Below are 113732 nucleotides of genomic sequence, written 5' to 3'. Positions count from 1 at the left end.
AACACAAGAAAGGAAGAGATGACATGGAGATGGCAACAAAGCATCCCACAAATACCCCATAAAAACTATACAATTGTAACACATGACATTCCCTGGTCTCACTTGTTGGAAGCGAATCCCCTACCACTGACTATCACTACACCTTGCTTCAAAAGCATACAAGCATGTTGCATTTGAATCCCAATATCCCTTATAAGGGTACGCTCATTTTATGAACTTGTGTAAAGGAGGGATAGGAGAGGTACTTTCTTGTGTTATTGCATGGTGCTAATGATATTCTAAGCAACATCCTTGCCTCAAAGAGTATAGTCCTTTTGCATAAATACTTTCTATAGCTCTCACTATGTATGCAATGGGATGTAACAACCTCATGACTTCTTTGAGTGAAATAATTGATGTTTTTAAGTCCTTCGTGCTTTTCTACAAATCTTATTTGGCTTTTGTTGCTTCAAAAAGTCACACTGCATCAATTCTTCCTAAAGCTTCCATCGCATTATACATCTCAATGCACATAACTTCAAGTTTGTTTTTAAATAATAAAAAATTACTATATAAGTCAATAAAAATGTATTATGAAAGAATTGCATTATAGAAGAGTGGTAATACGATGGAAAGCCATGCTGTTATACTTGCATACAAAAAACAAGGGCAATTCTCTCAAATGGTACACCATATAGGGCTATGGAAGACTTCGTGTATGCTATCTTAGCAAGCAAATAATGTCTATCTGTAGGTCTCGAGTCATTTGTGTTACCATGTTTTATGGTTATTTGGATTGTAAGAATGTGGCCATTTGATATTTTACCACAAGTAGAAGGGTTACCAGATTTATAGCCACGTGACTCTCTATTGTTGAAATATGCACCTTCTAATAGGCTCACATGAATCCTCCTCTATTTGGTGGAAAAGGGGAAATGTATTGGACCCACAAGAGAAGATATTATTGCACCCATGTGAGGAACTAGTTGGATTCCTATGTGAGAATGATGTAATGTACACAAGAGCAACTTGTCTATGCATATCAAAGAGGCTCTATACAAAATTGTACTATCTCTAAGTCAGATTTATCAACAAGATTATGATTCCACTTTGCTTCTAGTTTGTTTCTTGCTCTTTTCTCTCTCCCCCCACAACCACACATTCTCTCTTACACAAAATCATGAGCACTCTAAGGTATCATCCTCCATAACTATGTTGTTAGCACAATGCACATGTTAATGGTTCATGTTGGGTTACCATGGCTACATGTGCTAGTCCCTATAGGTGCAATTAAACATATCGCCATCATTGACAATTTGGCAAAGACAAGAGCATAGAATTTCCATGACTAAGTAATCTGAATCAATTAAACTAAGCAATGAACTTTGAAAGATTGAACACCAACTCTTTCAATCTCAATTCTATTATTTGACATATTTTTTTTTGTAATGTTTGATACAGCAAATATATACTAGGTATTTGCAAGAAAGAAGCTTTGTTTGTTACACAAAATAGCCCAACTTTGATCATACCTCCATTAAATAAGTTATGCTATGAAGTAATATTGCGAGACAGCACAAAAGCCACATGTTGGAAGGCTTATTTTGAGTTCTTTGAAAAAAGGCACTTTTTTAGACAATAAGATGAATAGATAAGACTTAACAAGCCCTAACTGATCTTTAAAAATTGCTTAAACAATCCATCATGAGGGAATGTGAGAATGAAACAAGGTAAGCCAAAAACGAAAATGGAAGAATGGTTTAATGACACAAGCTTGAGTTCTTGGTAAGGCATTGATATGCCAAGTGAATATTATCACAATAACCATGTTGCTTTACCTAACCTGAAAAGGCCTCTACAATAGTGCCAAGGGTCCTTGCCATGTAAAGTAAGGGGAAGGGCCAACATATGGGGATTTTCTTTGAGCTTGGTCTTGTCCTTATTCTTATGAGGGTATGTCCCCTCTTCATATTGATGGTTGAACTCTCGATCTCTATTAAAGGTGGATTCAAATGAACTCTCATCATCAAGTTGCTTGCTAGAGTGGTTGGCACCTTGGGTTAATAATTAATACATACGAACATAATAAATTTACCTAAAAACAAATAGTCCATGAAAAAGAACAAAGCTAATTGAATACTTGTGTTTTGCATAGCCCTCAATTATTTGCTCCTCAATGGCCTTAATGTACTCATTCTTTTGTCCCATATAATTGGCCATACTCATTTGTAACATTATGAGAGGTGCATTTAGGCGCCAAAATTGAAGCAAAAAATAGAGCATTTGCATGTAAAATGAAGAGGCACCAAAGTTCTAAGTGAAAGAAGGTTGTTCAAAATGTGTTGGAAGCATCCATTTCCCAATTATAGTTCGTTATTTGGCCCATTTAAAGAGGCACAACTTGAGCATTAGTGCAACTAGGTAGGCACAAAAAATGAAGCAAGAAATGAAGCATTTGCAAGTAAAATGAAGAGGCACCAGAGTTTTATAAGCGAAAGAAGGTGGTTTGGAGCACATTGGAAGTGTCCGTTCACCAATCATAGTTCATTAGGCGCAACTTTCGCATTATAAAGCTATTATTTGATCGAGAAGCCAAAAATAGCATCCAAGAGGCCAAGTCAATAGAAAACGATGCTAGGAATGCAAACATGCTCTTAGATCTTGAATCCAAGTTCATTTGGACCTCCGATTTTAGTTGAACCACTTACTGACAGTGTGAATGTAAAAGGGCTGAACAAGTTATTTAACTCATTAAGACTAATAACTCAAAATCTCACGATTAGATGGAGGGACATATTTTTCGATGCATCCCCTCATTTATTCTAAATACCATTCTAGAACTAACAAAGATGCAAGGAGTAGCCTTGACCATAAGATGCTAAATTTTTTCGCTCCAAATTGCCACAGAAATTGTGTAAAATGATGCATTCTATTGAATGCTCAATTTTTAGTCTTTCTCTCTTCTCTTTCTAGCTTTCCATAATTGTCGTTCATGTGGGCTAAGAGGATGAGAGGAAATGGGTGCCGAATTGTGACAAGATGTAAGAAATTGAGTGAGGGAGCACAAATGTGATTAGTAGTGATAATGTGGAGTGACAATGGTGGGCGGCATAGGCATCTCCAAAATCATGAAAAATTAAGCAAATTTCTTGTCATAAGTCGCGATTTTAAAGGAGATTCGATTCTATTATTGTTTTCATCATGAAATGAAGATACATATGGGTAGAAATTTGATAAGGAAGTGATATGTGATGTGTTTAATGGCTATAAGTTTAAAGTTTCAAAATATGTGACTGTCACAATGTAGAAATTAATTATCTAGTACATTTAAAATACGTCAAATTGAGAAATATGATAACAATTAATAAATACCAAGTCAACTTGCATGGAGGACCTTGGTAGTCAAAATCTCTAGGCATGCAATGTGAAATCTATGTACAATGATAGTATGCCTCGTGATGGATTCCAAACCAAGCAAGGCCCAATAGGGCTTACAACACTTCCATGAGAGGTGGCTATTAAGGCAAAATCGATAGAACCATTGGGACTACAAGTGTGGGTGAGCATCCTATGAATGGTTCTCATTTTGCTTATGGAAAGGCTCTTGAGAGACCTTTTCCATCTATAAAAGAATCATGCTATTAGGTGGATGTTGTTCCTCTTAGTAAGAGCATGATACCTATGAGTAATAAGTCATAGTATGGACAAACGCAAGTAAATGCATCTTGTGTGAAGAAGATGCAGATTGCCAAAGGTCCACTTGTGCTGGATGGAAGTCATAAGCGTGTGAGGCTATTTGTTCATAGCAATAAGTCTACATTGAGTCCATTAGACCAATGTGGTAGTGCGAGAATATAAAGAGGAATGTAAGATGGGTTTGGATACACAAAATCTCTAAAATTATAGTTGGTGCGTTAGATGAATGGCCAAGAATTTTAGGTGGACGTACTATGGTCAACTCCCAAGTGGATGAGACCAAAGGCCATAATGATACATCTAATAGTATGCACCACTATGGGATGCATCTATGTGATGGGCCTAGGATTGAAACTCTACCTACTTTAGGTTTTAACACTGACATATGCAATATTCCAAATAGGAAAGGTTTAAATGAGCATAAATCTATAATTTTCTCTATGGAAGGCGTCTTTGGGAAGCTCAGAGGACCAATCTATTTAATGACAATCAAGCTGGGACACATGAGCCCAATGAGGTCATTCATTTAGCTAATAGCACCCAAGAATGAATAGCTCATATTGATGTTATATCAATGGGAAGGCTTGGACTTGTGGATATACAAAAGCCCAAGATTAAACTTCAAATATTAGATTATAGTAAGCTAACTTGCATATGTAGCATGAGGCTAGCCCTCGCATATTATGTCATTTTTGGTTTATCTTGGTTAGTTTGATAAGATGCAATATGTATGCCAAGAACACAGTGTATTTGATAGATCAAAATGACCTATTCTCTTTAGGTGAAAGGGGCCACTTCTTTTGCAATGAAATGATTTACTTGATTAGGCCAAGAGGGCCGGTCACATGTTTGGTTGGTGCAGGGGCCTTTAATGGTTCTTTGTTTTTGTGCTGTACTAGACAAGTTTGAAGAAGCACCTGGAGGGAGCCAATTGCTACACGAAAGCTTCTTATGGCCGGGGTCCAAGTGGTGTCTTTCCTTTCTGACTTCTTTCTCTTTAGGAAGATTGTATATGTGTATTTGGGGATGCTTCTTTCTTTGTTGGGAATTGGTAGTCAAGGCATGAAGTCCAAGGGTTAGGTTATACATGTATAGGGAGGTTTGAGCAGTTGTCCGCCTCTTGCAAAGACATTGTCAGGCATATAAAGATTTGTCTTAGCGGTAGCCCTAATGTGTCCTGCTAGCCTACTAGGTAGCTATTTCCAAGAATCCCTGTTAGTTGTGAGGCAGTTAGGGAAGCCTAATGAATAAAAGAGACAAATGATACATATATTTGAAATATATATAATATGAAGATGTATAAAAAGGGATTCTAACCCTTGAAATAAGAAAATAAAGAGAAAAAAATCAAAAGAGTGGATGTTCATCACCTTGCAAGGCGTGGTAGGTTCCTCAAGGACAAGTCTGCAAACCCAAGACCAATGCCTTGCCCTTCCTGGGGGTAACCTCTAGCCAAAAGAAAATAAGGATGGTTTGAGAAAAAATAAAAGTGAGTAAGGAAAAACGATTCAGTGTTGCCTTACGAGAGCTTGGTAGGTTCTTGGATACCGAGATTGGACCTGAGGTCGATGCCCTGTTCTCCCTGAGTCATAATAAGCTCAACTCCCTCCTTTTTACACATTTGAGTAGTAAGAACTAAAGAATAAAGAATATGAAAACATGAAAAATATATGAATTCAAGTGAACCAAGCCTACTATAGGAGTCCTCGCCTAGTAGAAGTTTCAAGTCTAGTTGTCTAGGTTAGGTAGATGGGTAAGACTACCACGTTAGATGACTTATTTGATAGTTCTTTTAGCCCATCTATATTGGACCAATTGATTCGCAACTAGCTCTTGATCTCTTTGTCAGATTATGCTTATCCTATCCTCGTGGAATTCATGACTTGATTTTGTCAAGAGGTAGGGTGAGGGTTGTGTTTTGTGTTATGTTGTGTATTTTATTTAAGATAGCTTGATGCTCTCTATTTTTCTTTGTGTACAAATTCCTTCATGGGTTTGAAGGGAAATAAGCTAAAAATAGAGTATTTGCAAGTAATATGAAGAGGCACCATAGTTTTCTAAGTGAAAGAACATGGTCCAAAACATGTTGGAAGCATTCGTTTGCCAATCGGAGTTCGTTAGATAAACCATTTAAAGAGGCGTAACTTTCATATTGCAAAGAAACTATTTGATCCAAAAGTTAGAAATAGCATTTAGGAGGCCAAAGTATATTTATCTTGTATTTTGTAAAATCTTGTGGTGTTGTGTTTTTAATTTTAACCTAGAAGTCTTATACATTTATTTAGGTTTTGTGAATTTTGACTATTTGTAGATCCACTTTTGTTTGATAACTTTTTCTCTTTGTAGAACTATTCAATGGCAAAGAAATATAGTACATCCAAAAAGGAGACCCAAACCATTGATGGAGTTAGTGGTGATTTTGTGTATCCATGGTATGTGGATGTTTATGATAGTCAAGGAAAAAAGGCTCACAATGTTCTCTTATTTACTTTAAAGATTGATATTGCATTATTTCAACAAGATCGTGTCATATAGAAGCTAATAGATGGAGCAGCTGACTGGGAAAGAGAGAATACCATGTAATCTTGTTAAGATCAAGGGAAAATTTATAATATGCAAACTTGACCCTTTGTCATTTCACTTTACACGTATTAAAGAGGATGAAGAATGCTCTTTGAAAAAAATGGATTAGACCTTATTTGAGGAGATAAATGGCACAGAAGACATTATATCACCATTCCAAGATGTCCAAAACAGTAAGCTACTTTCCCTATCAAGAAAAGGTGATTGGCGCAACAAAAGAATGAAGCTATAAGATAAACAAATAGATTCGAGATCTTCACCTACTTCTCAGGAAGAAAATAAGATACCAAATCCCACATGCTCAAAGTAAAAATCGCCTCAACAAAGTTCCTTGTCACAAGCTCTAGTTGTTAGTATGGTTGTTAACACTTGTGAGAATGATGCTACTTTACCATCCTTGTTGGAAGTTACACTTTCAAAGCTAATAATTTCTCTTGAGGTCAAGGGAGTAGAAACAACATTTGATTTTCCTAAGATAGTTAAGAAGAAGGGAAAGAAGGAAGCATCTGGATTGCACATGTTTGAAAAATTCTTCCCATTTGGTCCAACAACACAATTTCCTATTCTCGTTGATAGGTGCTATGAGGCACCTCCTTTGTATGCTTATAGGTCACTATACTAGGATTATGTGGAAAAGCTAACCAAATCTTCATAAAGAATCCCATGAATCTAGCAATAATAACATATCTTATGCCTTTTGTACAAGACAACAATGAGAAGAGACCCATATATCATGATGAGGTGGATGCTAACTAGTTGGACACTTATAGCTATTGGATTATATCAGGGCTTCAATCAATTCATGCAGCAAAGATATATATTCAAAGTACTACTACACATTATCTAGCAACCGGGCATTTATACACAAGAAATGCTAGAATATTAGTTGATTGTCTTGCCAAAATGTGCATTGAGCTTTCACGAATGACACATATGAAATTACATAATGTTATGAAGAATGCCATTTATGTTAAGAAACTTCAACAATTAAGAGATCAGTGGCTAGCATTTGATTCTCCACCAAAACCCTAACAAGGGCTTCCCAAGACAAGCGCTCAAAGAGTACCATGACATGCAATCACATATAAGCTCACCTTCTCTTTTTTTGAAGATTAGTGTGATGCTCTTTCTTTTCTTCTATGCTCATTATTTTGATCTTTATTTTACAAAGACTTGTGGCATACATTGGATAAAATTGTGCATCTAGAGATTGTCATATGATTGTTAGCTGCCAACAAATATTTGATAGTTGGATCAAAATCATTAAGAGATACTCTAGAGCTGAGCTTATATCCTAGGAGAAGAGTTCGAGAAAGACAACCTTCTCTTGTTGCATTTCATTGCCTTATGGGTCTAAAGGATGGAGACATCCTTACACTATAAGAGGAGATCAATGAAGGTCATATCCTTTTTCTTAGAAACAAGTGGGATAAGGAAGATATGATTGGCATGGAAACAAAGGCTAAGAAAATCAAAGCAAGATAGGGTCATAATAAACAAGGATTTAGTCACTCTTTTCAATGCCTCAATTCCATAAAATAGTCTTGTGATGAAGACTTGGGAAGATCTCATTGATGACTATGATATCAATGATGAAGTCTACACAAAGATTTTAGGCATTTGCAATGATTGTGTATCAAAGAAGCTCACATGTGGAGCTGATGCAGGGTTTCTACCAAATGGAGCAAAAGATATCGTGAACTTCTTAATTGGAAAAAAGAAAAATCATCTTCAATCCTCCACTAGTTCACCTTGGCGTATATATGTTATCGGATGCAATCTAGAAACCTTCGATCTTATATATCATGTTTATAGTGATCCCATTACCATTGGGGTTGTTGTTCTAGATGCACTACATGAGTTGAGGGAATGAAATGGGCCTCTACAAAGTTTGGAAAGGTTGTATCCACTCTACTATAAATGACATGTGACCCTAAAAAATTCATGTTGTTATCATTTCTTCATCAGAAGCAAATGACAACTTTGGAAAATGCTCTTGAAAGCATTTCTTGCTTGCAAGTATCACATGCTAGTTGTAGTGTTAACTTCGTACTAATGAATAGAACCTTTGCTTTTGGATCTATAGATTCCTTTGTGGTTTTGACATTAGTGACTGTGGAAAAAAGTTTCATCAATTTTGAGTGATATATAAACAATGTCAACAAGCCTTCCATTTTGGACTTTGAAGCCTTAGACAAGAAGTGCAATAATGAAGACCTTGAAGGAGACCAGAGGATTGCAACGGTCATTTTGAGAAAGAAAAGGAAAGTTATGGGGACTACAATCAAAGCATTCAATGATGCTCATGAGGTTGTATTTGATGTATATACAAGTGGACTTGCATCTAAGGTGGCATTGGTAAATCACATGAAGACTATTGCAATGGTTTGCAACACTCAAGAGCAAAGAGAGATTGAAGCACAAATGTGGAGAGTCCATGAGAGTGCCAAAAAATTTTCAAATGCCCAAGAGATTCCTCCTACACTAAAGTTCAAGTTCAAGTTCTTGAAGTACCACCTAAGGGCATAGAAGAATCAAGCCAAGATATATCAAGTCTAATATCAAAGATAAGTTAAAGGCTACTTTAGGTGTTTAAACTTCGTTCCTTCTCCTTTCATCAAGGAAGACACATTGATGTAATTTTGGTTTTTTTATTGAAAAGTTACCTCCATTAGCATTTGCAATATTTTTTTTCTTTGGTGATATTGCTTAAAGAAATTGTCTTTAGGTTTTTTAATTTTTTGCAAAAGGTACCAAGCATATTTGGCTTAAAAAGTCTATGTAAGTAAATCATTCGCTAAAATAGTATTAAAGTGCTTATTAAAATTTATCATCCTTTGTAAGGACAACTATTTAAAGGAGATATTGTAATCTAATGTGTTAAGGGAATATGTTAGAAGTCCTCACATCCAAAGACTCACCAATGTGGCATATGAGGTTTGCTAGACCAAATCTCCTCAACAACCCTATCACCAAGAGCAAAGCATGGGGATCTATTCGTAAAGTGAACCCCAATAGTCACCACCTCAATCCAAAATATATAAGGTAAGTCTACATGACCAAGCATATTGTGGACTCTTTTCTAAATGGTCATGTTCATGCTCTCTACAACACCATTATGAGGTGGATGTAAAAGGCGGTCAACTGATGCTCACCCCAATCATCACAAAACTGCTCAAAAGCATGTGAGACATACTCATCTCCATTTTTAGATCTTAGGCATTTTAGCCCATACCTAGATTAGTTCTCAACCAAGGCAACAAAGTGCTCTAAAATGGCTAAAACATCTAGCTTTTGCTTTACAGGATAGGCCCATACTTTATGTGAAGAGTCATCAATAAATGTGAAAAAGTACTTAACACCACCTAAGGATTGATAGGGCGGCACGGCCCCACAAACATATGAATGAACAAGAGCCAGGGGCTCACCCATGTATGTAAAACTAGACTTCTTATGTGTTACATGTCTACCTGTCTTATAAACAATTATAACAAGAATCAAAACATAAATAAAGTATGTGATACTGCAAATGGTCAAAACGTTCATTCCTTTGAGTGGCATATACCCAAGGCAGTGATGGCAAAGAGGTACATGAGGGAGGCCAGTAACAACCAATACATGATTAGTGGAGCCAAAGACAAGTAGAGAATAAAGACTACTAATCATGGCACCTCTACCAAAAATGAGGTTGCCACAAGTGATTTTCCATGCAGAATCATCAAAATAAACATGATACCCAACATTATCCAATTATCTTGCAAAGATAAGGCTTTTAGTCAAAGTCGGTACATGACATATATCATGGATAACAAAGGAAGTACCAGTGAAAAACTGCAAACGTACCTCACCAATGCTAATAATATCATAGACATGATCATCTCCCAAGCATATGGAACTAGAAATAGTGCGGTAACTATAGAACTAACTATGATGTGGGGTCACATGAAATGAAGCGCCCAAATCAAATAACCAACACTGAGAGAAAGAAGAATGACACACGTGAAGAAGCAATCAAAATATTGTTGGGGGTAAAGGTGCCTCTGCCTAGCCGCCCGTGTATTACTACACTGACAGTTATCGCCACTGCACACTGCAGGTGGCGGGCGCCCATCACCGTCACTTTATTCTTTATTCTTTTAGTGACAGTTTGAATAAAGGAAGGCCTAGTCACACATTGTGACTGTTGGAGTTCCCATTTCTAGTCTCTCCCTTTCTTGCTCTTGCTCTCCTGCCATAGCTCTCGAGTCCAACCTTTGATCCGTTGCTCCCTTTCAACTGGTATCAGAGCTTTGCTTTCCAACTCTTGAGCTTGGTTCGTGGCATTCTCAGCATCCCATCGACTCCCTACTTGCATTGGGTCTCCTTCCCGGCAGCCATATGTGACTCCTTCGAGCTCCCATCACTCCTTGGCTTCCCGAGCACCTTCCCGGCATTATTGGGCACCTTCATGGCATTACATCAAAGGTATTTGATCATTTTCTTAAGGGTTTACTTCAATTCTCAGGTCTCACAGGCTGTAAACAAGATTGGGTCAACCACCATTGAAGCTCCCTTGCTTCATATCTCACTTGCCTTTGAACAAGACTTGCTGGAGTTTGTTTGAGGCCTTCCTTGGCTTTAACCGGACCCCTCCGAAGCTTGGCCACCATTTTTTGCAGCCCCAGGACTAGCATTTACAGTTGGTGGAATCACGCTGCCCTCCCATTTGTGTCTTCAGCATTGACAGTCACAACAACAGCTCTCCCCCTCCATTGGCACTTGGAAAGGCTCCATTTCGGACATATGAACATGCTTTGATGCTTGGTTTTGATGGTTGATGTATTGCCATAGCATTTGGACTGATTTAACACTATTTTGGGACTGTCATAACAGTCCACAGGCAGTTTATGACAGTGTGACACTGACATTTGATGCTACAGCTTGTTTGGCATTGTCATTTGATGCCCGGTTGGTCCCGTTTAATGCCCGGATGTTAGGGGAATGTAAGCCTATTGTTTGGCAACCATTTGGAGCTGATTTTGGTGCTGAAATTCTCAGTTTTGAACAATAAATCACTGCTGTACACAGTTGGGATGAAGTCATTTTACTCATGTATACTTATGCCTATGCTGGGGCATATATGGCAATGTATTGACACTTGGGGCTCGACATAGAGCTTGGTTTTGATTCGGGATCGTTGGTTGAGCTTGACGTCGCTTTGCAAAGCATTTGGATGCTCCATCTTGGATGTACTTATGGCATGTATGTTGCTTATGTCTGACCGGTCTTGAAATGCTTAGCCTATGCCATTACTACATCCTAGTTACATTGTTTGGAGCCTATTGCTACTGGAGCTCAATCTTGGCTTGACCTTGGATTCCCGAAGCTTACTTGAGCTATTTATTGGCTTGCCAGAGTTGCACCTTGGGATGTACTTGATGTCTTACATGCTTATGGATGCTACATATGGATGCTCTACCGCCTACATGTTCGGGATATACTATTGATGTAATGTCTTGGACTTACGTCATTGGCACTGTGTCTTGCCTTGGCTTGAGCTCTTGAGCTCATACATATGACTTTTGTGCTAGTGGGAGCATTCTTGAATGCTTATGAGACATTGAGCAGGTGGTACTTTTATGCATTGAGCCGTTACATGCTATTGAGCAGTTAATACAGACACTTGAGACTTTGGGACTTCTTACCTTTAGGGATGATACATCATATGTCTTGGTTCACTGTATGCTTATGAGCTACGTCTCAGTTTTGGATCCGTATCTTTGTGAACTGACACCTACTTGTGTCAAGTTTTGGTAGTGGTAGGAACACTTTGCCCTGTTGCCCTGGGGGTGTGCCTACTCACTGGCAGATGTTTGTATGACATACTTGGGTGTTGGATTCATGCTTATCGACCATCATATGCTTATGCTATGCCTGCATGATGCCGGCTTTGATCTTGGAAGTATCTGATTGCCTTGGGATCCGATTTTGGCACTGTTAGCTCTCTTTTACTGAAATCTGAAATTTATTACAGCAAGCATATATGTATGGACTGACATGGATTTTTCATGCTGAAACACTCTAAAATGATGTACTTTCACTAGTACTTGGTGGGCAGCAGCTTTGGTTCCACTTTCTTTGCCATTTTTTCTTGTTTTTTTAAAATGATTTTTTGGTCATTTTCTACAGTAAACAGCAAGCAGTTTTAAACTGTCTACAGTCTTCCAGCCTGCATTATGGCGAGTTCGTCCACTGATCATGCTATTTTCAACATCACTAAGCTTGATGATATAATTTACTCTTATTGGAAGAGCTAGATTTGGCAGGTGTTGGTGCAGAAATCGCAGATCAAACCTTTGAGGTTAAGCGGACATCCGCCTGCAACTATGCCAGATGAGGAATGGCTTGAGCTTGATGAGTTATGCAAGTCCACTATTGTATTGTCTCTCACAGAACAAGTTCACTATAATGTCTTTGAGGAAGAACAGAGTGCATGGCAGTTGTGGGAAAATATAAAAAATCTCTATGACAAGAAAAGTCCAGCGAGTCAGATGTATTGGCTGAAGCAGCTTATGGATCTGCGCATGAAGGAGAATGTGACTATGTCTGCTCCCTTGAGCCAGTTCCATGCTATACTCAAGAACTTGACTTCGCAAGACATCACTTTTGTAGAGGATGTCACTCCTCTTTTCTTGCTTGGTACTCTTAATGAGTCATGGGATGTATTCCGCACTGCATTATGTGCCTCTACTGCTACCTTGAAATTATCTGATGTTGAGAGCGCTCTTCTGCAGGAAGAGGTTAACCGTAAGAATTTGGATGCCTCTCATGTGTCTCATGCTATGACAGTTAGAGGCAGGAATGATGGATATGGAAAGCACGGCAGTGGTAGTGGCCGTGGACGAGATTCTCAGAAATCTCGGTCCGTCTCGTGGGAAGTCACGTAGCAAATCCCGTGGTAGGAATGCAGATGTTACTTGTCACCATTGTGGGAAAAAGGGCCATATTAGGCCACAATGCCATGAATTGCGCAATGAAAAGCGCAAAGATAAGGGGAAAGACAAAGTAAAAGATAAGTCTTCTGATCGCAGCATAGTACCTGCAAAGTCCAGTGTTAAAATTGAAGAGATTAATGTTATGCAGCCTGAGAATGTTGATGATGATGATTATATCCTAGCAGCTTCTTCTAGTGCTTCGCAGATGACAGAGATACACTCTATATATGCACAGTGTTGGCTCTTACACTCAGGTGCGTCATTTCATGTGACACCTTGTCAAGAGTGGTTTTATTCATACTGTACTGTTTCGGGTTCTGTGTGCTTGGGTGATGACAGCTCTTTTGATATTGTGGACATTAGTGATGTTAGGCTGCAGTTTCCTTCTAGCAACAGTTTTGTTATGCAGGATGTACGTCATGTATCTGCTTTGACACGCAGTCTCATGTCAACTGGACAGCTTGATGACGCAGGATATCATGTATGTTTTGGAGACTCTGCATGGAAGATCACTCGTAGCAGACTTGTGATTGCGAGAGGTGCCAAGGCTGGCAGTCTCTACCCCTTGATTATATCAGCTTCTTCCCTTGATCATGTTTTATCTGTGGGTTCTATCCTACATGTATCTCTTTGGTATGCCTGTTTGGGTCATATGTCTTTGAAGTTAATGAAAATGCTTTCTGGTTTGCAGTACTTATCGCCCCTTGATTATGCATGTTTTGATTCATGTGAGCATTGTCTTTATGGTAGGCAGACTAGGTCTACGCATAAGAAGTCTGGAAGGCCACGCATGAGTGAGCCCTTGGCATTGGTACATTCGGATGTTTATGGGCCCACGCCTTGTCAGTCTATGGGTGGTGCAAAGTACTTTGTTACGTTCATAGATGATTTTTCATGGAAATTTTGGGCTTATCCCATTAAGCTGAAATCCGATGTCTTGGATGTGTTTCAGAGATGGCTTGCATTAATTGAGAACCAGTCTAGGTATAGGCTAAAATGCCTAAGGACAGATAATGGGGGTGAGTATGTCTCACGTATCCAGGAGCGTGTACGCAGTATGCTTAGCGATGCAGGCCTACCATAGAGCTTTTGGGTTGAGGCAGTTAGTACAGCTATACATGTCATAAACAAATCACCCTCTAGTGGTTTGGATTTCCAGATTGCAGAGGAGGTATGGACTGGAAAACCTCCCTCTTATGCGCATCTCCGTATCTTTGGATGTGAGGCATTTTGCCATGTGCCCAGGGACAAGAGAAGTAAGCTGGATCCCAAGAGTGTCAAATGCATTTTCCTTGGTTATGGGGATGTAGGTGAGATGGGTTATCATCTCTGGGATCTGCAGGTGCAGAAAGTCATCCGCAGTCATGATGTAGTCTTCCATGAAGACAAAATGCATAGGCAGCCTGAGAGAGTTGTTGAGATCCGCAGGGTTATATTTCAAGAGGAGCCGAGAGCTCCCGCATAAACAGTTGGACAGACAGTTGGGCAGGCAGCAGAGCCTGCCGTGAGACGGTCTACTAGAGACAGACGTCCACCTGATAGATTTCAGCCCTCGATGCATTATGTCTTGGTTACAGATGCAGGAGAGCCTTTCACCTGTGATGAGGCTATGCACACGGGTGACAGTCACTCTTGGGAGAGGGCTATGCAGTCTGAGATAGACTCCTTGCATAAGAATGAGACTAAGGATTTGGTTTCCTTGCCTACAGGCAAGAAAGATTTGCCATGCAAGTGGGTGTACAAGCTAAAAAGTACCCCTGGACACCCCAAGCCAGCATACAAGGCTAGATTGGTAGCAAAGGGTTTTAAGTAGGAGTATGGTGTGGACTTTGATGAGGTCTTTTCTCCTGTGGTTAAGATGGCCACCCTGCGCTTAGTCTTGTCTTTGGTTGCTCAGCTTGACTTGGATTTATACCAGATGGATGTCAAGACGGCTTTCTTACATGGGGACTTGCATGATGAGATTTATATGGAGCAACCTAAGGGCTTTGCAGAACCTGGCAGGCAGCACCTAGTGTGCAAATTGAAGAAAAGTCTTTATGGCTTGAAACATGCACCTAAGAAGTGGTATCATAAGTTTGATGCCTTTATGCAATCACAGGCTACAGCTGAAGTGCTATGGATTTGTGTCTTTACATGAAGAAAGCCCGTGATGGTTCTTTCTTGATTTTGGTACTCTATGTGGATGATATGCTGATATCAGGAAAAACTCATGATGAGCTAGATGCTCTTAAGGCTCAACTCAAGAAGAGCTTTGAGATGAAAGATCTGGGATAGGCCGCTCACATACTTGGTATGCGCATTAGACGCGACATGCATCAGGGACTCCTCTACTTGTCACAGAGGGAGTACATTCATAAAGTCCTTAAGCGCTTCCGCATGCAGGACGTAAAGCCTATTGGCTGTCCATTGCCTTCTTATGTGAAGGTATCATAGGCTGATTGTCCACGGACAGATGAGCAGAGGGCCGAGATGGCCAAGATTCCCTATGCATCCACAGTGGGCAGTCTTATGTATGCCATGATAGCCACTCGTCCAGATATTGCCTTTGCAGTTAGTGTTGTGGCACGCTATATGGCTACACCTAGTAAGAAGCATTGGGATGCCGTAAAGGGTATCATGAGGTACCTGAAGGGCACTGCAGATATGTGCATATGCTATGGCAGCCAGGATACAGGAGTCATGGGGTACATTGACTCTGATTATGCAGGACATGCAGATAGTAGGAAGTCCACTTTTGGCTATGTATTCACCTATGCTAGAGGTGCTATTTCTTGGATGTCCAGGGTGCAGAAATGCACGGCCCTTTCTACTACAGAGGCCGAGTATGTTGCAACCACTGAGGTTTGCAAGGAGGCCATTTGGTTGGGTCGTTTAGTTGTTGACCTTGGTATTGATGCTATCCCTACACTGCATTTGAATTCTATGAGTGCTATTTAGTTAGCGAAGAATCTGGTCTTCCATGCGAAGACGAAACACATTGAGGTGAGGTATCACTTCATACGTGGGGTTGTTGAGGACAAGTCTGTTGATATTGTCAGGATCTTGACTAACCAAAATCCTGCAGATCTGCTCACGAAAAGCCTCTCCACAGAGCGCTTTGCCTTCCTCAGGAGGTTGATGGGCGTGGGATAAGATGGCATCTCTCCTCATCCTGTTGTATATATATACATGTTGTACTGTCTTTTTTCTTTTTCTTTTCACTCCTCACTGGGGCAGATTCGCCTTTAAGTGGGAGGTTGTTGGGGGTAAAGGCGCCTCTGCCTAGCTGTCCGTGTATTACTACACTGACAGTCACCGCCACTACACACTGCAGGTGACGGGTGCCGTCACTGTCACTTTATTCTTTATTCTTTTAGTGACAGTTTGAATAAAGGAAGGCCTGGTCACACATTGTGATTGTTGGAGTTCCCATTTCTAGTCTCTCCCTTTCGTTCTCTTGCTCTCCTGCCATAGCTCTCGAGTCCAACCTTCAATCCGTCGCTCCCTTTCAAATATAATCATTTGAGCCAATGCATTTATCTCCTAAATATTGAGTGGACTTCATAATATGTTGATCATCAAATGTATTAGCATTATCCCACTCTTTCTCTTTACCTTTCTCATGCCTATCATGGCACATCTTATGGTAGTATGGCCACAATAATGATAAGTAGAGATACTTAGGATCATAGGATTTACTACAGCCATGCCCACAAGCTTAGACCTATTCTATTCTAGGTCTCTACCATGATGGTCATAACTACCTATAGTATCAATTTTTTCCTCAAACAAGAATGGCATGAGAACCGCGGGCTACATCAACAATATTTTTATTCATTTTCAAGTAAGCAAGGCTCCCTCTATGTGTGAGCATTTAAAACCGCCCTCAAGAGCATTAGTGCTAATAACAATATGAAAGGTATCCCAAGACTTTGGAAGAGTGACAAGCAAAAGCATAGACTCTATGTTATCTCATCAAAGATGATCTTCTGCAAAGTAATATGTCTAACATAAGTATGCCTTCCTTCATACAAAGGTCCATAGGTTTCTTTAGCTAGTACAACTATGAAGTAGAGCTTTCTTTATCATAAAGATTGCATATTTTCTCCCATAACTGCCATGCACTACCCTTAGTCTCAATGGCATCTTAGTATATTTGCTTAGACAAAGACAAAATTATAGAAGACTTACATGGCTCATCAAGGTCATCCCAAGTGTCAACGTCCATTTTATTAGGCTTTATACCTTTGCATCTCAATGGTTTAACCTCCTTTTTTTGCACTAAACTTACCATTTCTAGGTCTTCTAATAGTTGAATTTATTGCCATCCAACTTATCAATGTTAAAGATAGCAGTATCTCGAGAGGCCCTAGAAGGACTTGCCATTATTACAACAAAGTAAACAAAGAATGGGATGTAATAATAACAGGAAATCACCCCCAAAACTGAGCCAAAACTAAATGAAACAAGAAAAGAACAACCCAATGTATTGCTATCTACAAAATAAAGTATTACAATGCCTAGTACAAGTATTGCTCTCAAGAAAGTAGCTTAAAACTCAATTTTACAAATATTACCCACAAAACTACAGTAAATAATGAGACAATTGTAGGAAAAAGTCTAAAATAGAGTGCACCCACTATTAAGGAAGTCTTGATAGCAACTAGATGGACAATACAACTAGTAGTGTCCAAGAAAGAGCATGCAACTCCAGGTTCTAAATACTATCAAAGAATCCAAAAGTATCAAATACAGACGCATCCCAAGCACAAGGTAACCATGTAATAATCTAATTGTGCATAAGAGATCTTGAAATACCTATGAGATCTACCACATTGCAACCAACTCACTGCTCATTGAATAGTGGAGCTCAATAATGAAGCATGTATCCATGACTGACAAGCTATTTCAAGTATCAAATCGAGATAATCCATGATGATCAATGACTACAAGGACATGCTCTGCATAAACCAATGAGCATAAGGACAGATCCCAAGGGCTCCAAAGGTCAAGCTCTGCAATACAAAACTAAAAACACTCCCATTGAAAGCAAACCGGAGTATCAAAGAGCAAGGAAAGCTCAATGCATATAAATTATAACATTCAGAAGCCTAATAATGCCAAGCAATACATCCAAGAGTATACAAATGACATAAATATCCAAGCCCATAAGTGGCAAAGCACTAACCAATGGAACCTCTACCAAGTATGAATGTAAAGGAGCTCAAACTCAAACCTCCAAAATCAAGCGAGTATATTAAATATAACCACTAGTGGTAAGCACGCATTTGATCCAAGAGCATTCCCAAGTAACATAAAAACATATATTTCATTGATATTCAACACATGAACTTATTTTCCATTCTTTATGACAACAATAAATATTCCAATGGTTGAGCAAAACAAGCTCTAACCGATCCGTAGATCCTTCAAGAGTTTGCTTCCTCGAACTATGAACTAAAGATGTGTCCACAACAATAGGTCAATGGTGGATCACCTCTTCCTAGAATGATGCCCAAAATGGATTCTAAGAAGCCAAAATGGGCCCCCAAAGGCTAAGCAAGGAGTAGGAAGAGCATAAGGAGGCAATGGTAAATGCAAATAGTGCAGGAGTTGGGAAGGTGGGAAAGTTGTTGTGTACCTCAATTGAAAGGTGTGGCTACCATGGAAGCTCAGTTGCAACTCCTTGAATGCCTACTTTGATACTCGTTGAAAGGGTGAGCAAGAGTGAGAATCAAAGAGAGGCTCAAGCATAAGCAATGGAGCAAGGTTTTAACTCAAGAGAGCAAGACCAATATGTGGAAATTCCAACAGTCACAATGTGGGACATGCCTTCCCTTTATTATTCCATAGTAAAGAATAAAGAATAAACATGACAGTGATAGGCATCCACCACTCACAATATGCAAGTGTGTGAGCACTAAGTTTAGGATAAATATAGGTGGCTAGGCACATGTAGCCTTCAACCCCCAACAAGACTATCCACAATAGTTACTCTACCTCTCATACAATGGATGTTGACGGTGAGAAGGGTTGTCCAATAGCTATTATGATTCGTGGAATTGTGATGAAAGATGGAGTCTAATATACTAGATCCGAAGTGTAGCAAACCATTAATGCTTCTGATGAAAAAATTTGATAAAGAAGCCAAGCCAAGAGAGATGGCTATGTTGGTTTCCAAATGCAAAAAATCCAAGGTAGGATGTGGCATGCAAGGGCCAAAACCAACTATAGGAGGATGGCTAGGAAGAAAACACAACCCTCAAAAAGCAAGGTGGCAACAAGAAAATACTCGTGAAAAAAAGTAACCAATTACAAATGTAGGCAACTGAGGTGGCAATGTGTGGACCCAAAGATAGGAGACAGGGCAAAGTGGCAACATGGGATGATGATGACAAAGTGGCAAAGAGCTAGCATAAAATGGGAGATAACTAAGGATAAAGTGTAGCAATAGCCACTATGAGTTCTATTTATTGAGTTTTCTAAACCAATTCCAAGGTAGGAGGAGGCATGGAAAGGCCAAAAGCAACTATACAAGGATGGCTTGCAACAAAACACATCCTTCAAAAGGCAAGGTGGCAACAAGGATCAAACACAGATGTGGGCAAGTGGAGATGCAATACCTAAACCCAACTTCGGAGAGAGGGGAATGTGGCACCATGTGATGATGATGACAAATAGTGATAAAGAGCTATCATGAAATGGGAGATAGCTAAGGATAAAGTGTGGCAATATCCATTGTGAGTTCTCTTTATTGTTTTCTAAACCAATTATCGTAACAAAGTTCTAGAAATTTATTTGTGTTTCACTAAGTTGGAATTGTTTTTAGGGTCTTATGAGTGTAAGGTTATTGCTAAGGTTTTTTAACAAGACACCTCCATGATACCACCCCCAACTAGGACCTAAAAAATAAAGCCTCTAATAATGTAACCTTAACATTGTGGATTTGAAATCTATTGTGAAAAAGGATCCTATGATCCTAAATAAAAAGAAATCCCCATCAAAATTTACATTATAGATTTTTGTTGTCTTCTTGTGTTTCATCGTTGAAAAAATCTACAAGCAACCATGCACATGAGTCTAGCAACCATGAACATAAGCCTTGAATAGAGTATCACCATCTACAATAGTGGCTTCCATGTACAACACATCCTCTTGTTGTTGCTCAAGCGAGTGGTTGCTCATCACTTCTATACAAGGATAACTCCTATTGTGAATCAAGATAATCCACCTCTTACACTTTCTAACATGTTGGATCTATACCACGACTTCATTTCATTGAGAAAATTGATGAGATCCCAACAACGAAAGTAATGAAATCAACCATTGATTATTTAAGGGCAATAGAAAATAACTAGCTTTTTCATTCAAATTCAACACTTATATTCAAATTAAAAGGCACAAGATAAGTAAATTTAGATTAGCCTTATAAATTGCTCAATTTTACCAAACAACACAAACAAATTGGACCAAACATTTATATCCTCTTGTAATATTTCTTTACTATTTTCCAAAATCCTTGGAATTTCCTCAATATTGGCAGTATGCATTTATACCCTACACCAACAATCCATGATTTATGCACAACATCCCTAAAACATAGCAGAGACATGCAAAACCAACACTATGCCAATCCAACCAATAGTGTAGTCCAAATCTCCAACAATGTGACCTGCAATAGCAAGCTTGCAACCAACCACTACTACATTTTATGTGAGCCATATAAATATAGGATGAGCCCCCACAACAACAATGATTATGAGACAATATAGAGCTCTAGATTTGAACACCATCAGAACAAGTAATAATTGTACTAGGTAGACAATAGCCACATCCAAGGAATTAGCAACCATGTCAATCTAAATATCCCACACAACTCTTATCAACTACTCTCCGCACATGCCACAGGTAAAACATGGCTTTCTCTAGCCACAAGCTAGAGACAAAAATACCCCACACCCCTCTTATCAAGTACTCTCCGCATATGCCACAGCTAAAACATGGCTTTCTCTAGCCACAAGCTAGAGACAAAAACTAAAATAGAATAGATGAATATAAGAATTAAAATGACATCACAATTTGAACTTCTAATGTTTTAACATTCAATACTTTAAATTTCATAAAAATTCAAAATCAAAATTTCTTCATTAAATAATCTAACATCATGTGAATAAGTTATGATGCCACACCAATATGCCACATCAATGTGGCCACATCATCATGATGAAATATAATGATATACACTATTAAATGGATCATCTCAAAACCTCCTTTTCAATATGTAATTCTTATGTGAATTATTTCAACAAAGGCTCCTATTCCCAATCCATCCTTTGACAAACCAACATCTCACATCAAATTAGTCACATCATGATGATGAAATATGGTGATATACACAATTCATATATCTTTAATTATGTAATTTTTATATACATTACATCTCCAACAAAAGCCCCTATTCCGAATCCATCATTTGACCAAACTTCAAATTTCATTGTCCAACCTACAATCTTATGCATCTTTAATTTCTTTTCTTTACTCGCCACCTTTACACATTAGGGTTGTACATTGGCACATTAGGATTCTAGTTTATATTCAAAGATAGTGCACATATATACTTTGACAAAATTATGTAATGCCATGATAGTGATTTTAAAGCCATAAAGTTGTGTAGAGCTAAGCAACCATACCTCTTGTACTAGGAGTCATGCACACAATAGTATTTTAAGGATTGAAGTTATCATATTTATATCCCCATTGAACTTTCTCAAAGAGCCCCACCTCATGAGATACCATCATAAGGATATTGTGGTCCCTGCATAATAACCAGCAAGACATACCTTGCGATGGATTCCGTAAAATTTTATTATCGGGGCTCATACACAAAGTGAATTCTTTGTGGGAAAAGTCGATGGGGGCACCTATCCTTTTTGGGCGTTTTGTTAATTTGATGTGTAAGTAGGTGATTCCATAGCGGGTGATTCTGTAAAATACATTTTAATTTATTAAACGTTTATGAGTTTAGAGTGCACACTCATAATAAATTATGGTTAGGATTGATTTCTAACCAATTTATTTTTATAGCTGAAGACTGCTAGATATTCACTTTTGCCAGTTTAATTGTATTATTTTTCTAATAAATGTGAATGCTTCAGTTGATGTGTAGAGCAAGCAGCGGCGGCAGTGGGAAGCATTGGAGGATAGCGTGGCTTAAAGACGAGTTTATAAGACAAAAAGTAGAGTTCTTTTGTTCTTGGGGACCTTCTGACGCTCACTACGCGCGCATACGACGTCCGATCTATGCACTAGTATGGTATCAGAGTGAAGCTAAGATCGAGAGCTTCCAATCGCTTACTATCTCGTGCGAAGGCGGAGCTCCTGGAACAATCGAGCTCTACAGTCAATCTTGTGGCAAATGGTCGATACCAGCGTGTTCCTGGCAATCAAGAACCCCCTGCTGTATACTCAGATCGCGAGGGACCAACCTCTGTAGGCGGAGGACCACGCGGATAGTTCCTTCATCAAGTCGTTGAGTACAGATAAGAAACTTCCATTCATAGTTCTTCAAGTTTGCATAAAAAGCTTATTAAGCTTTACAAGAAGCTTATTAAAAGCTTCCTTAATCGAATTTATCCACCTGCGGCAGCAGCATGAACTGCCCATCGTCAAATCGGACGAGGACATACTCAGGTCCTCAAAATTTACGCTTAGTCATCAAAGCTTTAAACTTCAAGTTTTCTTAGTTACTCAAGTCACTAAGGTCATCAAAGTCATCTTCAACAACTATCATACATGCAGTTCATATTCAGTAACTCACGAATCACTTTACTACTCTTTGAAAGCCCTTGTTCACACTTGTGAACTGACAGAAGCTGGTTACATCAATCAATTATCAATACGCAGACTATACGTAATCTATACGTAAAGTTATTTTCTTGGAAGACGATTGTGACATCGAATTTTATAATCATAAAGGAAAAATACTATAAAAGCCAAACTAATATATATATATATATATATATGTATATATATATATGTATATATATATGTATATATATATTTATATATATATATCTAGATAGATAGATAGATATATCGACTTTTTGCACAAAGAATCTACTTTGTGTATGAGCCCCGGTAATAAAATTTTACGAAATCCACCGCAAAACCTTACGGAATCCACAGTGGAATATGCCTCATGGCATCATACCTTTTGTGGCTCAAAGACGGGTTTACAAGGCTTGTATATATATATATATATAATTTTTTTGGTACAAAAAGTAAAGTTCTTTTGTTCTTGGGGACCTTCTGACGCTCACTACACGCACATACGACGTTCGATCTGTGCACTAGTGTGTTATCAGAGTGAAGCTGAGATCGAGAGTTTCCAATCGCTTACTATCTCGCGCGAAAGCGGAGCTCCTGGAACGATCGAGCTCTACAGTCAATCTCGTGGCAAACGGTCGATACCAGCGTATTCCTGACAGTCAAAAACCTCCTGTTCTACACTTAGATCGCGAGGGACTAGCCTCTATAGGCGGAGGATCACGCGGATAGTTCCTTCATCAAGTCGTTGAGTACAGATAAGAAGTTTCATTCATAATTCTTCAAGTTTACATAAAAAGCTTATTAAGCTTTACAAGAAGCTTATTAAAAGCTTCCTTAATCGAATTTATCTACCTGCGACAGCAGTACGAACTGCCCGTCGTCAAATCGGACGAGGACATACTCAGGTCCTCAAAATTTACGCTTAGTTATCAAAGCTTTAAACTCCAAGTTCTCTTAGTTACTTAAGTCACTAAGGTCATCAAAGTCATCTTCAATAACTATCATACAAGCAATTCATATTCAACAATTCACGAATCACTTTACTACTCTCTGAAAGCCCCTGTTCACACCTGTGAACTCATAGAAACAGATTACAACAATCAACCATCAATACACAGACTATACGCAAAGTTATTTTCTTGCAAGACGATTGTAACATCGAATTTTGCAAACATAAATGAGAAAGACTACAAAAGCCAAACTAAAAAAAATATATATATACAAGCCTTGTAAACTCGTCTTTGAGCCACAAAAGGTATGATGCCATGAAACATATTCCACAGTGGATTCCGTAAAATTTTATTACCGGGGCTCATATACAGTGGATTATTTGTGCGAAAAGTCAATAGGGACGCTTATCCTTTTCGGACGTTTTATTAAATTAATGTGTAAATGGGTGATTCCATAGCGGGTGATTCCACAAAAATATTTAAATTAATAAACGTTTATGAGTCTAGAGTGTGCACTCGTAATAAATTAAGGTTAGGATTGATTTCTAACCAATTTATTTTTGTAACTGAAGACTGCTAGGTATTCATTTTTGTCGGTTTAATTGTATTATTTTTCTAACAATTGTGAATGCTTCAGTTGATGTGTAGAGCAAGCAGTGGTGGCAGTGGGAAGCATTGGAGGATAGCGTGGCTTAAAGACGGTTTACAAGGCTTGTATATATATATATTTGGTGCAAAAAGAAGCTTTTGTTCTTGGGGACCTTCTGACGCTCACTATGCGCACATACGGCGTCCGATCTGTGCACTAGGTTTCCCCATAATAACCACACTAGGGTCTCTCCATAAAAATCAATGAAATAACATAAAAATATGTAGTCACCATTTTGGTCTAGTAGCTCATTTTGGCCTTTATTAGTTGATAGTACAAATCTCTCTCTCTCTCTCTCTCTCTCTCTCTCTCTCTCGTGAGCCAATCATTTTAAGTCGGTGCATGTCTTGTGAATTAGTGAATTTATGAAGGTTTGGTACTATCAAGCTTGACGTCTTCAATTCAAATGTGGTTAGAACCGTAATGAATGATTGGGTCATTGAGCTCCCAACATTTACATCTATTCTTCTTTCACTAACTGAAAATAAGTTGATTATCAATAAGGCCATAAACGATTTGATTTTAATAGTGAGGGGGGGTAGAGTTCATGGTGCACCCCTTCAATAAGAGGCATGCCGCCCCAAATGTTTCTGAAATTTGCTGAGAATAAGTAGATTATCAATAAGGCCATAAACAAGTCGATTTTAATTTCAATAAGCCCATAATATGCAGATATCCTTACTAGTGTAAGGCAATCGAGTCAAAATGGCTTCATATTGAACAATCGATCACTTTTTATTTTGCGAGAGGGAGAGGGAGAGGGTTTAGGGTTCATGGTGCATCCCCTTCATTAGGATGCGTGTCACCGCCAATGTTGTCCATCTTTTTCCCTATCACGATATTTCAATGAGAGCTTTGGAGTAATGCCACAATCATGGTATACAAATGAGCAGGCACTTGCAAACTTTTAACTCTCCTTCAGCCTTTAGGGAGATACGGAATAAAACACCTTCGTCATGCCCTTCTTGACTCGCACTTGCAACACCTACCATACCCGCATGCACACCAAATCAAGACACCGTGATCCTCTTTAGAGCTGCAAACACAAAAACCCAAACCACAAAAAACCCAAAACCCCCCAAATCCAGGTCCCCAACATCCCCCCAAAAAAACCAACCACAAAGAGAGACACACACCCACCCACCAGAAAACAACGTTGCTGCCATGAATTTTGTTGTAAGTGCTTTGTCTTACCTTGACATTCCCTATCTCTGAGATATCCAGAACATGTGTTCCTCCACACGGGCAACCAGGGTTTTCACCCATGCAGACAATCCGGGGCTCGCTATCCTGAACAGTGAGCCAATGAATCAATGCAAAAACCAAGGGCTCACAAACAAACAAGCTACTGCAGCACCAACCTTTGATATGTAATCCGGAAGTTTTCCTCCACACATAGCCACAGCTTCGCCATATGGAACTATGATGACCCTCACCTAGAAATCAGAATTCATGTGAATTATATAACACACTAAAACAAGTTAGATGTTGATCGTATGCATTGAAGTGCCACCAAAGAAAAGCTCATCAGATACTTCTAAAACACCACAATAACGGACATCCGCTGTGACATGATATTGACTATATGAGAGAGAGAGACAGACAGACAGACAGAGGAGGCGTGGAGAGAGGATGCGATGGAGCCTGACCTGAAGCTGCCTCGCCCCTGCTCCTGTTCCGTTGCTATCTGTGGACTGCGCCACGCTTGGCGGCTGCCCACCTCGTTTTGCCTCCTATATTGCCGTTGCACTTCAGCCTTTTCTTCCTGGGCGTAGACAGAAAAAGTTTCTGTGGGTCCCTGCTTTTGTGTGTTCGCCTGGTCCGTTTCTGCCTTCCACGAGCTCTGCCCCTGCACGCCTGCAACCTGTCATCCGCGAATACACCTGCTCTGCGACCTGCCGTTTGTGTGGCACCCAGATCTATTCATGAGACACAGACACTGCGCTGGGAGAAGAGACAGCTCTGCCCTAGGCAAAAACAGATGTGCTGTCCGGGCAGTCTTCAGTGCACCCTCTGGGCGCCCCTATACAGAGTCTGCGGTCCGGACTTTCTTCTATTCCACGTGCAATCTGCCCCTGTACACTGATAAAGAGAGCAGACCTGCCCCTGTACAAAGAGAGAGAGAGAGAGAGAGAGAGAGCTTGAAGGCCACTTCAGACAGCCTGGTTATAGGCGAACTGTCAGTTCGCAGTTCCAAGACCTGTGCAGAGAGCCTGCAGCACATTCTATGGGTTTTGCACAGAGTGAGCGACAGACAGAGGAAGAATTTGGGATTGGAATCTGCTTCTGCTATGGCAAACTTGCAGGAACCTAATGGTATCGATATGGCCTTTCTCGATCAGCAGATCGGGCAAGGGAATGACAAAGACCTGGCTGACTCGGATGGTGATTTGTTGGCAGATGAACCTGGGCCGTTGCTGGATAGTGAAGAGATGGGCAAACGTCGTAGGATGTCGGTTGAAGAACTGGCCTTCGGCCCGAATTTGCCTCGGCCTGAGGTTCACATTTCGTGTTCGCAACCTGATGGGTCTTTACAGTTCATGCTGGCCACTGCCAATCATCTTATGTCAGATTATGTCCACAGTAATGAGGATAAAGGTAACACATTACCGGAAGGGGATCAAGTAGTAGCAGTCATGGGAACCGACCTGGTCCTACAACAGATAGCTGCTTTCCATGAGAGCGCAGCCATATTTTATTTTACTGGAAGGACTCCTTTGATCACCAGAATTCGTGCTTGGCTGCAGTCTATGCTTGTCAGTTTTGAACAATGCCCAGATGATGCTTCAGGGCGTATGCCGGTTCCCCTGGTTGAAGAGATTTATGATGGCCCGAAGGGGTTCTTTGAGGTTTTGTTTCATTCTGCAAAAGTACGGGCTCTTGTTATGCAACGCATTCCTTTGTTTATGGATGGGCAGCTAGTTCATGTGGTCCCTTGGAGGCCCATGGCTGAATTTCAGGACATGCTGAGACAGACTTGCCCAATTTGGGTAGAGGTGGTGGATTTTCCTGCGCATCTTTGGAGACTCCTCCTTATGGTACTGAGAACCCTTGGTGAGGTTTTGGTGGAACCTCGGCTGGCTTCCCACAATAGGAACAGGGCATGTATGCTGTGGGATACAGGCAAACCTTGCCCGACAAAAATTCGTTTTGAAGTTCCAGGCTTATAAGCGTTGGTGTATGAGTTGAAATGGGGTACTTTTGTAGGGCACTGTTTCAGATGTGGCCAGTTGGGCCATTTCGTTTCAGAATGCGACAAGAATATGAAGGTAGTGCAGGGCCCTATGGATCAAGATATGGAAATGCAAGACCACCACGCTCAGCACATGTTTCAGCAAACAGTACCTGATCCAGAGCACCTTCCCCAACAAGGTCGTGAGGAAGGAAAGAAGAATGACCCCCACGAGCGTGGGGAGCGTCCTTCGACTATGGTAGGGTAGAATGTGTCTCCTCGGGAGGATTCTTGGGTCACTGTGCTTCGTCGTAATGCTAGGCAAGATTCTTGATTGAATCCTGCCCATCCTTCGCCTCCCCCAATCACTCAGACCTTCCAACGCAGAGGTAGGGGCTTTTATATGAAACCTCAATCTTTACGTACCCCAACAGTGGAGGATAGAAGGACTTCTACAGCCTTGCTCGTGGAAGACTTGTGCCTCCTTGAGATGTTTTCCGCTCCCAGCAACTGCAATTTCCCCCTCGAGCTTCGATTGCGGATCTGCAAAGAGCAGATCTTGTAGATGTTATATGTACTGAAATGGAGAGATTCCAGGCTGCCAAGGCTATTGATGTAAAAGGGAAAGGGAAAGCGATGGTTCAGTAGTTTTTATTATTTTCTGATTGATCATGAAACTTGCTTTGTGGAATGTAAAAGGTATTTCTTCAGGTAGCAAGCAATATCGGTTGTGGAAAGTTGTGCTTGCCGGAAATTGGGATGTTTTTTGTGTTGTGGAGCACAAACAACATTCTTTGGCTAGATCCTCTTATGTGTATAAGGATTATGTAGTCTTTTTTAGTGGTCGCGCTCCATGTAAATCGGGAGTTATGTTGGCTGTCAAATCCTCCCTACAACCAGCATTGGTTTCTCAAGATACCCATGGCCGATTCCTGATCCTAGAAATCTATTATGAGGGGGAGGTTCTGTGGATTGTAGGCATGTATGCTCCTTCTAATGCAAGGGATCGTCGTCAGCTTTGGGATGATCTGCACTGCCTTGCCTTGGCTCGTCAAGGCTTTGTTATAGGTGACTTTAATGCCTGTGTTTTTGCAGATCAAGCGACCTCTCCGCATTCGGTTATGGATGGTCCTGAGCGACAGGCTTGGGATGCTCTTGCAATGGCATCTTTGAAATAGGACATGTGGTCCTAGATGTATCCATCACAAGCCGGATATACTTATCACTCTTTGCAGCATCCAAATACTTGGGCCAAACTGGATAGAATCTACATCTGCCAAAGTGACTCCTTTCTTCTTGCAGTCATTGATATGCGGGTGGAAAGAACATGTTCTGTCAGATCATTACCCTTTGGTCCTGGAAATGAGCCACAGACCTGTTCATGCATTCAAGGCTCTGCTTGCCCATTTGCCTCTTCGGTTTAATAATCTTTTTTGCAGCAAAATCAATTTTTGAAAGATGTTCAGCACCTAATAGCTTCTTTTAGCTTGAAGGTTCTATCTAGAGGGATGGAAGCATGGGCTGTTTTTAGGGATAATGCACGAGCCTTATCCTGACAATATGGTATTCAACATGCTTCCTTGTTTCGAGTTGAATTGCAACATGCTTAAGCTTTAATAGCTCATTCCTTGGCTTTGTGTCAGACTGGGGATTCCGATGATGACTTGCTCACTTGCATTGAATGGTTGAAAGGCAGGGTTCAATCACTTTAGGAAGAGTATGCAAAATACAAAATGTTAGCTAGAGCCGAAGCTTTACATGATAACAACAGTCAAACTCATCAATTTTTTGCTCGTCTGCATCACAAATATGCCCGGGAAAATATTGTGCGCTTAAAGGGTGGGCAAGGTGATATGTTGACTGATCCTGCCTCCATTATTCGGATGACTGTTGACTTTTATAGGGCCTTGTTGGGTCCGCAAGAGATCCTTTCAAATGTTGTTCTCTCTGCTTGAACATACATTTGTGACCTGGTTAGTAATCAGGTCAAACCAAAATAGGTGAATTTAATGGAGGCCGATATTTCTGAAGAGGAAGTGGAAGAAGTGCTGTCTCACTTGCCTCGAAGAAAAAGTCTAGGCTGGGATGGGCTTCCTAATGAGCTGTTTTCAGCCAATGTGCAATTGCTTAAGGACCCATTAACTCGATTATGTTAGCAGGTGTGAAACTCAGGTATGATGCCTTCAGATTGGAAGATTGCAGTCATCAGGTTGTTGCCCAAAGTTCCCTCTTCGACCTCTTTGAAGCACTGGAGACCCATTTCAGTTATGGGATCGTTCTATAAAATCTTCTCCAAGATTATTGCCAACAAATTGCAGAAAGTATTTCCGCACCTCATTCATCCACATCAATACGGTTTCATTAAAGGTCGGAATATAATGCACAACATTTTGAATGTCCAGCTGGGAATCGATTATGCCAAAGCTTCTAGCCAGCAAGTTGTTATGCTTCAACTAGATATTGAGAAGGCATTTGATCATGTTAGTTGGTCATTTTTGCGACAATTAATGTCTACAATGGGGTTTGGCCCCTGTACGATTTCTCTAGTTGATACCATCAGTCAAGGTGTTGTGGCCCATATTGCTCTTAATGGAGGGATTACGGAGGAAATTGCCTTATCTCGGTCTCTTCGGCAAGGCTGTCCACTCAGCCCCTTGCTGTTTGCTTTGGTAACTCACCCGATGCTCTCATTATTGGATAAGTTGGCTGCTCAAGGTGAGATAGTTGGGTTATCTCTTCCTGGCGGTGATCAGCTGGTGGGCCAATCTTTGGCAAATGATTCTTTTATGTTCCTCAAGGTGGATCCTATTAATGTCAATTGAGCAATGGTGGCCTGGAACCTTTTTGCTTTAGCATCGGGTCTTCACATTAATACTCAGAAATCCACCCTTCTCTCCTGTACGGAGAATGATCTGTAGGCCTTGGGATGGAATGGAATGGTGATCCCAATGGGCAATATAACTAGACACTTGGGATATCCTATTGGTGTGGAAGTTGCTCCCCGTGCTTTGTTGGATTGGATGGCATCCCGAATTCATGACAAGTTCATATACTGGAAATCTCAGAGTTGGCCTCTTCATGTTAGGCTAAAAGTGGCTCAATGCATTATGATCAGTATGATTCCTTCTTTCTCCCATTGCAACCTTGGACTAAGAAGTCCCTTTTGAATTTGGTTCAGTCTATCAGATTTATGCTATGGAAAAAGAAAGGCAATTGTTTGGGGCAAGTATGGATCTCCTGGCAACATGTCACCACTCCAAAAAGGATGGGGGGTGCAACTTTGTTGGATGTTAATTTGCATATGGCCACTTTGAAGCTGTCCCTTTTGCAGAGTCTATGTATTCAGTGTCATCCTTGGTCAGATATTGCCAAATTCTTCATAGAAAAGACTGGCATCTCTCATGGAAGCACGGTTATTCATGCTTCCTGGTGGCATGCGCTTAATTCTACGAGGCCCATAAAGGTCTCCCAGTCTTTTCTCCTTTCTCATTTAATTGCTTCCTGGCAGGAGATGCTTCATTTTGCTATCTAGCGTCCTCCAGAAATTCGTAATAAGAAAAATTCGCTGCAAGGAGAAATACTGGCTTCCTCAAGGTTGTTGGATTGGCCACACAAAGATTTCCAGCAAGATACATTTAATCGGATGGCTAGGTTAGGGTTGAAGACAGTCTCTGATGGAGTTATTCCTGGGCAGCCCCGCCTTTATTCTTTTAGGTGTATTCGCCAATACTTTAGGATGCCTCGTGGATACAGGGACATTTGGTCATCAATACAAGACTCTCTTCAGAGGTTCTCTCCTTTGCATGCATTGCAACCATTGCACCCATGGCGTGACTGGAAGTTTGTGCTTCTTGATGACTTTCAAAAAAGGTCAGCGAATCAGATATATCATCAGATGGTGGAAGCTAAAAGATGGGTTACAGGGAAGGTTAATAAGTTCTGGCATCTCAGGGATAGCAAAAAGAAGTGGCGGGACAAATTTATCTAGCTTTGGAAGTTTGAGGTTCTGTATCAAGGTAAAGCGTTCATGTGGAGGCTGCTCATTAGGGGTCTTCCAACGGGAGAAGTGCTCCGTGCCCAAAAGATCTCTGTAGGGCGTTGTGTTTTTTGTACCACATGTGATGAGACATTGCTTCACCTCTTTGTCTCTTGCCCTGGTGCGCGACAAATCTGGAATGTCATTTCCCGTGTGTGGTTCTTGGTGACCCAGCACCGCATACCAGTTCTATGGATTATGGGAAATATGTCCTCTATGCCATCTTTGTCTTTAGATTGTTCCTGCCTATTCCATTTTCTTAGATGGACAGCCCTGTGGCACATATGGCGTACTCGCAATGCCTTTATTTTTTATTCAGCATCGGGCATCCATGGGCATGTGGCCCGTGTGCGTGGATTGGTGTTATGGCAAATCACTTCTATGATGTCAGCTGAGCTGGTCCTTCCGGACATTGCTGCTCCCTGGCTGGCGTTTGTTCGCTCTACTCCAGCTGTTCTTTCTGTCTGATTTATTAGAATTGGTTATGTAATAGGTTGTTCTAAGAGCCTACTCGCATCTTGTAAATTTCTATAGAGTGTGTGAGAGAGATTGAGTATGCTGACCTGATGGTCTGATGTAATAGAATGTAAGAGATACAGAGAGAATGTTGACCTGATGGTCTCATGTAAATATTTACTACTTAATTCAATTATCTTCACGAAAAAAAAAAAGAGAGAGGTGCATGTGACTGCATCATATGAAAGCTGTTAACAATGGCAACAGACAGTCATAAATTCATGAATGATCATTGGTTGGACCTATATCTAGCACTACCCAAGGTTAGTGAGCATTCCCAGCATGCTCTCTGCATAAGCAATATCAGAAATCTGGAGGTTTGCTCCAGTTTTGAAAATGATGGACAATTGAGTCTGGTCAAGCTGAGCTTTTAGTCAACTCAACTCACTACTCCCAGTACAGGCATTCATGAGCAGCCATACATCTCATGATCCTCTGACAAATGTGCTAGAGTTCAATAGCAAGATCTTAGATGAAGCTGTCCAGCATATGACTGAACGGAAAAGGAAGAGAGGAGAACCAAAAAATGACAAGATCCGTCATTCATGGATTCGCATATAGAAAGCTGAAACTTTACAATGACTGGTGATACAATGGGGTGATAAATCATGCATCGCATAGCTGCTACAAATATGAAAACACACAACTATTTTCTGAATTTCCTAATGTAATCTTCTATAAAGCAATGACAAGGACCACATGGATACTGTAGCGTTTCAGAGGTTAGGAGTTAGGGTCTCAAAATCCCAACTAAAGTGCTAAAAGTTAAGTTTTTTTTCTCCTTTCGGGGTTCACATTTTAGTAATGCATAATGCATCTTAGCTACAGCACTCGGCTCAAGAGGAGAGTAAAGAGTGGAAGGGAAAACTGACACCTACAATCTGCCATACTCAATATGGGGCTGACATACAAGACTGAAAGTGGTATGTCCCTAGACATCCGGATGGGCACTAGTAGCATTGGTCACAATAGTTACAAAGCGACTAAGTGCGAATGCACTAAGGACAGTTCAGAGCTAGGGCAGCCGAGTCCTATAAACAGGACTCAAGGCCCTATTGTGCACATTCATTGTGTGGTCACCACTCTTGGACTCTTGGCCCCTTGGTCGCATACAATGGGATGGTGTGGGCTGGTGGTATGGGATGCCAACCCTTGGGATGTGGTCATGAACCAAAGTGCTCCTAGCTCCTAGGCTCAAGGGTGAGCCCGTTTGGCCCTATGGCTAGGAGGAGAATGTGATCTCCAATCCCTTTTATGGTGAATTTGACTTGCATCGTATCTTGTGTGCATGTTTAAGCCTAGATGTTTTATGCTAACCAACATCGTACTCCTAGGGAGCTCTAGGAAAGCATGTGGGTTTACCTTAAAGTCCCAAAGGAATCCAATTCAATGACTACCAGCAAGTGCTATAAATTGTATTCAAGGTATTGCGGTCTTTTCCAAATTACAAAGAAGGTAAGTAGTGTATCCTATGAGTTAGACTTACCTTCAGAAATCCAAGTTCACCCTATGTTCCACATGAGTCATTTGAAAGAATAACTAGGACAAGGTGAGAAGATTGTCCTGATTGAGGAAGTCCCGCAATTGGAGGATACTGCTCGTTATGTTTCACTCGAACCCGAATTGATTCTTGACCCTAGGACAAACAATACCATCAGACCATTTATCTCGAGCATTTGGTTAAGTGGTAAAACAGCCTAGAGGCAAAGGCTACTTGGGAGTCTGTACGTTCATTGACGAGTCGTTTTGCTTGCCTCGTTCTTGAGGATATTGCTGAGGACAGCAATCATTCATAAGGGTAGAAGTGTTATGTCCCTAGACATTTGGATGAGCACTAGTAGCATTGGTCACGGTGGTTACGAAGTGACTTAGTGCGAATGCACTAAGGACACTTCAGGGTTAGGACAGTTGAGTTATATAAATAGAACTCAAGGCCCTATTATGCACATTCATTGTGTGATCACCACTCTTGGACTCTTGGCCCATTGGCCAATGCATCCATACACTGGGATGGTGTGGGCTGGTTGTATGGGATGCATCACGCGAACCCATGGGGTGGTCGTGACCTGAAGTGTTGCTAGCTCCCATGCTTGGGGGTGAGCCTGTTTGGCTCTATGGCTAGGAGGTGAGTTTGATGTCCAATCCCTTTTATGGTGACTTTGGCTTGTGTCGTGTCTTGTATGAGGGTTGGATCCTAGGGAAACGTTTCAAAAAGAGTCTTTGACTGGAAACAATGGGAAGACTTTGCTCCACAGAGGACTATATAAATAGATACAAGTGGCTAACTGGTCTGACCACTAAATTCTAGGAAAGATTGTATCAGAATGATACTTGGGATTTGGTTACATTGCCCAAGGATAGGAAAGCCATTCCTAACAAATGGGTCTATAAAATCAAATGTGTAGATGGCAAACCCAAATACAAAGCCAAACTTGTGACTAAGGGCTATACACAAAAGAAGGGCATTGATTTTCAGGAAATGTTTTCTCTTGTTGTCAAAATGACCACTCTTCGAGTGTTATTTGCCATTGTAGCATCTATGGATCTTGAACTTGATCAAATGGATGTTAGAACTGCATTCCTGTATGGTGATCTGCAAGAAGAGCTGCACATGAAATAGCTCGAAGGTTTTGTTATATAAGGAAAGGAGCATTTGGTATGTAAGCTTAAGAGAAGCTTGTATGGTTTGAAACAGGCTCCTAGACAATGGCATAAAAACTTTGATGCCTTCATGCTTTCACATGGATTTAAAAGAAGTAGTGCAGATTACTGCTTATATATTAAGAAGGCTAATGATGGTATCCTTATTATACTTGTACTTTATGTGGATGATATGCTTATTGCTGGTAAGCATAAAAGCCAGATTAATGCATTGAAAAGACAGCTGAATTCAGTCTTTTCCATGAAGGATTTAGGTGCAGCTGAACACATTTTGGGCATGCATGTGACACGAGATAGAGAGCAGCAACTCTTATTTCTCTCACAAGAAAGTTACATCAGCAAGGTACTTGATCCTTTTTCTATGGCAGATGCTAAGCCTCTTGGTGTATCTTTTCCACCTTACCTTAAGCTTAGCAAGGCAAATTGCCCAAAAGATGATCAAACAGCCAGCTCTATGAAGGGTGTTCCTTATGCTTTAGCTTGTGGCTCACTCATGTATGCTATGGTTGCCACTAGACCTAACATTGATTATGTAGTGGGAGTTGTGAGTAGGTTTATGTCCGATCCTGGCAAAGCACATTGGGAAGCAGTGAAATGCATCTTACGATACCTTAAGGGCACACAAAGAAAATGTATTTGCTATGGAAAGGGTATGTTAGATCTGCAAGGGTATTGTGATGCAGACATGGCAAGTGACTTGGATACTCGCAAGTCTACTAGCGGGTACATATTTACCTTGACTGGTGGGGCGGTTTCTTGGTGCTCTAGATTGCAAAAGATAGTAGCACTCTCTACCACTGAGACAATATATATTTCAACAACAGAAGCTTCAAAAGAAGCAATTTGGCTTGGTCGTTTGGTCAAGGATTTTGGACTGCCCACCAAAACACCTGTACTTGGATGTGATAGCCAGAGCATTGTATGCCTGGCTAAGAATTCCATGTTTCATGTACGTACCAAACATATTGATGTTCGGTATCATTTTATCAAATAGGTTCTGGATGATGGTCTAGTCACACTGACTAAGATCAAAAAACAGGATAACCCTACAGACATTCTCACTAAAAGTCTTGCAAAGGCTTAGCATGAGAATTGCATTAGACTTGTGGGAGTTGGTTAAAGGTTCGCTTAGAACATTTAAGTGGGAGATTGTTGGGTGTAAAGGCCCTTTACGCTTTAACGTGTATGCGTGCTCTCTCTGCTTCCACTACTACTTATCGTGATGATGATGAGCCTGATTCGTTTGAGGATGCACAACAAAGTGTCATTGGATGGCAGCAATGCAAGCTAAGTATGATTCTATCATGAAGAATCAAACATGGAATTTAGTTACATTGCCTGTTGGAAAGAAAGCCATTGGTACTAAATGGGGTCTATAAGCTGAAATGAAAAGCGGATGGGTCCATTGATAAGATAAGTACAAGACAAGACCAAGCTTGTAGCAAAAGGCTATGCGCAAAAGAAAGGCATCAATTATAAGGAGAAATTTACTCCTACATCCCGTATGACCACTATCAAGTATATTGCATTGGCTGCCCATTATGGTTGGATTGTGCACTAGCTTTAGGAGGAAGTGTATGTTCAGTAGCCCATGGGTTTTGCAGTTAAAGGATCCAAACACTTGGTATGAAAGTTGAAGAAGGCTTTGTACTGTTTGAAACAAGCTCCACAAGCTTGGCATGCCAAAAGTGATACCTTCCTACTCTGCCAAGGATTCATTAACAGTCCATCAGAGTCTACTCTTTACATATGCAAAGAGGGGGGATCCTTGCTGGTCATTTGTCTTTGTGTGGATGATCCTCTGCTCACAGGGCCACATGTTGGTCAAATTTTAGTATTTACGAAAAATTTGCAACAAACTTTTGATATGTTATATTTGGGACTTATCACAACTCTATAGAAACAGAATTTGTATCCTTTTTCATTAATTTGTCTATATAATGATTTATTAAATTTGTTTCCTTTACACTAATTAGATATAAAGAAAAGTGCATTGGAGCTGGCCACTGATGAGTGGTCACAGGTTATGGTAGACCCACGCGGTGGATTAGAGAAAAGATAGTTCACACTTCCACCTATATGGCCGATTGGGCGCCTGTAACCAAAACTCACGCATATCAGGGTTAGACTCGCACACAGAAAGGATTGATGCCTTGAAGTGTGGGCTAGATCCGCCAGAACAGACAGTTACAATCAACAAGATGGCATGATCATGAAATGCTTGTACAATGTGCATGTGTGGGCTGAAAGCTTGAAATGCACATTTCTTTGCATAAGAAAGTCACATGAAGATTCTGATACCGTTTTTGCGATGTACACGGAAAAAGCTTTCATATGACACCCATATTGGGGGGTCCCTAAATTTTAGGAGCCTCGAATTAGCCTAAAAATGCTAGTTCTAAAAAATAGGGATATCATTCTAAAAATAGTAAATTCTGTACTCTGACTGTGCTTACTAAATTTGGTTGTTTCTATTCTTGATAGTATTAGCCCAAAAAGGAAGGCCATAGAGAAGAGACAAGTGTCAAGACACTTGTCATACAAGTTTCCAAGTGTCCCACTACTTGTCACATCTCATGACATGTGGCTGGACACTTGTCTTGTGCTACTCCACTTTCCCCTTTTGTACTAGCTCTTCCCTCTCCTATAAATAAAAGCTCGTTTTTCTTCATTCAGCATAATTTTTCTTTGCTGTAAACTCATGTCCAGCACCCACAAATAGCCAGAAACTGGCCCCATCCATCCCCATCATTATCCCCCACTTCTCCATTATCAAATTCCTCCATATTCCCTCTTCTATCACTGCTGTTTAACAGGACAGCAAGCCTATAAATTCATTACAGCACCTCCTTCTCGAGCTCTTTCTTCCATTTTAGCAACAAGAACCAAGCCCTATCCATGTACTGCTGATCAACAATGGAGAAAGGCTGATTTCCTCTCTTTCTTCTCTCATACTGTAAAGAAATCAGTTCTTATCATTGCATAATAGATAATGCATGTGTGTTTGTACATCTTTGCATGATCTTGTGAGAGTGAGAATTACTTCTCCTCACTCTCAGGTTGATTGTAGCTGAGCTCTTCCCTAAGGAACTTGGGTTGAGCAAAAATACATTCCTGAGAGGGGGGGAGGGGGGGAGGGGGAGGGGCGGGGGGGGGGGAGGGGGCGGAGGAGGGGAGGGGGGTTGCCCATCTTCAACCCTCAATCTTGTCTCCATTACTTTTACATTTTCATGGCTGTAATTTTGTGAGTAATTTTCATTTTCAGCTTTAAGTGTTCATTCTCTTTTATATTAAATCTCTGACAACAAGCGAATATCATAATTGTTAAGCATACTACGTTGTTCGGGGCGTTTACAGGACCTTTGCATGGGCATTCAATTTATTCATGATATTAGAGGCATTGGATTGTCATAGTCTAGATATATTGGTAAACTCCTTGAGATATTTGGCTTCCAAGATAGCAAGCCAGTAAGAACACCAATGGAGACTGGACTTAAGCTGTCTTTGCATGATAATAGTGATATGTTTGACATTCATACATGTGCTCCAGTAGTTGGATGCCTCATTTATTTATGCAACACAAGGCCACATATTCAATTTGCAATTTCATCCTTGAGCAGATATACGCACAACCCACGCATGTCATATTGGCAAACTATGAAGCTTGTTTTCCATTACTTGCAAGGCACTAGGACTCTTGGATTGCTTTGTGCCAAGGGGGGGCCACTACAGTTACATACTCACAATGATTCTAATTGGGCTGGAGATTTTGATTCTCATCACTCTACAAGTGGAAATTGTTTCTTTCTTGGCTCTTCTTGCATTTCTTGGCTTAACAAGAAACAATCCACCATTGCCACATCATCTTGTGAAGCTGAATAGAAGGCAACTTTCACTGCTACAATTCAATGTGTATGGTTGAGAGGTTTGTTAGCTGATCTTGATGTATCTATCATAGAGCCTACTCCTTTGTTTACTAACAATTAGAGTGGCACGAAATCCAATGTTTCATGCATGCACGAAACACATTGAGATACATTATCGCTTTTCAGAGAGAGGCTACATGCAAGGGATATCATCCTTGTCTATTGTCCTACCAACAACAATGTAGCAGGCATCTTCACCAAAGCTCCTCCTCGCGACAAATTTGAAGCATTTTGCACTGCTTTAAATTCGATCTCCTTTGGTGGATGATCCTTATATGCTGATCACTTCTCACTGCTGGGGGATTTGTTGGGTTTTACTCACGCCTACCCTCACACAAGAATGTCAATGATCCACACGTAGGACAATGTGGCACTTTTTACGTTCCGTAAAAGAGGTTTTTTCTCCCAGTCACATTATTCTTCACCTGTATATTTATCTTACACATTTGAGTCACTTACCACACATTATACACATCTGTGTGTGAACACACTTTAAGACACTTACACAACCCTAAAGTCTAAGAGTTATACTTTGTACTTTGTACCTTACATTTCAATCAATGGAGTATCGAGTTGTGACCGCATACACTCTCTCTCTCCACTGCCGTATTCTCTAAAGCTGAGCTACTATCCGTCATCCTGTCGATCTCTTTGAAATACATCCAACACATCACTCTTCTTGCAAAAAGGATAAGATCAAACCTTCCTTGTGGCATCATCTATAAAAGTGACAAAGTATGATGCTCCTCCCAAGGAAGCCATGGGCATTGGCTCATATAAATTACTATAAATCAATTCTAAGCATTCTAATCTTCTACTCCCACTATCTCTCTTATGCAACATTTTACTTTGCTTTCTAAAGAGACAACGCTCATAAAAGCTAAGATTAGAAAAACTTGGGCAAGGAAGATAATTCAGATGGCACAAAGCTTTTATTCTAGTAACTAACATATGCTCCAAAGGCATATGCTACTGGGGCCTTGGTGAAAATATATGCAACTTGCTCCTTTATGCTCACATATATGAGATCAATGTCATTTGCCAAGACTTGCTCTATGATGAAATGCTAATGAATCTCAATGTGTTTCCTATGTGCATAAAACTCTAGGTTCCAAGCTAATTCTGTATATTGCTCATGTTGTCACAATAAATTATAACTATTCTATCTATTTATATCTCCAAATCATCAAGTAGCTTTTGTATCCAAGCTACCTCACATGTTGCCATAGCAACACCCCTATATTCTGCCTCTGTATTCAAAATTGTTTGATGGTACCACTGAGACTATCTACCTAGTACCAGTAGTTCATTTTCCATGCACCTCTTCCACCATTGTCTACTGCAACAACCAAAGTGCCATTGCTCTTGCAAGCAATTTGATCATCACACCACAAGTGCAGCATGTGGAAGTCCACTTCCACTTCACTAGAGAGTAAGTTGAGCTAGGTAGTATACGCCTAGAGTTTGCGCCATCACCTGACAACTATGTACACATATTGACCAAAGCGGTCAATCGGCCAATGTTGCAATAGATTCTATCCAAGTAAGGCTTGGGTACACCCTCCCCTAGTTCTTCAACTTGACAGGGAGAGAATACAACCCTCCAACTTTCCCTTCTAGTTTGAGAGGGTACAGTTTTCTTCTCTTGGTGGTGATAGGATGGTTTCACAGTCTTTGCTTCAAACATTTGATATTTTGCACTCTTATATTCTCATCCACACTATGAAGATACTGCGATTGTAAAGGGCATTGGACAAGTGAACAATTCCCCTGAGAGGACACTGTTCAGTGGCACTATTGCATAGCATTTTACATGAGTATGCACCCTCTTGCATAGCTCCAGTACATTCACATTCTGTTCGTGTAAACATGCATCTGTGCACATTTATCCCTTTTTGGGCTTTTGAGTGGTTGACTTTGGATCCACCATATTCATGGCATTGCACATGGTAGTCTTCCAATAACCAATGGCACAAGGTAATAATGGCAGCAAACTAAAGAAAGTATAAGAAAACTTCCTCGATAAACACCCCAAGCAAGTGCTGGATCAAGATGATTAAATTTAGTAAATAAGCCAAAAGATATCAAAATGTTACATGTCTCCCCTTTTATACCTGTCCCTAATACTAATTACTAATGCTAATTTCTCCTAAGGTTTAGGCAAAAATTTTCCTACATTACAACATTGGGTTACATTGAAGATAGAAACAATAAGTACTACCTAAAACAATCTAAGTGGAAGAATAACGATAGCTAGTCCCAACTAAACTAGAGAACTTTGAACATTGTTTATAAATCCATTACATTAAGACTTGGTCATAAAAGAACTAGTCCAAATATTTTATCTAATGTGGTGGATGAGATTTTCCTATCCAACCACAACATTTTGGTTCTATGCAAATCTATTACTTAAAAGATCCCAAGATGAGCTAAATCTCTGTGATATTCTCCCAATCTTCATTGAACTTTGGATATATGTAATCACCCTTAACTTGAATCCATGGATAACTCCATCCTTGGGCATATCTTAATTTGTAAGCGAATTGAGACTACGTGCAAGAAGCTTTTCCAACCTTCCATATGCATGTTCATTTCCTAGAACAACATATATTATAATGGAAAAAAATATAAGTTCTTTTGATAAAGAAGGATGGAGATTGTTCAAGGAAAGTAAGGTTGTTAAATTGAACATGTACAATGTTGAATTTACTTGTGAGCCAGTATAATGGTTGTCATTCCAAACTTGTTAATGGAAATATATCTTCATAGAGTTCTCAAAGTTAGTGTTAAAGATCATATAAAATTCATCAAGGGATAATCCTTGGCGATGCAGTCCAAAACTCCTTTGGAATACCGCGGACATTGTTGCCTAGGCTCACTTAAGTCTATCTTGCAAGGGAAGCTCTAATCCATACCTTCAAGGATCAACCTAAAACGAGGTTTCTAGATAACACTAAGGTCACCTAGAAATTTATCTAGCATCAGTCTTTGAGCAATTGCTTGTGCAAATCAGCTCAAATCATACTGGACCTATGTCGCTGTAGTGAGCCAACCTATGAACTACTTCCACTTCTATTCTACCAGTCCCAAAACAAAACAAATCAACCAAGAAAATCAGGATGAGGAAGAGAAATGAGATTGACTCACTTTCATAAGAGCTTGGTAAGCTCCTCTTGTTGGTTGACGTCCAAGCAAGTGCAGCGCCTTATTCACGAGTCTCACTAAAAAGTGGAGCTCCATTCCAAGGCATAAGCCACATCAATCACCCAAAATGCACTCCCACATAGAGTTTAGAAAAGAGAATCGGCAAAAAGAGCAGTAGATGCTTCAAGTTCTCTTACTGCTTGAAATATGTCAGCTTTCTTCAGACATTCTGATTTATCTACATTCACATGGCATGATTCTCCAAAAATTCCATTTCTAGCAGCCTAAGATCAATCCATAAAAGGAGCAGTCGCTCTACCAAAAGGAGGCTCTCAAAGAAGACTAGTAATTATAGGCCTCATATCCTTAAAACTGAGTTTGAAAAGTGTGACTCAACTCATCAGATATGTGACTAGCATTTACAACTATTTTTTATAAAAGTCGCTTGGGATATTGTTTTGAGGCATTCAGCTGCCTTGTTGACCTTACCAGGTTTTAGCTAAGAAGCTGCCTCACAAAGAAAAATCAGGCTGGCTACATTAACGCAAAACAGAACTGTTTGGATGACACACTTTAATTTCTTTAGCCTATAGTAAGGAAAGTGGAGCTACTGATTTACAACACATGCACATTCAGTGCAGAGTTGAGGTCAAAGGGATTCCTTGCAAATGGATAATTAGAGATTGACTAGAGTGAAGCTGGCAAAACTTATTTGTGGAGTACAGGCAATGCACCATTGCGTTGAACTGCCAGCACTTGATTAGCCAAAGGTTCCAATGTATGTTTCTTTAGGAGTAGCTCCCGCAGTGAAATTCCTCACACATGGATGAACTATGATTGGGGCCATATGGCATAGAGTTGAACTCAATTAATACTAACAAAACTCCTCCTGACTGCAGGAGATGCATGAGATTTGTATCCACTGTCAGCACCACTGGTCTTAGATTATCAAGCAACCTAATTTGAAACTGTGTACAGTGAAAGTCCAAAGAATTCACCATGCCACCAGCAGACACCAGTCGATTCACCTCAGCCTGTAATGCAGATCTTTTAAGATCCACCTCGTCTGGAGAAATAACGCCCTTGTACTCCACAAAGGGCCTGTGAAACCCATAAAATAAAGCAACATTGAAATTTTGTGATAGTCAACTATTGAACTCCTATTTTAACCCATAAACCACAACCACATTGAACAAGCATATATGATTAGTTCCACTTATGCAAAATCCTCTTCTGCAACAATACTCCATTGACAGTTTGAAGTGCTTTTTAATCAATTGCCAAATAGGAGACAGAAGACACAGCCTATGCAGGACATATAAAGAGCCACGAATGAATATAACAATACATGTGGCAAGCATACGTGGAAATTAAAAGCATGTTAGAATGAGACTTCTTTTCTCTGTAAACTTACCCATCAGGAAAGTGATAACCCTTTCCAGCCTCAAAGTCCAGGCCCACATTACGCATGCAAATGTCCAGAAGATGACCTGCCGAATGTAATCTTCAAAAGTGCCAAGTTAACACCTTGAAAATAGGCCCATAATAGCCATTACTATCTTAATGAATCTGAGAAAATTGCAGAACACACCTAGAGTTTAGCTTCCTACGGTTTTTATTGACCATGAGATGAACTTCCTGTCCTTCATGGAAGCTTGAAATCTCATCTACTGCATTTGTAGCATTGCTGTAGAACCCATAATGATACACCTGATTTCACATGAACAAGTTAGAAATTGGAAATTTTCCTTGGAAAGTCCCAGAGTGTAGTATAGGAAAAAGAACTCGTAATACCTAATGTCTAACTTACAATATCATTCTTCATCCGCACATCCTCCACACAAAACTTCACCTCCTCTATTGAGTCTAAAATCCACCCGTGATCTGCAGGTTGGCCACCACCTTGAGGATGAAAGATGGTGCAGTTCAATATTAAAGCAAGTCGGTCACCTTCCTGAAAGGTTATGAGCAAAAAGGTGGTTAGATATTGACTTCTGGGCAAAATTTCTATAGCTACAATCTACTTGATTCGGGTAAAAATTTATGTAACTAAGTTTACTTGCTTTTGACTTTCATGTATAGCAACAAAAATGCAGCATTGTACTACCTAATTGTTTTGTATCCAATTTGCATGCGAGGAAATTGTCACTAAACCAAATGCAACCTTCGCATGGACAGTGGACTCTTGAAGTAAAGGACCATAAGAATTTTTCAAAAACCATCACATAACCAAAACAAGCAAGAGATAAAACTAAAGGGGAGACCTGGACTAAAAAGATAGGAACTACAAACACTTGAGACTAAGAACCAAACCAAAATACATTGCTCTCAAGGAAGCTAAGAAACCTAAAAGAATGAAGGCTGAGATTGAATTCTTGCAAGAGGAGCCCCTTCATCAAGTTATTTATTGCCTAAAGCCAGTTTATATGCTTGAGGAGCAGACATGATATTGAAACTCACAAGGTAAATCTCCTAGCCCAAAGTGAGAGGTTGAAAAACCAAAGTTGAGGCAGCAACTGATTTTGATGACACATGTAATAGAAGAAGTCATCCAACACAAGCTGCTAATTTCAAAAGATCAAGAGCTAACCATCCTCGATAGACTCCTAGACCTAACTAAAGCAATGCAAATGGAGGGAATTGAAATGTGGAAGGAAATAGATGGCATCAAGAGGCTAGTGTTGAAATAAGACTTTCACGATGGGTACACAAATAGCCAATACCCTACTAATAGGACTAGGCATAACACCTAGTACTAAAGAGAAATCTAAAATACCCCTAATCACTAAGCAAGTAGAGCCAAGGATGATCCCTATAGCTTCATTGTAGAGCATGTATGCGAATGTCACGAAGATGTGAAGTTTTATTGCTTTGCTTAGCATTTGATTAAAAGTTAATCAAATGTGTAAATGTGACTTGCACATGTAAGGTGCAAGTTAATTATTTCACAATGTGGGACCCAAGACGCCAAGATATCAATTGATGCCAAAGGCAAAAGTTGGAATAATAAGTTATACCTAACAAGTACTAGGTGGTACCTGGTATCAAATTTGGACCTAGACTAATTTATTGGCCACTAATGTCAGTGGTAACATTAAAGACTAGGCATTAATTAATTAATTAATGCCACTCTAAGAGTCAATAACTGCTCAAGGATATTTCGGAGGTATTTTAAAATGGCCTAGTGAATTTAATTCTTGACTGGTGAAATTATCTTTTGAACACTAGAATAATTATTAAATTAATTTTTAGAATTAATAGTTTGAAAATTAATTGAATAAGCTAGATAATGCTGAAAAATGGAATTAGAAGGCTTTCACTTAGTAAAACTTGCCCATCTAAGAGAAAAAGCCTTTTCAAGGGCTAGTGTAAAGTCTATTGCAGCCATTGTGAGAGAGAAGAAGACTGTTAGAGTGTAAGTAGATGCTACTGATGCAATTCACATCCACCAGCGACGAGTCCTACAATAGGTGACAACAATTTGGAGCCCCCCAAGTACTTCCATGACTATTTAAGCCAGGCAAAAGTGCTTTTTCCGCCTTTCTCACGATGAAACTCTAAAAATTCTCTCTCCACAGCATTCTCTCTGATCCTCTAGCCATCTCTCAAGTTATCTCAACAAAATCTAGCCATTTGAGTCAACACTAGTGGAGATTTTGGTTAATCTCTACTATAAATCCTAATTTATAGCAGAAATTAGGATTTGAAAGACACCTCGAGATGAGTACGCAGAATTGAGGGTCTAGAACTTAAGTTCCAACAGCTAAAATTAGAGAATTTCAAGGAGATTCGAGAGGCTCACTAACCCATATTAGATTTGGTGCTTAATTTGTCTTTCAAGGAGTAGGATAAAGCCAATCCCTAAGCAAACCAAGGGATAAATTGGTTTAAAGACTTGTTGGTAATTTATGAACAGGTTGTCCAAGGTCTAAGATTAAGTGGTAACATTTGCATTTTTTAGTTTATGTGAATTTTATACTTGCTGTAATTATTGATAATCAAATCATTACTATCCTATCCAAGAAGAAAGGCTAGTTTCAATGTTCCATCATTGAGATATCATCAATTCCCTTGACTTAGTCAACCCGAGGCACCTGATTGAAGGTCAGAAGCTTTGCTCTAGTGCTGAAATTGTGTTCATCTAAGCATTTACAACAAGAATGTCTTCAAATAGTGAGATGGGATCACAATCAATTTGAAAAATTCACAAAGCATTGGGGGCAATGCAATGTCTGATCTTGAACAAGGGACATAGCATGGATAGCAAGTTGATAATGTTGGTTTAGACCAAAATATGAGTCCTTCTAGGTCTTTAGAAGCTGATGACCAGCAAGAGAAAGAGGAATTTGATGTCCAGTTGAAAGATCGGCTGAGGACAACTACTGAAATGTTTGTGCAATTGACAAATGATTCTCAATTCATGTGCTTTTTGAACTCCTTAAAACAGGATAGCAAAGGCACAAAGAGGAAACTATCTTCAAAGAGCTTTAGGACAACAAGAATGATGGAATATTCGGGATACTTTGGTGGTAGCATTATTTTTCATGCTATGGTGGATCAAGATCGCATACGGGGATGTATGGTACAACTCCTTATGATATGTAGCGACCAACGTGTAATGTGCAAGGCTCAATGTATCTAGGTATAGCTAGTAATACGCATAACCCTATAAATAGCAATGTTGGCATGATGTTGGATACAAAGTGGCAAGTTTGGTAATTTATATATGCAGCCCACTGTGTTTGGGACTCATGGTATTAATGCTAGTCGTGCAAATGCTCCATATAGTGCTATTCATGAGAAAAATGCAGCTATTAATGCATGCAATGTATGAGAAAATGTATCTTGGTATGGCTCGTAGTTTGCAAATTTCCATACACAATCACATTGCAATAGTCCAAAGTATGCAAACAAGAATGTTTCCTAATGTATTTGGTACTCCTAGCATGTCTAGTATATTTGAGGAGCTAGTCAACCGGATGTGAGGTTTCATGCTAGTTAAGATAGAATTGCAACAATGTGTAAGTTCTAAGGATTTGTGTGCTCCACGGAGACAAAGGCCTAAAGCCTAGTAGATATTTTGAGGCAAGTAAAGTTAAAGTTTCCATGTGCTTCTAGGTGAACCTTCAGCATGGTTTCACCTATGAAAGAGTGCAATTTTATAGAGGGGAATGACTTAGCAAATTATCCTCAATATTGCACTTTACCTTGATGGTTTTCAATTAGAGCCGATTTTGGATCAAGCTCTTTCAAGGTCAACAGAGCATAGAAGGTCCAAAGTATTGCATGATGCTCAAGGGAAAGGTTGCATCTCAACTCCCCTAGAAAAGGACAGCTTGGTTATGTAGTGGATCTCGGATATACTTGGTTTGCATCTAGAGTATTGTATGCTAATAGTATTTCTACCATTGGGATAACTATTAAGTGTACTAGTCATTGTGAGTTGGTATCCATTAAGTATATTTTGCACATAGGCTCTAAAACTGTACATTTACAAAATTGCTAGCATGTATGGAATACATGGAATGTACATTTGGATGTGATATGCATTTGCAAGGCATGGTTACTTTGCTTAGGATTTGATTAAAAGTTAATCATATGTGCAAATGTGACTTGCATATGTGAGATGCGGATCAATTATTTCATAATGTGAAACCCAAGACCCTGAGATATCAATTAGTACCAAAGGCAAAAGTTGTAATAAGTTATGCTTGATAAGTACCATGTGTCAAAAGTTGGCCTAGAACATTTAATCAACCATTAGCGTCAATATATAAGAATATTGGCATTCATTAATTAATCAATGCCAGTTCCGAACTAATGAGTGCTAAAGATAACTTGGGTGATAAATTGACCTAGACAATTTAATAGTTGGTTGGTTAGATTATTTTTCTCGGCACAAAATTAATTTTAAAATTAACTTTTAAATTTTATATTTTGAAAATTAATTTAATGGACTGAAAATTTAATTTAGAAGGTTGTCACTTGGCAAAACTTGCCCATGCAAGTTTTTTAGGAAAGTTGAATTGGAGCTGAAGGGAGAAGGAAATCTCGTTTTTGCATTTAGAAGCTGTTGGAAAGAGAGGTTTGGTTGTTGCTACTTGTTTTGGGGCCATTTCTCAGCCACAACCACCATCAAAGACCATTTTGGTGAAAGCGGTTGCATATTCCTGACCACCACGGGAAATCCAACCATTGGAGATGGAGATTTTGGTGAATCTCTACTCTAGACCCTAATTTATAGTAAAAATTCGGGATTGACAGCTACCTCAAGAAGTGTGCCCAAATTTTAAGGCTTCAAACATGAATTTTCAAAGCTGAAATCAATGTATCTCAAGACGATTCGAGAGGCCAGTCAGCCCGCATTGAATTTGGGGCTAATTTATTTTCCAAGGAACACAAGTGAAGGTCAATCCCTTAGCAAATCAAAGGGCAAATTGATCTGAAGGCTTACTAGTCATCTATAGCAACAAAAGGCACTTGGGTCAATGGAGGAGGTTGAAGAATCTCAATTGTACTTAACTCGTTTAAGTGATTGGAATTTCAAACATGCAAAGAACATGAGCATGCTTAAGCAATAAGTATACATGTTGTTTGACTACGATAACAACATGTATTTTCAATCGTGGCAATGAATGCTTTGGCACATTGCAGTGCAATCAAAGACAATTGCAAGGATTTCACGAGGTAGTTTGTTCACAAGGATGTGAAATTTTATCGCTTTGCTTAGCATTTGATTAAAAGTCAATCAAATGTACAAATGTGACTTGCACATGTGAGGTGCAAGTCATCTATTTCACAATGTGAGATCCAAGACCCCAAGATATCACTTGGTACCAAAGGCAAAAGTTGTAATAAGTTATGCTTGACTAGTATTAGGTAGTACTTAGTGTCAAATTTGGGCCTAGACTAATTTATTGGCCACTAATGTCAATGGTGGCATTAGAGACTAGATATTAATTGTTTAATTAATGCCAATCTAATGGTTAATAATTGCTCAAGGGTACTTGGGAGATGGAGGAGGTTGAAGAATCTCAATTATGCTCCATCCATTTGCAATACAAGTTAACGAATACTACAAGAGGCGCCAAGTTTTGGGGCCAACAGATTGTCCAATATCCAAGACTCAGTGGGTAACATTTACATTTTTAATTTATGTGAATTTTATACTTGCTGTAATTGTTGATTAATTAGGTCATTACCACACTATCCGAGAAGGAAGGCTAGTTTCAGCAAAGCTAACAACCTTATATCAAACATCATGAACACTCAAGCCTTCAAGCTCTCCTTAGACGAAGGAATGAACGTTGTTCAACGCCTTGGATACTACAAAAAAAGTTGTGTTCTCAACCCTGAAGGACCTATTTATCATGCACTTCATTGAAGCTAGATATGTAGACAACCTCATCATTCGGTTAATGAATATAAAGCAATAGGAAGGACAAACTGTGAGAGATTATGTGTCAATGGTGAGGAGTCCATACAAATGGATTCCACTAATAGAAAAACCCAATCCCAAGGCCGTGACTATAGTATTTATTGAGGGGATTAGAGAGGAGAAATTATATGAGGCCATGGCAAACAATTCCATCTTGGATACATCGAACATTAATAGCATTCTCAATGAAACCATGTGTATTGACGATCTCCAGAAGGAGAGAAACAGGGACAAGCAAGGTGTGGGATCACAAGATCTCTAGCCAAGTCGAAGTAGCATGGAGTGAAGCATCACACAAGATATCCTATATACTTTCTAGCATTAGCAACTAGAGCTCTCAAAGTTCATAGATACTCTAAAGCAACCCGACCTTAATGGGAAAATGTCCAGTGCATACACATTGGTGGAATCACGCACCTTTAGACTTTCGGGATCTAATTGTGTGTGCACTAATTGTGACTGCCTTAAGCATGGTTTGTTGTTTGTAGAGCCCCCAAACTGCTCATATATCCTATTGCTTATGCTTATGTTGACTATCAAAAAAATAGGGAACTTTTCTGTGGAAGACTACAACAATTAGCCCTTCCAACTGTCAAGAGAATGTGAATTTCTAACTTAATGCTCTTTGGACACTTAAGTTGCACACAAGTCTTATGCATACGTCGAATCAAGTTGAAGGTTTGTCACAATGACACATAATCCTAGCTTGAGCGATGGCGAACATCGGCGAAAGTTGTGTGAGCATATGGCAATAGGGTATCTTAGTCACATCTTGGTTAGGGACATTAAATAGCCCCTTGGAAATGACTTATGGTGTCATGGGGATTACGGATTTAAATGATTTGATATCCCATACTAAGGTTTGTGAAAAGTTTCAACACTATCAAGTTCAAAGAGGTTAGAAATTTAAATTTGAGGTAGGACATTACTTAGTTTAGAAATTTAAAATTGAGATTGGACATTATTTAATGGTTAGTTTAAATGAGAGCAGGGCCAAAGGGCTATTGAGTCCTAATTTGTATGTGGACACTGAAAATGAAAATTTACCAAATGTCAAGTTTAGGTCAGTTCTAGGCTACATGCAAGTGTATCTTCCATGTTGGAATCTCTCTCTCTCCCATTTTCCTATTGTTTCTGGGCTATGCAAGGCTACAGAAGCTGTGGGGATCAGTTTTGGGGCATTCATAGCAGCTAAAGTTAATCTAGAGCTTTGGGCAGCAGCTGCAGTTGAATCTTGACTAGATAACAGCATCTAGGGGCCTCTCATCAATAGGTGGCTGCTATTTGGGCATTTTCTACACAAGGGAATCAGAACTCTCTCTCACCTATTGCTTCTCCGTCTCTCCTCCATGCCAATTGAAGCCTCATCAGAGAGTTTGATGTGTTTCAGCAGTGAATTTGTTGATTGCATACCATCTACAAAAAGGGTGACCTGCATGCAATATGTTAAAGACTCAATTTGACTCCTCAAGAATTGAAAAACAAGGGGCATATTGAGGACTAATCATTTTGAATACCATTTCATGCTGGAAGTTGATGTTGATCACTGATTTCGGGCTGAAAATCAGAGATCTGTCTCTCATGCTTCTTCTCTGTCATCTTGGTTAGATACATGTGCAATGTGCAATGAGAATTGGAGATTTGAGCCTCGAATTGAACCTGATGTGATACTGATTGGGAATTTTCTGATCTTAGTCTAAAACCAGTAAGGTTTAGGGTTTGCATGACGACGTTGGTATGCATGCATGCATGCCTTATGATTGAGGGAATTTGCTTGATTTGGTCAATGAACAGCAAAATGGGTGAGATTCTAGAGGCCTACATTATAAAAGTTGAGGGGATCACAAAGTATTCCTATGAAGGGACATGTCATGTACCACCCGAGGAGGGATGATTTGCATACAACCAAAAGAGGATCTAATTTGGAATTCCCTAACAAGAACCAAATTCGATTTTATGGTTGTTGGTTACATTGAACAGCAAGATATTCCAAATGTAAGAGAATTGGCTTGGTCAATGGAGGAAGTTCGGAACTCAACAGCATATTTCTTGAGTTTGAGGCAAGGCTTGCCATCTCACCAAGGAGTCAAATCTCAGTTGTACACTAGGACTTTGAAATGAATGTGAAAGTTAATACCACAAGGGCGCCAACATTTTGAAGCCAATTGGGTGTTAGATTATCTAAATTTCTTGGGGGGAAATCTAGACCAAAGTGGTAAAGTACTAGCTGTTCAATTTATTATTTATTTTATGAATTTAACTGCTTGTTGTAAATCAGTACATTTTTGGGTTGCACCACCCTTCTATAAAAGGAAAGAACAGTTGTATGGTTCCATCGCCAAGACACATGAACTCCCTCGAGTATGTGGCCCAAGGTACTAGACTTCAAGTCAAAATTGCAAGCAAGTTGCTGCTACTATATTCACCTGTCATAGAATTCAGAAAATGTCTTCTTAAGTAGTGAAGAATTGCATTCGGTGATGCCTCATTAGAAGACAATGAAAAGAATGCAATGTCTAAACTTGGTGTGGAGTTTCAGTATGGGCTTGTTTTTGTTGAGGAAGTTTGGACTTCAATGCATATTTATGTTGAAATTCAGCAAGAACAAGAGGATTCAAATGCTTAGTTTATGCAGTATCTAAGGTAGATGTGGCACCCCCTCTAAATGCACCCAATGCAACAAATGGACATTCAAATGCTTTCTTTGGCGCAAGGACATCAAATGCATGGGAATCTTGGAAATGCAAACACTATCCCTTTTGGACAACAAGATATGCATCCAAATGTGGGACACATGGGGTAATTCGGAGGTGGATCTATGTTTCATGCTATGGCTAGTCATAGTACTCCTCCATTTGGTATGTATGGCACAAATGTTTGTGGTATATGGCTAGATGATGCATGGAATACTTGAAACAGCTAGTGAAGTGCAAAGTCCCATGTACAGTCACATTGGAACAAAGTCTGCGAACGGGCACATTTCGCGATGCATCTGGTGCTCCTACTATGTTTGGTGTGCAAGGGATTGGAGCTAGTCAACTAGATGCAATGTTTAATGTTGGTCAAGCTGGAATTGCAACAAAATATACTATTTTTTGCAACAATCTAAAGGTTCTAAGGATCTAGATGATCCTAGGGATAAAAGACCTAGAACCTAGGGCAAGTTTTGGTGTGAAGTACAGTTAGAGGTAAAGTTTCTATGTGCTACTTGGTGAAATTTCAGAATTGTTTCACCTATGGAAGTAAATGAATGAAGGACATAATCTGGCAAATCATCTTCGGTATTGTACTTTACTTGATGCATTTCAAGCCAACATTATATTACAAATTCCCTTGGGTCTCAAGGCCTAACACACCACATCCCGGACCATCTCACTTAGGCACCATGCTCCCCCTTTAGGCTAGGATAACTTGCATATGCTCACATCACAAGCTCACAGGTCACCACAGTCCACCTTGACGTCTCCCCCAAACGAGCGAGGAATTCACCTCAAAAATCTAGCCTTTCAATACTTACACAAGTGCACAAGAAAGAAAAAGACTCCTTCCCAACTCACTTCTCTCAAATGCACTCACCATCCCCGCTCTAGATATCCGAGGGGGAAGCTCCAAACAACTAAACTCTGCCCAGACGTATGTGACATAGCCCCATGCCATGACACACCGTGAAGAGCCTAGCCTCAAGCAGCCTACTCCCCTATACCCACCACTCCCCCACAAAAAGCTTGAAAAGTGTAACATTCCATCCTTCGAAACATGTTGTGGTAGGGCACTCTAATGATGAGACCAGTGAAAGCCGAGATGACGAGGATGAGGGATTGCAATGCTCTCTTCCCTCACCCCAGGGTGTTGAGTAGTGTGTGATGCATGTTTATAGCCCAGCCCTAACCCACCAACCAAGTCCCTCCCATGCCTCGGCTAGTCTTGTATAAATTTTCTTGCTATGAATGAACCATTTGGTCCCCAATATGTGATTTCTCTTGTGCCTTCATGTGCTCTTGTGCCCTCATGTGCCTCCATGTGCTTGTTTGCATGGCATGCAGGGTGAGCATGGTGTGGCCTTGCATTGATACTCCAAGTGGAGATTCTACATGCTATGACGAGTTAGCCTTAATGAAGTGTGTTCCAAGGTCACTTCCATCATTCATTTCTGCATAAGAATCAGTCTTCGCCCCATGGGGGGTTCATCTTGGATGCACGGGGCTTATCTAAAAACATAAGTATCATCTAGCACATCCCCATCGGCCACACACTCACTCAATTCACTAACAAAACCCATGGTCAATTTTCTTCAGCACATAAGAGATCGTCATTGACCTCATCCTATCTTTTCCTCATACCAATCATCCAGTTTATCATTTAACGCCTGAAGGCTCATCATCATGTTTTCCCTTCACTCAAATCATTCTTTTTTCAAGTTCATATTTTTGCCTCTTTGGAGACTCATAATTTGTTTTTACCCACTCTAGCTTTTGCTTCAATAGCATTCTCCATTCATGTTCCCAAATCATGCCGTTCAACCAAAATTTTCCTCTTTGATGCATACAAGGTCTCAATCTATTGGTTTTCTGCATCATTCCAAGCTTGTTTCATCTCTTGGGCCTTGGTCTCCAAAGTTTTTTTTACTTTTGCATATCTCGGGCCATTTTGCCTTTCCCCTACCTCAAGATGCCTCCTCCATGTCATGAGGATCTAGCTCTAATAACAAGTGTTACTAGTCCCCTAGGTCTCAACCTCGCACATCACGGTGCATACCATCTCACTTTGGCACCACACTCCCCCTTCAAGCTAGGAGCTACCTTGCACATGCCCACGTCCCAGGCTCACGGGTCACCACAGTCCACCTTGACATCTTTCCCCAACGGTCAGGGAGTTCATCTCAAAAACTTAACCTTTTGGTGCTCAAACAAGTGCAAAGGAAAAAAACCCTCTATCGAGTCAGTCTACCCCACTCATGCCTCACCTCAATGAAAAAGACTCCCTCTATAACGGGGTGCTCAAGCAAGGACAGCCCTTGATTCATATGCAAGCTAGAACAGCTCCTGGTTTTATGATTCTAGAACATATCTGCATCATCACTTATGTCAACATGCCATGTGCCGGCATGTATATCATGCCGTTGTTGAGCTAAAAATGCATTAGCTTTACTTAAACAGCCCCAAAACGTACTTAATTAATGAATCAAACTTGTTCTTTAAACAAAAATGCATTCCGAGAGAGTGCATGTGTCCCATAAGCACAACCTCACTTAGGAGGACTCTAACTTTCTATAAATAGGTATGTTTCCCTCCATTCATTCCATCTCATTTTTGCAGATTGCAGCCATCAATCAACTCACATGTGGCAGCCCCTTGAGCCTTGCAGTGCCCTGGCACCTTCTTCTAGTTGTCGCCCACTATCTAGCATCTCCTTCCAGGCTGTGTTTGGCCTCCAACTGCCATCACCAACCTCTCCACCATCATCTGGTGCTTGTGTTTGATCTTCATCAGCCAGGCATCAGCCTCCACACCCTCCAACTGCCTGCATTTGGGCCTCCGTCAACTTGGTGACAGTCTGTTGCCTCTGTCTCAAGCAGCCTCTAGTGTCAGCGTTTTGCAGATTCCTCTCTCTCTTCACAGTTCGATAGGTGGTCATGGACTTTAGATCCGTCTTCAATGGACATCACTCTCCGACACATTGCTCTGCCCTAGAGTATCTGAACACTCTTACATTCATTTGCAATATTCATTCACTTCAGATTTGTGTTCTTCTCTCCCTTCTTCTATTTGTATTTGAGTTTCTGTGTTTAAGGTTTGAGTTTTGAGTTTAGGGTTTAAGTTTTGCTTTCTATGTCTGCGTCTGTCTCTTTGTGTTTCTAGTGTGGTCGTACACTGTGTTTCCTCGGTACAAACCGTGGCAGTTTTCTTCACAGCCATGTGTCAGCATGCATGTCATTCCATGATATCCTCTTTTAACGACATATATTCCCCTTAACCTCACTAGGCTATAGTATAAATAGGGATCATGGTTTCCCTTCAATTTTTCCAATACCAACGGTGTGAGGCTCCTACGAGGTAAGTCCTCTTCCAATTCTTGTCTTGTTTTAGTCTCGTCATCTTGTCTTGTAATCAAGCCATGCTCTTGTGAGCATTCTCTAGTAATCGAGTTATCTCGCAATCAAGTTCTAGTTCAATTTCTCTTTTAAGTTCTTCTCTTGTACGTTGTGAGAGCAATCAACTCGCTCTCGAAGAGCACTTGCCATGCCTATAGCAATTTGACAAGACTCTCCTATCACGATCTTACCTAGTCGTAATGAAGTCTGTGATGCTTCGAAGGTATTGTTGCTTCTTTACAAAGCATTCAGTAACAAATCCAACAATTTCATGAGAGTAATGCAAAGCTACAAGCAAAGCAACCACAAGCTTTGGGCTTAGCTATGCAAGACCTAGAATGACAACTTCAAGAAATTCAAGAGATGAGCCTACATCAAGCCAGATGTTCATCAACTCCTGGCAACCTTCATGATCAACATAGGAAAGAACCAAAGGTCAATCTTCTAGAGAAATTTAGTGGCACAAGGTCAAAATTCAGAGGTTTCCTCTAGCAGGTACGATTGTTTATACAAATGCAACTAGATTGTTACCCGAATGATGCTTCTCAAATCGGCCTCGTAGAAACTCTTCTCTCAAATAAAGCTCTCTCTTTGTTTGTCCCCTTCTATGAGAAGAAATCTCCATTGCTATATAATTTTGAGGCCTTCATACAAGAGTTCTCTACCACATCTAGAGAAGTAGACAAAGCAAGAGTAGCTGAAACAAAGATTAGAAATCTACACCAAGTTTCGAGACCCGCCTTGGTATATACATCAGAATTTAAGTAACTCACATGCAATTTAACATGGCATGAGGATTATTTTATTAGTCAATTCTGTTGGGAATATAAAGATGATGTTAAAGATCTTTTGCTCACTATACCAAAGGTACGTACACTTAGTGAATTTCTCTCTCAAGCAATTAAACAACCACCTGTTAAAGAGAAGACAAGAAAGACGTTGAGAAGCCACTTTGAATTCAAGCATGATGAAGACTTTTGAAGACCCAACCATCCAAGAAGACCAAGTATCTAAGGCAAAGCCTATGCAAATTGATATGATGTGGTTCAAGCCATTGACAACTCAAGAAAAACAAAGGTGGCACATAAATGGATTATACATGTATTACAGCCACTCGGGACACATAGCTAAATATTGTCCTTACAAAGGAAGGATGAGAATTCATAGCGCCACTACATCATTTTTGGGAAATATCAACATCCAACCTCGGTAGAGACCATGCAACTAGACAAGGCTTCAAGAAACGCAAAAGAATGTCTTTTTCTATTTACAAATCTAATGTTTAGCTTTATGTTACCAATAAAGATTCACCTAGAGGGAAAATAAATAGACAGACAAGCTTTGTTAGACTCTGAACCACAATATACTTCATGGATGAGAAATTTGCACAGCAAAATGGTATACAACTCCTAAGGAAAGCAAAGCTAGTATTTGCAAAAGTAATTGATGGTCAATCTCTTGCATCCGAAGATATCAAGTATAAGACCACCCAGAAAAATTACCCTAAGGAGCCCTGTATCAGATATAGCCTTGAACATTATCCATTGTTATTGGGCTACCCTGGCTAGAATTACATAATCTTGACGTCAATTAGAGGTCTAGAAAGGTTAAACCAAGGCCAATGCAAAATAATAAAAGGAAGAATTCTCGACCAATATACTTGGGGCAAAGGTGTTCATAGGTCAAGGAAAAAAGAATCCACTATTTTTTATTTATGCAATTCCAATGGAGAAACCAAAGAACGAAAGCCTTAACACACTCCCAACTCAATATGTATAGTTCAAGGATACGTTTGAAAAGAAGAATGTGAATATGCTACCAAAACACCAACCTTATGATTGTGCAATACATTTACAAGAAGACGCTCAACCTCCTTTTCGGCCCCATCTATAAGCTATCCCAAGATGAATTAGCATAGCTCAAGAATATAATGATGAGAATCTTGGTAAGGGATTCATACATCATCATAGTAACCAAAAAACATGTTTTGTTATGGCAAAATGCAAAACCTCGAAACATGCAAAATGTTTCGTTTCAATTCGCAAAATTAGATTGCTAAACAAAGAAAAAAAATTGAGAAATAATTTTTTTTAAATATTTTCCTTTATTAAAAAGAACATGGGATTTGTTTTTCCTTTACAATTAGCATTTTTTCCACCCTCCTTGCATGCCAATCACCTCCTCCATCTTTTCATACTGCCAATCACCTCCTCCATCTTTTCATACTTTGTTCGAGCCAAATTTACCCACATCAATTGAAGATACATCCACATTCGATGCTTCCTCATTGGTAGGCATAGATGTTGGTGCCGATATGTCACTTCCTCCTCCTCTAGTAGATCCCCCTCTCATCTTAGCGAGAATCTCATCCGCAATGTTTTGAGAGATTTCCTTGCATGGTGCAACTTGCCACTCCCCCCTCCCCTCCCCTCCCCCCAATCTTGGAAAGATGTTGGAGAATTCAAGTCGCACCACTTGTGTAAGGCTTCCCACAATACTTTCACGTCCAATGGTGGGAGTTAGACTTCTTTGTGTCCTTCTCCACATAGATGGCATGCAAATTGAAGGCCTCATGCTTCTCACGAGTCATGATGCCGATGGAGAGGGAGAGTCATGAGTGAGAGAGAGGCTTGAGAAAAAGAGGCCCAAGGGATAGTGAGAAGCTTGAGCCTTGAGCCTTGAGAAAGAGAGGGAGAGTAAGAGACTTAAAAGTTAGAGAGAGAGAGAGGGGGTGGAAGTTAGAGAGAGGAGGGGTAGGAATCAAGATAGGCTTGAATCTTGATAGATAGATAGATAGATAGCTTGCTTGAAGAGAAAGAGGCTTGAGCAATGAGAATGCTTATTGATTTGGTGTGGAAGGATGGAGGGGAGAAACACCTTTATAGACTAGAGAAGAGAGTGGAACAAGAGAGGGATCCAAAGTGGAAGAAGAGAGAAGGCTCAAGAGTGTGGAAAAGAGCATCCAAGACTAGAATATGGGATCCAATGAGCAATGGGCATCCATTGGCAAGTGGCAATGGGCTAGCAAGTGTGCTACGCACGCAGAAAATTGGAAAAAAACGAGGGCAAAAAGCACAAAATTGACTTTGACCAGGACGCAGAATGCACCAGACACAATGGCCAAAAAGTGGCAATTTTTATATATGAATTCGTACCGCATGATACTAGACGGATCGTATAAAACAAACATGTCCGTACTACATACAAGGGCAACTATGCTTTTGCCTTTGGCATCCACCGTTTCCTTGGAGTCCTTGGCCTATTATCATGAAATAACTGCCATATGCATCACATATGCCTTGCAACCTTGCACATTTGAATATTAAATTAATCAAATGTTACTAGCAAGATTAAAACATTTCACAAATTTCATGTCTACACTCTCTCTCATTCTCCTCAACTCCCCTTGAATTTTCCAAGAATTTGAATCATCAAGGAAGAGATTTAGATCAATCTCTACTGTAAACCCTAATTTATAGAAGAAATTAGGGTTTTAACAACTACCTCGGGATGCCTACTCAGAATTAAAGGCCTAAGACTCAAATTCCACCAATTGAAATTGAAGAATTTCAAGACGATTCAAGAGGCCAACCAGCCAATTTCATTTTGGGGCTAAGTTTGTCTCACAAAGAGCAAGGTGAAGGCCATTCCCCAAGCAAACCAAAGGGCAAATTGGTTTGAAGATTTGCTGGTCATTAATAACAAGACTTGGATTAGCAGAGGAGATCAGTAAATCTAAATTATATTCCATCCATTTAAAATAAAAGATAAAGAAATATTGAAAGGGATGCCAGATTTGGAACCAATAGGCTATCCATTGTCCAAGAATTAAGAGGTAAAAGTGTACATTTCAATTTATGCGAATTACTTACTTGTAATTATTGTTAAATCAAGTTCTTACCACCCTCTCCGAGGAGGAGAGTTGGTTTCAGCAATGAGAAGCTGGGCAACAGCTCTAGGAGGAAGAGTTGATGAAAGGTAGCCTACAAAAGCAAGGCAACACTTCACCTGCAATTTGCGTTTTTGCATTTTTGCGTTTTGCATTTAGGGTTTGCAGCCCCAAAAAGGGGCGCATCCTAGACTGACTGTGCCTATTTATGGGCCACTCTCTCATTCATTCCTGATGGCTAATTCATTCAGCCCGTCACCTTAGCCTCTCCACCACCCTCACACCCCTTCAGGAGGACATTGCGGTTCGTGGTTGGTGGTTGTCTTCATCATCTTCCTTGTGCTATGGCACCCTTGTTCCCTTGTATCACATTCACTCCATGATTTAGATCTTCATCATTCCATTCATCAGAGTTTCTTCTCTCTTCTCTTCTCTTCTCCATGTTTGCCGAGTTCACTCTGTGTTCCTCCCCGCAAACCCTACTATCTCGCTGGTACATCATTTTTTGACATGATATCAAAGTTGGATCTACTCAAACAGCGGTAAAGATCCTCCACTCCAGTGACGGCAAAGACCGGTGGTGGGTTCGGCATCCACTTCTCTTCTTCTTCCACTGCATCAATATCTCGTTTTTGTAGGTTTCAGATGTTTTCAGCTTGCTGTCCACACCTCTTTCGCAGAGGACATCGCAGTCTCAGCTGTCCCTTGCTATCATCTACAATCTGGTGCCTGTTTCCAGTCTTCCATCCGCAATTTGCAGTTGTTTATTGTAGAGCGGCTATCGCTGATCACTCTCCATTCAAAAAACAATCTCGTTTTTTGCAAATTTTAGGTATTTTAGCTTGTTGCCCACACCCGAACACAAAGGACATCGCGGTCCAAGCTGGCCATTAATGTTTATAACAGTCTGGTGCCTATTTCCAACCTACCTCACACTATTCGGAGCTGATTTCAGTATACTAATTGCTATTACTGGTTTTTCCTGCGTTTTTAGTCTTTCTCTCTTCTCACCTGCATTTTAAGTCTTTCTCTCTCCTGCACTGTCGTCTACATCAGATCCAGCCTTCCTTGGCTGCGTTAGCCCACAAAGATCCTTCTCATCAGAGAAGACAAAGACCGGTGGCGTGTTCGGCATCAACATTTGATTTCTCTATCATTTCCGCTACACATTGGGAGATATTATTTTTCTCCTTTCCATCCCCCTCCCTTCTCTAGTTTGCCGCACAGGTACCATGGTGTCTCTACCAACAGATTGTCCTTCTATTAGGTGCTACTACTACGGCACAAACGGTCATCCCACCGAAGACTGACGATATCGACCTTTGCTCCCCACACCTCCGGAGTATATGCAACTTCCACCAAGCAATCCTTGTGCCGCACCCGACGCGCACTAAGTCCTTTCGAGCACACAAAGGCTCTAAGGCCTTACCAGGCGATAGGCCCTCCTAGAAACCACCCCATTACGCGAAGGTTTCCCCTACCCACTTTCAGGTACAATGGCTTCCATGGCCCACATCTCTTCCACAATCCACTCTCCTGAGAGCCCGTGACTGTTCCCCACTCTTGGCTCATCTTAAGCCTCCTTCTTCACCACCCTCTTCCACTCACATTCGAGAGATCACTTGTGGGTGCTTTTCAACTTCTTCTTCCGAGCCCCAGATACCTTCTTCGGCACCACCGGCAGCACTTCCTTCGTCATCAAATGCTTCGCAAACCGTGAGCCATGAGTGATTGGATTCCCTTTCTCTCTCAGACTGGGATTCAAAGGGGGATTTTCTTACTTTACCCTCAAGGGGGCTTCTAGTTCTTCTTCGGCTTCAAAGGAGGCTCCTACTTCTACTCCTTCTGATTCAGAGAGGAATCCTATGTGCCATGAAGTTCTTCACACACCACCACCTTTCACTTTCGAGGAGTGGCTCTCCTTTGAGCAATCATTTTCTCCACTCATACCCATGATCTAGGTTTACCTAGATCGGAGCCCTTGGGTCTTCAGTAGCGACTTGGTGACTAGGCCTTCGTATTCCTTCCAACATGGAGTCATGAAGCTAGTGGCTTCTCTCCCGAGGTTGAGTTTCGAGTTCTACAGCTCATCCTATCTCCTAATTATCTTCAAAGGTCTCCTTTTAGGTGGTATTCTCAGATTACAAGGTGGATCTTCTTCGTCCCTGTTAGAGTGTAGTGATACAGAAGCGTGGGACGAAGATTGAGAGAGAGTGAACACAGAGACCAATTGTTAGTCTAGGTCATTCATTTAGCCATAAGTATCAGTTAGTGACACTAGAGAAGTGACGTTTAATGATACTTAATACCAATCCAATGGTCAAAGATGACACAGAGACACTCGGGAATGAAGTTGCCTAGCCAATTTAATTATTGGCTAGTCAGATTATTTTTCAAGGCACTGAAATAATTATTAGATTAATTTTTTATATTTAAAGACTGAAAAATAATATTTAACTATGAATAATGCTGAAAAAACCATTTGGAAAAGCTGCCACTTGTCAAAAATGCGCATGAAGATTGAAAAATGTCTTTAGAGGCTGAAGAGAGGCATTTTTGGTGTATTCAGCCTACAAGAGAGAGGGAGGAGATACTGCTAGTCTGATTTGCAACCATTGGAGGACCTTCTAAGGTAGCCACGGGTAGGAGAAGACTAATCAACAGCAGCTGACAACATCTACAAGTGTAGAGACAGGGCATCAACAGTAAATGACTGATTTTCTTTAGTTCTTCACGCAAAAAGTCTGAATTTTCTCTCTCCTCAACATTCTCTCTCATCTTCTAGCCTTTCTACAACCTTACTCCAAAGATTATAGCATTGAGATTACCAAAGGCTGAGAAATTCAAGATTTCTGTACTGTAAATCCTAATGGCAGTAGAAATTAGGGTTTAGCAACAACCTCGGAAAGCGTACAAGAAATTGGAAGCTCCAAGACTTGGATTCAATAGGACTGAAGTTGTTTTTAGCCTATTCAAGTAGAGGGACCAGAAATCATTGAATTTGGGGCATTTTCCATCTCCATCAAAGCAGGTAAAGGCCAATGGATTGCCCAAATTAAGAGGCAAATCAAATTGAAGACTTGCTGGTCGTTTTAGACAACAAGGGGAGTTGGAATACCCAAAGGGATTAGGAGAATCTCATTGTATATCAACTTCTTCTTCAATCAAGTTAAATAAATACTGAAAGAGGCGTCAGTTTTGGGATCAACAAGGTGTCCAAATGTCCAAGATTATATGCTAAAGTGTGCATTTCAGTTTTGTGAATTTGTCAATTGTTGTAAATAGTGCTTAATCAAGTTATTTACCACTCTATCCGAGGAGGAAGGCCGGTTACATGGTTCCATTGCCGGGATACCACTCAATCCCTTGATTTGGTGGGCCCGAGGCGCCTGATTGCAAGCCAAAGCTTTGTGCTAGTGCTGATTTTTACTCTCAGCTGAGAAATTACAGCAATATGTCTTCATACAATGAGATGGACTCAAGCAGTGATGATGCCTCTCAGTATGAACGTTCACATGGGAATGAAGGAAATGCAATGTCTGACCTAGGACAAGACTCAGATTATGGACAGCAAGCTGAAAATGTTATTGTTGGGTAAGATGCACGGCCTTTAGGGCATAAGGAGGCTGATGACCAGCAAAGTGAAGAGAAATTTGATGACCAGTTCAAGAATCGGATGAGGACAGCAGCAAATCTCTTTGTTGAATTGGCAAAGGATTCTCAATTTGCCCAATTTTTGAATGCTCTAAAGAAGGACAGCAAAGGCAAGAAGGAGAAGACGTCCTCTACACCTTCGGGACAGCAAGATGCACCGAAGAGAATGCCAAACCCTTCATTTGAAGCTCCCAAAGATGCTAATGAAATAAAACAATTGGTACCTACGAGGCAAGGAATGCAAATGCAAGGCCATCATAGAAGTGCCAATCCAATGGATTTTGGACAGTCAGGCGTGCATGCTATGATGGGGCAGCCAAGATATTTTGGTGCAAGCGCGATTTTTCACGATATGGTTAGACAAGGACCACATACAGGAATGTATGGCACAAATCTCTATGGTATGCAGCAACCAATGCATGGTGTGCAAGGCCCAATGTATTTGGGTATCGCTGGAAATATGCAAAACCCTATGTATGTCAGCATTGGCTTGATGCCTAGGGCACAAAGTACATGTTTGGTACTACAACTGTACCCCTGAATGCTTATGGGGCTCAAGAAATGAATGTTGGTCATGCAAATGCTCCGTTTGGCATTGGTTTTGATGTAAATTCAGCAAATGCACCCTTTTTTGCAGCAGCCAGTGTATGACAACTTGACACCCAAAGGGACAGCAAAAGACTATGACGAGGGTGGAAAAGCAATGAAGTTTGAGTCCTTCAGCGGTGTACAAGATAGGTTGAAAGCTTTGACTTTCATTCAGCAGTTTGATGCAGCCTATTCAAGGGGAAACTTCACGGAGTCCTCGAAGATTCGAAACGCAGCCACTTTCTTGAAAGGAAATGCATTCAAATGTTTGCATCGAATTGGTTGACAAGTACATTTGAGGTGGACATCATGACAGCTTGGAATAAGCTAGATGGTAAAAAGAATGTTGTGGCTAATGCATTGTCAAGTAAGCCACAAATTTCAGCCGTCAGCATGGTTTATCACATTGAGTTGGATGCCATGAAAGAGCAATATGTTATTGATTCAGACTTTGCTAATGTTTATGATCAGCTTGGCAATAGCCAAAGGCATAAACACTTTGTGCTAAGAGATGGATTTCTGATGATGCATGGAAGACTGTGTGTCACAAAGCACTTAAGACCTAGAGTTATCACTGAAAGTCATGCTCCTCCGTATGCAGGACATAGAGGTAATGATGCCACAATCAAGGCAGTGGAGCATTTCTTTTATTGGCCAGCTTTGAGACATGATGTAGAACAATTTGTTAAGACATGCATCGTATGCCAGAAGGTAAAGCATGATAGGCAAAAGATGCAGGGTTTGTTACAGCCCTTGCCTATTCCACATAGGCCTTGGCAGAGCATTGCAATACCTACAAGGAATGATGGGATATGGACTATCATTTGCAGGTTTAGCAAACAAGCACATTTCATTCCAATGAGGAAAAAAATAAAGGTTGATCATACGGCGCAATTGTTTTTGCAACACATCTTTAAGTATCATGGTATACCAGAGTTGATCATTAGTGATCGAAACCCCCAGATGACTAGTTTATTTTGGAAGGGGTTGTTTGAGAATATGGGTACCACGCTGAAATTCTCATCATCCTTCCATCTGCGGATAGATGATCACTCTCAGAAAGCAAATTCCACAGTGTTAGATCTTTTGAGGTGCTATGTTTCAGACCACATGACACAGTGGGAGCAATATTTGCCCTTGGTTGAGTTTGAGGGGCAAATCAGATTGAAGACTTACTATCATTTTGGATAGCAAGGGGAGTTGGAATACCCAAAGGAATTGGGAGATTCCCATTGTATATCAACTTCTTCTTCAATTAAGTTAAATAAATACCGAAAGGGGTGCTAGTTTTGGGCCCAACAAGGTGACCAATGTCCAAGATTATATGGTAAAGTGTGCATTTCAGTTTTGTGAATTTGTTAATTGTTGTAAATAGCGCTTAATCATGTCATTTACCACCCTATCCAAGGAGGAAGGCTGGTTACAGTTTGACTATCCATCGAGCTCCCTTTCTGAGGCCCTATATGGTTTGGACTTGGGTTTTCCTCTCCTCTCAATTTATGGCCTTCCTAGACTTGGAACCTGCATTGTCTTCATCGAGCCAGCCATCTTTGTTGGGGATTCTTCTACAGAAGCCACTTTTGTGATAGGTTGGCCGAAGAGGGGGGCTATCTATACTCCATTCCCCTTCCATTGTGCAGGGCCCTCCAAGGCAGTCTTCTATTGCCGCGCTTGTTTCCGATTGTGCACCATTTTTTCCACAAGTTCCATCCCATCCCCCGCCATCTCCTTTGGTGGTTCCCTCATACCTCCCATCCCTTTCAAAGGGGGACGATATTTGTGATACAACTATGGATTTCCTGGCCCTTTGTGTTTCAAAGGGCGTTTTTCAAGATTGTGAGGAGTTTCTTCAGGGTTTCAAATCTACTTTCTTTTATGCGGCTACCCCTTTTCTTCATCATCAAACCGCCATTTCTTGCCGCTTGGCCCTTGGTCCCTAGTGTTTCTATGCAGCTTCTAGAGCCTTCAATAGTTTCTCACTATCGTCTCATATTTCAGCTAGAGATTGGGCTCACCCATCCCTCACTAGGGTTTTCTAGAGTGATCCATTCAAGGCCTCTCTATCTCCATTGTCCTTTGGTGACCTTCCATTTGATCAACTATTTATATGGAGAGAGGGTCTTGCTCCTTGGCTAGCTTTCTTCATCAACGGACTACATCAGCATTGGCACTCTTCCTACCACCCTTGGATCCACATCTCCTTTGGCCTTCCGCCACATCCATTATCTACGAGGGGATGTTAGCAGCCATGTGTGTCTCGTGTGGTCATCTCTTGCTGTAAACGCCCCGAACAACGTAGTATGCTTAACAATTATGATATTTTCTTGTTTTCGAGATTTAATATAAAAGAGAATGAACACTTAAAGCTGAAAATGAAAATTACATGAGATGTGACAAGTGGTGGGACACTTGGAAACTTGTGTGACAAGTGTCTTGACACTTGTCTCTTCTCTATGGCCTTCCTTTTTGGGTTGAATACTGTCAAGAATAGAAACAATCAAATTTAGTAAGCACAGTCAGAGTACAGAACTTACTATTTTTAGAATGACATCCCTATTTTTTAGGACTAGCATTTTTAGGCTAATTCGAGGCTCCTAAAATTTAGGGATATCCTAAAATTTAGGGACCCCCCCAATATGGGTATCATATGAAAGCTTTTTCCGTGTACATCGCAAAAATGGTATCCGAATCTTCATGTGACTTTCCTATGCAAAGAAATGTGCATTTCAAGCTTTCAGCCCACACATGCACATTATACAAGCATTTCATGATCATGCCATCTTGTTGATTGTAATTGTCTGTTCTGGTGGATCTAGCCCACACTTCAAGGCATCAATTCTTTCTGTGTGCGAGTCTAACCCTGATATGCGTGAGTTCTAGTCACAGGCGCCCAATCGGGTCATATAGGTGGAAGTGTGAACTATCTTTTCTCTAACCCACCGCGTGGGTCCACCATAACCTGTGACCACTCATCAGTGGCCAGCTCCAATGCACTTTTCTTTATATCTAATTAGTACAAAGGAAATAAATTTAATAAATCATTATATAGACAAATTAATAAAAAAGGATACAAATTCTGTTTCTATAGAGTTGTGACACTTGCCTTTGAGTCTTAATCTGAGTCAGATGAGGATATTAGGAGCTCTAACATTGTATTTGTCTATCATTTTATGTATTTTAGACACTTTATATGGACGGCACATTAATGCATTTCTTTTTGTGCACTTTTGGCTATTTTTTAGGGGTTTTACCACATTTAGGGTTTTCTCTCTTTTTCACCTATATATAGGCAGCCTACCCTCCCACTCTCATCATCCATTATCCATCATTGATCCTTTGTGATCAGCCAGCCCTTCTCATTCTCTCATCCCCCTACTACTGTCTGATGCCTACACTAACACATAGAGCTACATGTTGGGACCGTTGCAGCCTTGTACCTTTAGCCATTGCAGTCACATTGTTCCTTCTCTCTCCTGCATTCTCTTTGTCTCCTTCTTCTCTCCGTATTCACTTTCCTCTTTCTGTTACGCACCCCTCATAGGATCGTCTGGGCCACAAGAAAATCATTGAGACAAATTGGATTTTTAGGACTAAGCTAAAAGCTTATGGGACTTTAGACAAGTACAAGGCTCGCCTTGTGGTACAAGGGTTTTAACAAAAGGTATTGACTATGAAGAGACTTTTGCTCCTACTGTACAGTTGACATCCTTTTGTCCGTTGGTTATGCTAGCTACTCACCACGGTTGGCCAATCTATTAGATGGACATCAAGTGCCTTTTTGAATGGTTATTTGGAGAAGGAAGTCTATGTGGAGCAGCCTTCTAGATTTTCCTTTAATGATCGGAAAAATAAGGTCTTTCACTTGCAGAAAGCTCTTCAAGTGTTGAAGCAAGCATTATAGTTTTGGTTCCAAAGGATGGATAAGTTCCTTCGAACTCACAGATACCATTCTACCCCTTGTGACCTGAACTTATATCTCCATACTACTTCAAATGGGATCACCTATATCCTATTGTACGTAGATGATTTACTTATCACCGGTTCCCATTCTGTTGTCTATGGCAGAGATAAAGGCCCAGCTTTGTTCTACTTTTGAGATGACAGACCTTGGTCAATTATCTTATTTTTAAGGAATGGAGGTGGTTCAATCTAGAGGTATTATTTTGTGTCACTGTAGAAGTACACTCTTCAATTAGTGGACCAGTATTGCACAAATCAGACATGGCCTGTGGCCACACCTCTTCAATTAGTGGACCAGTATTACACGAATCGAACATGGCCTGTGGCTACACCTCTTGATCCCACTGTCCGTCTTTCTAAGAATACCCTAGATCAACCCGATCTAGGAGCACACCTATAGATCTGTAGTAGGGAAGCTTCTTTGGTTGATTCACACTAAGCTAGATTCAGCTTACTCAGTTAGTTTACTTAGTCAGTATTTCACTGCATCTACAATGTCACATTGGATTGCATGTCTTTGTGTTTTGACATATTTGCGGTGTACCTATTCTTATGGCCTAACTTATGGACCCGGTTTATGTTGGCAAGGATGCACTGACTCTGACTGGACGAGATCCTGACACCTGACATCTCCATGGTGGCTACCTCTTTACCTTGGGTACGATACCCATCTCCTGGGCTAGCTATAAGCAAGAGATAGTGGCAACTTCCATAGCCGAGAATGAGTATCAAGCTCTTTTTTATGGCACCACAAAGGCTATCTACTTGAGGAGCTTATTGGTGGCACTACACTTTCCATGCAACTCTCCCACCATTGTCTACTACAACAACTGAAGTGCCATTATCCTTGCGGGCAATCCAATCATTAAATCATGGATGCAACATGTGGAGATTCACTTCCACTTCACCAAAGAGCAAGTGAAGCTAGGCACCATATGCCTAGAGCTTATGCCTCCTCCAACAACTATGTAGATACCTTGACCAAGGCGGTCAATCGGCCAGTGTTGCAGTATATTTTACCCAGGATCGGCCTGGGTACACCCTCTTCTACAACTTCAAATTGACGAGAGGGTTCTTCCCTCTCACTTTTCCTTCCAATTTGAGAAGGAGTGGTTTTCTTCTCTTGGCGATGACAAGATATTGTTTACAGTTTCTTTTTCAAATATTATTATGCATTATACTTTGTATCTTCATCCACATCATTAAGATGACATAATTGAAAAAGAATCCTTGGACACGTAAAAAATTCCCCTACGAGAACATTGTCCAAGTGGCACCATTGCATAGAATTTTGTATGACATGATCACACCTACATTGTCTCTTGGATAACTGTTGGGAATAAAGAGTCGCCATGCCTTTTGCGTATGTGTGTATGTGTGTGTGTGTGTACTATTAAAAACCTAAAGTGATACACTTTGAGAATGTACCCACATCGAGCCTTGTGCTCTCTCTCTCTCCCACACTCTCTACTCTACACTCACTCACTCTCTCTATTGACAAACAGCATTGCATGTCTCAATCTTCGCACACTCTGTTGACAAACTAGTATCAAAGTAGGCAAAATCGAGTCTTGTGCTCTCTCTCTCCCACACACTCTACTCTGCACGCACTCTCTCTCACTCTACTGACAAACAGCATTGCATGTCTCGATCCTCGTACTCTCTGCTAACAAACTGGTATTAGAGCAAGCAAAGAAGTGTACACCTTCCCGAGGCAAGCAATAGTCGATAAATCAATCTTGACTAGGCGGATCAAGCGTAAATCGCAACAGCCAGGTGTAAGCTAGACAGGTCAAGCGAGCAAGTGACGATCTACTGAGCAGGCGATGGGCTAGAGGCAAGTTAGGCGTGACCAAGCAAGCATAGTCAGGTATGAGCTGGACAAGTTAGGAAAGCAAGCGATGGCCTGGCAAGCAAGCGACGGCCTGGCGGAGTATAAGCGACAGATTGGTCAAGCAGCGTAAGGAATGAACAGGTTAAGCGGCGTGAGTGACAGGCTGATGCAAATCATGCCTAGTCAATGGCATCTCAATTCAACAATCCATTTTCGTTTTTTTTTTCAAATAATTTTTACAATATGATTCCCCTTTCCACTGACAAATGTTTGTATGCGTAAGCACAGTGTGAAATTTTGATTTGAATTGAGGCTTTTCCTAGATCTAGAGATTTTCATGCAAAACAAGTGAAACCAGCCTTCCTCCTTGGATAGGGTGGTAAATCCCTGATTACAACTTAATAACAACAACAAACAATAAATGCAAATCTGAAAATACAAATTTACCTACTGATCTTGGACAATGCACATCCGATTGGCCCCGAAATTGGCACCCCTTTCGGTATTTCATTAGCTTTATTGAAGAAAAAGTTGACTTACAATGGGATTCTCCCAATCCCTTTCGGTATTTCAACTCCCCTTGCTGTCCAAAGTGACTAGCAAATCTTCAATCTATTTTGCCCCTTGATTCGAGCACCCAATTGGCCTTCACCCACTTCATAGACAATGGAAATGCCCCAAATTCAATGGCTGGCTAGTCCTCCACCTGAGTTCATCTAAAATTCACCTTCAACCTTGTTGAATCCAAGTCTTGGAGCTTCCGATTTCTGGCACACTACCCAAGGCTGCCACTAAACCCTAATTTCTGCTGTAAATTAGCGTTTATAGCAAAGAAATTTGCAATTTCTTAGCCTCCAAGGATCCAACTGCTGAGATCTTCAAAGCAAGGCTGTGAAATGGCTAGGAGATGAGAGGGAAAGCTGTAGAGAGAGAAAATTCAGAGTTTTGTTGCGAAGAATGATTGAAAATCAGTCAAGTGCAGTAGCTGCCCTACCACAACAGTATGTAGATGCAAAGAACTGAACAATATCACTCATTTACTACTACTGCCCTATCTCAACAACCTTTAGATGTTGTCTCCTGCTGTTGATTGGTCTTCTTTTGCCCCTAGTTGCCTCAGAAGGTCCTCCAATGGCTGCAAATCAGACCAGCAGTCTCTTCTCCCTCTCTCTTGTAGGCTGAATTTATAGAAACGCCTCTCTCCAGCCTCTAAAGACGTTTTTCAGTCTTGCATGGGCATTTTTCACAAGTGGCGACCTTCCCAAATGGTTTTTCCAACATTTTTCATAATTAAATATTAATTTTCAACCTTAAAATATTGAAAATTAATCTAATAATTATTTCGGTGCCCTGAAAAATAATCTAACTAGCCAATAATTAAATTGGCTAGGCAACTTCCATTCTCAAGTGTCTTTGCACCATCTTTGACTATTAGATTGGCGTTAGGTACCATTAAACGCCACTTCTCTAGTGTCACCAACTGACACTTATGGCCAAATGGATGACCTAAGCCAACAACTAGCACCAGATACCAAGTACTTGTGCGGCATAACTTTTAGCAACTTTTGCCTTTGACATCCCGTGATTTCTTTAGGTCCCGGGCTCGTAAATTTACTTTAACCCCAATTACACCTCACATGTGCATCATTTACTTAATCATGTGATTAAAAATTAATCCACATGTTAGGTGAGGTTTCAAAAATACATGTCCTCATGATAGCCCTCCCCCTTGAAATCCTTGCAATCGTCCTCGATTGCACTGTCAAATACATCAAAAGTAAAGTACTACATTGGAATTTCCATAGGGCATCATAGTCAACACAACATTGCGCACTGTTGTTCAACCATTAGATATGCCTAACATATGCTGAAAATTACCAGCCAACATAACATAACATAAGACTCACAAAGAATCTCAAAAACACTACCAGATTATCATGTGACATGTCTATTTCTCATGAGCTCAACTCATCTGGCAAAACCAAATCATAGCATAGCATAACCAAGCATAAACCATGGCTAAAACATCAATGGCATCATAACATATGCTGTTGTCCATGGAACTAGATGTAAACCATTGAAAACTGAGCATAATCTGATCGTAAATTGATCACTTACTGATCTGAGAGCTGATCATAAACTACTGCAAATGTGACCCCAAACTGATCACAAACTCATTGCAAAAACTGACCGGCAATCAGTGCAAAACTGATGCACAACTGATCCAAAAAGTGACCATAAATGGTTCTCAAGCTGATCAAAAACTGAGCTGAAACTGATCAAAATTTGTCTCAAAATTGAGGCAAAATTCATGTTAAATTGATCATAAGCTGATGCAAAAGTATAGTTCTAGTGTTCGGGTGAAACTCATACTCGACCTCATGGCAAACATACTATCAGCGCAGTACCTTGGATGCATGCTGAATACATAAGAGATCCACTATATAGAGAGTTGTCCATTACTGAGGAGTGGAAGTGCTACCTCCCCCTTGAGCATCAAGTAATACTCCGAACCCTTGCTCTGCTGAACTTGACGGAGCCCGAGAACTAAAGTCGGCTCTAACTGAAAGGCATCTAGGTAAAGCTGCAACAACTGAGGATGGTCTGCCAAGTCATCCTCTTCCATCCATTTGGCATCCATTGGTGAATAATTCTAAAATTTCACCAAGTATCTCTTGGAAACTTTACCTTTGACATTTCTTTCCTAATGTGTCAAAATCTCCAGTACCAAAATCTCATCTAGCTCCTCAACCTCAAGCTGAATTTCAGCAGACATATCCTCTGGCACATCACCATGAAAAGGCCTCAACAAACTGACATGAAAGGCATTGTGTATCCGCCAATGTGGAGGTAATTTCAGCCGATATGCCACATCGATGATATTCTCCAATACCTGGAAGAGCCCATAGTATCTCATACTCAACTTTGGATACAATCTTTCTCTTCCTTTCATCTATTTCAGCCTTGCCTTTTCAAAATGCAGCAATACATAATCACCCTCTGCAAACTGCAAAGCACGTCTATGTCGATCAACTGCCCTCTTTTGTTTTTCTTGCAATCTTTGAAGTGCATATTTTATCTTTGCATAGGCTACATCCAAGTTTTCCACATAACGATCAGCCTCAAAGATCTTATCTTTAGTTTGCAAAATAGGTGGTACCTTCTTGCTACCCTCAACCACCTCAAATGGAGCTTTGCCCGTAGAACTATGCACTGTGTTGTTGTAAGCAAACTCAACCAAGGGCAAATACTACTCCCACTATGTCTTGTGGTCTGAAACATAGCACCTTAAAAGATCTAACACTGTGGAATTTGCTTTCTCAGACTCACTATCTATCTGCGGATGGAAGAATAATGAGAATTTCAGCGTGGTACCCATATTCTCAAACAAGCCCTTCCAAAATAAATTGGTCATCCGCGGGTCTCGATCACTAATGATCGACTCTGGCATACCATGATATTTAAAGATGTGCTGTAAAAAACAATCGTGCCATATGATCAGACTTTATTTTCTTCCTCACCGAAATGAAATGGGCTTGCTAAACCTGTAAATGATAGTCCATATCCCATCATTCCTTGTAGGTGTCTTAGGAAGCTCAAAAATAAAGTCCATTGCGATGCTCTGCCAAGGCCGATGTGGAATAGGCAAGGGCTGCAATAAACCCGGAAACTTTTGCCTATCGTGCTTTACCTTCTGGCATACGATGCATGTCTTTGCAAACTGTTCTACATCATACCTCAAAGCTGGCCAATAAAAGAAATGCTCCATTGCCTTGACCGTGGCATCAATACCTCTGTGTCCTGCATAAGAAGGAACATGACTTTTAGTGATAACTCTAGGCCTTAACTACTTTGTGACACATAGTCGTCCATGCATCATCAGAAATCCATCTCTTAGCAAAAAGTGTTCATGCCTTTGACCATTGCAAAGCTGATCATAAACATCAGCAAAGTCCGAATCAACAATATATTACTCTTTCATAGCATCCAACTCAGTGTGATAAACCATGCTGACAGCTGAAATTTGTGGCTTACGTAACAGTGCATCAGCCACAACGTTCTTTTTACAATCAATATGTACAATCTGAAAATGAAACATAGAGAGAAAATTTTCCCATCTCATATGCTTCTCTAACAACTTTGTCTGCGTCAGAAAGTACCTCAAAGTTTGATAGTCTGTCTGCACTGTAAAATCAGCCCTCAACAACTAATACAGCCAAGAGCTCTTTCTCATAGACCTGCAAATTCTTTTCTGCACCGTGGAGAATTCGGCTCTCATAAGCCACAACTCAGCCGTCCTGTATAAAAACAGCCCCAATGTTGTTACCACATGCATCACATACAACTATCAATGACTTCCTTAGATCGGGCAACACAAGCACAGGATCTGAAGTCATCTTTTCCTTCAACTTTTCAAATGCTGAAATTTCCACTGTTGTCCATCTAAATGGCACATCCTTCTTCTGCAAGGCATGCAATAGAGATGCAATTTCAGCAAACCCGTGTACATACTTCCTGTAGTAAGAACATAAACCCAAGAAGCTGCAGATCTCATGCACATTTCTCAAAGGTGGCCATGATCATATTGCTTCAAGCTTTGCAAGGTCCATAAAATACCATCAGCCAATACAATATGCCCCAAAAAGTGCATTTCATACAAGAAGAATTCACTTTTCTTGTCATTGATAACCAGCCTATGGTCACGCAGTTCATTAAACATCATATCCAAGTATTTTCTATACTTTGCCTCGTTCTTTGAATAGGTAATCATGTCATCAAAGAAAGTTTCCACAAATCCTCTATGTGGCTTGAAGATACGATCCATCATCCAATTAAAACTGACAAGAGCATTCGTAAGTCCAAAAGGCATAACAAGAAACTCATACAATCCAAAAGATGTCCTAAAAGCTGTCTTAGGTACATCTTCTGGTCTAATGCGTATCTGATGATACCCACTTTTCAAATCTATACGGCTAAATATGGTTGCCCCTTGCAATCTATCCATAACATCATCGATCTGAGGAATCAGAAAGCGATTCTTTATTGTGATCTTGTTCAAAGCACGATAATCAATGCACATACGCCATGAACCATCCTTTTTCTGTACCAAAAGCACTGGAGAACAAAAAGGAGATGAGCTGGGCTGAATCAACCCTTTTTCTAACAGCTCATTTACTTGAGTCATAATCTCCTCTTGTTGGGCTCACTAACTCTGTAGAGTGGCTTATTAGGTGGGTTACTTCCAGGGATAAGATCTATGCCATGATCTTCTAGCCTTTCAAGTGGTAGCTACCCTAGAAGTGACTGAGAGAAGCAATCAGCATACATTTTCAAAAATGGCATGCAATCCTTCTCTAACTTAGACATGTTCCCAACATTCTCGCTATCATCTTTATCCTTAGTAAAAATCAAGTACGCTAGAAGATGATTTTTCATTACTTTAGAAATGACAGTTACAGATACAACAGGAACAGATTCACCTTTCAACTTTATATCAAGTGTGAGTACATTTCCCTTATGTTGAATAGTGATCTTTTTTGCACGAGAATCAATCACTGCATGCATACAGTGACACCACGGCATACCAAGCAATACATCACAACCCTCAAGTGGAGCAATGAAAAACTCTTCATTGTCCACATATCCTTGTATGTGCAACCGAAGCTTTCCAATGAGAGGTGTGACAGGCTCTGCATGGCCTTTACATGCTATTCCAACTTCCCCCATAGGTCCCATCTCATCCTCTCTGATGCCTAGACGGGCGGCCATGTCAACAAAGATAAAGTTGACTCGTGCACAATTATCAAAGAAAATCAATGCATGTTGATCCCTAATTTTGCCCCATGCTCTGCACAACTCAGTAACATCATCATTGGGCTGATCACTAACAACATCAGGCACCAATCCCACTGATGTTTTAGGCCTCTTTCCTTTAGAATCTCCCTGATTTTCTGATTTTACAGCTTGCTACCTATGGAACAGTCCCTTGCAATGTGACCCTCCTGTTCACAAATAAAACATTTATTTGCAGCCATCAATTCCCTACATTGTGCCAATGTTTTCGAGCCCTTTCTTTGTTGTTTTGGCCTCTTTTCAAGATGATATTCATATCTGCCACTTTTCTCAGCCTTAAACAACTTTTTATTCGACTTCTCTCCACTCTCTAGGAAGCCCGAATTCTTCCCACGCAGCAAAGCATTGGCTGTAGCAGCAGTCTCTATAAGCTGAGACATGCTAGACACGGTGGATTTAATACAAAAACCCTGATTCCTTTGGGCAGCCCACAAACATATTTTTCCACTTGCTCGTGAAGGGGTACGGGGAGATAAGAAGTACTACGTAACAATGTATCCCAAAACTTATTATTATATTGCTCCAAATTCTTACATTCCTTAGCATCCTACTTATTCCAAGCTGTCATGATGTCCACAAACATTTGCTTGAATTGTACCCACGTTGACGGTGCTCTACCTTGCATCAAAAGAGTGGACCACCACTGTAATGCATTCCCTTTCAAAAAAGTGGCTGCCTTTCGAATCTTTGAGGATTCCGTGAAGTTCCCCCCTGAATAGGCTGCATCAAACTGCTGAATGAAAGTCAAAGCTTTCAACCTATCTTGTACACCACTGAAGGACTCAAACTTCACTCATTTTCCACCCTCGTCATAGTCTTTTGCTGCCCCTTTGGGTGTCAAGTTGTCATACACTGGCTACTACAAAAAGGGTGCATTTGCTGAATTCACATCAAAACCAACGTGAAATGGAGCATTTGCATGACCAACATTCATTCCTTGAGCCCCATAAGCATTCAGGGGTGTAGATACAGTACCAAACATGCTACTTTGTACCCCAGGCATCAAGCCAACACTGCCATACATAGGGTTTTGCATATTTCCAGCCATACCCGAATACATTGAGCCTTGCACTCCATGCATTGGTTGCTACATACCATAGGGATTTGTGCCATACATTCCCATATGGCTAACCAAAATCCATTGGATTGGCACTTCCGTGATGGCCTTGCATTTGCATTCCTTGCCCCATAGGTACCAACTGTTTTATTTCATTAGCATCTTTGGGAGCTTCAAATGAAGGGTTTGGCATTCTCTTCGGTGCATCTTGCTGTCCCGAAGGTGTAGAGGACGTCTTTTCCTTCTTGCCTTTGTTGTCCTTCTTTGAAGCATTCAAAAATCAGGTAAGTTGAGGATCCTTTGTCAATTCAGCAAAGAGATTGGCTGCTGTCCTCATCCGATTCTTGAACTGGTCATCAAATTCCTCTTCACTTTGCTGGTCATCAGCCTCCTTATGCCTTGAAGGCCGAGCATCTTGCCCAACAGCAACATTTTCAGCTTGTTGTCCATAATCTGAGCCTTGTCCAAGGTCACGCATTGCATTTCCTTCATTCCCATGTGAACGTTCATACTTAGAGGCATCATCACTGCTTGTAATTTCTCAGCTGAGAGTAAAAATCAGCACTAGCACAAAGCTTTGGCTTGCAATCAGGCGCCTTGGGCCCACCAAATCAAGAGATTTAGTGGTATCCCAGCAATGGAACCATGAAACCAACCTTCCTCCTTGGATAGGGTGGTAAATCCCTGATTACAACTTAATAACAGCAACAAACAATAAATGCAAATCTGAAAATATAAATTTACCTATTGATCTTGGACAATGCACATCCGATTGGCCCCGAAATTGGCACCCCTTTCGGTATTTCTTTAGCTTTATTGAAGAAAAAGTTGACTTACAGGGGGATTCTCCCAATCCCTTTCGGTATTTCAACTCCCCTTGCTGTCCAAAGTGACCAGCAAATCTTTAATCTATTTTGCCCCTTGATTCGGGCACCCAATTGGCCTTCACCCACTTCATATACGATGGAAATGCCCCAAATTCAATGGCTGGCTAGTCCTCTACCTGAATTCAGCTAAAATTCACCTTCAACCTTATTGAATCCAAGTCTTGGAGTTTCCAATTTCTGGCACACTACCCAAGGCTGCTACTAAACCCTAATTTTTGCGGTAAATTAGGGTTTATAGCAAAGAAATTTGCAATTTCTCAGCCTCCAAGAATCCAAATGCTGAGATCTTCGAAGCAAGGCTATGAAATGGCTAGGAGATGAGAGGGAAAGCTGTAGAGAGAGAAAATTCAGAGTTTTGTCGCGAAGAATGATTGAAAATCAGTCAAGTGCAGTAGTTGCCCTACCACAACAGCATGTAGATGCAAAGAACTGAAGAATATCACTCATTTACTGCTAGTGCCCTACCTCAACAACCTATAGATGCTATCTCCTGCTGTTGATTGGTCTTCTTTTGCCCCTGGTTGCCTCAGAAGATCCTCCAATGGCTGCAAATCAGACCAACAGCCTCTTCTCTCTCTCTCTTATAGGCTGAATTTATAGAAATGCCTCTCTCCAGCCTCTAAAGACGTTTTTCAGTCTTGCATGGGCATTTTTCACAAGTGGCGACCTTCCCAAATGGTTTTTCCAGCATTTTCCATAATTAAATATTAATTTTCAGTCTTAAAATATTGAAAATTAATCTAATAATTATTTCAGTGCCCTGAAAAATAATTTAACTGGCCAATAATTAAATTGGCTAGGCAACTTCCATTCTCGAGTGTCTTTGCGTCATCTTTGACCATCAGATTGGCGTTAGATACCATTGAACGCCACTTCTCTAGTGTCACCAACTGACACTTATGGCCAAATGGATGACCTAAGCCAACAACTAGCACCAGATACCAAGTACTTGTGCGGCATAACTTTTAGCAACTTTTGCCTTTGACATCCTGTGATTTCTTTGGGTCTCGGGCTCGTAAATTGAAGCCCATCAAAGCAAAGGAAATAAGACCAGCAGGTATGGAACAAGAAGAATGGGATGATTTGGATAAGCTTACATGCTCTACCATAGAGCTCTCAGTGTCAAACAACTTGCCCTTTAGCATTGAGAAGCTAAATTCTGCATATAAAATGTGGCAAAGACTTGAGGAGTTGTATGCTTAGAAAATTGCAGCCTGCAAGGTTTATTGGCTGGAAAAGTTGATGGACTTTCACATGAAGAAAGGTACAACCATGTCTGTACATTTGAATGAGTCAACTCAATTTTCAATCAGCTGATTGCTTTGGATCTCCACATTGATGATAAGTTCAAGGCTATTTTCTTACTATACACTTTGCCTGAAAGTTGGAATACTTTCAAGATAGCTTTGAGTAACTGAAATGCTCAACTATTATATTCTAATGTGGAGAGTTCTTTGCTAATGGAAGAACTCAACAAGTAAAATAATTCAGCAAACAAGTCTTCATTGGGTATATCATTGAGCCCTTAGGAATAGCTTGGGTGGGAAATGATTGGTTTGAATATGCTAAATATCATTGCTATGTCTTCCAAAATATTCAAGCAGTGGGTGGACTGTGGATATATAAACTACATAAGTTTTTATCAAAATTACAGGTGTGCTGAAAGACACTCTTTGTTTTTCCTTTTCCAATTTTTTGAATTTTTCCTAGAAGTCTCTCACTCACCTTGTCTTTATATTTGCCTTCCAAGGCTACTGACAATAGATGCATAATTTGCGAAAAGGCTAGATGGAAGGCTTGGTTTGACAAATATATCAACCAAGCAATGAGACTTTGAAAAGGAAGACTTAGTATTGCTCTACTCCATTAAATGCATTGCACAACACATGTGGTTAAAAATTAATCCACATGTTAAGTGAGGTTTCAAAAATATGTCCTCATTACAGTAGATTTTAGTAAAAGGGCAATCTAAATGGCAAGTCCTATGGCAAAAATGTGGAGTGTTATCATTGTGGAAGGAAAGGATACTACAAACGGGACTATTTTCAATTGAAGAAAGAGAAAGGCAAAAGCAAAAACACTGAAGACAACAAGGCTGAGAAAAAGGACAGCCAACCTCCAAAGAAAAGTACCGTGAAGATAGAGGAGGTAAATGTAGTCACTCATGAGAATGACAATGACGGTGATGTACTCCTTACTTCTTCTTTGAGTGCACATGTATTGATTGCAAATTTTGATGATGACATGCATACTTGGATACTTAATTCAGTTGCATCTTTTCATGTTACACCACATCATAAGTGGATTTCTAACTACAATGGTAGTGCATGTGGTGTTGTCCACTTGGGGAATAACTATACATGTAATATTGTAGGTATTGATAGTATGAAATTGGAATTTCAGCATGGCTCTGTGTTTGTTTTGCATGATGTGAGACATGTACCTCAGCTCGAGAAGAGCTTGATAAGCACAGGGCAACTAGATTATGAAAGCTATCACACCACAATTGGGGATAGCAAATGGAAAATTTATAGGGGCTCTCACATTGTTGCCAGAGCTCCAAAAGTAATACTTTGTATCCTTTGCATGTATCTAGCGTGCATGACCATGTAGTCGCCATAATCAAGTAGCTAAGTATTTCTTTGTGGCATAGCTAATGGGGACACGAGTCAAACTAGAATGAAAGTGTTTTCTTGTTTGGGTTATTTGTCGTCTTTAAGGTATGCTGATTTTGAACAACCATTGTATTTATGGTAAGAATGCTCAAACGTCACATTAAAAAAACTCTCTAAATTCTTCACCCTTAGAGTTGGTACATTCAAATGTATATCAAATACCAAGATTATCTCTAGGGGGAAAGAAGTATTTCATTACTTTTGTTAATTATGTCACACCTAAAGTATGGGTTTATTCAATCTGTCATAAAGACAAGGCCTTGGATAAATTTAAAAAATTCCTAGCACTTACTGAAAATTAAACCAACAAGACATTAAAGTGTCTTCGCTCTAACAATGGTGGGGAATATGTGTCCAAAGCCTTTCAGGACTTTTGTGACAACAAAGGGATTAAAAGGGAGCTCACCGCACCTCATAATCCACCCCAAAATGCTGTTGCAAAGCGTATGAAAAAGACTATTCAAGACAAGGTCGGTACAATGATGTCACATGCTGCTTTACCTCATGGATTTTGGACAGAGGTTGTTATGCCAGCCGTACACTTGATTAATCGGTCACTAAACACGTCTTTGAGAAGGGAGTCCCTCAAGAAGCGTGGCCGAGCAAGCCACCTTTGTATGCTCACTTGAGAGTGTTTGGTTGCAAGGCATTTGTGCACATTCGCAAGGAAGAATGCAGCAAACTTGAGCCAAAGTCCTATAAATGTATTTTCCTCGGACATGTTAATGAGAATGGAATGGGGTATAGGTTATGAAATCCTGAAAAAAGAAAATTTGTACGCAACAATGATGTTATCTTTTGGAAAGATCCCATGCACAAACAGCCTAAAAAGACTGAGGAAGTCAGAAGGATTGTATTCCAGGAAGATGTACCGATAGGATTTCATAGATCTCAAGTTAATCACTCCTTACACACCAAGAAGGCCACAGATGACAACCTTATTCTCTTGGTTTTATATGTGGATAACATGCTGATTGCAGGCAAGGGATATTCATGCTTTGGACTCCTTGAAACAAAGCCTACACAGTAGCTTTGATATGAAGGATCTTGGTGAGGCCAATCATATTCTTGGCATGTGTATACTCGGGGACAAATTGCAAGGTCTTCTCTATTTGTCACAGCAAGAGTATGTTACTAAGGTTTTGGAACCTTTCAATATGGAGGGGAGGCAAGCCATTGGTATATCGTTGCCTCCATATGTGAAACTTAGTGCAAATGACAGCCCTATATCTGATGATGGAAAGGCTGAGATGGCCAAGATTCCTTATGCTTCAACTGTTAGTAGCTTGATGTATGCTATGGTTGCTACACATCCTAACATTGCATTTGCGGTGGGAGTGGTTAGCAGATACATGGCATATCCTAGAAAAAAGCATTGGGAAGCAATTAAGGGTATCATGAGATACCTTAAGGGCACAAAGGACTTGTGTATGTACTTTGGGAAGCAAAAGTCATCTGTTATTGGCTTCATGGATGCAGACTATGCTGGTCATCCTGACTACAAGAAGTCTACTTCAAGATATGTTTTCACATTCACAGAAGAAGCAGTCTCTTGGATATCCAAGGCTGCACAAGTATGTTGCATTGTCTACAACACAGGCAAAGTATGTGGCTGCCACTGAGGGCCACTGAGGCATGCAAGGAGGCTTTAAGGCTTTCACGTCTATTGAAAGAGCTTGGCATTACAGAGGTTCCTATCCTCCACTGTGGGAGGTGGTTGGGAATAATATGTCACTGTGCCTTTTACAATGTTCGGGTGCGCACCCTTACACATGTACTATATATATATTATCAAAAACCTAAAGTAGTACACTTTGAGATTGTACCCACATCGAGTCTTGTACTCTCTCTCTCTTCCATACTCTCTACTCTGCACTCAGTCTCTCTCACTCTGCTGACAAACAGCATTGCATAGCTCGATCCTCGCACACTCTGCAAACAATAACTCCAATGCATTGGCATTCTGTTCTATAAACATGCATCTATGCGCATTTATCTCTTTTCGATCTTTATAAGTAGTCGATACTAGATCCACTATATTCGCGGTATTGTACATGGCAATCTCCAATGCACTCTCTCTTGCTTGCTTAGCCTTGCTAGCTGCCCATTTGATTCAAAATTCTCCCACCACAAAGGTGCCCCAACCCTGCATCGGTCATGTACAGCATCCGCACAGCCATAAGAGTTTTTGCTCTCCTATAGAGAGCAAGCTGATCTCTAATTTTGCACCTAGTGTCAACATTAGGCACCATGCACTCAAGAATTTGCCTCCAATGGAGATTGACCTCAGCATCATTTTCTTGATCCTTACCCTGAAAGTCAGGGTCCAAAACAAATGCAGCTGAATGCAGAGGTGAGCTATAGGCATTCCACTTCTCCATACACAAATCATATATCTCCTCATATTGCTCAACATCAAGCACTAAACTTTTAACTTTTCAATCATCCTATCCATTGCCTCGTACACTTTGGCAATACATGGCTGCATACCATCAACAAGTCTCAACAACTACACAATAGGTACAACCATTGCATCAATTTTTTTTACATTATCCCAAAACTCATTGCTCTCTGCATTTGCTCTGCATGTTATGCCCACAGGAGTGACTACCAATGAAAAAGTATTAAACTCATCACTGACAAACAACTGTCTCACTGTACCCATACATTCTCCGAGGCGTCCCAACATCAAAAAGTTGTAGGCAAACCGTGTGTCTAAATACTTCAACAACCATTTTTTTAACCTTTTTGTAAACTCATAGCGAAGATATTGGCGATTTAAAATAAAAGTAACCATTTGATTTGCATCATGTATCACAGAATGGACCCATGATAACTCACCGATATCCTTCAAAAGGTTATTCAAGCAATGCGCCATGCAATAAGAAAATGTGATATGCTTATGTACTCCTTGAACAATGGCACCTGCTGTCCTATTTGTGGGCTCACCATCAGCCACAAAACCAACCACCAAATGTGGCCCAATAATCTCAATGGCAAAGATCCACTCTGCTGCAAATTGACCTGCGGACTTCCCAGTCCCTGAAGCATCATGGGATGACATAAAATACATCTCCCCTCTAGAATAAGCTACAATGCCATGGATAGACCTCTTTCTCTTGTCACTCCACCCATCAGCGATAAGTGTGACACCATTTTTCTCCCAATCTCTCTTTATGTTTGCTGCAGCTTGCTCCACAACACGCTTTTCCTTATTAAGCAAGGTAGTACGTAAAGTCTCAGAAAAGGGGGACACATAGTTAGGCCCATACTCTCCAACCTTTTTCAACATGGCTCTAAAGTACTCCGACCTAGGGACATAAAATAATAAACACAATAATTATCATGATGACATGAGTTTAGAACAAGTTATAAGTTTATATTATATAAGTTATAACCAAGTTATAAATTTAAAAATTATATTATTTAAGGGAAAAAAATATAAATAGTAAAGATTCGGGCATATCAATTTGTCAAGACTCAAAACCTGGCTGTATGAAAGGCAATATGGTCATGGTAGAAAAAACGAGCCAATGTTGAATCTCTCTCCCCTTTTTTTATTGGGTCCCAACTTTCCTCGAGAGTAGTCTGGAGTCTAATGGTCAAGCATGAAGGCACTAATGGTGAATATGGACTCAATCCAGCGACTCCATGTGGTGTGGATGCCACACTTGCTACTGTAGATGAAGCTCTAGGCCTATTAGCTAATGCTGCTACCGCTGTCGCAAGTGTAGATGGATCGAACGCCACTCATGCACGCCTCGACGCAAATAGAGCCTCTTGTCCAACCACAATCTAGAAGCTCCCTTCTCTTCTCCAACGTCACAATGGGACAAAATTGCACTTCCAATCTTGGCTCATGCAATAAATGGACCCTTACTTTATTTGCGCCACTCGTATGCTGATATGGACACAGCTTGCATTACCAAGGGCGTGATCCGCCTCCACTTGATGGGCGTTCAACATTTACCTCATCCCACCACGACCATGTATCGGAGCGTCTGCTTCTCCCTCTCACCCGACGAGCCGATCGTAAAAAAGCCATGCTGGTTTCTTAGTTACTCACTGCGGGACCCAAGTGCCCAATGTAGGGAGGCTAGGAGGCCAAACTGCAAGAAGCAAGAAGGAAGAGAAGATGATGATGATGATAATGAAGAAGAGGAGATGGAGGAGGAGACAAGAGAGAAAGAAGAAGAAGAAGAAGAAGATGACGAAGAAGGGTTGCGGGGTGGGCTACAGAGCGGGCAATAAGGCAGGTTGCACGGCGGGCAGTAAAGCGGGCTACGGGGGAAGTAGGAGTTGGAAGCTGAAGCAAATAAGACGGGCTGCGGGGAGAGCTGGAGCAGGTGTCAAAGGAGTAGGTGTCAGAGCGGGAGATACACGACTGCGAGTCAGGTGGACGGGAGTTGCACGAGGAGCGGGAAACGGCGATTGTTCGTCTCCCAACAGCCCCGTCCCCGACATGTAAGACGTCCCGGGGACATGGGAACGGCCGTCCCCTCGTGACCAATCTGAACGAGGACGTCCCCCGTTCCACCTCCGCGTCCCGCAGAAGCATCCCGTTTCAGGACGGCGTTCCAGTATCCCAGGGGCCCGGGATGAGCGTTCCTTTTTACAATGATAAATAGGCATGTTGCTTTCCACTCAGTCCAATCTCGTTTTTAGAGGCTTCAAGCCCTCTAGCTTCACTGTCCACATCCCGTTCGCGAAGGACATCTCAACCGAAGCTACCCATTGCTGTCTACATCCATCAAGTGCTTGTTTCCAAGCTCCATTGCACAGTCTACATCAATTTCTGTTGCATTTCAAGATCCGTTGTGAGTACAATACACTCTTCCACTCAGCACCTTTGCCTTGGTCTCAAGACACAAGAGTCCAAGGCATAGTTTTCATTCCTACACAGTTTATTTGTTGCATGAGCATTGTATATTCAATATTCAATCATTCATTCAAATTCCACTATGTTCATCATATCTAAGTTACCCTAACCCAAATTGTATTCTTTTGAGTTTATGCTTTGTCATATGCTTTTATTTGTGTTTTTGCATTAGGGTATTTCTTCACAGAAAGGATCCCCTCTCAAAGATGCTTGGCATTGTTTTTATTGGAGCTCCGCGAGCACAAAGAGAGACTTTTGAAGAGCAAGAGAGAGACTAAGGTAGAGTCAATGAGTCAACATGTTCTTATAGATTTCTTCAGTACTAGCTCTAGAGTTAGCTTGATAAACACTACCACTATAGCACCACTAACACACCATGCACGAGTCGGAGGAGTCACAACAGATCATATGCAATGCACATGGTGCGCAGATCGGACGCAGTATGCTCACGTAGTGAATCCCGGAAGGTTCCCAAGAACAATGAACTCTACCTTTTTGCACAAAAAACAATGTAAAAGCATGAACGACAAGAAGCAAGAGACCAATTGGGTTCAATCTCCCCCCATGCCTTGTGTGAGCGCTTCACAAAGCATGTATTTTTTTTGTATATTTCCATCTTCATGCTCAATAATAGCCCAATTTACAAAAATATGACAAGCTTTTAGCTTTTGAGTTTGCTTTCTACAAAAATAGGAAAATAAAGCTAATGGACGGTGCCCATAGAGTCTGGCACGCCCAATCTCAATGTCTAAATAGAAATAACATATCCGTGCGCATAGGCGCATACAAAATAATAATCAATAATCGATGCCTCAATAGACATAACAAAATATAGGCGTAGCGCCTATCAAAATATAATCCATAGGTCGAATACTCGCTAAACTCCAATGCTTTCCTCCGCCACTGCTGCTATCTCTACACATCAACTGAAGCATTCATAATCGTTAGTAAAATAATACAATTAAACCGACAAAAGTGAATACCTAGCAGTCTTCAGCTACATAAATAAATCAACTGGTTAGAAATAAATCCTAACCTTAATTTATTACGAGTGCGCACTCTAAACTCATAAACATTTATTAATTTAATATGCATTTTGCGGAATCACCCGCTATGGAATCACCCATGTACACACTAAATTAATGAAACGCCCGAAAAGGACAGGCGTCCCCATCAACTTCTCGCACAAAGAATCCACTTTGTGTATGAGCCCCGGTCATCTAAGTTTATGGAATCCACCGTAAAACCTCACGGAATCCATCGTGGAATATGCCTCCTGGCATCATACCCCCAGGGTGGGATAGCAATTGACCTCAATTGCTATTAGCTCAATGTGGAGCTAACAGAGTGGGGAAAGCATTTAAGTCTCTAGCGTGCATCCATTGTGCTTCCTCTACAGGATGGTTCTTAAATTTAACTAGATATCTAGAATACCTTCGGCCAGTTCTAGTGGTCATATAGTCAGTGTCTATGATGGCTTCTGGTTCAAGTATTTCAGTCTCTTCCTCTAATAAAGGTGGGTTTTCATAAACAGGGTGGATAGGTAATTGGCCTCTAAATGGTCTCAATAAACTAATGTGAAATGTATTGTGAATTTTCCAATGAGATGATAATTCTAACTTGAATGCATTATCATTAATCTTATGAATAATTCTAAATGGTCCATAGAATCTAGGAGCTAATTTGACAATTGGATGTCTATCTACACTTTGCAGTCTACGCTTTTCTATTCTCAGCCAAACATTGTCACAACTCTATAGAAACAGAATTTGTATCCTTTTTCATTAATTTATCTATATAATGATTTATTAAATTTATTTCCTTTGCACTAGTTAGATATAAAGAAAAGTGCATTGGAGCTGGCCACTGATGAGTGGTCACAGGTTATGGTGGACCCACATGGTGGGTTAGAGAAAAGATAGTTCACACTTCCACCTATATGACCCGATTGGGCGCCTGTGACTAGAACTCACGCATATCAGGGTTAGACTCGCACACAGAAAGGATTGATGCCTTGAAGTGTGGGCTAGATCCACCAGAACAGACAGTTACAATCAACAAGATGGCATGATCATGAAATGCTTGTATAATGTGCATGTGTGGGCTAAAAGCTTGAAATGCACATTTCTTTGCATAGGTAAGTCACATGAAGATTCGGATACCATTTTTGCGATGTACATGGAAAAAGCTTTCATATGATACCCATATTGGGAGGGTCCCTAAATTCTAGGAGATCCCTAAATTTTAGGAGGTCCCTAAATTTTAGGAGCCTCGAATTAGCCTAAAAATGCTAGTCCTAATATGTCATTCTACAAATAGTAAGTTCTGTACTCTGACTGTGCTTACTAAATTTGGTTGTTTCTATTCTTGACAGTATTCAACCCAAAAAGGAAGGCCATAGAGAAGAGACAAGTGTCAAGACACTTGTCACACAAGTTTCCAAGTGTCCCACCACTTGTCACATCTCATGACATGTGGCTGGACACTTGTCTTGTGCTACTCCACTTTCCCCTTTTGTACTAGCTCTCCCCTCTCCTATAAATAAGAGTTTTTCTTCATTCATCATCATTTTTCTTTGCTGTAAACTCATGTAAAGAACCCACAGATAGCCAGAAACTGGCCCCATCCATCCCCATCATCATTCCCCACTTCTCCATTATCAAATTCCTCCATATTCCCTCTTCTATCACTGCTGTTTTACAAGACAGCAAGCTTGTAAATTCATTACAGCACCTCCTTCTTGAGCTCTTTCTTCCATTTTAGCTACAAGAAGCAAGCTCTATCCCTGTACTGCTGATCAACGATGGAGAAAGGCTGAATTCCCCTTTTTCTTCTCTCATACTGTAAAGAAATCAGTTCTTATCATTGCATAATAGATAATGCATGTGTATTTGTACATCTTTGCATGATCTTGTAAGAGTGAGAATTACTTCTTCTCACTCTCAGGTTGATTGTAACTGAGCTCTTCCCTAAGGGACTTGGGTTGAGCAGAAATACATTCCTTCGGGGGGGGTTGCCCATCTTCAACCCTCAATCTTGTCTCCATTACTTTTACATTTTTATGGCTGTAATTTTGTGAGTAATTTTCATTTTCAGCTTTAAGTGTTCATTCTCTTTTCTATTAAATCTCGAAAACAAGCAAATATCATAATTGTTAAACATACTACGTTGTTCGGGGCGTTTACAAACATAATCATCAACTTTGAAATTCATGGCTTGTCTTTTCTTGTTGACTTGTTTGGTATATGATTGTTGGGCTTTAGCAATCATATCCTTAACCTCATCAAAAATACTATTATGCATATTAGCAATATCATCAGCACTCTGAATTCTATTAGACAAAGATGCAACAGGTGTACATAATCTATATTCATAAATGACTTCAAAAGGTGCTTTCTTTGTAGATGTGTGCGGTGTATTGTTATATGCAAACTGTAATAAATGCAAATGAGTGTCCCATGTCTGAGGTTTAGAGATAGTATATGCACGTAAAAGATCTAAAATGGTGCTATTTGTGGCTTCTGTTTGTCCATTTGTTTTTGGATGAAATGCAGATGAGAAATCAATCTTTGTGCTTAGATTTGCAAATAGTGTTATCCAAAAATTGTTACAAAATCTAGAATCTTGATCTGAAATAATCACTTTGGGCAATCCATGGTTAGTAAAAACAGTTTTCAAAAATAACTGTGCTGCTTGTGATGCTGTTAAAGTTTTCTTACATTGAATAAAATATGCTTGCTTACTAAGTCTATCTACAATTGTCCAAATCATATCATGGTTAGATTTAGTATTTGGTAAACCAGTAATGAAATCCATAAAAATATGTTCCCAAGGTTTAGATGGAATAGACAAAGGCATAAGTAATCCATACTGTTTACCATTATGTCTCTTAACTCTTTGACAAATCAAACATTCAGAAACAAAATTAGATACATCTGCATCCATATGCGACCAATAAAAATCTTCAGTTAACATGCGTAATGTACATATGATACCTCTATGACCTTGATAAGAGGGACAATGAATTTCATTCAAAACAAAAGATCAGAATGGAATAGTAACACACAGTCTCTTTTCAAAAAACATAAATCCATCATTATATGACAATGAATCAACAGGAATGAAATTATTTTGAACTAATTTTTGCCAATCAGAATGAAAAGTAATATCCTGGTGATATGTATCTTTCATAGCAATCAAAGAATCAAAAGATATGACAGAAATATTATGAATTGCAGGTCTTCTACTCAATGCATCAGCAACTACATTTTCTTTTCCAGGTTGGTATTAAATGATAGGATGAAAACTTTGAATGAAGGAAGCCCATTTGATATGACGGTCAGAAATTTGGGGTTGGCTAAGTAAATGTCTAATGCTTTGCTGGTCGGTCTTTATCATGAATTCTGAACCCATTAAGTAATGTTTCCACTGTTTTAATGCTTGTACAACTGCTAATAGTTCTTTGTCATAAGTGGAATATTTCAGCTCAGAGGGTTTCAGCTTAGAACTAGAATATGCTATTGAATGACTGTCTTGCATTAGTACGGCTCCTATTCCTGATCCGCTAGCATCGGTCACAACTAGAAAGAATGGTCTATTAAAGTCAGGCAATTGTAGAACATGGGCATTGGTTAATGCACGTTTCAGTAAGTCAAAAGATTTCTGCTGAGTTTCAGTCCATTGATAAACAATTCCTTTCTTGAGAAGTTTGGTTAATGGTAAAGCAAGTAATGAAAAATTACGTACAAACTTCCTATAGAAACTAGCAAGACCAAGGAATGAGCGTAACTCATGCACGCTTTTAGGAACAGGCCAATGCAATATTGCATCAATTTTCTTAGGATCAACTTTAATTCCTTCTTTTGATACAATATGACCTAAATACTCAATTTCTGTCTTAAAGAATTCACTCTTTTCAGGATTTGCAAACAATTGATTTTCTTTCAGTAATTGAAAAACTAATGATAAATGCTCATAATGCTCTTTTTCACTTTGACTAAACACCAAAATATCATCAAAGAAAACAATCACACAGTACTGATATTTCAAAAAGATACGGTTCATCATTCTACTAAAGGTGGCAGGTGCATTAGTCAATCCGAATGGCATGACTAAGAATTCGTAATGGCCAAACTGTGTTCTAAATGCAGTCTTAAATATGTCAGATCTATCTAGTCTCACCTGATGATATCCAGACTTAAGGTCAATTTTACTAAATATAGAAGATCCTTGCAGTTTGTCCATAAGGTCATCAACTCTAGGTATAGGATACCTATTCTTTACAGTGATCTTGTTTAAAGCTCAGTAGTCAATACACATACGATAGGTATTATTCTTTTTCTTGACTAAGAGTACAGGTACACCGAATGGAGAACTGCTAGGTCGAATTAAACCTCTATTTAGTAATTCTTCAACTTGGTTCTGGATTTCTTTTTGCTCTATTTGATTGTGCTGATATGGTGCTTTGCAAGGTGATTGTGTACCAGGGATTAAATCAATCTTATGGTCTTCCGGTCGTGAAGATGGTAAACCTGGTGGTAGGTCTTCTGCAAAACAGTCCTTAAAATTTGCAAGAAATTACTTATGCCTAGGGTGCATATAATTTTCGTTTGCTTGCAATTCATTCACCCAAATGAGATATGATTTAGTACTCTTGCATGATGCACGTTTTGCTTGAGTATGCGAAAGCAGTACTAGATGCATGCATACCATATAATGTAATAGATTTTCCTTGAAAATTAATATTCATTGTGTGCGTGGAATAATCTATATTTGGATTATGCTGGTGTCTCCAAGGCATTCCTAAAATAATGTCGCTTGACTATAATGGGACAACTAAGAAATTTCTTCTTTCAATATATGAACCAATTTGAATCTCTAAATCTTGTACTTCTTGTGTGCCATTGTACCTAGTGCCTAAAAATGCACCTTTTATGCGATAATGCGCAGGTACAGTCTGTAATTTCAATTGCTTTACCAATTTTGCTGAAATAAAGTCATGAGTACTACTGTCATCATGCAAGATAGTTCTTTCATTTCCATGCACCAAACATTTCATAGTCAATAATGAATGTGGAGTAGGCATACCTGGTAAAGTGTCGGAAGTAGTAGTAGTATCATCCTCATCTTCAGTGAAATCAGGCATATCCTCATGCTCGTCTTCGTCCATGGCTCCAAGATAGTTGATATGTGCTGGTGGCTTCTTTGAATGACAATTTGCTGCGAGATGCCCCGGCTGGTGACACTTATAGCATACTATTGGCTTGGCTTTGGTTACATTATTTGCAATGGCTGGAAGTCTGGGTACATTTGGATTTGCTTGTGGAATAGGCATAGGATTTGAATTGACATTAGATGGTAATGCAGGTGGTTTAGCCCAATTCTTGCGGAAATATGGTGATGAGAAACGACCTGGATTAAACCTTCTAAAATTGGAATTGAATTGTTTAGATCCATAATTACCATTGGCTTGGAATTGCTGTGGTCGTCTGTCTCTTCCGCGTAACTTATCTTCAGTGTCGTGAGCTAGTGATATGGCGTCTTCAAGGGTAGCAAGCTTGAACATGTTCACTTCAGCGTAGTAATGCCCTAGAAGTCCAGACATATACTTCCGCTTATGTGTCGTCTCTGGTACGTCTTCAAGCATGCGTAGCTGTAGGAGTGCATTCCAAAAACGCTCTGTATACTGTGGAATAGGCTCACGATCCCGTTGTTGAAGTAAATCCCATTGCTTGATAGCCTTCTCATGAAATTGCGGTGGAAGGAAATTCTGCATGAACTTCTTCTTGAAATCTTTCCAAGTAGCAGGACATTCTATGCTCTTGCGTACTACAGTCCACCAAAGTGATGCTTTGTCTACCAAATGATTAGTAACACACTTGATTTTATCTTTTTCTGGATAAGTTTTCTCATAGAAATAGTCATCAAACTGGCTAATGAATGATAAAACAGTCTTTCCTTCTCGTATGCCATTGAAAGTGCGAAATTTGAAACTTCGTTTACTTATCTTTGATTCCTTGCCAATGGTTTGTGCTTCAAGAGTGGCGTCGATGGTACGTCGAATCAAATCTTCAGCTTGAGGTTCTTCTTTGTCGGTAGACGCTCTTTGTAATTTTGTCAATTGCGCTTGCAATGCTTGCCTAGCCCTTCGTTCTTCTTCCAATTGCAGCATGATTAGGTCCAGCTTTTGTTCCATGGTAGGCTCAGGTAGGTCGTCTTCAGCCATAGGATCATCCATATGTGGGGTCGTCATCCTGTAAAATTCAATAGACCTTTCTCACTCAAAATCAGGTTAGCGGGATGAGCGTAGCTCAAATTCGGGGTTACAAGGCTATGTATTTTTGGGTATTTCTTTCTCAATTTTTCAGAAAATCTGTAATATTTCCGTCTTCGTTTGCTGAAAATACTTCAGTAAACCTGTAGATAGGTATAATACTTTGCCACGAACAACTTTCCAGTTCAGAGTTTTTGCGTAGAAACAGCCCTTCTAGGAGTTTTGAGCACTAGTCAATTTTGACTCCAGTTGACTAGTCTGACTTGCAGAGTTGCAGACTTAGCCGACTTGCAGAGTTGCAGACTTACAGAACTTAGGCCGACTTGATGAACTTGCAGGACTTGATTCCAGTTGACTTGCAGAACTTGACTTGTGGTGCGCAGGACCTGAAGTTTATGAACTTGCTTGCCTTGTATGACTGGAGTGATTTAGCTAAAACTTAAGAGATTAAGCTTGTAGCTTAATCAGTAGGTCGTCGACTGATTTCGTAGGGGGGGGGGGGGGGGCCGTTTTGTTGATGGCGCGAAAAATGCAGAATGTATGCTGAGATACCACAACTAGAAATTTTGAAGCTTGAAGCTTTTTTTAAAGCTTCTAAGCTTAAGCTTAAGCCTTGCTGAAGCAATTAACTTCAATATGAAGAAAGCTTATCTCTGGTTTTTCCACGACTTGATGAAGGAGATGGATGCGTGGTCCTCCGTCTGCACAGCCTGGTCCTTCACGATCTGACAGTAGAAACAGGGGTTCTTGATCGCCAGAAGTCTGCCTGTATCGACGATTCGCGACGAGATTGACTGTAGAGCTCGATCGTTCCTGAAGCTCCGCCTTCGCTCGAGATGGGTAGCGATTGGAAGCTCTTGATCTCAGCTCCGCTCTGATACCACTGGTGCGCAGATCGGACGCAGTATGCTCACGTAGTGAATCCTGGAAGGTCCCCAAGAACAATGAACTCTACCTTTTTGCACAAAAAACAATGTAAAAGCATGAACGACAAGAAGCAAGAGACCAATTGGGTTCAATCTTCCCCCATGCTTTGTGTGAGCGCTTCACAAAGCATGTATTTTTTTTGTATATTTCCATCTTCATGCTCAATAATAGCCCAATTTACAAAAATATGATAAGTTTTTAGCTTTTGAGTTTGCTTTCTACAAAAATAGGAAAATAAAGCTAATGGACGGTGCCCATAGAGTCTGGCACGCCCAATCTCAATGTCCAAATAGAAATAACATATCCGTGCACATAGACGCATACAAAATAATAATCAATAATCGATGCCTCAATAGACATAACAAAATATAGGCGTAGCGCCTATCAAAATATAATCCATAGGTCGAATACTCGCTAAACTCCAATGCTTTCCTCCACCACTGCTGCTATCTCTACACATCAACTGAAGCATTCACAATCATTAGTAAAATAATACAATTAAACCGACAAAAGTGAATACCTAGCAGTCTTCAGCTACATAAATAAATCAACTGGTTAGAAATAAATCCTAACCTTAATTTATTACGAGTGCGCACTCTAAACTCATAAACGTTTATTAATTTAATATGCATTTTGCGAAATCACCCATGTACACACTAAATTAATGAAACGCCCGAAAAGGACAGGCGTCCCCATCAACTTCTCGCACAAAGAATCCACTTTGTGTATGAGCCCCGGTCATCTAAGTTTACGGAATCCACCGTAAAACCTCACGGAATCCACCGTGGAATATGCCTCCTGGCATCAGCACACCACCACCTCACCATGCTCAGCATCCTTATCTTCAACAAATCCAAGCAATCATTGCTCACCATCGAAGACAAGTACCTTCTCTTAGTGGAATCGCTATCTTGATCACCCCATGCTAAATACTCTCACCCCAAGGAGAGTATAACATTTTTAGAGATGCCTATTGATCATTTTTTGGGAATGGATACAGATGTATTGATACACAAGAGGATTGTTACAAGGTTGGGGCTACTTTGTGGTGTGAAGACTTTGGTTCTAATGGCCCTAAGTTGCAACACTAGCACTTGTTTTTCATTGCTAGGTTGTTTGCTACACTTGCTTGAAGCAATTGTGGAGAATTATTCTTATATTGGCTCCGAGAAGAGAAACCACCTTGTTGTGGAAAGAGCCAATTGGTAGTGGCAATTCAAGTATGCGATATACAAGTACAACTACAAAAAGGCTGATTTTTCATAAGGTAGGAGATCCAACAACCACAGGATAATCAAAATATGAACAAATGGAGGATGCACTATCCTCTGGCATTCATGATCATAAGGCCACTATTTCGAGGGCAGCTGACCTTTTGACTTTGAGTGATGATAAAGAGCCAATTGATAGTGGCAATTCATGTATGTATGCTATGTACAAGTACAACTGCAAAAAGGCTGATTTTTTCATAAGGTAGGGGATCCAACAACCAGAGGATAATCAAAATGTGAAGAAATGGAGGATGCACTATTCTCTGGCATTCATGATCATAAGGCCACTACTTCAAGGGCCACTGACCTTTTGACTTTGAGCAACGATAAGTCACTTGTCATTTTGAGTCCTCAGACTTGACAGATTCAATAAGCCCTTGACGTTTAAGCTTTGTACTTATGTATTCAGCAGTTCAGCTTTCCATATTCAGCACTTTACTTTAGCTTCATCTTCCACATCACTACCCATCATGTCACTTTACTTCATCCTTCAATCTTGTCTTGAATTTTGAATCTGCATGGCACATGCTCTGTGTCATTTATTTCAATGTTCTTTGAGCAATAAATATTAACAATCTTAATTAAAGTCATATCTTCTTAGTTTAAAATGCTATTTTTTGTATATTAAGACTTGCCTTGAGTAATATTTAAAATGTGAGGAAAATAACTGAACCTATATTGACAATGTAAAGCCTGTCTCTATAGAGCAGAGGAGCCAGCAGCTTGGCATGCATGGATTCAGTCACAAAGAGGGCCCAATCATATTACAGATATTGGAGACCATTCCAAGAATACAGCCCTATGTCTCTACTTGTGATTGGTCATATCCTCTCACGATGACTCCACTTTTGGAGCAATGTTGGTGCACAGCTTAGGAATAATCAAACTGTCAACCCACTTGAAGGCCCTCAAAAACTTCTCCAATTCTATTAGCCACCCCATGATGAGGTGCAGGAAATGCATCTCTTGCCAGTAGATTTTTAAGACGTTTGGGCTTTTGTCAAGACCTCACACTCTGTAGCTGTTCCACCATTGGCCCTTCTACCCTGAAAATTCCTTCAATACGAATGCACCAAGATCTATGCGTGCCACTTCAAGGTGAAATGATCGTTCAATTGAGTTTGACCTCCTTCTCAGACTGCAACCGATTCTCCACCACGGGAAGATACTGAGTCTCAAAACTGAAGTCTGAGAAAATACCACCACTAGATATAACTGGTTTATATTCCTGAACATACACACGAAATATCGCACAATAGCAAGAAGTGCTACCACTGAATCTTCTTTGCTGACATTTCTTACTTGATTGGATATGCCATTAGACTAGCAAGAGTCTGAACTCTGCCTGTCATAATTTGAGTACCAACAATCAACGTCTAGAGCTCATTCGTAGCAAGTCCCCTTGGCTTCATCGACTACTTCAAATGCCCTGATTAAGCACCTGATGTTTTTATTACCTGGACTGCTGCAACGAAGCTGGCTTTCCAATGGAATTGGAGCATATCTCGGAAGTAAGCAAGCTCAGTAGGTGCGATCGACCTTGTCATCTCCATAACGGATCTTTCTTCTTCGTACCAAACAAACAGATAGACTGAAATGAATGAATGAACGAATGAATGAGAGAGAGAGAGAAAGAGAGCGCCTTGGCACGAGTGCCGGCGGCCACCCTCCGAAAGGGAAATCCAATCAGAGAGGTTACCTGATGCACGGCAAGTTTCCAGCATATGGCTTTTAAAAGGGGAAGTAAATCTTCCTCAAGAGGCCCCTGTGAGTCCATGACACATGGCTGGGTCGCTGGCAAGTCCAGCATGTTTTTAAAAACCCATTAAATAAATAAGTGTAAAAGTTTTTCTAACCTAAAGTAAAAACGCATGCACCAATCAGCTAGAACTAGGATCTTATAATTGTATTAATAAACATCAAACGTTCTAACTATAATTAAAATATGATTGAATTTCGATTATATTTGAAATATAATTATACTAATCAACATCAAACTCTCTTATTATATGTGAAATATTATTAAGGCTCAATTATTATAGTAATGTAATTATATTAAAAAACATCAAGCATTCCAATTATAAATAAAATTTAATTATAATCAAACTACATTTATACTTGCAGATATTAAATACTCCAATTGTCATTAAAAGTTACAATAACAATACAAATATATTTTATATGCCAAAAACACACGCATACCAAGACAATTGTTCCCTCATAGAGTCTTTGGATAAAGTCCTCATACAATGCCATCCTCATTTGAAGGCCCATAGCTTTTTGCCTGCTCATCGTCCTCCACCTTAGTGCAATCTCTCCATTTAAGTGTGGATCTTCTTGCTCAAAAGGCTCGCCCCCCGCCGCCCTTAACTTGCACATCATTATACAAAACACAACACACAAGAACTACTAATGGCTTCTAGACTATAGGATAGGTGGTATCACCTTGCAACATGTTGGAAATACCATCTAGGTTGATTGATATAGACTTCTAGCTATTCTTTTCAATGCACATAGCCTTGGTTTGATTTTCTAAAAAGATTAGACCATTGCCCCAATCCTCAATGAGTCAAGTATTGCACATTCATGAATGGCCAATGAGCAATAATGTGTAATCAACTCCCTTGATGACTACGAAAGTGGCATAAAACTTGACACCAACAATCTTCATAGGCTAGTCCCAGCACTCCATCTAGGTGATGGTAATGATATATTCAATTTCCTAAGAATCCTCCAACAAATACCAAAAGCGTTTTCAACCTTCACCCAACTAGTGATTTGCTTGTCAAATGTATCTTTTTGTTTGAGATCATGCCCTCCTTTTGACTTAAATGTCTACAATAAAAAACTGGTGGGTTTGTACATGAAATCTCCCACAAAGTATGGTCTAATTTCATGGTTTCACACTTGTATAATTTGTTCACTAAGGACCCCACAAGGCTTCATTTGCTAAAACACTTTTGAGCCCTTGAAGTTGGTGGAGTCATGTGTCCCACTAAGGGTGTGACACCTCTTCCATCTAAGGCAAGTTTAGCTTTAGTGGGGAGTGTGCCATTCATATCACTTGGGGTTAGCCTTTACCCAATCCCATGAGCAACACCTAATATGCCTCCCTTTGAGTTTCTTGAGTTGATTGGCCATGAGCCTTTTATAGTCTCTCAATGCATAGGACATTGCTTGAATATTTTGCTAAAGGATATAGGCAAATCATCATGGATTGAGTATTATTGAGCATACAACATTATGGCATTTGTTTTGAGTTGCCAACTCTATAGACATATGTTTTCCAATAAGTTAAAGAAGATGCCATTTAAATCCTTTGGCACTAGATTTGCATACAACTTATTGATGTTGGGCCTAGTGAAGTAGTATTGAGGTTGTTGTTTATTAGTGACTAGTTCAATACATCAGCTTTGATTTCTAGTGAAGCAGAAGTAGCTTTGATTTCTACACCTATGGGGATGATATGCAAAGAAAATGCAAATAGTACAAGCTTTTGGAATGATGTGAGATGCATAGATGCAATGATTAACCAAATTGTGCATTCATTGAGACTTGCGCATGCTATGTAGCCATGCATTGGCAAGATACGTGAGGTTATTGAGAGAATGATGGAGAAGCTAGAGGAGTTGGTGTTGGACAAAAAGATTTGTCATTTGTGTATCACAAGCTTCAGGGTCGGGCCAAGAGAGTGACAAACATGAAAGTGTATCTTGCAAGCTTGTTTTTTATCTTCTAGTACCTCCATAGAGATATTAGAAGCAAACTCAAAGACCAACTTTCTAACTATCAATCCTTTCATGGCTCACATCAATGTATCAATGCACAAGAGGATTGTTACAAGGTTGGGGCTACTTTGTGGTGCGAAGACTTTGGTTTTAATGGTCCTGAGTTTTAATAATAGCACCTGGTTTTCTTAGCTAGGTTGTTTGCTACTCTTGCTTGAAGCAATTGTGGAGCGATTATTCTCATGTTGGCTCCAAGAAGTGAAACCACCTTATTGTCGAAAGAACCAATGACCTTGTCTTTGGTAGTGCCAATTCGTGTATGCTATGTAAAAGTTTGAATATAAAAAGGCTAATTTTTCCATTAGGTAGGAGATCCAACACCCAGAGGATAATCAAAATGTGATCAAATGAAGGATGCACTATCCTTTGGCTTTCATGAGCATAAGGCAACTACTTCTAGGGCAGTTGACCTTATGACTTTGAGTGATGACAAGATCACTTGTCATTTTGAGTCCTCAGACGACAAATCCAGTAAGCCCTTAAGATTTAATCTTTGTACTTATGTATTCAAGAGTTCATCTTCCATATTTAGCAGTATACTGTTAGCTTCATCTTCCATATTTAGTAGTTTACTATTAGCTTCATCTTCCACATCGTTACCCATAATGTCACTTTACTTCATGCATGGCACATGCTTTTTATCATTTATTTCAATTTTCTTTGAGTAAAAACATTAATAGTCTTAATGAAAGTCATCTCTTCTTAGTTTAAATGCTTTCTCTTGTATATTAAGACTTGCCTTGAGTAATATTTAAAATGCAATTCAAATAACTAAAAATCGTGCTCTTTGTATACTTTTTAAAATCCATTTATGTCCCCTAGGCTTGCCCATCTTCCATCTTAATCCTTGGCCCCCATCCCATGCCCTAATGAAGAGATAAGTTACCTCTAGTGCGCTTGCACGATTTTCACAAAAATATTGAATGTATTACCTATCCAAACTATTTGTATTAGTCATGATTGCATCATTCTAGATTCATTTTCTATTGGGAAAGTAGACTACCAAAGTTCTTTCAACATTTGTTGCCAAAGGAACTATAAAAGCAACAAGGGTTGTGTGTACTTGCCACATTCAAATTTTTTCAGTTTTGATTGTTGGAACACAAAAAATTTTGTGTACATATTGCATCATACTTGGCCAAAAATTCATTCAATGTATATTTCCTTCACCTCATGTCCCACTATAGGAGTATTAAGAGCCTTTAAAGAGTATTTGGGAGGAATGCCCCTACATTAATACAATAGAACCACTCCCTATAGGGTAGAGGGGTTAGTAGTGTGGCATGTATGGATCCAATCCAAGTCACATTTAATGTACATTGTGAATTACACTTGATAGTTTGCAAAAAAATTGTTCTATGTGCATGCCCTTCACCTTGACGCCCTAATATAATAGTATCAGGAGCCCTCAAAGAGTATTCACAAACACCCCTATATTGATAATGTAAAGCCTATCTCTATAGAGTAGAGGAGCCAACAGGTTGGCATGCATGGATTCAATCATCACAAAGAGAGGCAAATCATATTACAAACAATTGGAGACCATTCCAGGAATATAGCCCTATGTCTCTACTTGTGATTAGTCATATTGTCTCACGATCACTCCACTTTTGGTGGAGAGCTTAGGACTAATCAAACTGTTAACCCACTTGAAGGCCCTCAAAAACTTCTCCACTTCTATTAGCCACCCTGTGATGAGGTGCAGGAAATGCATCTCTTGCCAGTAGATTTTTAAGACGTTTGGGCTTTTGTCGAGACCTCACACTCTATAGTTGTTCCACCATTGGCCCTTCTACCTTTAAATTTCCTTCAATACTAATGCACCAAGATCTATGCGTGCCACTTCAAGGTGAAATGACCGTTCAATTGAGTTTGACCTCCTTCTTAGACTGCAATCGATTCTCCACCATGGGAAGATACCGAGTTTCAAAATTGAAGTCTGAGAAAATAGCACCACTAGATATAATTGGTTTATATTCCTGAACATACACATGAAATATCGCACAAAAGCAAGAAGTGCCACCACTAAATCTTCTTTGATGACATTTCTTACTTGATTGGATGTGCCACTACACTAGCAAGAGTCTGAACTCTACCTGTTATAATTTGAGTACCAACAATCAACGTCTAGAGCTCATTAGCTACAAGTCTTGGCTTCATCAACTTCTTTAAACGCCCCAATTAAGCACTTGATGTCTTTATTACCTAGATTGTTGCAAGGATTCTAACTTTCGAATGGAATTGGTGCATATCTCAAAAGTAGGCAACCTCAATAAGTGCGATCGACTCTATCATCTCCATTAACCATGCACGGGCTTCCACTCTCTTTTAAGGGATCTTTCTTCACCAAACAAACAAATAGACTAAAATGAATGAATGAATGTGTGAGAGAGAGAGAGAGAGAGAGAGAGAGAGAGAGAGAGAGAGAGAGAGAGAGAGAGAGAGAGAGAGAGAGAGAGAGAGAGAGAGAGAGAGAGAGAGAGAGAGAGAGAGAGAGAGAGAGAGAGCATGAGTGCCAACGGCCATCCTCCGAAAGGGAAATCTCATCACAGAGGTTACCTAATGCATGGCAAGTTTCAAGCACATGGCTTTTAAAAGGGAGGGTAAATCCTAACAGGTTGCTATGAGTCCATGACACATGGAGGGGTCGCTAGCAAGCCCAACATCTTTTCAAAAACCCATTAAATAAATAAGTGTAAAAGTTTCTCTAATGTAAATTTTTGTAAAAAATGCATACACCAATCACTTAGAACTAGGATGTTAATTGTACTAGTGGTCTGTGCAAAGTGGCAAGTGAAGTCAATCAATATTCCATTTCTCCTCTTTCTCTCTCATCTTTTCCCTCTCCATTTGTAAGATGTTTTATTTCTCTTGCTTTCTCTTAGATCTCTTTTCCCCCAGTTCTCTCTATAGATCCTCTTTCTCCCTCTCTCCATCTCGACCTTTTGTTTTATTTTATTCTCTCTCTCTCTCTCTCTCTCTCTCTCTCTCTCTCTCTCTCTCTCTCTCTCTCTCTCTCTCTCTCTCTCTCTCTCTCTCTCTCTCTCTCTCTCTCTCTCATTATAAAATAGAGAATGCTAGATATACATACAATCTCACCTATACACGACTGCAAGAATACATGTGCTTGCTTCATCACATAGTATTTAGAATGGTTTCATCTCCCTCTCTCCCTCCCTCCCTCCCTACCTCCCTTACTTTGTCTCTCTCTCACATCAAACTTAAAACTAAAAGTAGTTTATTAATTTGTAATACAAAATGCCAGACATAGAAACCATCTTTACACGAATGTAGGGAATCACATGCTTGCTTCATGCGATATTTAGAAACAACAATGTTATATTGAAACAGATCATAATTGAAACAAAGACCAAGCACCACAAAAAGAATTTCTCTAAGAATCCTAGTCAAAACAAAGCCCTCTTTTTTTTTAGGAATCGTTCTTATCTCTAAGCAAGACATTCATAGGTAAAATAGAGCCAGACACTAATATCTTTGGGATCTCTCCACCACTAATCATGCCATGATGGGAAGGTATAAGACATCCTACTTTCCATCAGCAAGCCACAAAAGGTCGAGTGTAAGACACTTGACTATTTCCAAGCACCACAGGTAAATGATTGATGCCAACAAAAAAAGACAATGCCTCCAAAACGCCTAATAGAAACAAAGCTTCCTCTTCTTCGAGGAATCATTAGCAAAATCTTCATCCTCGAGTGAAACATGCGAAGGTGAAGCAAGGAATGATCCCACAGTTTTTGTTGTGGTAATCGCATGGGCAATGCGATAGTCTTACCTCTCTCTTTAGCACTTGCATTGGAACAAAAATCACAATATAAGTACGTGGAACAATAACAAAGACCATTTCATTCCAATAATAATAATACATGGTCGTACATTTGTGAACCATTCAGTAGGTACTAACAAATGTTGATGCAACATCACAAAACAACCCAAATCCTTGAACCCATACTTAAACCAATGCCTCGGTATCTCATCAGTATGAGAGCATTGAGACATCTTCTTATGGTCAACCTCATGCATATGCACCTGAAAACATTGATATATCCACAATGTATAACTTCAACAAAAACTGGGAGCTTAATGTTATTATTAACATCATCATATAGATGCTCAATGACTCTTGCAAGTGTCCTTCTTATGATATCATCACTCATTACTATACGCAACATGCAATGTAGCTCCTTTTGATAGTGAGAAGCTGGGTAATAGTGCTACTAGAGGGTAGGCATTTGCAAAAGTCAAATGAATAGTGAAATATAAAAAATAATTCACTTCCAAAAGAGTATATGCTAACCAAATATGGCATGAAGAGCAATTCACATATATGCCAAACCAATGTTCATACATGGTCGTCAATAACTACATCTCCACAAAGAAAGCATTGCACATTATTGCAGCTTTCTTTGAAGTACATCCTTGTATATAATGTTTGTGGTTATATCCCCATCATTTTCAGCCAATAGGACTTTCACACCATGCAAAGACTTTACCCTTGAAAATGCAACATACAGTTGACCATGTGTAAATGCTTGCACCTTTAGATAAAGCCTAACAATGGACAAAGTCTGTCCATATGACTTGTTGATTGTCATAGCAAATGCCAATCGAACGGGAAACAGCCTCCATTTCATAGTAAATGGCAACTATGTAGCATTAGAAATAAAAGTAATCTGAGGATAAAAAAGTAATCTGGAAATAAAAGTAAAACTCATTCACCCACATTTGCCCCTGTTATTATCTCAGCATTTATCACTTTCCTATTGAAAGCCTTACATATCAACCACGTACCATTACACATACCCCTTCCTAGTTTTAGATTTCTAAGAAGAATAATAGGTGCATTTATCTTCAACAACAATAAATGAGGAGGAAATCCACCTCTAAGGTCTAATGTATTTAAATACTCACTTGCTCGCATGTTTCATAAAAAACATGTTGATTTAATGTACACATTGTTGTATAAGGACCTCTTTGGAAAGGTTGCGGGCTATGTTACTGTGATTGAATTCCAAAAGAGGGGGCTACCACATTCTCATACTTTGCTAATTTTAGAGCGGTCTTTTAAACCTTCTAAAGCATGTCACTACGATAGACTAGTTTGTGCTAAGTTGCCAAATAGAGTTAAGTTTATAGCCTTATTTGAGACAGTTTTAAAATGCAACATTCATGGCCCTTGTGGAAGATTGAACCCCAAGAGTCCCTACATGGAAAAGGATAGATGTACTAAAGACTACCGAAAATTAGTGGGCATGATAATGGTTGATAGTTCTAGCTATTCCATCTATCGAAGATGAGATGATGGAAACTCTGTGGTCATAAATGGTAATGTTATTGATAATCAATGGGTTGTACCATATAATCCTTACTTGAGTAAGAAATACAATGCACACGTAAATGTAGAGGTGTGCTCAACAGTAGTAGCTATTGAGTATTTGTATAAGTGTGTGTACAAGGGACATGACCGTACAACCATCAAATTTTTTTGTTGGGGTTGATTCAGCATCATGGAATGGTGGCAATGTTCATGAAGTGCACGAATCTATGCACGATATGTTTTAGTCTCTGTTAAGGCATGTTGGCGGATCTATGATTACCCATTGCACAATGAAAATCTTTATATACATCATTTGTAGGTTCACTTACATGGTGAGAATTATGTGGTGTTTTGAGATCCAGATAGTATACCAGATATTGTGTAGAATAAAGACCTCTAAAAAACTACTCTTACTAAATGGTTTGTGTGCTATCGCATTCATCCAAAGACTATGACTATTTCCTATCAAGACTTTTGGGTGTACTGGGTGATGTGGAATGCATGACATAAGATGTGGGCTAAGAGGAAGCATGGGAATACATGTGCTCGGATGTATTTTGTGGCGCTTACTTGTAGTGAGCTCTACTATTTGCAAATGCTTTTAACAGAGTGTTGGGGGTGTACTTCTTTTGAAGATTTGCATACTGCTAATAATATGATCTATGATACTTTTAGGGATGCTTGCATTGCAAGGGGTATGTTGGAGAGTGATGATGACTATGTTGTGTGCTTGGAAGAAGTTGCTTTTGTGCAAACCAGTGCTCAATTGCATACTTTTTTTGTTGCAATTTTGGGCTTTTGTGAGCCAACTCGGCCTGGCCATCTATGGGAAAGGTTTTTGGTACTAATGGTAGAGGATATCATGTATAGATTGTAGCTACACCATGTGCATGCCTCTCTTGGTGTTTTACAACATGAGGCATCTAACATGCTTTGTTACATCTACAAGACCTTTTACACCATATAGGGCGAAGACTCTCTGATTTTGATGGATTGCATGAACCTCGTCAACCAAACTCTCAATTGCATGCTAACCCCATTTTGCAAGATGAATATGCATACAACACATTAGAACAACGTAAGGTTTCTGAATCCATGGAGGGAATGTTGAATAAGGGACAAAGATTTGCCTTTAATACAATTATGGATGTCGTAGATGCAAATACTGGGAATATATTATTTTTGGATGGACCTGGTGGAGCTGGAAAGACTTTCTTGTATAAGTGTTTGCTTGTGAAGATGCGCAATGGTGGCTATGTAGCACTGGCAATAGCATCATGTGGCAATATTGCCTTGCTTCTACCAGGTGGTCATACAAGTAAATTATGGTTTAAAATCCCACCAGAATTAAATAATCAATCCACATATAACATCCCTGTTCAAAGTGATCTTGCTTAGTTATTGAGAAAGTCGAGCCTTATTTTCTGGGCTGAGGCAGTTGAACCTTATTTTCTGGGCTGAGGTTCCTATGACACATTGACATGCCTTTGAAGAAGCGGTTGATAGAACTTTGAGAAACATTGCGAGTTGTGATAAGCCATTTGGTGGAAAGGTTGTTTCATTTGGAGGGGATTTTAGGCATGTCCTGCCAGTTGTGGTAAAGGAAACACGTGAGGATATTGTTAATGTTGCATTGTGTTACTCTAATTTGTGGCATTACATAAGGGTTCTAAGACTATTTAGGAATATGCGAGTGTCAACAAACAACTGGTAGTGTAGTGGACAATAGGTTCATTTGTTGGATTCAAGGAATAGGAGATGGAGTGGGTATTACCCAAAATTGTGATAAGTTGTGTGTTCCACCTGGCATGGTATTGAAAGGGCAGTCTATTGAAACCTTGATTGGTAGTGTCTACAATGACGTGTCTGATGTGGGTGACTACACAACGTATTCTAGTGAGCGGGCTATACTTGACTCATGGAATGCAACGGTGGCTACTTTGAATGATCATGCATTGCAACTGATGCCAAGGGAGGTTAGACAATATTATAGTACAGATTCGATCACAGAGACAAATACTCTATCCAGGCAACAAAGCATTAGTTATCTCCAACCACTTTGGATTGCATGTCATTGTTATAAAAAGGTTAGGTTTCCCCTTGCATTGCACTATAGCCATAGCATCTTGATATAATTGATACATGTGCCTTGGGCCACATGTGAATGATGACGGTAAAACTATCATCTTGTCAACAGAGGCACCAACAATCTGCATTGGCCCATTATTGTTTTTTCCCACCATGTTGGCCAAGCCTTTGTAGGCCTCTGATCACAACACTAATTGATTCTGGTGGCACCAAGTTAACTTGCATTGCTCTATACTACAATAAGCATCAACGATAAATTATTACAATAGTCAACCACTGTGCAATATGCACACCTCAGTATCTTTGTGCACCCAAAGATGGAATGCATAAAATTGCATTTGGGTGACACAATTTTTATTAGACAAAGCATATATGCTAACAAGGACATTGACATTACTGTAGGGAACCTTTACATACCAATCATCATCTTCCATAGGAAAAAGTAGGACATATAGCATTGGCATATATGCTCCATGAAAGTTTGAAATAGCAACACATTGACCATCCTAAGCGTAAACATGAATATCCTGACGATCAAGAGTATTCTTATCACCCTGCCCTAGCATGATAGTTGCAACCTCAGTTTTGTTGTAGGAGCAGAGGATTGTTTGTTGGTTCTTTGAACACCAAAAATACTCATTCTTAGTTCTTGCACGGGATTATTTTGCAGTTGCATATCCATAGACCTAAAAGCTTGTATATATATGTTATGTCGATGCATCATACATTGAAGCTCCCCAAGAAAATTTGGTAATAAATCATGCATAACCCCCAACCAATTAAACAACTCATGCTTAGTATCATAAACATAGAATTGTGCAAATCTTGGCCTTTCTTGATGTTGCATATCAAGAAGCAGAGGACCTATATGGTGATAAAGAGAGCCATGCACTCTAAATGTGTAACCATTCCCAACAACAGGTAGCTCATCAACATTAGCTTCGAGTGATACAAATGCAAGAGCACTATTGTATGCTCATATATTATTCTTAAATATCCTACTCTGAGGGTGCATATCATGCAAAAAATCATGCAATGGCTGTGGTGGACATTGCAACGGTGGCAACATTACTTTTCCATTTCAACAACAATGCTTTCCAAAAAAATTCAACCCTTGCACCCGTGTCTCGTATCTCCACAACTTAGCTAGATACCTCTCACATATTTTAGAAAGAATCCCCATGGAATGGACATTTGGCCCTTGAAATAGCAATACCGTTGTTGCTGGATGAACATCCGTTGCAGGTAGAGCATATAAAATGAAGCACAACCCACCATTTTGGGGATAAAAAATAGCAATACTATCAACATGTGACTCATTAACTATGGAATTTTCCACATTGTAGTGATTCCCAATATCACAACCATTTGTTGGTGTTAAAATATTAGGCACAACATGATCAACATACATCATAGCCAAATCTATATCAACATGCTATTCAACTAGCTCATTATCCCCATTTACAATTTCAACATGGCGAGACACACTCTCATAAACCACCCCATTATGATTCCCCCCCATCTTGGTAGTCAGACATTGAAACATTATTAACATGTGACTCGATAATCACATGATTCAGGCCATTGCAACCACCAACAGATGGCAAAGCATTCATAAAATCTATACCAAACTGTCATTGAGCTAGTTCATTATCACCACTTGCAATCTCAACATGAAAAGGCATACTCTAAACATTATGCATCCTTCGGTGACATCCCCTAATGGTTCTATCATGACTTGAAATCCCTCTCTGGGAGTTAAATGTCAAAACATTATCAACACACGACTCACCAATCGCATGATTCTCTACATCCATGTAGTATTGGGCACTACAACCAATTGGTGATGGCAAAGCATTAGCCAGGTCCATACCAAACTGTCATTAGCCTAATTCATGATGACCACTTAAAGTCTCTTGATGAAAAGGTAGGTTTTCAATAGTCCTATGAATGGGTCTACAATGATCTAAAATCCCTTTTCGAGCCTTGAGACTAGCAATGTGTCATCACTCATACCTCGTGGAGGTAAGCACACCCCTACAAACACACAACACATAGCATCTGCCAGTTGCTCGATGTGAGCATCCCATATTGATTGGATGGCCATAGAATTTCTTATCAACACATTCCATCGAAGGCATGGCTCAACATATATGTACATGCACATTAAATATGAAATATTAAATATCAAGACACACAATACCAAGTCAATGTATTTGTGTCAATGCTTGTATCCTAGTATCCTAGTCAATGTATTTGACTGTAAAGATGTTGAGCTCACCCCTGAGAGAGAGAGAGAGAGAGAGAGAGAGAGAGAGAGAGAGAGAGAGAGAGAGAGAGAGAGAGAGAGAGAGAGAGAGAGAGAGAGGGAGAGGGAGAGGGAGAGGGAGAGGGAGAGGGAGAGGGAGAGGGAGAGGGAGAGGGAGAGGGAGGGAGAGAGAGAGAGAGAGAGAGAGAGAGAGAGAGAGAGAGAGAGAGAGAGAGAGAGAGAGAGGGAGAGGGAGAGGGAGAGGGAGAGGGAGAGGGAGAGGGAGAGGGAGAGGGAGAGGGAGAGGGAGAGGGAGAGAGAGAGAGAGAGAGAGAGAGAGAGAGAGAGAGAGAGAGAGAAAAGAAAGAAAGAAAGTTATATTAACGTCTTCTAAAGACCAAAACTGGCCTATGAGACAAACTGTGATACAACTGATGAGGTCCAGCTATCCAAAATAAAAGTGCTGAATGAAAAGCTAAAAACTGGAAACTGAAAATACGGTGTTGTGAGTGTGATAAGTGTCGTGTATGTGTATGTGCGTATGTAGCTCTGGTGCTCCAGATAATGGCTACAAAAGGGGAACAAATGTCGGCTGTGATAGGGGAACAGCTATCGGCTGTGATAAAGTGGTGCGATGTGTATATGTAACAGATGCAGGGAGATATACTATTCTGGGATGTAGTAGCAGTCGTCGAAGTCGCTAATAGCAGGTGATCCCTCCTGGATGCAGGATGTGGTACATCGGCGGTGGAGAAAGAGCAAACTAGAGATTTGAGATCCAATGTGTCGAGTGTCGTCGGATCTCAGTCTGCTGCCGATGTAGATCAAGAATCCTCCGGATCTCCTGTTGGTGTGGCTGTGGGGTCTGAAACCCACGGATCCTTGTGCGGCGTTGGGTACGCTAGTCCTCAGCCTGCTGTAGTGTGAGCCCGGAGGTCTGGCTGGAGGCTGGTACAGTAGCTCTCACTCTGTCTGTCTGAAAGAACTGTGTAATAGTCGTCTGGGTGGGCCCCTCTCTGACTGGGACCTGCTATGTGCTCTGCTCTCTGATGTGCCATGCCTCTCCCAGAAAACGGCCAAATGATCTCCGATCCATATCAGTCATACATCCCTGAAGTGAGCTGCTCAATGTGTATCTAGATCTCAACTCTGAGTATGCCGGGCATCTGAGAACAAAATGCTCCTCACTCTCCACCTCTAATCTGCAAAGGGGGCATATCCTCTCCTCCCGTGGGATGCCAGTGGCTCTACCACTCTCAATCATAAGCTGATGTGATGATACCCTGAGCTGTCCAATAAGAACTCTCAATCGATGTGGCATATAGATTTGCATATATCTCAGAATCTCTATGAATCCCTGCTCTGATATGCTCAAGAACTGTGTATAATAATGTGCCATCTTCGATGGCAGTGGCTGTGCAGGGCTGACCCATGTCCTCTGTATATAAATATGCCATATCTCCTGTCTGATGACTCTGTTCCTCTCAGAGAGAGAGAGGGTGTAAGTGGGAGCCTGAGTATCATATAGAAGAGGTGGGAGTCTATCAATGTCCAGCCCATGTCTGTCAAACCAAGCTCTAGTCTGTGCATACCATGATGTGGTATCCCCTGCTCGAGCCATCTCTTGAGATGCCATATATGCTCTATATGCAATGCGATCTCTGTCCATATCCTGAAATCTGTGTAGGAAGCAGACTGTCTGAAATAATGCCTCGACTAGCATGGGCGGTGTGGCAAGCTCTGCTCGCACAATGTCTTGTGGGACTGAGGCCTTGCTGCGAATCAATCTAGATATCATGATCACCTGAGGTCTCTCCATCAATGTCCATACATAATCGGCAAGGCCTGGCCCCCACATAGCTGCTCCATACATCAGTGATGGAGTGACTAGAGTATCAAAGAGCCACCCCTTGGTGCGGGGCTCCTGGAAATGTGCCTGATGACACTGTCACTCCATAAGAGCCAATGCTGAGTATCCTCTAGTGAGGCGGTCACGAGCTGCCTGTGTCATCGAGAAAGTCCCTGAAGCTGCTGTAAAGGTGACTCCCAAATATACATATGATCCAGTGACCTCAATACTCCCTCCTGTTGCCATGAAAATACTCTGTCTGCGTATTTGAGCTGATGTATGGAATATAAGAACCTTGGTTTTACCAAGGTTCACTGTCATGCCTCTCTGTATGCAAAAATCATCCAATGCTAATAAATCCTGCTGTAATCCTTGAGCTGAGTCTGAGACCAACACAATGTCATCTGCATATAGTAAGATATGAACTGTGGCTCCACTGAGATCTATACCTCCACCGGCTCGCTATTGAATAAACTCTGCTATCTCATCAATGTATAGCCCAAATAGAGTCGGTGAGAGTGGGCATCCTTGTTTCACACCAATGGTGCTCACAAGGGGATCTGATATACCTCCCGGACATCTGACTCTGCCAGTAACCCGCTCATATAGTGCATAAATACCCCACATCATGTCATCGTCCACCCCCAGATCAAGTAGGCGTATGAAAAGCCTCTCTCTCAGAACCATGTCAAAGGCTTTGCGGAAATCCACAAAGCAACAATACAATCTCTGTTTCTTCACTCGTGTCTGGTCGATTAGACAACGGAGAGTGAAGATGTGGTCTATGGTAGAAAATGCCCGTCTGAACCCTGCATGTCCGGGTGTGCGCATGCACTCTCTCTCTGCCAGCGTGCTGAGCTCCTCCTCCGTCATTGTGCCATAAAGTTTGGCCAAAACTGGCCCAATCATGATGGTCCTATATGTGTTAGGATCCATAGGATCCCCTGACTTGTGGATAAGTACAATGGTGTGCTCTGTCCACGAGTCAGGGAACCCCTCAGACAATGCATGGTTGAAGAGGTGAGCAATGAGTGGAGCCAATGTGTCTCTACCATATATAATATGCTCTGCCTGAAGATCAAACTGGTCTCAAGCGCGGCCATGCTGTAACCGTGAGATAGCATGTTTCACCATACTAGTGGTGAAAAAGGATGAAATACCCGTCTCGGTGTACATGGTGTGGGTATTAGCGGCTGTGCGGGTACATGATATAAACTCTGTGCATATCCATGCCATATTGTAGGGTCATGTATCGGTGTGTGTGTGTGTGTGTGTGTGTGTGTGAGAGAGAGAGAGAGAGAGAGAGAGAGAGAGAGAGAGAGAGAGAGAGAGAGAGAGAGAGAGAGAGAGAGAGAGAGAGAGAGAGAGAGAGAGAGAGAGAGAGCCTTTTTGGTGAGACAAAGAATTTAGTTATAATCACATGCACAACTGATATGTTCCAACTAACAAGCAAAACAAAGTAAACATGCAACCACAAAAACGGTTGTCAACACATTTTGTCAAAGGCATGGTTTGATTTCAAAATTAAATGTATTGTGTATATTTGAATATCAAATATAAAAGATCAAATGTAAATATACCAACCATCACTGGATTATCAAAATTTCTCCATGCAAACCTCGAGAAAGAGACATCACATTGTACATACTCAATACATTTTACTCAGATATGCTTTGCTAAATCAAAAGCATTGCACATCTTAACACATTTCATGTAAGCTTCATAAAAAAAGCATATATTATCACAAAAAAGTACTAGCCCAAGCACTTTAAAATATGTGAGACAATCCAAACTTATAAGTTTCACCCTAAGCAATTCTTTCTTCTTAGTTGTGACAGTTCATCTGATGACTCAATTGTTGTAGCAATGCATTACATCTACTAATATTCATTTGAAACCGCAAGAACAACAATTGACAACCTCTCTGGCAAATCACAAGCTCGTGGTCATCTCCAAGCCCCTAGAATGATGCCCACATATCATTCACCAGTAGATTCATTAACCTACATGTCTCAAAAATAATTGCTAAAAGTGCCCTTACTTCACCACCCAGATCAGTCGACACTTGCTTAAGAACACTCTAGGTGTGCTTTGTCTCACACACAACACCATACAAATCTTTACCCTATTCATGTAACTCCATTGAGTATATGGCAAGTGCATGATCAACACACACGCATAAACCCATTTGCATTTCCATCAACTCATTCATCTTGGCCTCAGGATTTTTAAAGTCCAAAGAACTTGAAATAGTCCTAGTGTTTCTCCGAATCTTTGCAGTTCTTGTACATTTCGCAGCGTGCATTTCTTGTCTCCTTGCCACGTCTTTTATTTTTCACACGTTCATTCTATTAAAGTCCGTACATTGGTTGTAATGAAATAAATAAATAAATATATATATATATATAGCACTTTGATTTACGCACAATTAAAGTAACTATCTTCCATACCCATACGAACGGCTCCAAGCTGGCAAGCATTGAAGAGACGATATCGTTGCCATTTTGTTTAATTCTACTGAATTCACTACATTCAATGGAGTCGAAAGCACTATGTCGGGGATATCTCCCATGGCTTCGCTTTATTCCATGACTAAACCAAACTTTAGAGAGAATATAAGAGTCACACAATGAATAAATCTCAAAGCTATTCAAGATATAAGCGATAGATACATTCACAACCGTAAATCCTAAATGCATGAAAGAATGCATGTATGGCTATGCATGAGTGCCATGCACACATGGCACTCACTAAAGGCTAGCCAAGCATTGCCTAAAGGCCCTGCCAATGGATGTTCATTCATATATATTTGCATATTCTTGAGAGAAAAGAACACGTCTTACATGGGAAGGTGTCCCGAGTCTCGAAATACTTATTGGTGCCAATTCCATAGGACTATATTTTGAGATAACTTACAATAACTTACTAATTTACAATAAAGAAGACACAACATACTAACCTAAGTACCCAAGCAACCAACCCACTAACTAACTAACCAACTGAGAGAGAGAGAGAGAGAGAGAGAGAGAGAGAGAGAGAGAGAGAGAGAGAGAGAGAGAGAGAGAGAGAGAGAGAGAGAGAGAGAGAGAGAGAGAGAGAGAGAGAGAGAGAGAGAGAGAGAAGAATAAGAAGAGGAAAAAGAACACACGAAGAAGAATGAGAGGAGAGAGAGAGAGTATGTGTATATGTGCGTGAAGAAGAAGAATGAGAGAGAGAGAGTGAGACATAGCGGTGGAGCCATGCATAAGCCACCCATATGAGAGAGAGAGAGAGAGAGATAGATGCATATGTACCCTGGTTGCAAAACCAAACTATACACAACGTATATGTCTAAGCTTCAACCATTGTATGTATCTAATCTAATCTAAGTTACGAAAGCACTTTAGTAAAATTGTATAGTAATCAAGAGAGAGAGATAGAGAGAAAATTGTATAGTAATCAAGAGAGAGAGATAGAGAGAAAGAGGGACTCTTGAAATGGTTTAAAAATAGTTTATAACTTGCAAGAGACAGACAATGTGTTTCGAAATGGAGATTTTCATCAAACAACTACATCCATATGGTATTATGGATGTATACATGTGTGCATGCATGGTGTGGTGTGTGTGTTTTGTGTATGTAGAGAGAGAGAGAGAGAGAAAGAGAGAGAGAGAGAGAGAGAGAGAGTAGGAAGCATCCCAAAAAGATGCAAATCTTTTATTTCTCAATCCAAGACTGGTAAAATTTGAGGAGAGGGGCGTGTGTGTGTGTGTGTGTGTGTGTGTGAGGTGGGTGGGTACTTGAGTGGGCGGGTGGGTGGGTGAGTGTGTGTGTGTGATGCAATGCTTACAAATGTGTGTAGCCACATTGGAGAGAGGGGTGATGGAATGATTACCAAAGAATGTCCCCCTTTCCGGTTTTACTTTTCTTCTTTTAAAAATGCGGCCTCAAGAAGGCATGGGAGTAGAGAGGAGGGATATAGGGGGCGGGGGTACTCATGGGCATCACTAACCGATCATCTCTACATTACTCCTATAAAGAAGTCAAATTTGTAGTGCGGAAAGGCTTAAA

At 40.3% G+C, this 113732-nt stretch overlaps 1 protein-coding gene across 3 annotated transcripts; it reads right to left on the bottom strand.

The window, feature by feature from the left end:
* Window positions 1-25104: 25104 nt before the first annotated feature.
* LOC148031905 (threonyl and alanyl tRNA synthetase second additional domain-containing protein) lies at window positions 25105-96067 on the bottom strand. 3 transcript variants are annotated; one of them, XM_087682484.1, is made up of 8 exons: window positions 95830-96067; window positions 43907-44050; window positions 43688-43806; window positions 43511-43600; window positions 43095-43197; window positions 26003-26077; window positions 25836-25931; window positions 25105-25626 (listed from the first exon to the last, which is right to left on the bottom strand). In XM_087682484.1, exons 1-8 carry the CDS (start codon window positions 95923-95925, stop codon window positions 25567-25569), a joined length of 783 nt encoding a protein of 260 aa, XP_087538610.1. In that variant the 5' UTR covers window positions 95926-96067; the 3' UTR covers window positions 25105-25566. The 3 variants fall into 3 exon arrangements, with proteins under 3 accessions (XP_087538610.1, XP_087538611.1, XP_087538609.1); XM_087682485.1 differs by lacking the exon at window positions 95830-96067 and adding an exon at window positions 90989-91189; XM_087682483.1 differs by lacking the exons at window positions 25105-25626; window positions 25836-25931; window positions 26003-26077; ... (1 more) ...; window positions 43511-43600; window positions 43688-43806 and adding an exon at window positions 90989-93564 and having other exon boundaries at window positions 43916-44050; window positions 95830-95952.
* Between the last annotated feature and the right edge of the window lie 17665 nt (window positions 96068-113732).

This window comes from Lygodium microphyllum, chromosome 8, assembly GCF_053477565.2.
Source record: "Lygodium microphyllum isolate KBCC chromosome 8, Lygodium_microphyllum_v1.1.10, whole genome shotgun sequence".
In the NCBI taxonomy this organism is placed as follows: Eukaryota; Viridiplantae; Streptophyta; class Polypodiopsida; order Schizaeales; family Lygodiaceae; genus Lygodium; species Lygodium microphyllum.
Note: the sequence above shows the minus strand (reverse complement) of the source record. Positions and strands in the feature narration are given on the sequence as shown.

Coding starts and splice junctions, on each gene's coding strand:
- LOC148031905 (XM_087682483.1), bottom strand. CDS start 92,153: ATGACGACCCCACATATGGATGATCCTATGGCTGAAGACGACCTACCT.